Source organism: Arabidopsis lyrata, assembly GCF_000004255.2.
Source record: "Arabidopsis lyrata subsp. lyrata unplaced genomic scaffold ARALYscaffold_6, whole genome shotgun sequence".
NCBI classification, from domain to species: Eukaryota; Viridiplantae; Streptophyta; class Magnoliopsida; order Brassicales; family Brassicaceae; genus Arabidopsis; species Arabidopsis lyrata.
In genome coordinates this window covers 6036064-6165636 of record NW_003302550.1, presented here as the reverse complement: position 1 = coordinate 6165636, position 129573 = coordinate 6036064, and the positions used below count along the sequence as shown (strand labels likewise).

General features: G+C 35.8%; 35 protein-coding genes across 45 annotated transcripts in view; 16 read left to right on the top strand and 19 right to left on the bottom strand.

Annotated features, from left to right (window-relative positions):
- The first annotated feature begins 1189 nt into the window (after positions 1–1189).
- Positions 1190–3350, top strand: LOC9307721 (homeobox-leucine zipper protein HAT7). The gene is made up of 3 exons (XM_002873663.2): positions 1190–1721; positions 1892–2334; positions 2918–3350. Exons 1-3 carry the CDS (start codon positions 1550–1552, stop codon positions 3251–3253), a joined length of 951 nt encoding a protein of 316 aa, XP_002873709.1. The 5' UTR covers positions 1190–1549; the 3' UTR covers positions 3254–3350.
- A 3236-nt stretch (positions 3351–6586) lies between these two features.
- Positions 6587–8822, bottom strand: LOC9307720 (aldose 1-epimerase). Its single transcript, XM_002871605.2, has 6 exons — positions 8122–8822; positions 7964–8013; positions 7728–7851; positions 7528–7635; positions 7118–7427; positions 6587–7030 (listed from the first exon to the last, which is right to left on the bottom strand). The coding sequence occupies exons 1-6, from the start codon at positions 8672–8674 to the stop codon at positions 6721–6723; spliced, it is 1455 nt and encodes a 484-aa protein (XP_002871651.1). The 5' UTR covers positions 8675–8822; the 3' UTR covers positions 6587–6720.
- A 448-nt stretch (positions 8823–9270) lies between these two features.
- LOC9307719 (probable WRKY transcription factor 72) lies at positions 9271–11988 on the bottom strand. The gene is made up of 4 exons (XM_002871604.2): positions 11771–11988; positions 10990–11598; positions 10769–10882; positions 9271–10338 (listed from the first exon to the last, which is right to left on the bottom strand). The coding sequence occupies exons 1-4, from the start codon at positions 11855–11857 to the stop codon at positions 9481–9483; spliced, it is 1668 nt and encodes a 555-aa protein (XP_002871650.1). The 5' UTR covers positions 11858–11988; the 3' UTR covers positions 9271–9480.
- A 9849-nt stretch (positions 11989–21837) lies between these two features.
- LOC110227699 lies at positions 21838–22274 on the top strand. The gene is made up of 2 exons (XM_021022963.1): positions 21838–22036; positions 22107–22274. The coding sequence occupies exons 1-2, from the start codon at positions 21876–21878 to the stop codon at positions 22249–22251; spliced, it is 306 nt and encodes a 101-aa protein (XP_020878622.1). The 5' UTR covers positions 21838–21875; the 3' UTR covers positions 22252–22274.
- Positions 22275–24065: 1791 nt separating this feature from the next.
- LOC9307718 (plant cysteine oxidase 1) lies at positions 24066–26337 on the bottom strand. The gene is made up of 5 exons (XM_021022962.1): positions 25888–26337; positions 25675–25802; positions 25456–25585; positions 24521–24742; positions 24066–24398 (listed from the first exon to the last, which is right to left on the bottom strand). The coding sequence occupies exons 1-5, from the start codon at positions 26168–26170 to the stop codon at positions 24268–24270; spliced, it is 894 nt and encodes a 297-aa protein (XP_020878621.1). The 5' UTR covers positions 26171–26337; the 3' UTR covers positions 24066–24267.
- Positions 26338–27652: 1315 nt separating this feature from the next.
- Positions 27653–29898, bottom strand: LOC9309777 (probable pectate lyase 19). The gene is made up of 4 exons (XM_021023543.1): positions 29408–29898; positions 28518–29271; positions 28164–28409; positions 27653–28085 (listed from the first exon to the last, which is right to left on the bottom strand). The coding sequence occupies exons 1-4, from the start codon at positions 29599–29601 to the stop codon at positions 27861–27863; spliced, it is 1419 nt and encodes a 472-aa protein (XP_020879202.1). The 5' UTR covers positions 29602–29898; the 3' UTR covers positions 27653–27860.
- A 947-nt stretch (positions 29899–30845) lies between these two features.
- LOC9309776 (auxin efflux carrier component 8) lies at positions 30846–34314 on the top strand. Of its 3 annotated transcripts, XM_021023546.1 has the most exons (6): positions 30846–32047; positions 32137–32323; positions 32659–32744; positions 32831–32988; positions 33072–33145; positions 33737–33806. In XM_021023546.1, exons 1-6 carry the CDS (start codon positions 31522–31524, stop codon positions 33804–33806), a joined length of 1101 nt encoding a protein of 366 aa, XP_020879205.1. In that variant the 5' UTR covers positions 30846–31521. The 3 variants fall into 3 exon arrangements, with proteins under 3 accessions (XP_020879205.1, XP_020879204.1, XP_020879203.1); XM_021023545.1 differs by lacking the exon at positions 33072–33145 and having other exon boundaries at positions 33740–34314; XM_021023544.1 differs by lacking the exon at positions 33737–33806 and having other exon boundaries at positions 33072–33189.
- Positions 34315–34392: 78 nt separating this feature from the next.
- On the top strand, positions 34393–36609 carry LOC9307717 (mitochondrial outer membrane protein porin 3). Its single transcript, XM_002873661.2, has 6 exons — positions 34393–34647; positions 35031–35098; positions 35314–35424; positions 35518–35604; positions 35698–35906; positions 36005–36609. The coding sequence occupies exons 1-6, from the start codon at positions 34599–34601 to the stop codon at positions 36309–36311; spliced, it is 831 nt and encodes a 276-aa protein (XP_002873707.1). The 5' UTR covers positions 34393–34598; the 3' UTR covers positions 36312–36609.
- A 349-nt stretch (positions 36610–36958) lies between these two features.
- On the bottom strand, positions 36959–39763 carry LOC9307716 (probable serine/threonine-protein kinase PIX7). The gene is made up of 6 exons (XM_002871601.2): positions 39136–39763; positions 38485–38834; positions 38266–38401; positions 38032–38168; positions 37828–37951; positions 36959–37736 (listed from the first exon to the last, which is right to left on the bottom strand). Exons 1-6 carry the CDS (start codon positions 39374–39376, stop codon positions 37216–37218), a joined length of 1509 nt encoding a protein of 502 aa, XP_002871647.1. The 5' UTR covers positions 39377–39763; the 3' UTR covers positions 36959–37215.
- Positions 39764–39989: 226 nt separating this feature from the next.
- On the bottom strand, positions 39990–49333 carry LOC9309775 (inositol hexakisphosphate and diphosphoinositol-pentakisphosphate kinase VIP2). Of its 5 annotated transcripts, none has more exons than XM_021023541.1 (31): positions 49142–49330; positions 48792–48959; positions 48580–48639; positions 48243–48289; positions 47964–48047; positions 47811–47874; positions 47512–47665; positions 47215–47285; positions 46886–46990; positions 46489–46581; positions 46219–46293; positions 45660–45745; positions 45110–45316; positions 44924–45023; positions 44767–44837; positions 44333–44411; positions 43987–44145; positions 43778–43820; positions 43546–43628; positions 43369–43431; positions 43215–43289; positions 42730–42855; positions 42246–42487; positions 42124–42168; positions 41953–42019; positions 41649–41720; positions 41269–41513; positions 41120–41177; positions 40706–40873; positions 40547–40621; positions 39990–40452 (listed from the first exon to the last, which is right to left on the bottom strand). In XM_021023541.1, the coding sequence occupies exons 2-31, from the start codon at positions 48876–48878 to the stop codon at positions 40192–40194; spliced, it is 3165 nt and encodes a 1054-aa protein (XP_020879200.1). In that variant the 5' UTR covers positions 48879–48959; positions 49142–49330; the 3' UTR covers positions 39990–40191. The 5 variants fall into 5 exon arrangements, with proteins under 5 accessions (XP_020879200.1, XP_020879199.1, XP_020879201.1 ...); XM_021023540.1 differs by having other exon boundaries at positions 39990–40455; positions 49142–49322; XM_021023542.1 differs by having other exon boundaries at positions 39990–40455; positions 48810–48959; positions 49142–49321.
- Positions 49334–49629: 296 nt separating this feature from the next.
- LOC9309774 (LOB domain-containing protein 6) lies at positions 49630–51335 on the top strand. The gene is made up of 2 exons (XM_002873660.2): positions 49630–50625; positions 51113–51335. Exons 1-2 carry the CDS (start codon positions 49685–49687, stop codon positions 51156–51158), a joined length of 987 nt encoding a protein of 328 aa, XP_002873706.1. The 5' UTR covers positions 49630–49684; the 3' UTR covers positions 51159–51335.
- A 688-nt stretch (positions 51336–52023) lies between these two features.
- Positions 52024–54068, top strand: LOC9309773 (beta-glucuronosyltransferase GlcAT14B). Its single transcript, XM_021022846.1, has 4 exons — positions 52024–52835; positions 52932–53007; positions 53083–53198; positions 53352–54068. The coding sequence occupies exons 1-4, from the start codon at positions 52238–52240 to the stop codon at positions 53864–53866; spliced, it is 1305 nt and encodes a 434-aa protein (XP_020878505.1). The 5' UTR covers positions 52024–52237; the 3' UTR covers positions 53867–54068.
- A 664-nt stretch (positions 54069–54732) lies between these two features.
- LOC9309772 (paired amphipathic helix protein Sin3-like 2) lies at positions 54733–55764 on the top strand. Its single transcript, XM_002873658.2, has 4 exons — positions 54733–54838; positions 54970–55015; positions 55244–55372; positions 55453–55764. Exons 1-4 carry the CDS (start codon positions 54778–54780, stop codon positions 55607–55609), a joined length of 393 nt encoding a protein of 130 aa, XP_002873704.2. The 5' UTR covers positions 54733–54777; the 3' UTR covers positions 55610–55764.
- Positions 55765–56188: 424 nt separating this feature from the next.
- LOC9309771 (paired amphipathic helix protein Sin3-like 2) lies at positions 56189–58016 on the top strand. Its single transcript, XM_002873657.2, has 4 exons — positions 56189–56730; positions 56879–56932; positions 57168–57290; positions 57371–58016. The coding sequence occupies exons 1-4, from the start codon at positions 56711–56713 to the stop codon at positions 57525–57527; spliced, it is 354 nt and encodes a 117-aa protein (XP_002873703.2). The 5' UTR covers positions 56189–56710; the 3' UTR covers positions 57528–58016.
- Positions 58017–58042: 26 nt separating this feature from the next.
- LOC9309770 (paired amphipathic helix protein Sin3-like 2) lies at positions 58043–60184 on the top strand. Of its 2 annotated transcripts, XM_021022845.1 has the most exons (4): positions 58043–58402; positions 58482–58560; positions 59001–59192; positions 59271–60184. In XM_021022845.1, exons 2-4 carry the CDS (start codon positions 58484–58486, stop codon positions 59392–59394), a joined length of 393 nt encoding a protein of 130 aa, XP_020878504.1. In that variant the 5' UTR covers positions 58043–58402; positions 58482–58483; the 3' UTR covers positions 59395–60184. The 2 variants fall into 2 exon arrangements, with proteins under 2 accessions (XP_020878504.1, XP_002873702.1); XM_002873656.2 differs by lacking the exon at positions 58043–58402 and having other exon boundaries at positions 58409–58560.
- Positions 60185–60394: 210 nt separating this feature from the next.
- LOC9307715 (paired amphipathic helix protein Sin3-like 2) lies at positions 60395–67603 on the top strand. Of its 2 annotated transcripts, none has more exons than XM_021021134.1 (23): positions 60395–60708; positions 60849–60927; positions 61321–61512; positions 61592–61772; positions 61868–61966; positions 62055–62222; positions 62307–62589; positions 62761–62897; positions 62974–63049; positions 63125–63160; positions 63262–63455; positions 63530–63684; positions 63776–63903; positions 64036–64290; positions 64434–65063; positions 65178–65245; positions 65349–65921; positions 66029–66129; positions 66255–66393; positions 66490–66642; positions 66749–66912; positions 66985–67096; positions 67191–67603. In XM_021021134.1, exons 2-23 carry the CDS (start codon positions 60851–60853, stop codon positions 67323–67325), a joined length of 4056 nt encoding a protein of 1351 aa, XP_020876793.1. In that variant the 5' UTR covers positions 60395–60708; positions 60849–60850; the 3' UTR covers positions 67326–67603. The 2 variants fall into 2 exon arrangements, with proteins under 2 accessions (XP_020876793.1, XP_020876792.1); XM_021021133.1 differs by having other exon boundaries at positions 60396–60708; positions 64434–65090.
- LOC9307714 (pentatricopeptide repeat-containing protein At5g15010, mitochondrial) lies at positions 67464–69754 on the bottom strand. Its single transcript, XM_002871599.2, has one exon. The coding sequence runs from the start codon at positions 69506–69508 to the stop codon at positions 67769–67771; it is 1740 nt and encodes a 579-aa protein (XP_002871645.2). The 5' UTR covers positions 69509–69754; the 3' UTR covers positions 67464–67768.
- A 1685-nt stretch (positions 69755–71439) lies between these two features.
- On the bottom strand, positions 71440–73804 carry LOC9309769. Its single transcript, XM_021023180.1, has one exon. It carries the CDS (start codon positions 73599–73601, stop codon positions 73299–73301), a length of 303 nt encoding a protein of 100 aa, XP_020878839.1. The 5' UTR covers positions 73602–73804; the 3' UTR covers positions 71440–73298.
- A 1886-nt stretch (positions 73805–75690) lies between these two features.
- Positions 75691–76494, top strand: LOC9307713 (signal recognition particle receptor subunit beta). Its single transcript, XM_021023868.1, has 4 exons — positions 75691–75760; positions 75827–75971; positions 76062–76193; positions 76284–76494. The coding sequence occupies exons 1-4, from the start codon at positions 75691–75693 to the stop codon at positions 76492–76494; spliced, it is 558 nt and encodes a 185-aa protein (XP_020879527.1).
- Positions 76495–76633: 139 nt separating this feature from the next.
- On the bottom strand, positions 76634–77113 carry LOC9307712. Its single transcript, XM_002871597.2, has one exon. The coding sequence runs from the start codon at positions 77038–77040 to the stop codon at positions 76741–76743; it is 300 nt and encodes a 99-aa protein (XP_002871643.1). The 5' UTR covers positions 77041–77113; the 3' UTR covers positions 76634–76740.
- A 235-nt stretch (positions 77114–77348) lies between these two features.
- Positions 77349–79581, bottom strand: LOC9307711 (WPP domain-associated protein). Its single transcript, XM_002871596.2, has 4 exons — positions 77959–79581; positions 77749–77875; positions 77572–77673; positions 77349–77502 (listed from the first exon to the last, which is right to left on the bottom strand). Exons 1-4 carry the CDS (start codon positions 79563–79565, stop codon positions 77449–77451), a joined length of 1890 nt encoding a protein of 629 aa, XP_002871642.1. The 5' UTR covers positions 79566–79581; the 3' UTR covers positions 77349–77448.
- A 71-nt stretch (positions 79582–79652) lies between these two features.
- LOC9307710 (caffeoylshikimate esterase) lies at positions 79653–81384 on the bottom strand. The gene has a single exon (XM_002871595.2). It carries the CDS (start codon positions 80717–80719, stop codon positions 79745–79747), a length of 975 nt encoding a protein of 324 aa, XP_002871641.1. The 5' UTR covers positions 80720–81384; the 3' UTR covers positions 79653–79744.
- A 98-nt stretch (positions 81385–81482) lies between these two features.
- On the bottom strand, positions 81483–83137 carry LOC9307709. The gene is made up of 5 exons (XM_002871594.2): positions 82577–83137; positions 82230–82485; positions 82034–82132; positions 81752–81954; positions 81483–81666 (listed from the first exon to the last, which is right to left on the bottom strand). Exons 1-5 carry the CDS (start codon positions 83008–83010, stop codon positions 81591–81593), a joined length of 1068 nt encoding a protein of 355 aa, XP_002871640.1. The 5' UTR covers positions 83011–83137; the 3' UTR covers positions 81483–81590.
- A 311-nt stretch (positions 83138–83448) lies between these two features.
- LOC9309768 (E2F transcription factor-like E2FD) lies at positions 83449–86408 on the bottom strand. 2 transcript variants are annotated; one of them, XM_021022367.1, is made up of 11 exons: positions 86208–86408; positions 86032–86099; positions 85850–85902; positions 85673–85750; positions 85508–85564; positions 85318–85396; positions 84742–84809; positions 84582–84651; positions 84424–84488; positions 83926–84322; positions 83449–83782 (listed from the first exon to the last, which is right to left on the bottom strand). In XM_021022367.1, the coding sequence occupies exons 1-11, from the start codon at positions 86270–86272 to the stop codon at positions 83709–83711; spliced, it is 1074 nt and encodes a 357-aa protein (XP_020878026.1). In that variant the 5' UTR covers positions 86273–86408; the 3' UTR covers positions 83449–83708. The 2 variants fall into 2 exon arrangements, with proteins under 2 accessions (XP_020878026.1, XP_002871639.1); XM_002871593.2 differs by having other exon boundaries at positions 84424–84485; positions 86208–86405.
- Positions 86409–88291: 1883 nt separating this feature from the next.
- LOC9309767 (alpha-mannosidase 2) lies at positions 88292–93431 on the top strand. The gene is made up of 4 exons (XM_021022366.1): positions 88292–89183; positions 89557–89706; positions 89844–89876; positions 90271–93431. The coding sequence occupies exons 1-4, from the start codon at positions 88617–88619 to the stop codon at positions 93031–93033; spliced, it is 3513 nt and encodes a 1170-aa protein (XP_020878025.1). The 5' UTR covers positions 88292–88616; the 3' UTR covers positions 93034–93431.
- Positions 93432–96212: 2781 nt separating this feature from the next.
- On the top strand, positions 96213–99117 carry LOC9309766 (protein NRT1/ PTR FAMILY 5.8). The gene is made up of 3 exons (XM_002873652.2): positions 96213–96675; positions 97516–98036; positions 98154–99117. The coding sequence occupies exons 1-3, from the start codon at positions 96403–96405 to the stop codon at positions 99022–99024; spliced, it is 1665 nt and encodes a 554-aa protein (XP_002873698.1). The 5' UTR covers positions 96213–96402; the 3' UTR covers positions 99025–99117.
- Positions 99118–99701: 584 nt separating this feature from the next.
- LOC9307708 (F-box protein At1g47810) lies at positions 99702–100870 on the top strand. Its single transcript, XM_021023861.1, has 2 exons — positions 99702–100131; positions 100677–100870. Exons 1-2 carry the CDS (start codon positions 99702–99704, stop codon positions 100868–100870), a joined length of 624 nt encoding a protein of 207 aa, XP_020879520.1.
- Positions 100871–101070: 200 nt separating this feature from the next.
- On the bottom strand, positions 101071–103366 carry LOC9307707 (senescence-associated carboxylesterase 101). Its single transcript, XM_021022375.1, has 3 exons — positions 103182–103366; positions 102691–103021; positions 101071–102474 (listed from the first exon to the last, which is right to left on the bottom strand). Exons 1-3 carry the CDS (start codon positions 103205–103207, stop codon positions 101251–101253), a joined length of 1581 nt encoding a protein of 526 aa, XP_020878034.1. The 5' UTR covers positions 103208–103366; the 3' UTR covers positions 101071–101250.
- A 446-nt stretch (positions 103367–103812) lies between these two features.
- Positions 103813–105315, bottom strand: LOC9307706 (gibberellin-regulated protein 14). Its single transcript, XM_021022376.1, has 4 exons — positions 105165–105315; positions 104973–105011; positions 104290–104863; positions 103813–104201 (listed from the first exon to the last, which is right to left on the bottom strand). Exons 1-4 carry the CDS (start codon positions 105213–105215, stop codon positions 104017–104019), a joined length of 849 nt encoding a protein of 282 aa, XP_020878035.1. The 5' UTR covers positions 105216–105315; the 3' UTR covers positions 103813–104016.
- A 1379-nt stretch (positions 105316–106694) lies between these two features.
- On the bottom strand, positions 106695–108273 carry LOC9309765. Its single transcript, XM_021023471.1, has 4 exons — positions 107878–108273; positions 107583–107636; positions 107270–107329; positions 106695–106896 (listed from the first exon to the last, which is right to left on the bottom strand). Exons 1-4 carry the CDS (start codon positions 108169–108171, stop codon positions 106768–106770), a joined length of 537 nt encoding a protein of 178 aa, XP_020879130.1. The 5' UTR covers positions 108172–108273; the 3' UTR covers positions 106695–106767.
- A 1579-nt stretch (positions 108274–109852) lies between these two features.
- On the top strand, positions 109853–113029 carry LOC9307705 (probable pre-mRNA-splicing factor ATP-dependent RNA helicase DEAH2). Its single transcript, XM_021021911.1, has one exon. The coding sequence runs from the start codon at positions 110228–110230 to the stop codon at positions 112271–112273; it is 2046 nt and encodes a 681-aa protein (XP_020877570.1). The 5' UTR covers positions 109853–110227; the 3' UTR covers positions 112274–113029.
- A 74-nt stretch (positions 113030–113103) lies between these two features.
- On the bottom strand, positions 113104–114068 carry LOC110227521. The gene has a single exon (XM_021021913.1). It carries the CDS (start codon positions 113910–113912, stop codon positions 113400–113402), a length of 513 nt encoding a protein of 170 aa, XP_020877572.1. The 5' UTR covers positions 113913–114068; the 3' UTR covers positions 113104–113399.
- A 639-nt stretch (positions 114069–114707) lies between these two features.
- Positions 114708–117575, bottom strand: LOC9307704. Its single transcript, XM_021021910.1, has 7 exons — positions 117322–117575; positions 117112–117210; positions 116825–117004; positions 116097–116267; positions 115812–116018; positions 115637–115728; positions 114708–115556 (listed from the first exon to the last, which is right to left on the bottom strand). The coding sequence occupies exons 1-7, from the start codon at positions 117413–117415 to the stop codon at positions 114957–114959; spliced, it is 1443 nt and encodes a 480-aa protein (XP_020877569.1). The 5' UTR covers positions 117416–117575; the 3' UTR covers positions 114708–114956.
- An 85-nt stretch (positions 117576–117660) lies between these two features.
- LOC9309764 (potassium transporter 8) lies at positions 117661–121470 on the bottom strand. Its single transcript, XM_002871588.2, has 8 exons — positions 121156–121470; positions 120594–121086; positions 120442–120495; positions 119673–119933; positions 119529–119581; positions 119305–119428; positions 118965–119219; positions 117661–118888 (listed from the first exon to the last, which is right to left on the bottom strand). The coding sequence occupies exons 1-8, from the start codon at positions 121192–121194 to the stop codon at positions 117822–117824; spliced, it is 2346 nt and encodes a 781-aa protein (XP_002871634.1). The 5' UTR covers positions 121195–121470; the 3' UTR covers positions 117661–117821.
- A 5396-nt stretch (positions 121471–126866) lies between these two features.
- Positions 126867–129573, top strand: part of LOC9307703 (cyclic nucleotide-gated ion channel 18) — a 3599-nt gene continuing 892 nt past the window's right edge. Inside the window, exons 1-5 of one of the 2 annotated variants that reach the window (XM_002873649.2) lie at positions 126868–128332; positions 128395–128705; positions 128791–128902; positions 129005–129241; positions 129320–129573. The exon at positions 129320–129573 is cut by the window's right edge and continues 141 nt beyond it. In XM_002873649.2, the coding sequence (XP_002873695.1) occupies positions 127661–128332; positions 128395–128705; positions 128791–128902; positions 129005–129241; positions 129320–129573 (1586 nt within the window). In that variant the 5' untranslated portion in view covers positions 126868–127660. Of the gene's footprint in view, positions 128333–128394; positions 128706–128790; positions 128903–129004 lie in introns of both variants that reach the window. The other variant, XM_021020462.1, reaches the window with a different exon arrangement.

Here is a 129573-nt window from a genome sequence, read left to right as displayed (position 1 = left end):
TTGCCCAAGTTTGGAATGAGCATTCCTGAATTATGAGTCTAGAAAGTGAAAGATAATTGATATTTTGACCCAAATTCTTAGTATAACTTAGTACTATAGAATGTTGGTACTTTTAAGTTATAAAAAACTTTAGCTATTATGTTTTCTTTTGACACTATTAATAGTTATCCCTTATTACCTTCTAAATAATAGAAGTTTGGTTATGTAAGAAATACTTAGGTCGGTGCGTAGTGTGAACGCATCTACCTGGTGAGAAGAACACACATGCGTTTAAGTTGTACTGTAGAATGTTCTTCAAAATACCAATGAGTCTGGTTTTACATATATTATTCATCTCTTCTAAGAAAAATTTAATCCTTTTAAGAAAGTAATATATGTACTTGACTGTACGTAAAATGCTAATAATAAAATTGGAAAATTCAATTATATATCAGTGATCTATACGCACTAGCTAATACCTTATACGTACTACGAACTACAGTTAGATATATTCGGAATATAATTTAATCAATTATTGATTACACCTGATTAAAATTCATGATTTCATTTATATTAATTAAAGGCCATAATAAATTATTTGTTCGAGCGTACCGGTCCAACCCTATTACAATTGATGACAATTTCCCTAATGCTACGCCTATATTCGAGGATTGAGAGTGGGTGTCATAGTTTCTTTTAATTTTTTTGCTTATCTTCTTAAAATGATTACATGTGTGTATATATTAATTATATAATAGAGATGTCTTTTTAGTCAAGTGGTTAAGTCCATTTGACTCCGCATTTTTCACCGGAATTCCACTCCACTACATCGCGTTACCTTTCGTAGTAGAGATTGACTATGGATCGGGCCTTGTCGATCCAAAAATGTCAAAAAAAAAATGTATATATTAATTATATAAATGAGTAGATCTAATAGTTTCGAACAGAGTTTCAAATTTTTTCTCCTTGATCTCAAATTTTTAAATAAGATTTTTCGAACTAATCTTTATATCATATCGTAGAAAGATAATATATCGATGAATCTCGAGATCTAACTGTGAATATTAGGATTATAATTGTGTGACAAATTAATTAATTAAATAGAAAAATGTTAAATCAACTGTATTAGTTGGTTTATAGTTGTACATATGTATAAGCTAAGCTGTATATTTAAACACTATATGCAGATGAAGTGGAAAATGTATGTACGTATCCATGTGCTCTGTAATTTTAATTTTAATTTCCCAAGTGTCCTATACATATTGAATCAAAAGAAAAATCAGCATATGCCCTAAAAGCTTAAATGGTATAAAGGGTGGGTCCTATACAAACCTCCCATGAACTGATCTCTTCCTTCTTCTTCTTCCTTCTTCTTCTTCTTCTTCTTCTTCCTCTACTCACTAAATTGTCCCTCATAAGAAAGATTCAAAGATCTTGTGATATTGATCTCCAACAAGTTCTTTATATAAGCTAGGAAAATTGATTAGCTCACAATTCATAAGAGGAGTTGATCATTGGTGGGCTTTGAGCGTGTGTATACATATATATTAATATATATATATAAATATATATGTATATGTATGAGGAGGAAAGGAACAATATTAATAATAATCAAGAAGGATTGAGATTGGAGATGGCCTTTCCACAACATGGCTTCATGTTTCAGCAACTCCATGAAGACAATGCTCATCACTTACCTTCCCCTACCTCTCTCCCTTCTTGTCCTCCTCACCTCTTCTATGGTAAGTACCTCTCTCTCTCTTACCAAATTTATCAATTTTCCGTTTGGTCACTTCGGAATTCACATGGCGACTACGAGATTACTGGGGGGGGGGGGGGGGGGCTTGAAATCCCAAATTACCAAAAAAAAGAAATAAGTGGTAAAGTCTGTTTTCTTTGTTTTGGTGTATAGGAGGAGGAGGAGGAAACTACATGATGAACAGATCAATGTCGTTCACGGGAGTATCAGATCATCATCATCATCTAACTCAAAAAAGCCCGACAACAACGAACAACATGAATGATCAAGACCAGGTAGGCGAGGAAGACAATCTATCAGATGATGGGTCACATATGATGTTAGGAGAGAAGAAGAAGAGGCTGAATTTAGAGCAAGTTAGGGCATTAGAGAAGAGCTTCGAGCTAGGGAACAAGCTGGAGCCAGAGAGGAAGATGCAGCTTGCTAAGGCTTTAGGGTTGCAGCCTAGGCAGATTGCGATATGGTTTCAGAACAGGAGAGCTAGGTGGAAGACAAAGCAGCTCGAGAGAGACTATGATTCTCTCAAGAAACAGTTCGATGTTTTGAAATCAGACAATGATTCTCTTCTTGCCCACAACAAGAAACTACATGCTGAGGTATGTAATATACACACAAATTCAACTAGTCTTTGTACATCCTCATTCCTCACGTTATTTTTAAAGGCTAATCTTATCCAAACGATGTCCGATTAAATTGATATGAATGTTTTTACAAGTCACTAAATTATGAATATTATAGGTTCTTCGTGGTCTTTACGATGAAAAAATAAGAGAATGTGTATTCATAGTTTGTAGAATTTTAGCTAATGAATTATTATTATCATTCATCAAGCATATACAAAAGGAAAACCTTCATGGATTAACACGTAGTTGGAGATCTTGGAATAGCTTTAATATATAGTATATAGTATATAGTATGATATCATCTGCAATTAGATCATTGATTGGCTCTTGATCCAACGCAAAGATGTTTGTCAAAAGACATTAATTATAAATTTCATTTTTTATTAGTAAATAAAGATTCTTGTGTACATACATTTTAAACTAGTAAACTTCCCATGTGCTTGTGGAGTTGACATCACAATAATTTATTTTTATTTAACAAATTAATATAATTATATGTGAATAAATCTCTCCACTGACTTTGGTTTACGTGTGATGATATTGGTACATAAAACAGTTAGTGGCATTGAAAAAACACGACCGTAAAGAATCAGCAAAGATCAAGAGAGAATTGGCAGAAGCTTCATGGAGCAACAATGGGAGCACAGAAAATAATCATAACAATAATAGTTCAGACGTTAATCATGTGAGCATGATCAAAGATCTTTTTCCCTCTTCAATCCCATCCGCAACCACGACCACGACCTCGACCAATATTGATCATCAGATTGTTCAAGAACAAGATCCAGGGTTTTGCAATATGTTCAATGGTATTGATGAAACGACGTCGGCTAGTTATTGGGCATGGCCTGACCAGCAGCAACAACATCACAATCATCATCAGTTCAATTGATTATATTGTCTAAGAACAACATCATACTCATCTTGATATCATTATTATCATCAAAAGAAAATTTCGTAGATTTTTTTAATTGAGTGTTTTATAATTATTTGGCACTTTTAAAATTAAATTGAATTGGGTTATTATGTTTTTTTTCCCTTTGGGTTTGTAGAAAATTGGTGTATAGGGGATACTTAACAATTTGTAGTATGATATTTTCTTGTTACTTCAATTGAATGAATAAACTTTTCTTTCGTATCAAATATATATATAACAAAAAAGTGCACTAAATATATATATTTTTTAATCTAAAACACATGCTACTAAAGATTTTTGTCAGTAATGACGATTTTTTTTTACTATCGCTTCTTGTTAGTCACATAACATCATTTTTATTCACTACTTTAATATGCAAATAATTTTTTTTCTAAATCCAGCTTCATATCTTTTTGAAGTGAATGTGTCAAAAAAATTTTCTTCTTCCAGCTTCATATCGTTTTTTTTCTTCTTCTAAAAGTGTAACAAAAAAAAATTCAATTTATTTAAAGTATAACAACACATACATATATGTTAATTCTAAATATTTTGCTAGGTTGGAACAGAAAGCTAAAAGGAAAATAACAAAAACATATGGAAAATTTTCAGATGCATGTGCCTTCGGGTGGGATTCCAGCTCTGCCATTGACACAACATGACCGATGAAATATATCTTACATCTGACATTTTTCCATCTAACTTTTAATTTATAAAATCGTGTGCTCGTGTCTGATTTATTTTTAATCAGATTTCTAAGATATTTTTTTGTATATAGTTAATTACCGTCATTTAATTAAAAATCATCAATCAATTCAAAACTAATTTAGTTTTATCATATATATATGTATAATTTATATAAATATTTGTTTAAATCTTCATTCATTTTAGTATACTTTAAATTTTAATAGTTTGTAAAAATATAATATATATATATTTTTATCATAAATTACGTTTTGTTTGATCTAATAATTGTTTAGTTAGAAACTTACAAAATTTTTCTATGCTATTTTTAATATGTGATTTTCTTTCTTATAGTACATGCAAATTGCAAAATCTAAAGAAGGAACTCATACCGAATCATAATTTATCTTTAAAATTTTAATGTGTGTGTGTGTCACGTTGTCAGTCGGATATATAAATCTAATATTCAAATCGATTTTGGAATGCAATTTACTTTTTATTCAATCACAATGTTGAGAGTACTGTTTTACACTTTTACTTTTCATATACTTGTATCATTTTTTTTAGTTCACCAATCAGAGCCATATAAATTTGGACTGATACTCAAAGTGATAGTCAGTAAAACGTTGTGTTTTTTCTCGTTTAAGATATTTATACCAACTACAGTATGGAAGTTATTATTAACGATTTTAGATATAATGATAGTGGTAACTAACTAAAGGATGATTATTGGAAGCACACATTCCAAAGACGAAGAAGAAAAGTCCAAAAAGAGAACAGAAGTGAAACAGTGTTTCGGAGAATCGTTCACTCATCCGTAGCTAGCTTTTCGGATCTTTGGATGCTTTTGAATTCAAGTATTAATAGAAACTCTCTCTTAAGATAAATATATTTATTTATTTTTGTTATAACACAAGAAAACAAATAAAGTACCAAATATTTTGCTTCTTTGTGGGCTCTCCATGTGACCTCACTGCCACTTCACTTCTCACAAAAACTCAAACTTGCGATTGTGGAAGTTTGGCCAAAAAAATCTAAGACTACACAATATATATGTTTAAAATTAAAACTGTACTCGTATGTGTAGCATCCAATTAATTATGAGGTGGTTACGTTGTTAGGCAATGGTTTTTCTTAACTCTACTGTGATAAATCCCTAAACCTAAACTTAGAAAAAATAAAACGAATACCCTTTATCAAAAATAAATAAATAAACCATTAAACCTAAACTTTTCAGTTTTACCAAGTAAAATGAAACGAATTGTTGGTGTATAGGGTACGGATTTTAGGGTGAAAGGAAAGTTATTGTAAAACTTAAAATTTATGGTCAGATCACAAAATTATATGCCAAACTCCACCTAATTTTTCGGACATCACTCAATACGTGTACGTACTTACATACGTAGTTTATGGAATATATAGCTAGATAATGGCATGTGAGATCTTGGGTTTCTCGTATATTTTATATGGTTGTATAAGAATTTTGGTTTAAGTGCACATGTTTAAGTTAATGGATAATGAATGGGTCAACTCCTAAAATGTTCTGTTTTCTACTTTTCTACATTTGATTTAACAAACACCGTCATAACGAATAGCTTGACCTGGCATAATCGTTTTTTTATTTTTTTATTTTTTATAAGTTGTTATAGAGGACATATTGGTTTATACTTTTGCCTAATAATAATAATGTGTATCTGTATATAATTTTTTTTTCTTAAATGTACAAATTTATGGTCGATTGACGATTACTATTCTTAACCGCATACAAAGTCATACTCCCTCCGTTTCAAAATTTAAGACGTTTTGGAGAAACTTTTTGTTTCAAAATATAATTAAGTCATTTTCAAGTTACTATGCAAATTATATATTACTTTAATATTTTATAATTATTTTTATTATGCAGTCTATTTTATGATTGGCTGAACTTTTAAAAAATAGATCTTCTTAATCGGCGTGCTTTTAGCTAAAACGCCTTATATTTTGAAACGGAGGGAATATCTCTTTTAAGATCGTTACAGTTGGTGGTAAGCATCACAAACTCATTCTTCTAATTTACTTGAATTAATTTCGTTCAAAAGATCTAATTCCCAAAGAGCTCAGGATTCTAGTGATTTTTATTGTTTTATTTTAATCACAATTGGATTTACTGAAATAATAAAGGCCAAGACGAGAAAGTCTATATATGTCCACGAGCGACATCTCAACATATGCCCGAAAGGTATTTGTTTGATGAACCAATGAGTAAACTCTTTGAAAGATGCTTTGTATTATACCGGAAAAAAAAAACGAAGATGCTTTGTATAAAAAAAAAGGACGTCAGGATTCTTGAAAACACTTGGTGTGAGCATCTTTTTGAGATTGGTACGTCCTTGACTCTTGTTGGTGGGGCTCTTACTCTTAGATACAAATATCAAACCCTTAAGGTACGTCTTCAGTGGAGTTACGTTATATGCATCACAAACTGGTTTCGGATCTTAATCAAATTCATAGGGCACTGAATTTTCCTCTATGATGTTACAGATAAAAAGTAAATAGAACAACGAGAATTTGGTGAAGTTCATAACCAAAATTACGTATCAAAACAAGAAGAAAACATAGTGTGTATGAGTTATGCATAAAGAGATGGAATATTCACGTTAAAATCATGAAATTTAATAGTTTAAGAATTGTTACAAAATTACAATGTAACTAGTTTCTTCTTCATATGACCATTGAACATGGTTCCAAAGGTAATCATGTATGTAACAAAATATAAAAATAGTCTATGAAACAATAGAAAACTTGAAGAGCATAGTGTGCTTGTATTTCTTCCCTGGCTCGACAATCTGTGAAGGAAATTTCGGATGGTTTAATGCGTCTGGATAACTTTGTGTTTCTAAACATAATCCCCCGAAAGCTTGGTAAACCGCCCCATTCTTCCCTTTGATATCCTTTAACATTCCTCCGGTATAGAATTGCAAACCCGGTTGGTTTCCGGATAACTCCATTTTTCTCCCCGATTTCTTATCTACGAGTTCCACTATCTTTCTCATCTTTTTCGCCTTACCATCTAAGCAATAATTTATATCATATCTGCAATAAAGAAAAAAACAATCATATAGGTAACTATTCATACTAAAAAATGATATTTTAGCCTAGTATATATGTGCTATCACTCACCCTGTTTTAAGATCCTTCATATTATCTTTTATAGGGCGGAGTTGGAGAAAATCATACGCTGTTCCTTTCACTGGAGTGATTTTTCCGGTGGGAATGAGCTCACCATCGACGGGAGTATAGCTTGAGCCGAGGATTTGAATTTCTTCAGACAAAATATCTCCGGAATTATGACCACCAAGATTCCAATAACTGTGATGAGCTAAGTTCACCGGAGTTGCTTTATCTATAGGCTTTGCCTCCATCACCACACTCAATTCATTGTCTTTGACAAGTTTGTATGTCACCGTGACATTGAGTTCTCCGGGAAACCCTATTGATATATAAAAAAGGAACTAGTAATCGTTAGATTCTTCCTTAAATAGTACATTTCAAAAGTTTAGGGTAAAATAAAGAAGTGAAAGAAAGGGAACCTTGATCGCCATCAGGGCTTGTGTAAGTGAAGACAATGTGAGGTTTCTTGCCATCATACTTGTGTTTTGCAACTGCCCACACAACATCCCCAAATCCTTTCTTGCCACCTAAATTAACAAAAATGTTAATCCATTACACCTATTCGCATAAATCATAACTAATTGATCTAATTATGTTATGGCACTCATAATTAATTTACCATGAAGTGTGTTTTTCCCATCGTTGGCACTTGTCTTGTACTCTTTACCATTCAATTTGAATTTGGCATTTCCTATTCTATTTGCTACTCGGCCCACGGTTGCTCCGAAATACACCTTGTCGGTCTAAATAGTGATTACAAATTACTTTATTAGTTTATTAGTATAACAAAAACATAATATAATTCAAAAGACATTAAAAGTATAACACACCCGGTAAAAAGGATTTTCTACATACCTTGTAGGATTTGACGCTATCATAGCCAAGAACAATATCGTCCATTTTTCCTGAAAATCCGTATTAAACATTATAATAAAATTTTAGTATATGTCTATATATTACATATAAGATGAGTTGCATTTTAGCCAACTATCAATGTGATTGGGTTCACTAACCATTTTTGTCAGGGAAATGGAGAGACATGATTGAAGCACCCCAATTTGTGAATTTGATCGTTAGATTTCCCTTCTTGAGCTCGTATAACCCAATATTCTCCTTCTCATTATCATCTCCATCAACTTCATCTTCATCATCATCGTCGTCATCATCATCGGTATCATCATCCGTATCATCATCATCATCATCATTGTGTCCATCCTTCTTTTTATCCTTATGCTTCTTTTCATCATCATCATCTTTATCATGACCAACGCTCTTTTTCTTATCAACATGCTTCTTCTCATCATCCTTGTCTTTGTTTTCATGTTGATTATCCTTTTTGTGCACATCATGCCCTTTCTTTTTGTCCTTTTTATCGTTTTCTTCATCATCAGAACTTGCACCATCTACCTTTTCTCCTCCCTTACTATCATGATCAACCTTCTTATCTTTCTTACTGCTCTCTAGATCTTTTGATTTCACTTCAATGTTGTCGGCAAATGTGACACTTATCACAACTCCTAACGTAACCAATAGAATTAAACATAACAAAACAGAACTTCTCGCCATGTTGAAGAAGACAAATAAGAATTCGAAGTAATATGAGTCAGATCAATTTCTTGGTGAGTATTTATATAGGTTGAATGTTATTGGATAAGATAGGACAAAATTAGGAAATTTTGACGATTTGTGATTCATAGAGAAGTTAGGAGATAAAACCGGAATGTTTTTTCCAATTATAATTTTTCTTCTTATCACTAAAATCTTTACAGCTAAACTTGCATGATTCACCAAATCTAAAAGATAAACACAAACACACTATTTTTATGATACATCACATGATCCCTTTGGGCATTATTGTTATATGTCACTAAGGCCTATTTGTTAAGGCCCACTAAGGCTGAATCAGCATATCAGATCCATCAAACACTTTCGCCTTAATTTTACTGTGTATATATTTTTCACTCTTTTTTTTTTTTTTTTTTTTTTTATACCCTCTCTCTCTTTCTTTCTTTCTTTTTTTTCAAACTGTAATTTTCGTGAAAGTTGAAACCAAATTGTAACGTTGACTCTTTTTTAGTATTTTCATTATTTCAGTATTGTAATTTTCTGTTTGATTATTAATTACTTTAGTAGATAGATTAAATCATTGTATCGTCTCAATCTAACTCAAAGTAGAAAATAATATTTGCTAGACAAGAAAACATTAAAATTGTACATTTAGTTTGGTTTATTTGAATTCGGTTCCATAGTCTCCTAACTTAAAAAGAAAAAAGTAAACACTTTTGAGAAACGAACGAACAAGAATCAACATCTTTTGATACAATACTAAATCACCTAATAAAAAAATCACCCCGAAAGACAAGAAGAATTTACTAGCTTTTCTCTTCGTTGTTCACGAAATTAGTCGTGGATGACGAAGAAGAAGAATTCTTGAACATAGAGAAGGGAGGAAGTTGCGACGATGGTTGATCCATAGCCGCACCCGTTTGATTACTCGCCATTATGTTAGACATCAATAAGCTGCTAAAATAGCCTCCACAACCTTTGTTATTATTTGTCGCGGTGGTTTGCTGAATGTTATTGCTAATCGAATGCCGTGGACCGACGATCTGTTGTTCCCCGTTGGATCCGACCATAGTTGAGATCGCAGCAGCGATCACCGAGTGAAAACTTGGGTCGGAAGTAAGCGCTTTTGTTAGGGTTTCGGTTAAGGACTGGCTATTTTGGACTGTTTTTCCTAGGTTGGACGTCCCAAATTGGACGTTGTTGTAAGGATATGGAGTATAAGAAGAATACCCATTACCCCAAATCGCGGGTAGGTTGAGAGTAGACGAGTTTGATGATGTTGATGTAGTAGAGGAGAAATTTAGGCTTGTGGATGGGAATCTTTGGAAAGAGTTTGAGAATTTGTTGAAATTTAAAGAAGGCAATGAAGAAGAAGACGATGAAGAGTGTTGTGGAGCGGTGAGGTCTAGAGTGACGGTGGGATGTAATGGGGAGTGAAGCGTGGGTGAGTAGAAGGATTTGTTGTTGTTGTTGAATCTTGAATTGTCGTAGAGGTTATTTCCGATCATTTCGGCGGCTGATGAGGAGGAAGAGCCCGAGAGGAGCATGGAGGCAGCGGCTGAAGTGGTGGAGGCCATGGTGGTGGCCGAGAGTGGAAGAGAATGGCTGTGTGTTCCTTCATAGGTTGTGATTAGTATAGACATGTCATCTGCACATCTTTGGACCTAAAACACACATAATTTAGGACAAATAGTTAGATCATATCTTTGTTTTTTTTGTACATTGGTCCTAATTATTCTATAGAATTGCTCAAAATAGTATATGGAACACCAGTCAACCTTTTAATCTTAAAAAGGTTACTAAACAATTCATGATGATCCAAAAGACCAACAAATTCTATCATTCAGTTGAAATTGTATGGTTTTTTACTTGATTACTGCAAATAAAACTAAAATCAGATCCAAACCAAACCAGAACGAAAATTCAAACCGATTTTTCTCTTTTCAAAATCTTCTTTGAATTAAAAATATGACATATGAACTAAAATTAAAACCTTAGCAAACTAAGTAATGCTAGATATGGTTCACTTTACTATTCTTTCAGAATTGTAAAACCATAAGATAGATATATTTGATTATTTGGTAGATATATTACCTGTTTTCTAACCGGACATCCAGGTGCAACCGTGCAGCGATAATATGCTCGTGGACATGGATTTCCTTTCGCAATCTTTTGTCCATATTTTCTCCATTGACAACCATCATTCATCTATAGACAATATAATAAACATGTCCAAATCATTAGTCATATATAAATAGTCAAATTGTTTAGTTAACGTTATAGATCAACTTGAATGTATAATTTAAAGAACGTACCGTTGGCGTGTCACATCTTGCTCTAACACAAACTCTAGCTCTCTTAACATGGTTTTGTTGACCGGCCTCACCATCAGCATCGCCACCTGAGGCTGGTGCTGGAGAGCTTCTCTTCCCCGCAACTTTACCTGGTGGCCAAGTTTCTCCTGGAGCTTCTTCCGAGCCATGGCTAGAATTGGCACGATTCTCCATAGATAAACCCTCGTTCGTTTCACGGCCGTTGCCATTATTGATCCCTAGGGTCAAGCCAGCCTTGGTCAACTCTTCGTCAGCGTTGACTTCTGCGCTGATTGCGTCCGTTTTCTCTTCTCTTTTGGGGGTGCATTCACTTGGGGAAGAACTTCTTCTCCCTAGTGAAAGCGATACAAGCTCGCGTTCTTGGTCAATAGAACTCAAATCCGTCGTCGTTGGCTTGGGATGATCAACCATGTTTTGATTTCTAGTTGCGGTGTTTGAAGGTTCTTGTTGAATTATGTCGAAGAATCTGAGCTTGAGAGATTTGTAATCACTTTCAATTCGTTCCAGCATCCCTTTAAGCTTCTCGTTCTCTTCCTTCACCTCGCTCATCTCTGCCTTGGCAGATTCAAGTTCTTGGTGATCTCCATCATCCTAATTAAGATTATTGAATATACAAGTTGATTAGTTACTCAACTAAATCTAAAATTGTTCTTTATTCTTAGTTTCTAACACATATATCATACCGATCCATTCTTAGGATCTAAATTCCTTCCTTATACGTATAAGATTTTGTATATGCATAGATAGAGTTGGTGGTATTTACCTTACTAGCTTCATGGACTTGAACAGATCCAAAAACCTTATCCTTAAGAGGAGACTCTGAAGTGGGTAATTTCAAAAGAACCTCCATAGTTATAAATATCAGAAGATTTTCGTCTTCTTCTTCTTGTTTAAATTTTCTTTTCTTTTTGTTTTCTGTTTTTTTCCTTCAGAAACATATTATCAAACCCTTTACTTATAGCCATTTGTGTTTGTGTGTAGTTTCTTCGAGGGGACCCAAAGCGTCAACACTTCAACATGTTCAATTTTTTATTTTATTTTTATTGAATTTCAGTACCTTTTCCTCCAATCATATCTGTGTTATTTATTTTAAACTAACTAGCGAAAAAAGAAATTATTTCCTGACTTTGTTGGTAATAATACTACTTCTCCGTTTAAATAGGGTCAATTAAAAAAAATATTACAACTAGTACATCGAAAAAAAATGATCAAACTTAGTAGGATTTCTTAATTATACGTTTTCTAAAAGCGTATATAAATAAGTTTTGAATACGCATCATATTGAAATTAAATCTAATGAAGAATTTTTAACATGAAGACTGTGATGAATTTAACAGAAAGTATAAATTTCCTTTTTGTTAATTGAACCAAATGTAGGTAAAGTCTATATATATGGATCTTGGTTATTAGATCAGAGTATTATTTAAATATCCAAATGCAATAAATGAAACCAATACTTATAAGAAGGAGCCTACATGTACGGCGTCAAATAGAGATTCTATAATGTGAAAGGATATGTCATTGAAGCTTCATGGGAGAAGACTTCTTCTATCTCTTGGCCTCACATCACATGAGCATTCGTCAACTCTTTAGATCTTATATTGTTTCTTTATTAAGGGTATTTATTAGTCCTCCCTCATCAAAAACATGTTTTATATTCCATATACAGTATGTACAAGTTTACACATTCATAAACATACCATTCAGAATATCCAAGTTTACATAGATAATATTTCTGATTGATAATCGACATAATTGCATAATAACGATATATTCTTCAGATTTTGTGTTACCATTTTAGTGACAATTAGACCAAAAAGGAAATGCTATTATTAAAACAAGTTTAAAGGTTATTCGTGCAAATGGAAAACAAAGTTTGAAAACGAGTATTTGAAAAAGATTTTGAGTATAATTCAACAACAAGTCATTAAGAAACAAATCTAAAAGTCAAATCATGCAACAAGAGATATTGATAACAGTATTAAGCATTTGATTATTGTTATATGTATTAAACCTTGTTCATATGGTAGGCCAAAGGGTGCGTATACCGGTCAATACGCAGGTCACACACGGTAATTGTATGATTTTGTCAACTATTGACTTTGTTAATAAAAAAATTAATCCTTTTTTATTTTCCAATGTTATTATCATATTCGTGTTACATTTAATTTCATTTTACAACCAACATACGAATGTCAAATGCTTCACATAGTTGATAGTTGTCAAATTTCGTCAGTGACGTAACGCTGCATGGCGTTGAAAAAAACATGCATTTTTTTCCGTCAAAAGACATGCATTATTTGTTCTTTCTCTTATATAAAGATTTGTACATAATTTAGTTTCAAATCTCAAAATATAATGGAATATTTAAAATTATTATTCACAGTTATACACATGAGCGTTACTCGAACACAAGTATCAGTAAAATTTCGAAGAGAAAACACATTAAGTAGCTAACCATTTTCTTATTAATGTACTATAAGCTGGCAAATTGTTGTCTTTCCTGTCTCCAATTCTTCAAACAGGACAATTTATTATTTCTAATTTCAAATTAATACTTCCTCCGTTTTCTTATAAGTGATGTTTTAGGAGAATACACATATATTAAAAAATCATTTAATTTTTGTTTATTTATAAACTAAAACATCATTTATTATTCAATCAACCAATAAAAAAACAATCTACAAAATATAAATCGTCAAAACCAATAAAAAATATATTTAATTTTGCATTGAAAATTGAAAATATCATATATTTAAAAATAAAATTTAAAATTTAAAATATCACTTATAAAATAACGATGTGAGTACTATAATTGTTTGTAGTGCCATACATAAGAAAGAACGACTAAATTAAAATTTTGATCGCACAACATTTAATAATTTCTTTCGTGAATATGATTAAATTTACTAAATTATAAGTCAAGTTGAATCTTGAATACTGAATTTGGTCTCGATCCAAGTTTCCATTTTTTTTCTTTTGGGGATCTGAGCTCCCACAGATTTTTCTATTTTTTATCACAAAAAAATATATATTACTCTCTAGACATTTTGATCAACTCAACTTACATCATCCATTTGTTTTTCGTTTTTTAGTATAAACAAAAGACTTTTTGATGACGATTATTAATGTGTGTATAGTTCATTATATGGTTAAGTAAACAATCGTGGTCGCAATGTGGCTTTTGTTTAATTGATTGATTAAACAGCTAACTATTGAATTAGTATTGAGATATTACATTAGGTCATTAGCAATAGCACGTCCCACATGATTAACTCCACATTAACTAAGTAAAATTAATTACTAACTAAATGGAAATCTCAAACTATTTTTTGATAAATTTTGTTAAATTATTGATGCCATTTTACCATGGTACCTACCGTAATTTCAATTTTTTAAAAATGTAAAACTGTTTCGTTTTCTGATAACGAACCCCGTCATATTTATTTTAAAGAGTGGTGATGAAATTTAAATATTTTTCTGTGGAAACTTATCGATGGCTTAATCATCCATAATAAGACAAAGAAAGATTATCAACCTTTTAGTCTTATTTAGACAATAAAAAGTCATTGGTCAACTGTATTAAATATTTTTCTTCTAATTTAGCGATAAGTTTGTTTAATCAGCTCTAGTGTAAATAGTTATGTTCATATATATTGCCGCACTGTTTAATAAATTTGCAAGTAAGACGTTTTATTTTATTTTATTTTTCAGACAATGAGTGAACGAAAGGGTCAACTTACATGTCTCCGAGACTCGCAAAGACAGATCAGCGATCTTGACCTGAACTTTGATAGACTGGGTTTTGTATTACATAAGTTGTAGATATGATCATAGTTACAATCTTTTCTGAAAATAGTTAGATACGTAAACAAATTTTGGATAAAATTAGGTTTATATCTGTAATGTAATTATGTCATTATTCAGATTTAAATCCATTTAATGCATGTTTTTAATAAAACATAAATAAGTGAATAATTTGTTTTTGTTAGTATAAAATGTTTTTCCATTTGCATTGTGACGAAGGATTCGTATGTTTGCTAGTCTTCAATAGGAAATACAATTATAATAAACTAATAAGTTATTTTTGGGTCATCAACTTGCGAATAGATTGTATAAATATCTAATACTGACCTAAGGTCAATGGTTTGGATTTAGACATTGAAATTAAACAATTAAAAGAAAGATTTATAAGTTTAAAGACAACTTGGAGATTCTCTATATTGAAATTTAGGTCAATGGTTAGATTGGTCATTGAATGAATGATTATTTTATTACTTTTTTTTTTTTTAATTGTTGGAATAAGGCTCCCATCTCTATGCATTATCCACGATATATGAATTCAAATTTAATCGATTTTAAATTCGCAGAAAATATTGATTAAGTTGAAGGAATCATAGTACATGTCCATCATGTAGAGGCTAGTAGTACTACTAATTATTCTTCTCCGTGGAAATTGAGCATATCGGCCGGTTTTAATTCAACTTTTCTTTATACCAAATATCCAGTTAACTGTTATGTTGTTGAATGTATAACTAATTTATAAATATCAAATGGCTATATCATTTTGTGGAATATATCCAAGTAGTAATCTGTCCCTGACTACAACATACAACCTCAACAGAAAAAGATAAAAAAAAAAACCAACGCAAGATGAATTAAAACCAACTCAAGATGTATTTTCATAAATCATAATCCATATATAATAATTCGAGGTTATCCAAGCTAAGTAAGAGTAATATTAATTATTTAGGTTTGAAGTAGTTGTAGCAAAGGAGGCACATAAATTCTTTTACGAATAGTTTTATTCTATTTTTGGAATGGACATATATCTGTTGCAGTTTCTTGTAGACAAAAATTTATAAGTGGTAAAAGAATTGTTTGCAACGGACAACAATAGTTTTTCTTATTTTATGTCTGCAATATTGCTGGCCAAAATTTATGATAAAGAAGAACCAAAAAGATCAACTTCCAAACGAATTACTGTTGAAATACATATTGTTTTTTTTTTTTGTTAAAATGGTTTTGTGTCGCTTTTTTTTTTCCTAAAAATGTAGATCAACTCCAAACTAATCAAAAACAAAAAAAAAAAATCCAATCAACATTTAAACTAGAAACAGATTCTAAACACCAAAGCTGATGATTCATATTAAGTATAGTCCATTTTATTTGGTTACTAGTGGAAAAAACCTTGAACAGAGACCTAAAGATTTAGACTAAAAACAGTAAGAGTACCTTTTTAATACTTATTTTGGTATTGTGTCGCTTTTTTTTTCTTAAAAATGGAGATCAACTCCAAATTAATCAAAAACAAAAAAAAAATCCAATCAAAACTTAAAAAGTAGAAACAAATTCTAAACACCAAAGCTGATGATTCATATTAAGTACTATCACTACAAGAAAACATAGCAATTTCCGACGAACATTTCCGACGAAATTTTTAGTCGGAATTATTCCGACGGATTTCCGGGGAATTTCCGACAAACTTCCAAGAAAATAATATTTCGTCGGAAATTCGTCGGAAACATAAAAACTTTTCCGACGATTAAAAATTCGTCGGAATTTCGTCGGAAATATTTGTCGGAAACCATGGAAAATTCCGACAATCCAATGTCATCGGAAACTTTCCGACGACATTTTGTCGGAAATTCGTCGGAAATATTAAAGGTAACCACTTTAGAATTTCCGACGAATTTCCGACAAAATGTTAGTCGGAAAAGTTTTATATATATACTAGACAACGAAAGAATCATAGACACAAGAAAAAAGAGAAAAAAAAAAAAACAGAAACACAAGAAAATCTTGGAAAAAAAAATGTCTTCTCATAATATTTATAAAATTAGAGAGTGGATGTATAATCGATTAGATGATGAGACCGGAGCTATGAGGCAGGAGTACAAGGAAGGTTTAATGGAATTCATGCAGTTTGCATCTAATCAAGAAATGACGCGTATCGAAGGTATTATGGCATGTCCTTGTGTCAAATGTTGTAATGATCATTTTCTTGCAAAAGACATTGTTTGGAATCATTTATATTGGGGAGGTTTTACACCAGGATATTATATATGGTTTTCTCACGGGGAGGATTTTAGATCGGGTCCTAGTAGTAGTCGTGAAAGAAGAGATGAAAACGTTATAATTAGCGAAGAGCATATTCACCAGGAAGAAGATAATGTAATTGGTAGTGGTGAATTTCATGATAACGTAGAAAATACTAATGTTGCGGAGGAACCCAACTTAGAAACACAGGGATTTTTCGATATGTTAGATGCTGCAAATCATCCGATATATGCAGGATGCAGAGAGGGTCATTCTCCTTTATCCGCCGCAACACGTATGATGAACATCAAAACAGACTACAATTTAAGTGAAGATTGCGTTGATGCGTGGGCTGATTTTATCCACGATTATCTACCGGAAGATAATTTATCGCCAGTTTCATACAACGCAATCCAAAAATTGGTATCTGGGCTAGGTTTACCATTCCAAATGATTGACGTGTGTAGAGAAAATTGTATGATTTTTTGGGGAGATAATGTAAATATGTCTCAATGTCGTTTCTGTGGTGCTGAAAGGTTTCAGGTTACTGGTGGGCGAAACAAAATACCATATAAGCGTATGTGGTATTTGCCCTTGGCTGATAGGTTGAAGAGGTTGTATCAGTCAGATCGGACAGCGGAGGGTATGCGATGGCACGCTGAACATGAGTTCACCGGGGCGATTTCACATCCATCGGATGCATCGGCCTGGAAACATTTTTGTTCTACATATCCAGTCTTTGCTAATGAACCAAGGAATGTCTATCTTGGTTTATGCACGGATGGATTCAATCCATTTGGAAAGTCAGGTAGAAAATATTCTTTGTGGCCAGTAATAGTCACCCCTTACAATCTCCCACCTTCCCTTTGCATGAAAAGAGAATTTCTTTTCTTAACCATTTTGATTCCTGGTCCAAACCACCCTCGTCGTTCACTTGATGTGTTCCTACAGCCGCTTATAGAAGAGTTAAAAATGTTATGGTACCAAGGGGTTTGGGTATATGATGTCTCCACAAAGACAAATTTTAACATGCGTGCTGTATTGATGTGGACTATTAGTGACTTTCCCGCATATGGCATGTTATCGGGTTGGACAACTCATGGAAGACTGTCGTGTCCATATTGTCAAGATAATACAGATGCCTTCCAACTAAGACATGGCCGGAAATCAAGTTGGTTTGATTGTCATCGTCGTTTTCTAAGACGAAATCATCCATATCGTCGTAGTAAGACGTTGTTCCGCAAGAACAAGAGTATCCGTGATCCACCGCCACCTGAGTATGATGGTGATTATATATTGAATCAATTTCGTGATTTTGATGTTGACTGTACATCATCGGTAGGCGGTAATGGCCATGTCCGAATTGATGGATATGGAGAACATCATAATTGGCATAAAAAAAGTATCTTCTGGGAGTTACCGTACTGGACAAATCATCTACTCCGCCACTGTCTTGACGTTATGCATATTGAGAAGAATTTCTTTGACAATATAATTAACACCATTTTAAATGTCCCGGGTAAGACTAAAGATAATGTCAAATCCAGAATGGATTTACCCGATATTTGTGCGCGCGAGGATCTCCATTTGCTTGCAGACGGAGTAGGTCCTATTCCTATATGGAGATTAGATGCAAGCAAGAAGACCAAGTTTTTTCAGTGGATAATTGATGATGTTAAATTTCCTGATGGCTATGCATCAAAACTATCATATTGTGTTGATGATCACAGTGGTAGATTAGCTGGGATGAAAAGTCATGACTGTCACGTCTTTATGCAGCGTTTACTACCATTTGCGTTTACACAACTCCTACCAAATGTTGTCCATGAAGCAATTGCAGGTACAAACAACTTATCTTTCAATTATTTTAATATGTTATTATTCATGTATATATTCTTTTTTTGTTTACAGTTATTAATTAAATTGCAGGGATAGGTGCATTTTTTAGAGATTTGTGTTCAAGATCTCTAACAGTCGAAGGACTACATACACTTGAAGATAATATCCCGATTATCATTTGCAATTTGGAGAAATTATTTCTCCCATCATTCTTTGATGTCATGGAGCACTTGCCTATCCATCTACCTCATGAAGCAGCACTAGGCGGTCCAGTTCAGTACCGGTGGATGTATCCTTTTGAGCGTTATATGTTCCATTTGAAGAAAAAAGTAAAAAATCTTAGCAAAGTTGAGGGATCAATAGTAGCTCAAAGCATAAACGAGGAGACTTCTCATTTTTCGGCCTACTATTTTGCTCCAAATGTCCAAACAAAAGCAAGAAAACCAGGTAGGTACGATGATGGGGGTGTGCGGCCTTTTTACCATACATCTGTCCCAGATATCTTTTCTCAAATCGGGAGACTGAGTGGGAAGAAAAGAGAAGTATGGTTTACAGATCAAGAATTTAATCACATTCATACTTACATCCTCCGGAACTGTGACGATGTCATACCATTCGAGAAGTAAGAAACAAAATTCATACCTTAATAATACGCATATATTATTTGCAAAATAATTACTTATACAAAAAAAACGAATGTCTGTAGGATCTTTGATGATCAAGTGTCTGGAGCGTATCCAAACATGACAGAGGCTCAAAAAGAGGAAATGAAGCAGACACAATATGCTAATTGGTTAAAATATTATGTAAGTTTTCACCGTTGATTTTACATATATTATGAACATGGTTACTATTTATTAAAATCGTACATTTGCTTGTATGTTTTGCAGATCAAATCAGCCGCAAGTAGGCAGGAACACTATCCAACATGGTTTGAAGAGTTGGTTGGAGGTCCTCTATCAAGGGCAATGGCATACCCGATGTATTGCACTCGAGGCTACATTTTCATAAAACGTCCAGGGATTACTAACAGAAAAACAGTGAATTATGGGGTCGTTGTTCGTACAGATTCGATAGACTACTATGGTGAAATTACTGATATATTAGAGGTTGAATATCCGGGAGTCATAAATTTGAAATGTATACTCTTCAAGTGTGACTGGTATGATCCTAGAGTTGGAAGAGGTGTTAGACTTACAAAGTATGGTGTCACAGAGATCAACTCGACTAAGCAGTTAAGAAAGTACGATCCGTTTATACTTGCATCTCAGGCAGCACAGGTTTGCTACATACCATATCCACAAGTAGGTGTTCGACAATATCCATGGATTACGGCTCATCAAATAAATCCAAGAAGCAGAGTTGATGGGGTGAAAGAAAAGGAACCGCTACAACAAATTGCAGTAAACGAAATTACGCAAGTAGATCAATCTGTCGGTGACATTCCCCTCGTTGATATTGAGAACATAGAAGTCGAAGAGATATGGGAAAATGCGGAAGACGAAGAGGATGGAGAAGAGTTTGAAGATCAAAATGATTCTGCTAGTTCAGATTATTCTTCCGATTCTGAGTAAATCAAATATATCGTCTTTAGTTTTTTATATATATTTTATAAAATCTGTTTAAATGCTTTTAAATTTATCATATTATATGCATTATAATTTATTTGTTAAAAAAATCTGTTTCTATTTTATAATAATTAAACCATTCTAATATTTTATTTTATTCATACTTTCGTCGGAACTGTCGTATGAAACGTTTGAGATTAAATTTGTACCGCTTAAATATATCTTGATACAAAACAGGGTATATTTAATTAAAGAAATACTTGACACAAAATAATTAAAATTATTTAAATTAATATACCCTGTTTCCGACGAATTTTCCGACGACATTATTTTCTCCGTCGGAAAATCGTCGGAATTAGGCTATATTGAATTAATTTATTTTTTTTACTTTTCTTTCAGAAATACTGAAGCGGGAACATTTACGAGACTTGGGAGATTTAATGTCCAAATTCCGACAAATATGGTCATCGGACTAACCGACGGAGATTGGGTTTTAAATTTATTGCCGTTTACTTTTCCCGGGCGTTAGAGAAGTTAATGTAACCAATTTCCGACGAATTTTCTGACGAAATTTAAAAATTTGTCGGAACATTTGTCGGAAAATGTTCCCGCAAGATTTAATTTCCGACGAATTTTCCGACGAAATTTAAAAATTTCGTCGGAAAATTCGTCGGAAATTGGTTACATTAATTTCTCTGACGCTCGAGATAAGTAAACGGCAATAGCAATTTCCGACGAAATTTCCGACGAAATTTACAAATTTGTCAGAAATTTCGTCGGAAATTGGTTACATTTATTTCTCTGACGCTCGAGATAGGTAAACGGCAATAGAATTAATGTAACCAATTTCCGACGAAATTTCTGACGAAATTTAAAAATCTGTCGGAAAATTCGTCGGAAATTAGATCTCGCTGTAACAGTTTCCGACGAAATTTCCGACAAATTATTAAATTTCGTCGGAAATTTTGTCGGAAATTGGTTACATTAATTTCTCGCGGATCTCGTAAATGTAGAGGGAAAGTTAATTGGTTTGAAATTCCCGCTGCATATTTTTCCGACGAATTTCCGACAAATATGGTCGTCGGAAATTTTTATATATATACGACTCACAGATTTCTCACACTTCTCACACTTCAAACGACTTCAAACGACTTGGAAACACTTCAAACGTGATTATTCTCACACTTCTCACATCTTACATCTCACATCTTCTCACACTTCTCACATCTTAAGGTAAGATGTTTAGTTTTATTTTCTTCATAATTTTGTTTATAAAATTCAAAAGACTAATTATAAATTTTTTATTTGATTAAGGAGATGGATAATGGATCGTGGAGTGGATATATGTCGTATTGCAATGAACGTGGGTTTGTTCCGGATTTGAATCTTGGTTCCGAAACCCAACCACCGGAGGATTTTCCCATGGAGGACACGGAAGTTCCGGAGACGGAACCATTGGCGATGCCTACACGGAATGATGATGCAAATCCACTCGATTCTATGACGCTAGACCAATTACTCCGTGCTCCGGGTCGAGATAAATTGAAAAAGATCGACCCAAGCCGTATGCACGGAACAACTTGGTAAGAAATTGTATTATTTAATTTATAGTTTTACGTAGATAATCTTAATTAAATAATTTGGTAATTATAGGTATCGATTCGATAAAGGATTCACAAAGATTATCAAGAAAATCATGGAGAGCGATTTCCCCGATCCCGCTCCGAATATTACGTCGGTCTCCGGAGACACAAAGAAACGTTGGTTTAAGGCATTTGCGGTTAGTTTATTTAAATAAAATTTATGCTTTATTTACTTTGTTTATAATTGTAGCTAAAAAAATTAAATTTTAAAATTTTACAACACTAAAAATATATATATTTTAAATTGTTTAACATTGTAGCAAAAATTTAATTGGGATTATGGTCTTACGGGCGAAGTACAAGAAAAATTTGAGGAGATATGTGGGGCACGTTTATTGGATTATGTTTATGGATGGAAAAAGAAATGGCTTAACGGGAAAGAAAAGCCAAAATGGATGCGAGAAAACGTTTGGCAAGGGCTTATTGCATATTGGTTACAAGAGCAAAATAAGTCCCGTAGTGAAACTAATTCTCAAAATCGCAAGAGTGAACGCGGAGGCTATGGCATGGCTAAACATACTTGTGGATCAATGCCATATGTCCGGAAAAAGGAAAAAATGGTAAATAAAAATTTAAATTTTTTACATTTCAATTTGCATTATAATAAATTTTATTGTAAATTTTTAACTAATAAATATTTTAAATGCAAGCGTAATCCCGAAACCGGTGAGTATCCCGATATGGTGACATTCATGGAGGAGACTCACAAACGGAAATCGGACGGGACATTTGTTGATAAAAAAGCTGAGGCAATAGCTCGTCGATGTCGGGAGATGGAGAAAGAGAAACTCACACAATTGAGTCAACAATCAGACACGCCCGATGATTATCAACTCACCCAAGCAGAAAAAATGATATTTTCCGATCGGTAAGTAATAGTAATTAAAATATTATAATTTAGATAATATGTTTTATTTCCTAACAACATTTTCATTATAATAGCAAGTTGAAGTTAAAAAAGGACGTAGATTTGGATACGGTTCCATTCCGTATGACGAAGACATGGGCGGAAGTTCGTCGTATTCACATGCACACGTGAATTGTCAAGCAAACGCAGCCAAAATCGTCGAGTTGAAGACTCAATTAAAAGATTGCAAGTTTTGGATGGATACGATGGCCCGTCTTCATCCCGACATCGTTCCGCCTTCTCGCCAAGATCAACCCGGAAATCAAAATGAAACAAATAACGTTGACACTCTATTTGATATATAATATTTGCGTTTGTAATAATTTTTAGTTGTTTAAGAACTTATTAATGTTTAATTATGTTTTTTATATTATGTGGTGAATTTTATTTATTTTAATTATGTTTTTATATAATATTTGTGTTTGTTTTATTGAATTATTACAATTAAATTAAATTAATATTATTTAATTTAATTAATTATATTAATTAACAATAAAATATAAATATATTTTTTTTTAATAAAATATAATATTTCGTCGGAAATTCGTCGGAAACTAATAAAAAAAATACGATTTGTCGGAAATTCGTCGGAAACTATTAAATATATTATTATATTATATTTTGTCGGAAATTCGTCGGAAACATCCATTCGTCGGAAATTAGTCGGAACGTTCCGACGAACTTCCGACGATTTGTGGTCGGAAAATCGTCGGAATCGTACTCGATCTTGCGGCGTCGTTTGTAGGAATCTCCTCGGAATGGCGTCGGAATATGCCGTCGGGATATCGTCGGCAATTTTCCGTCGCTATTCCGACGGACATTTCCGACACCTTTCCGACGGGCTTTCGACGAATATTTCCGACTATTTTCCGACAAATATTTCCGACGAATTTTCCGACAAATCATCTCGACAGAAATTTCCGACGAATTTCCGACGAATATTGTTTTCCGACCAGAGAATTCCGACAAACTTGGTGTGGTCGGAAATTCGTCGGAAACATCCATTTCCGACGAATTTCCGACTATTTGGTTTGTCGGAATTTGCTATGTTTTCTTGTAGTGTATAGTCTATTTTATTTGGTTACTATTGGAAAAAACTTGAACAGAGACCTAAAGATTTAGACTAAAAACAGTAAGAGTACATTTCCCTTTTTCTGTTTTCCTTTCCTTTTTTTATGTACGAAGAAGAATTCAAATGTAAGGAAAAAAAGAAGAAGAAAGTGATTCGAAATCTGAAAAGCGAAATGGATAAAAAAAAAAGCTCTCAATCTTCAACCTTTGGGCCTCTGTATAAGGCTCCAACTACGTTAGTATGATCTTCTGGATTATCATCTCTTTCTTGCAGCCATGCATAACCTTCCTTCTCCTCTTCACTTCTCAAAATGTCGTCGTCCTCTGAAAACAACAACACAGATGAAAACAAGAAAACAAAACAAAACAAAACTTTTAATCTATCTGTCTTAAGTATAAAGTATGTAAAGACTATCATAATTAGTAAATAAATAAAAAAAGCTGACCTGATGAAAATTGGTCAAAAGGGAATTCTAGGAAATAAGTGCAATGTCTGCCTTCTGGATTGCAGTAAGGAGGTCCAAGCACGTCTAGCACCGCACATGCTGTTTTAGCTGTGAACCGATGCATGTTCCCGCCATCTTCCGGGTACAAAATCGAGGTGTTGCACGGTGCGGTGAATGTTGAGTCCACCTTCAGTTTCGCTAGCCAGGTTTTTGGATCTCTCACTGCATTTGAGATAAGACAAATCAATTTCATTCTTCTTTTTTGAACATATAAATCAATTTCATTAAAAACATAGGGTCTCATCAAGTCTAAAACAGAGACTATTACTGCTTTGTTTGGTAACACTGCGGAATGTGGAAAACGAATCAAATTTTTGGATCAATAGAATGATCAAAACAATATTAAGCGAAAAGAATCTTTCAATTTGGCTGCAGAACTGCCGAATAACCGATATAAGAAGTCATTATGCAAATGACAAAGCTTGAATGGTATATAGTAGTATAAACAAATGATCTAATGACAGAAACACAGCTGAACAGAGTATCAGCGAAATAATCATACAACGCTAAAAACTAATTTTAGTAGATTATTGATCATTTTTTTTAATGTATATTTTGGAAAAATATTACTATAGTATATAGGTGAATGTTCTAAATCATGAAAACGTAAAAAAGTTCATCACCAACATGATCACCAATTTTGGGAAATTATTTATACCAATCAAGAGCCTATAATGTTTCGCTAAATTGGGATATTAATTAGATCTTCGAGATAAATAAAAAGTTAAAAGTGATTTCCTTTTGTCACTTCTATCACAATGCACAGTCGAACATCTAACGAACCCTAATAAGCCAGTCAGAAATTAACTGCAAGCTAACAATAACAAACAAGTTTCACAGCTCACAAACTTTTCTTGGGACGAAAGTAAGCTTACTTGGAGTATCAACCACCCAATCATACGACTTGATGTGCATTGTACCAAAGAGAAGCTTACTAAAAACTGTCATCCCTGGATGGTTATGAAGTGGAATAACACCAGAAGGCGGCAAACAGAAAATCCCAATCTGCGATAAAACCCTAACCTCGATTACTTACGCCACAAGAAAGAGAACAATACAAGTAAGAAAGTGTTTTTTTTTTTAGTGGAAATTACCGAGAATTGATCACATTGGTGTAGATGCAGATACGTTATCGGTGGCGAAGACCGAGTTTCGAGTCCGGTGTTTGGTCGGAAATACGGCATGGTCGGAGCTAAACCGACATCCTCTGGTTTCATATCGTCTATATAGACCAAAATCCAATCAGTATCGAAACTTTATAGAAACCCAAAACAAGAAATTCAAAAAGACTAATAAAAATTGTATACCAAGAATCTCTCGTAGCTGTTGAATTTTATCTTCAGAAGGAACAACACCAGGACCACCATTAGAGAACACTTCCTTGCAAGTATTAAACAACCGCCGCACCGCCGTGATCTCATCCGCCGGAGAATCAATCTTCTTCCGTCTCCACGTCATCATCATCTTCTTATTCTTGTTGTTATTCTTCTTCTTCTTCTTATTATTAACAGAATTGGGACTAGACATACATTGGTTCTTACTCGAAATCAATTCCATAACCTCTTTCTCTGGTTTCATCTCAAACCCCATAAAAATCTCACAAAAAAAAAGTGTCTGTGTATCAAGAGATCAAGATCAAAAGTATGAATCTGGGAATGGATTAGAGAAGAAAAGAATGAGATATAGAAACAGGGAAAAAGAAGAAAAGAGAAGATATAGAGATGATACCATTATCGATTACAAAACCAGGGGCCATTCTTTTTTTTCCTATGGGCTGTGTTTTTTCAAACAGCGGATTCCTTTTTTATCCGTTTCGGTCTTCGCAAAGGGGCAAATTCGGAAACACACACATTATTAAAATTTTATTATATACTTGCTTTCTCTGTTTTATCGGTTTACTATAACCCGGTCCGGTTTATGGGATCTGTTTTATTTACTTTCCACTGGTTGAATTTAGTGATATATATATATATATTTTACTCACGAATTGTCAATTTCATGGACTCATTTATATAGACTCCATAAATAACAATTAAAAATATACGTGTTTAATTTGAATTATGTTCAAATCGTAGGATGGTTTTGTGTGTTTACTTTGAATCTTTGATAGAAAGTATTTGTATACATAATTTAGGAAATGTCGGTTTTGACCCTGAAATCTTTTTTTCTTCACCGGATTATATGGGAACGAGTACTAGGAATCTTGGTTTTTGTTATTATTTTTTTTTATTTTTTCATTTTCATACATATTTGTTTTCATATCATTTGATATATTTAGCAATTATTAGTTTATATCTTAGGAGGTGTTATTGATTTGTGATTCAAAATAGAGTTTTAGTGACTTTAAATGTTATGTAGAATCGGTTGTTATTCAATCAAGATTTTTTAAAAGTTTGTTAAAGTTTGGTGTTATTAGTTTAAGATTTATAAAAAGTAAAATTTTCATAAATCTGGAGTTATTGGATTTATACTTTTATAAAGTCATTAAAAGTTTTGTGTTATTCAATTACAACAAAAGAATCAATGATTATTAATGAATTAAATTATTATGTTATTGGTTAATGACTTTCTACATTTTTATTAATCATCAAAGTAGAGAGATTGTTTGGAAAACTTTACAAGATTATGACATACTAATCAACAAAATTATAGAAAACTTTCAAAAACTCTCTAACAATAACACCCCTTTAGTTTGTCATGACGTATAATTATCATTTATAGTTGAGATCTTTAACAATAAAGCAATTAAGCACATAACAAATCAGACTTGCTCGCCAAATCGGAACATGTTGATTATATGATTGATTACAAGCTAAGTCCAATTTCTGCTGAGATTTTTATATTAAGAAAAACATATTTTAGTTTTTAAAAATCTCCAATATCATCATTTCTTTTTATAACATGTTTTAAGAACTTTTTGTTTACCAACATGTTTTATGCAGACTTTAATCTGAATGGGTAGTACAACGATGATATTAAAATAAACGATTACGCCATATATTCCGGTAAAAAAAAAAAACCAAAATAATATTCATATATAAGTTTTGGTTGCTTGAAGAAAACAAACAAATGTGTATTATGAATAGTCCAAGCACCGGCTGCTATGGTTTACTCTTTATATAACTTGTTTTCCATAACAAAAAATATCTTTACAAATTAGAATTTTTTTTTAATCATTTTCACCCCTTAAGTATTTATTCCCTGAACTAGATTAGAAGCAAAAAATCAAAATGTAGAAAAAATTGTCTTTAAACATTATAGTAAATTAAAAAGAATTTTTCTAACAGCGTTTCCCGACTCTGCAATCAAGTGCTCCGGCATATTTGGTCAGCTTTGAAACAGCCAATCCATGTTTCGGTTTGATCATTTGTTGTCTTGTGTGTGCACATTTGTATTGAGGATTACCAGATTGTCTGAAATAAGCACCATTCATGAATACATCTTTCTCAGATCTCCAGTTCCAGTGTTTCCACTCATCCTCCGAAGCATAATCTCTCTTTGTCACCTGCATTTATTAATTTTTTTTATAAGTATACAATCTAATACCTAGACTTTTATTTGGTGCAATGTAACCAGATTTTACCTCTCTGTAATGAGGTTTGTGTGGAGGAGCTATGAATCGGTTTCCATGGCTGAGAATCGTAGGACCTTGACTACCTCCGATCGCATAAAGCTCCCAGTGAGTGTAGTCATTGTTCACAACATGAACAAATCCCCATCGGATCCTTGGCATTCTCTGTACAAGTCCTTTACCAAAATGGTTATAAGCAACTGTGACTTGCATATGCTTGTCTGCTTCATTCGTGTTTTGAGCACCAAGCAACATCACCTACATAAACAAATATCCCCAAAAATGCAAATCTGTAGTGGTAAATATCATGAATGATTAATAGGGAGAATCTAAATTAGTATATGGATAAATTTGACTAATGCTTACATCGTTGTGGTGAGTGAAGTGAGAGTTGGAGATTGTAATGCCAGTGGATCCAACAATGGCATCAATAAGTCCATCTTGACATTTAGACATCGAAATATGGTCAAGCCAAATGTTAGACGAACCGTAAATCGATAAACCGTCTCCATCAGCTCTAGTCCTCATTCCAAAATGGTCGACCGAGTCTCGGATCATACCACCGCTACTCTCGGAAATGTGGTGAATATGCAGTCCATGGATGATGACATTTTTCACAAACTGCATTGTGATCCCTGCACCATGCGCTACATGGACATTGGCTCCTCGTGCATCGATAGTCTTGTGGCTATTAATGAGAAGCTCTTGGTTTAACCGAATGCTCATATCATTCTTGAAAATGATCCAGAGAGGTTCCTTCTGAATTACGGCATGACGCAATGTCCCGGGTTTAGGGTTCACCATGTCGTCGTCGAGGTTGCTTGTAACCACGTAGATGCGTCCTCGTTTTCCTCCGGTCGTCCTGTGACCGAACCCTCGGACACAACGTGTAAGCCTCTTCCGACGCTTAGCCCAATCCGATCGGCAACGCCAACATTTATCTATCGGGTTACTTGCGGTACAAGGTCCCTTTAGCTTACTCCATTTGCCTTTACCTTTACCTCTTAAGCTTCGTCTGGTGCTGTTCGTCGAGCTTCCGAGCATTTCAATGAACTCTTTTTCCTCCTCTTCAGGCTTCGCATCACCCTCTTCCTCGGTCGTTGTAACATCAGTAGAGTTGCTATATATACACAATAATTAATATATAAACCAAACCAAAAATAGTAAGGCCAAAAACTCTTTAGTTACCAGATAATAAACAAGAATCAGCATTAGTAATGTTTTTGGGTTCAAAATCAGATATTGACTTGACTTACTCGTAGTGACGCTCATGAAAGTGATCGACGATTTCGTAAGGATCAGAATGGTAAGCTTGAAGAGTGAATTCTCTGGCTTCGTCGGCTCGTTGCGACCAATACTCGTCCAGCTCAGAAATGTTACCTCGAATGGTCGGAATCAGAACGGCAATACAAAACATAAACATCAACTTTGACAGCCTAGCCATCTCCATCTTTCTTTCTTTTATTTTTAAAAAAAATTTCTTTCTCAGAAAATAGTTTATTTTTTTTAATATTTAAACAATCTCTTCTTCTTTTTTTTTTCCCTTGTTTTCTTAAAGGGTAAGATTTAAATGGAGAATTACTAAGCTCTCGACATGGCTTTAGGTCGTTTTTTTCTATTTTTTTCTTTAAGAGCCTAAAGCCTTTAGATGATGAATCGTACTGCGAATTTTAAAAAATGTGAAGGTTTGGTGTTTAAATAAACTTGATTAAGAAGTAATCTCCAATTTTAGAAATTTACCGCTAAGGATGGAGAGCCGTCATTATTTATATGTGGATGGCTTCTATGTTTTTATTTTAAACTTTATTTTTAGCTCCCAAATTTTTTCTTTGTTTGGTTTTATTTGGGATAAAAATAGGAAAATTTATTATATTTCTTAAATTATATACTAGTTTTGCGTATAACCTATTTTGGATATGTTTGTCATTTATTTTGATCTATTGTTTGAATAGAAAAAGTCACATACTATGTTGGTCTATTCATAAAGGTTATTGATTTTGTGTTTATTAGACTTGTGTATTAAGAATTAAGAAGTGTATTTCTTGTGGGTTGTGAACCTTTCATGTGGTTAGTAACATTTCATTCTCTCTGGGATTAATATTGATTTTTTAAGTTCTTATATATATGAATACAAATAGAAATGTTTTTAGTTTATTTTTCGGTATAAATATAAACAAATACTTATTCGTTTCTCGGTACAAATGCTAAAACTTCTATAAAAATGATTTGAACTTCTTAATTGGCACATAAATTTATATATTTATATATAAAAATTAAAGTAGTACTGTTGCTAACATATTCAAAAAAGAAACTTCATGAGGCTTTGATTCGTTATCACAGACAAAATTTAGCTTTCAAATGTTCCAAAGTTTCTCGGTTCAACCTAAAATGGTAAGCATTTGCGTCCTTCTTGTGAGAAGCAAACTTAAAAGAAAGAGACAATTTCCAAAATTTTAGCGAAAAAGCACAAAACTATCTGTATATGTTTATAAAGGAAAATACTTATTTCTCAATCTTCAAACCAATTTTAGAAACAGACAAATATTATGCTTCATGATTACTTCCTTCTCAATTCACTTCTTTATTCTTTTGGTTTTTATTCTCATATCATATGCCTATATGATCTTTGGTGAAAAATATCGGCTAATTAATTATTCTGTCTACGACCTCGATTACGTGTATATGTATGTGTATGCATGCATATATGAATTACAATCGTTACTTGAGAAACATTTTGATGGCATCTTGTATATCTATCTTATTTGACTAGAAATGTTCATAAAATATATATGCATTTTAAAAAGTGAGCAGTTTCTTTGTAGATTTAAATTTTTTTAGTTCAAGTATCTAAGCTAAGGTAAGAAAAAATCAAAGGCTATAGAACTAAAGTTCTGTTGGAGCATATTTAGCTCTTCTTTGTTCATGCAAAAGACAAATTAAACAGCCTTCTCTTTTTATCTTTTGATTTTTTTTGTTCTTTTCTTATAAAAATGTGGTGAGAAGAAAATGCCATTTTTTTCAAAGAAAAAGAATACCACAGTAATTGATGATTTTAGGCAAACCCAACTCAACAAGAATTCTAATTAAAGGGATAATTTTCTTCTTTCAACAAATAAGAAAAATAAATGAAACCCAGAGTTTTTGTTTCATTTTTTCCCTTTGAAACAAAAATTCCATTGTGGAATCAAAAACCTTGGAATTCAAGAGTTACACATTTGAACAAAAGAAAACAAAAGGCATCAACTTTACCCATATATATGCCATAAGATCAAACACAGTTTCTTTCCATTAATTTGGAAGAAACTATTCCTTCGATTTTCCTTCAAATTTGTACAAGCAGTTCTTCTTTTATTGTACAATTTGATAAAACATGATCTCCTGGCTCGATATCTACCATGTTGTTTCAGCAACTGTTCCTCTCTATGTCTCAATGACCTTAGGTTTCCTCTCTGCAAAACATATAAAGCTCTTCTCACCCGAGCAATGCGCAGGCATCAACAAATTCGTCGCCAAATTCTCAATCCCTTTGCTTTCTTTTCAAATAATCTCTCAAAACAACCCCTATAAGATGAGCCCTAAACTCATTCTCTCTGACATTCTCCAGAAAATCTTAGCCGTTGTTGTATTAGCCGCGGTTTTAAGATTCTGGCATCCACCAGGAGGAAGAGGAGGAAAATTGGGTTGGCTCATAACCGGTTTATCTATATCGGTGTTGCCAAACACTCTCATTCTTGGAATCCCAATCTTGAGTGCCATCTATGGAGATGAAGCTGCGAGCATCTTGGAGCAGATTGTTGTGTTGCAAAGCTTGATTTGGTATAGCATCTTGCTCTTCTTGTTCGAGCTTAATGCCGCAAGGGCGTTACCTTCATCAGGACCCTCCCTAGAACATACAGGTAACTAAAAATCATTCTGTTTTTTTCGATATAAGAACTTCCTTTAACATGATTTACCCTAAATAAATCTTGGTTTCTTGTAAAACAAGGCAATGACCATGAAGAGGCTAATATAGAGGAAGAGCCAAAAGAAGAAAACGAAGAAGAAGTAGCAATAGTGAGAACAAGATCTATTGGAACTATGAAGATTTTATTGAAGGCTTGGAGAAAGCTTATAATCAATCCTAATACATACGCAACATTGATCGGAATCATTTGGGCTACTTTACATTTCAGGTGTGAAAACAAAATTCATCTTATATCTTTACAAGTTCAGTCTTTTTTGATAAATCATCTTACACATCTAAAGATTCCATCTTTATCATCTTAGCTTACATATTCAAACACTTCTTTTTCTCCTTTTTCAAAAATAAAAGCGATAATTTAGTAGTTAGCTTCTCCTATTTTAAGCTTTCTGTTTGATCGTTCTTCGCATCTAGAAATTCAATTTATTTTTATAATCGAAATGTGATAGTCCAGTGATCTTCCACCTATTAAGAATAGCTATATATTATTTTTAATATATAGTTTATAACATCAAATGTCATGTTTATATTTATTTTCTCCAATAGATTGGGATGGAATTTGCCAGAGATGATTGATAAATCAATACATTTATTATCTGATGGAGGCTTAGGAATGGCCATGTTCAGCTTAGGTAAGCTATATATCTACATATTCAACACACAAAAGCATATCTAAACTTCATAATTGGAAATTTAATTTTTTTTAAAAATGATACAGGTCTTTTCATGGCATCACAAAGTAGTATCATAGCATGTGGAACAAAAATGGCGATTATAACAATGCTCCTCAAGTTCGTATTAGGACCTGCTCTTATGATTGCTTCCGCGTTTTGCATCAGATTAAGAAGTACTCTCTTCAAAGTCGCAATATTACAGGTACAAAAAATTAGAATTAATGATCCATTAATTAATCATAAATTCTGTCATATATTTTTGTCGATTGATTTATTGTGTTGTAGGCTGCATTGCCTCAAGGAGTAGTGCCATTTGTTTTTGCAAAAGAGTATAATCTTCATCCGGAGATCATTAGTACCCCTGTTCTAAAAATCCCCGCCTAGCCCCGATTACTCCCCGCTTAATCGCTAGGCCCACCCTCTCCGCCTCGATTAATGACTAATCCCCTAAAAAATCAGTAACCCGATTATTCTCCGTCTAATCCGATTATTTTCCGCCTAATCCGATTATTTCCCGCCTAATCTTACATACCCCGATTATTTTTTAGATTACAAGTATAAAAAAAACATTTTATTTTTGTTATTCAATCATTTGAATTGGGAGTTTGTGATGTTTTACATAACTTGTGTTCAAATTTTAATAAAAATCATAAAAATTTGTTTTTACTGTAATTTTGAAAACAATATTGAATTAATATATTTTAAAAATATTAAAATAACCCTAAAACTAATCCCCGATTAATCCCCGATTTTAATCCGATTTTCCGATTAATCGCTAGGCCCATGCCGAACGCCCGACTAGCGCCTAGCGATTTTTCAAACAAGGATTAGTACTGGGTAAATAAAATATTTCTTGTTTATTTGAGTTTTTTTTTGCTTCTTCTATTATTTATTTTAATACGATTTTTTTTTGAAATTTAATTTTTGTGGTTTTTATTGTTTTGCTCTTTCAGGGTGATCTTTGGAATGCTAATTGCCTTACCAACAACTTTGGCATATTATTTTCTATTGGACCTATGAATATGACATGTTAAAAAAAGAACATGAATATGACATGTTATATAGGCTCTTAATTTTGGATTTATATGGTACTTTAGTCATGAAATTTTCAGATGTTTGAATTTATTAAGCTAATTTCAACCATTCTCTTTAATTCTTGTAAATCATTTTTCTCCTGATATTAGATTAGAAAGAAAAAATCATGTCAACTAGTAAAATCAAATTTATGATGATATACTTTTTTATAAAGCTATATAGAAGTAAATATAAGAGTACACCATTTAAAGGAGAAAAAAATCACATTAGTAAAAACATATATGGAGTAAAAATCTAATCCAAATTTAAATAACAACAATTCAGGTGGTTTATCTAACTCTGAGAAAATAAATAGACATTGTCAAAGACTCAACATAAAAATATAAAATAAAGAAATAAAAATGGAAATTTTGGGGAGGAAGAAAACTAGAGAACACGGCCTGCGTGCCACGCAATAAAAAATGGAAAAATGGCGAATAAAAATAAAATAAGAAAAGGAAAATAAAACAAAAAAAAAAAATGCCTTGGAGAGTGGGGAATAAATAATCAACGGTTGAAAAGAGGGGACACCGACTCAAGTAAAATAAATCTAACGGCTGAGATATTTTTGCTTGATAAGCAGGGAAAATAGAATATATTATTATATAAATTTAGGGTTACCATTTCTTCATCCCCTTTATATACACAAGACCACATTTTCTCCAGAATCCTCCATTACTCTTCTTCTTCTCAACTTGTGAATCTTGACAACTTTGTTGGATTTTTCCAGAAGCAATCATGGTTAAAGGTCCAGGACTCTACACCGAAATCGGCAAAAAAGCCAGAGGTACTATCTTCTTTTTCTTTCTTCTCTATGTGACGCGAATGTGACTGAGATTTCCTAAACATTTGAGCTGTTTCTCTGATCAGGGTTTTTGTTGAATCGGTTAGGGTTTCTCATTCGTGGTTCTATTTCTGTTGCTATCGGTCGTTGAAATTTGTGTAGATGCATCTTTAATCGAGCTGATTGATAATCTCTGTGTGTTGTTTCCGTCGATTTTATGCTATCTGTTTCGTTTACTTGTATAGATAATAAGACTTGTGTTCTCTGGGTTTCGTTGTTTGGCTGGTTTTTGACTTGGATCTGGAAAATGTCTATCAAGGATACAGAGTAGGAGTTGTCTCGTGTTTAGCTTTGGATCTTAAAGGTTTTTGAATGTTATATTGTAGATCTTCTGTACAAGGACTACCAAGGAGACCAGAAATTCAGTGTTACCACTTACTCTTCAACCGGTGTTGTAAGTTTTTCTTTTTGATTTTTTTTTTTGTTTGTCTTCAGATTTCTTGAGTTTTAAACATTGTTAGTGACATTTGTGTAGTTTTCTGTTTGGATTTTAACTTTGTTTATCTCTTGGGGTTGATTTCTTTTAGCATCTTTGATTGAAACTCTGGTATTTCACATTTTGGCTGTACAGTCACGAACTTAACTCTTTCTTGTGTCAACTGGTTATAGGCGATCACTACAACCGGGACAAACAAAGGAAGCGTGTTTTTGGGAGATGTTGCTACCCAAGTGAAGAACAAGAACTTCACTGCTGATGTCAAAGTTTCCACTGATTCTTCTGTAAGTAGACTTTTGCTTTTGTTGTTTCTACTAACTATATGATATTGCTGATTGCTACTGGGGTGTTTATTTCTGTGTATATGATGATTTCAGCTGTTGACCACTCTTACCTTTGATGAGCCTGCCCCTGGACTTAAAGTAATTGTTCAGGCTAAGTTACCTGATCACAAATCTGGAAAGGTATATAACTTCACCGGCATCTTTTCTTTCTGTCCAGGTTTTTTAACAGTTTGATATGTTGGGGATAATAGTTATGTCTTCTTTTCTGAACAGGCTGAGGTTCAGTATTTCCATGACTATGCTGCTATCTCCACCAGCGTTGGATTCACAGCTAGCCCGATTGTCAATTTCTCCGGTGTGGTTGGAACCAATGTTTTGGCTCTTGGTACTGATGTGGCCTTCAACACTGAATCTGGCAACTTCAAACATTTCAATGCTGGTTTGAACTTCACCAAGGATGATTTGATTGCTTCCCTCATTCTGTAAGTGCCTCCCTCCATATGAATTATGAAATGATGACTTGAGCTTATAATGCTACTGGTTTTAAACAGAGTTGTTTCTTTAAACTGTTTTTTTTCAGGAATGAAAAAGGTGAGAAACTGAACGCATCCTACTACCAGATTGTGAACCCATTGACCAACACTGTGGTTGGAGCTGAGATTAGCCACAACTTCACGACGAAAGAGAATGCCATCACTGTCGGGACTCAACACGCAATTGACCCATTGACCACAGTGAAGGCACGAGTGAACAATGTTGGTGTGGCTAACGCACTGATCCAACATGAGTGGCGTCCAAAGTCGTTCTTCACCGTTTCTGGAGAGGTTGATTCTAGGGCGATCGAGAAGAGTGCTAAGGTTGGGATTGCTCTCGCTCTCAAGCCTTGAGAAGATACCACCAAATGGGCCCTGATGTGGGTAGAATAGTTATTTCGTTTTCGTCTTCAAATCTTTGGACAAATCTCTGTCTGGTTTGCTAAACAATCTTTCATTTGTTTTTTTTGTTCGGTGTTGGGATTTTGTAGAAAATAAAAGAAGAAAAAAAAACTATTGAAAGGATCATCTCTTGAAGATGAAGAACCATTAAGATCCTTTTTACTTATTCTCTCTTTTTATTCTCTGTATGCTAAAAATACTCTGCTCCACTTCCAAGTTCTTTAGTGGATTTTTCTGAGAGATTCTTACAGCATTTTGTCTAGTTGGTCAGATTTTTATTGTTTCATAAGATTTGATTTTGTCCGATTTGTTCCAGTCCATTACTTTGTTTTCTTTTATGGATTCAACTTAAAAATCCAGAGCTCTTGACGACCTCTTGTATAAGGAAAAAGTTCTTGTTACAAGAAAAATGACAACATAAATCAAACTGAAAGTGAGAAAAGTAAGAAGCATGACTTGTAGGTTTTGAACAGCAACAAGACTAATTAAGCCTGTAAAAAACATCATTTTCAATCATCGGGCCTCACAAACGCATTGTCCTGAAACAGAGGAAGACGTAAACAATGTTTTATAATACGAGATAGAAGATGAACATGCGATGATGTAAAATGTCAAAAAAAATTTCCATTATTCACATTTTTACCATGTGTCAATGGAAGAAGCTTTCAGCAATGGAAGACAAAATCAGATTTCCATACAAAACCCAATTGGATTCACCGTTCTCCATCGTTTTTTACATTAATCGATTAAAGAGTTACCGTAAAATCGGTTAAAAATATCTCCATGCGGCTGAAAAACGATAAAAGCTTGAGCTTTTTAGCTTTGTTTGTTGTGCCTTTCGTCCACCACGCAAGAGCTATTTAGTTGCTCCTTTAGGCTTTGGAGAAGGAATCTGATGTCGATAAGGCGAAGAACCATGTTGACCATGAGGACTAGACAGCGTTCGAAACACGGGTTGGTGTTGCCCGTTTCTTGATCCAAATCCGCTTCCTCCCTGAGATCGACCTGACCCATTTTTCAAACGTTCCGCTTGCATTGTCTGGAAGTAGTAAGAAGAGCTCGCCATGTCTTTGAGATGCGGAAGTGGTTTAAGTGCTTCGACAACATCACTCATCTTTGGCCTAATCTTGGGGTCACGGCTAAGACACTGTGCAGCAAGCTGAGTCACCTTTTGAGCACCTTTGATTGAGAAATGGCCCTCAAGCCTCGGATCAAGTAACCGGTAAAACCTTCTTTTGTCAAGGAGATGTGGTCTTGCCCATTCCACTAAGTTGTGCTCACCATTTGGGCGGTTTTTGTCCATAGATCGTCGCCCAGTCAGCATTTCCAGTAGAACCACCCCAAAACTATAGACATCGCTCTTTGATGTCAAGTGACCTTAAGAAGTTCAATAGGAAGCAAATCAACAAAGATGTAAACATTGAATAATTCAAACTGAAGAACATGGATCAAACCAAAGAGGACTCACCGGTCATTACATATTCGGGAGCAGCATAGCCATATGTACCCATAACCCGAGTAGAAACATGGGTTTTGCCTTCATCAGGAGCATCTTTGGCAAGTCCAAAATCTGATAGTTTTGCATTGTAGTCCTGAAAATGGGAATTATTGATTAAACTTGTTAGAAGCAAAGCAAATATAAGATGTTGATCCAAAGGAGTAAGATACGTACTGCATCAAGTAAAATGTTTGATGTTTTGAAATCTCGATATATAACAGGCTTCAAAGCTTCTTCATGGAGGAAACTGAGACCTTTTGCAGCACCTAATGCAATCTTCATCCGGATAGACCAAGGAAGAGGCAACGACCCTTTAAACATGAAAGCACCAGTATGGTAAGAAAGAAGATTAAACACGGACATACTTTCAAATGGTTATATATATAATAAGGTTGTTGGTTTACATACTTCTGAAAAGGTGATTCTCTAAACTTCCTCGAGGCATAAACTCATACACAAGCAACCTTTGATCATCTTCGATGCAATAACCAACCAGCTTAACTAGATTTGGATGGAGAAGGTTACCAAGGAAATTAATCTCAGCCTGCAATTGCAAGAAGCAGGAACACATAAAGAAAATGACAAGTGATAAAAGCAAAAGAAAGAGAAGAAAAAGTGTTTGCTTACAAGCCATTCTTTGTGACCTTGAAGTCCATCAGGATTTAAGGTTTTAACTGCAACTGTAAGGCCAGTACCAGGTTTAACAGGAGCAGTTCCGTTTTCTTCGATCCATCCTTTGAAGACACAACCAAAACCACCTTCTCCAAGAAGACTCTCCGGTCTGAAATTTCTAGTTGATAGCTTAAGATCATTGAAAGTAAACTTCCTGAGGTGAGAAGAAATCTTAAGTTCTTCACTGATCATTGGAGTAGATGAAGAGCTTTCTGCATTGCTAGTTGTTGTTGTGGAGGAAACTGGACCACCAACTGGTTGGTCGTTTAATTTCTCATTTGCCGATTTACTTTCAATTGTTGCAACTACAAAATGAAGACAATCCCAAATTGAGTAAGTAAAGATATAAAATGAGTAAAACTTCAAATACAATCACAGATCAGAATTACTCATAACTCTTTATGTCCCTAAATTTGGTAACAAAGAAGCTTGAAAAAAGGGTTAAATCACAAGCATCACGTGAATTTTGCACAAAAACCCTAAATGGAAACATATAGCTGAGAAGGCAATTATAGAAACAAAAAGATTGTTCATTTATTCAATTCAAAGGAAAACCCTCGAATTGTGAGATACTAAAAATGGAAAAATCAGAGAATATTTATTTACCAGTGCAGGTAGAGCCATAGATAGAAGAAGAAGAAGAAGCATCAAGGTCTGATTTTGAAGGTATGCAACCAATCATAAACCTAAATTTAACCCAACACCCACTTGCTTCTTCTGTCTCTTCTTCGTCATTTCTACTTTTGTTATTATCATCGCCATTGCTATTCTTCTTGCTCTTATTCTCAGTCTCTTTAGGTTTCTCCGATTTCCAATTCCCCTTAGCTTTAACAGCATCCAAACCCATCTCACCAAAGATAGACAAAGATTGATCAGACAACCATAGTAATTTTTCCCCCAAAATTAATAAATCAGGAGAGAATTATTAGAGAGAAAACAAAATCCAGGAAAAAATGAGTGAAAAAAAGCACTGGGAATGGATCAGAGCCCAGTCGCGGAATTTTAGTCAAAAAGGAGAATTGATGTCTGTGGAGAGAGAGAAGATGTGCAGAAGAAAGAGTAGACTAGGCAGAGAGAAAGAAAGAGAAGGAGCATAGAGGAGGAATTATGATGAGAGAGAGAGCAATGGAAAATAAAAAGTGAGATTTTTCACATGTGCTTCAACAGTGTTAGTACTAAATTTACATTATTTATTAATCACCGGTTTTTTTCATTACTTAATTAGTATTATTTCGTAATTATAAGCTGTTCTTGGTTTACAAAAACCTCCAGGATTTGTGTTGTGTCTGTTTTATTTTTGTCTGGTTGGAACCAATTATCAACACTTGTTTATTCTTTGGGAAAATCAATGGTACGAATCAAATTCCATTTCGCTTTTAGCTCTTTCTTCTTTTTCGGAATACGTGAATCCTGTTTTAAATCATTTTTTTGTTTTAAGAGAATAATATACACAAAAGCAATGACTGAAAAAAGCTTGGAAATTTCCAATAATGCTAAACCAATTAACAATTGTTTTAAAACAAACAATTTGACGATTCTACAAAAAGAATGAACATTTTACTTTACACAATTAGAAACTACTAACAATTCAAAATTTTGTTTCAAAAATTAAATGAATTAGGAATATCATCATCATTCATTAGTCATCCACTTTGTTGGCGTTTAGCTTTTGCCATTAGAGGTGTTCTTGTGGAAGGGCCAAAGTTTTACAAGACGCTCCAGAACGGCGGCGCTTTTGGAGAAGTATCCGGAGAAGCCTGCCGGAGTTGACGGCGGAGGGAAATCCTCTGCAGGCATTGCAAATGGCCGTATCATCTTCTCCATTGTCTCGAGAGTCAAACATGAACCAACCTCTTGAAGCCTCTCTGGTCCCATTATCGGAAGTGTGTGTTCCCGAAGCAATGATTCTGCTTCCTCGTCCTTCTTCTGATGTAGTGTAACAGAACCAAAAAAAAAAAACTTCTTTTTAGTAAGCGACTATGGGACAAAAGGGTCTAGTCTAGTCTTAGCTCTTTACCTCTAAGGGAGATAAATCTGCGCCTCGGCTAAATGTAAGTTCGATTCTGAATCGTTTCGGGTCGTCCAGAGATATCTGCAGGCAAGAATTTTGACACGAGTGAGTATAACAACTTGAAAGCAAGAGTGAGGGAGAAATGGCGGGTGTAGTATTGTAAACCTCAGTGTTCTCAAACAGTCTTAGGACAACATAGCTCATGTAATCGAGTTCTTTGGTTTTACATAGACGATCCAATGCGCTTTGGCAGACCAGACTTTCTTCTCCTTGAAGAGATTCGTCAAGGTTACAATACCGTAGAACGTTCATCAGAGAATGAATATGTGATTCCTGTCAATCGTTTCATAGAAGAAAGCCATGTATAAATTCCACAGGCTTCATTCATTATAAAGCTAGTTGAATGATCTAGTCATAAAACACATTCTAAATAATTCTAAGAGTTCGAAGAGCCTTGTAGTGGCTCTAAAATGTCAAAAAGATTTCTTCTTTTTTCCATTTTTGCCAGCAGGATGCTTGCATGTAGCTGGAGATGAATAATTTGTAAGAAAGAGACTACAAATGGAAGAAAGTACTCACAGATGTAAAGTAAAGACGTGTCCTCACATGACGTTCAGGCGTCATGACATTTGCATACCTAAAAAGGAACACAATAAAAACGATGATATTAAGGTAGATGATAAAGATATATGATGCCATTTATAATCTAAAAGAGAGTTTTCGGTTACTTTGGATCGAGTCTGTATTTGGTTTCTTTATCATCATCCTCTTCTTTATTCTCTCCAGTGCTAGGCCGTCTCAACTCATCGCTTTTAACGAAAAGTTTTGGCTGACTGTATCTATCCTCCTTTCTTGACGAATACAATGACACTGAAACTTGATCTTGACTGTTCTTCAATTCAGCAACACTCATGGCCTCTTCTCGAGTGTTCCTCAAGTCAATCAGGATTTTACCCAGCAGGCGCCGTGCAATCTTTATTTAGAAGAAAAAAAAAAAACACACATGGTCTGTGAGATCATCTGAGGGAACCATGGCCCATCAGTGAAATTCCAAGATAGGAAAAACTCAGATGCTATTGCGGAACTTAGAAGGCTGAGGAACCCACACCTTTGAACCGATTTTGAGCTTTTGCTGTGGATTGATCCCATACTCATTTGGGATTACACCATCTGCAAGCAACTGCAACCACATACAGTAACTGGCCCTAATCAACACAGTCCATGATCGAAATGCAAAACAGAGATGTACAATAGAAAAGGCACAGTTGGAATCTGGAAATCTAGGACGCATTGGCTAGTAGTAGAAAAAGTAAAACTGTCTAAGCAAGACAAATGGATGATGGTTCATCGAGAAATACCGTCGAAGTTTCAAATAGTGGAAGAGAAACTACAGCTTTTTATTCAGCTCATACCTGCGCTACTTTGAAGAGTTCGTCTAATCCTTTTAGATCGAGATGAGAATTATGTAACAGGTCATACCTGGTGTTGACAACACATTCACGATATTCAGAATGGAGAAATTAAAGCAAGGATCAATCTAGATACACACTAAAATACATAATAGACTGAAACACATAGCTTACTTGCATGAATCGTAAACATCAGGAATCTGCGTTATGTCAAACCGGCTGTATTCAATTCCAACGATCAGTGCCATTTATAAAACTCATACATAAAATAAGAATGCATATGGCCATTCACTTACTCTCTTCTTTCGTTGTAGAGATCCCTTTCGAGTTTTCTCCATCGAGCAAACATCAAAAGGAACCCCTCACTACCACAAGGTAATCCAGCAGCAATCCGACCAACGTCAATGTTTGACTTTCCAAGGGCCTTAGCTTGATCATATGGAGGGACTACATCATAAGCGCTAGGCTCAGCGAGATTCTCGTGTTCATCTTGTGCAAGTAGCCTCACTTGTTCAGTCACCTTTTTAGCTAATTTTACCTATTTATTTAAAAAGTAAACAGAGAAGTAACGTTGAGTATATATCTTGTGCTCTCCAGCAAATCTTTTTCTTTCGCCTAGTAGTAAAAACATGACATTCCATTTTAACAAAGAATACAATTGAACAATGGGAAAAAATGCAGCGAGTAGTGATGATGGCTTGTGAAAACAGATAGAAAGCCCACTATCCGGGTTCTAAGATGCTAATAGACTAAAGTTAAGGTTGAAAAAACTGTGCATACCAATTCAGGTAGGTGCTCATCAGCGTGAGGAGGAAGTCCAGCCCCATCAGTCATCCAAGGTAATTCAGAAGAGACGTAATCTTGTACCATCTTTGAGCCGGCGGTTATGATCTCATTCAGTTGAGCCTGCAGGCAAATTTGGAAAGCAATTCAAAGCTGTAAACAATTACACATGATTGTTAATGTACATATGAGAATATAATTCACCCTACTTTTCGCAAATGAAAGTCAACCATCTAAGCATGCATGAAAAAACCTTAAGTTCAAACATCCAATGAGTAAGTGCACTGGAAAGGCCTCTATTGAGTCCCTTTGGAAAGAAAAAATTTGGTGTCTTAGAAGCAGATTCAATCTAGAACGTTATGCATGTCACACTGCTGACTATTGGTTGATGCTTCTAACTAGTACCTAAACATCCTTTCATTCGTCTCATATCTCTGAAGCCACAATCAAGAATTCAAGATGTAGTAAAGAGAGGGACAAACCTTAGCTGCTTCCATTTCACTGCTAGCATTATCAAGGCCATCCAACATGGAAGAGTCCTTACTGACCAGAGAAACCTAGAGAAAAAAGATAAGACATTTAATGATTATGAGATTGCCAAGCACTATACTAGCTTGGTAAAAGGGAATGGCAAACCAGGATTGGGGTCAGCTGTCCTTCTAGGTCAAGCAGGCCTTTGGCAAAAGCAGCTGCAGACATCTGCATACATTGGTATCATATCTCAGTGCAACCGATGAGGAATATTCAGAAGATATAGTGAATATTTGAATGCTCAATGGTCATCGTCACTACTAAATCGGCAGAAAGTTGTACCTGAACACGCCCCTCGTCAGAGCTGTAAATTTTAAGGTCGTGACGGTATGTACTATGGAGACGGAGCAAACCGGTACCTTCCCCTGAAAGCATATCCCCAGTTTTTCATAACCACTCAGAAATAAATGTATATTGACACAACTACAATGGACTGTTTCAGAAAATTGTATGAGACATATGGAAGGTAGAATATGAAATGATTGGACAAATCAAGCAGATAAGGTGTCTTCACCTGGATACATATTGTTTCGAAAGTATCTACCAAGTTCTTCCGCCTGTGGAAAAAATCAAGCAAACATAAAAAGAAATCAGAGAAGAATTCATCAACTGCCTGCACTGGTGTTAGGTATCCTTACATTAACTATGCCTCCATTACCAATACCAATACTGAAGTTTGCACTGCATTTGACATAATCTTCTGCTACCAAATAATAGTGTTACCTGCTTTCTACCAGCATGAGTTAGAACACCACCATATTTCAGAACCATAAGAGCTTCCACTGGGCGTTCCTCTTCACCTTCACCATCACTTCTTGGTACATTAACCCATTTCAACGGCTTCAGTTGAACCTTCCTGTATATGCCAGAGAAATGTCCACCCTGCACATTTTACACATCTATAACATGAGACTGAGTTTGCACCAACATCCTTCCAAAGGCAAGAAAAATGGCTGTAGCTGTTACTGTACACCTAATTACAAGGACTATAAACAATAGAATGGGACTGCATAATGGATACAACTCAGAGAAAAGGAAAGAAAAAAAAAAGATTATTAAGGCACACAACCTCTTCAAGAACGGCTTTAACTTGCCGAAGCTTGTCAGCGTGTTCAAGGTCTTCTGCATCACTATCACTTTCACCTGATCTAAACATCAAACATAAGTACAATAAGGCAGTTGCCAGATTTAAAATTGTACTCGTGAATTATCACTAGTTAGTGTCAAAGAAGCATATTCGTCAATACAGAAAAAGATTCACCGGGACTATCATAAACAAAAGTCCCCTTCAGCGAAGGAATTTGTAAGAAGTAGAAAAGTAACATATAAAAGCCACTGTTTGGTTAGCTCACTCATTCAAGTTAAATTTCTTTCAGTTCATCCATGACATCCACTGGTTCTCTTAATCAGTAAAGAATTTTGTATCCCAGAGTACCACTCAAGCAAGGAAAGGCTTAAAACTGTAAGCATACTCAAGTCATAAGATCATTATTAGGGGTCTACCTTGTACGAGGAATTAACATTCTTGTGGCATCCAATAGATCTTGCAATTGGACGGCACTTTTAAGTTTTGTCTGTAAAAAAGGAAAAACATTACACAGTATAAAAAAATCACTATAGGCGGGACGAAGTTGAAGGTGGAAAAGCCCGAGCCTCTCACCTCAGCTCTTGGTTTTCCTCCATTGTACTTCAACATCAGGTTTAGCAGTTTCTCCTCTGTAACTTTTAGTTTCACTTTCTGCTTGGGGGTTCTATCACCGCTGTCAAGAGAAGATAAACACAACTCAGGGCCTGGGTGAACAGAGAGAAGTTAAGAGAGGACAAGTGATCAGATGCTAAAACATACTGCCGAACAACAGCAATGACACAGCGTAGCTCCTCTGACTGCCCAAAAGTTCCAATGATGCCACTTCCTTGGCGAGTTAGACCTTCATTAGATTGGACAGGTTCGTTGATTTTCCATGGGAGAATGGGAGGAATTGTTGAAGAAAGATGCGGAGCCTTTGCATCCAAAAACATCTTCCGTAGCACACATGCAGCATCGTCGTAATACCTTACAGAGAAAGAGATCTAGTGACATTTCTGATTAAAAGTCCAAATAAATACAGACTGAGAGTTCCAAAAGTGGATATGACAATGACACAGTGTTTAACTCAAATAATAAGCAATGAGCTCTGCCTCTACTAGCTTATAGCCAAAATGTATGACTTTTAAAAGGCAAAAGATGCTGCTAAAAACTCTAGAACTGAAATTCACTCAATGAACATAATTTATTAACTATAGAGCTAGGTCGGCGGCAGCATATATATTATGATTTTTGATTTTCCGTGCGAAGATATAACTGAAACAATAGTCAGAACTCAGAAGAAAAATAGAAGTCCAGATAAGTGTCTCACTTATAGGAGTTTTTCACAAAGCTCCATCCATTTACGTCACAAACATATGAACTTCCCTCAGATCGTAGGAGATCAAAACCGCAGACCTGCAGACATGAAAATAAATCCATTAACGCATTATACAAGAATATCTTCAACTTATCCAGGCAACAACACGTGCGTATGCTTGTCTCTTCATAAGAGAATATATTGTATCGCACCAAGCATTTAGTCTGAAGCTAAACATAAGCAATATAGAGATTAGTTAGAGCATCTACAAGCACATTTTAGTAATCATTCCTTCTAACTAATTACACCAGAAGCAAGACTTTAACACTGATTATACTGTGGAAAAGAATATGAAAGAGAACATTTAAAAAAGTACACTGGTAATATACAATTTAGCTCAACTATCTTCAATCTAAGCATTATGAGAGAGACTCAGGCATGTCTCCTTTCCTTATTACTGTTGCGCAGATAAAATTATGAGGTAATAGAACTCTTTAAGAAAGATAAAATTATGAGGTAATAGAACTCTTTAAGAAACAATGATAGTCAGATCATTGGAATAACCACATACCGCTTGCCTAAATGCGATGCAAACTTCTCTTGCCATTTGCTTCTCAGCAGGTGTAAGTAAAACTGGATATCTCACCTGTTCAATAAAATAACAATTCCTGGTCAAAGTTTGAACATCAGCATTCTGTACTTTTTCAGAAAACATAAGCTACGATTCTTATATATAATCGACAGCCTTTGGTACCCTGTAAACCATAGCTCCATTGTTCATGAAAGACGAGTAATGTCAGATTTCATATGTGGAATGGTTTGGTATTGATCGAAGACTTACTTCCTTCCCATCTGGATTCCTCATTACAACACCATCAACAACAGGTGACTTTCTTGCTTCAGCGTGTGCATATTCGGGACCCACAGTATAGACCTGTATTTCAGGGTAGACTGTCAGTTGAAAACTCGTTAAAGCCAAGCATGAACCACCATGCTATCCAGAAAAAAAAACAAGCAAGAGACGCTATTCCAGCTGGCGTTACGACATGGAACATATCCATTTACATGAGCAAACAGGTCAACAGAACAGCATATGGACATTAACACGGCAACTTTTAAATTTATGAGACCTGGATACCAACAATAGCATACAAACACATTCCAATGTTTTAAGAAAGGTGAAGTAGCCTGGCCATAGATTAGAAAAAAAATAGCTTAGGTAGCAACACAATCACAACCTTGACATCAGTTCCTCCAGTAGGCATAAACTCCTCGTATATATAAGAACCTTCTCTCCTTACTCTTCTGACATCAGGATGAAACTCACTTGATCGGTTCCCAACCTAAAACAATAAATTGGGTCAATAAGGGATTAATAACCACAGGAATGTGCCACAAATTATTACAATCATATTCAACTGAACTGTTCAATCCTAGAATAGCCAAGTTCTGAAGAAAGACATTAGGTAGTGAAAGAGCCAACTACAGTAATGAACCATAAAAACTATAATAATATTAGACCAAGTTTAATCCACGGGAAGTCAAGTTCTGCAGAAAGAAGCAGTACCTTACGAAACAATTCTTTCATGCCTCCACCTGCTGAGCTAGGGTAGTATATCATTATACTATGGTCATCTCCTTTACAAGCATAAAGAATGTCAATTATTAGTAAACAGTTAAAACAATCTGCAACTCAGGGAAATAAATAGGATTGAGGCTGATACATAAAAAAACGATTTTACCAAAATTCCAAAATGTAAGAATATTGCAATGACACATATAAAGCTCAGATTTGTAGTTTAAGAATGTTTCAGACCAAAAAAGTAAACAAAGAGAGATCAAAGATATGAAAAGAGAAGCTAACCATTGACGGGCTTTTCCACAAATGGCTTCCAGAATCGTTCACCTTTAACCTCAACAAAATCTTCTTCCTCGACGAAATAATCAAGATCTTCGTCTGGTACTTTTCTATTGACACAGGCATATCTAGGAACTGGGATACCATACATCTCAAGATGCTATAGATGCACATAAATAAAACATTTTATTAATTAAGGAGAAAGTGTAGCTCTTAGTTTTCATGAACGACTGAAATCTGAAGAAAATAAATGAGTGGCTAATAGAAATGCACAAACCAAATCTTGTGCAGTCTAAAATGTATACCTCATACACTTTCCGGCGGTCATGAAGAAGATATTGAGGATCCAGTTCATTCACTAAAAAGGGCCTGTATCATAGAAGTTTGAAAAGGCTACCTCAAAAGCCAAACTCAATATATTTACTGCAATCAACAAAAGTTAAAAAGGTAGAACTCACTTTCTTAAAGAAGAATATGCTTGAACTTTCTCAAGAGGATATCCAGAGGAATAAAAAGCAATCAAACAATCACAAATCGGCCAACTGAAACAGTAAAGTCCCTGGTGAATTTGTGGTCCAAGAATATAATTGTACTTGATAATCATTAACTACACTCTCTCCTAATAAACTAATAGAGAGAATCGTTACAAATCCATGCATCACATGAATTAAATACGATAAAACATAGGACAAAACCAAAAGTAAAAACGATCTTCATACATATGTTTAGAGACATACCTTTCTACTGGGTCTTCAAGTATGACCTTATCCCCAAAATGTATAATCTAATACAGTGGTAACAATGGGTCCATGAGATCACAATTAAAAGGGGAAAAAAAGAAGAGAATAACCTATAGAGAATCCACAGAGACAGATACCACCAACTTGGTAAAAATTACCCAGGAAAACATCTAAAAATAAAATTGAAATCACAAATTAGAGCTAAGTCTAACCAAGAGGCATTTTCTACCCAAGCGGAGAACAAACTACAGCCTACAGGTCCAAAATCACCAAATAAAAACCTGAAAACATCAAAATCCTCAATCATGAGAAAAATCGAGAAAGTGAAAACTACCTCAAATTCGCCAAAGGCATGTATCCTGTCCATAATTTGTCCCATGGGAGCTGAGAAAACCTACAAATCCACAACGAACAATCTCAATAAGCAAGACAACAGGGTAAGAAAAAAAAACCTCACCGGAGTAACAACAGGTTCAAACGAAATCATCAAAAATCTGGTCGTCACAGCAAGAAAACGCGAAACAAAAGCACGAAAGGAAACAAAACCTCGGGGCCGCATTTCACCTTCTTTTCCATGACGCAGACTCCAATCGTTATCTTCTTATCAACACCTGCTCCTTCTTCCACCCCCATTCTCGCTCTCTCTCCCGATAGGTAGTATCTCTTTCCGTTTCGTTCCTCGATTTTACACAACGACGTTCTCTCGTTCTCCGTCTGAAATCAGAGATTCACAAAACACAAACGAAAAATTCGTTCAGAGGAAAAATGTAAGAGCTGAGACTAAATCGCTTGGGTTTCGAACAATCTCGGAATCATGGCCGCGACTAAGATAGGTAAGCATAACATGAGAGAGCAATGCGAGATCTCGCAGAGAAAAAGTCGAGGAGAGACGTTACCGGGGAAAACGATGATCACAAGCAGAGAGAGCAATAGCTAGCGATAGTGCGGTAATGGCACGAGGAAAGAGAGAGAGCGAGAAGATTCAGGCGTCAGGGGCGTTGCTTTGAATCGAATTAAACAAAAATATAAAATTGATTAGCATTATTAAAGATATATAGATTTGGCTTGTTTATTTAAATCAAGGTTATTAATAATTTAACTAGTCACCGACCCACAAAACTATTCAAAAACTATAAGTGATTTTTTGTTTACGGTGTTCCTTTTAGGAAGTTCTAAATAGATTTTGTATTAAAAGAAAAATAAAAAATATAATAAAAAATAGGAGGGGCATAAACGATTAAAATTCTTAAGAAAGTGACAGTGACAAAAATTCTAACGACATTTGTTATTAGAGAAGCTTTTTAATTCATAATTATAATAATAAAATCTCTCTCTTTATTCTTCTTGCTTCACTCTGTTCTCTATAAATACTCGTTTCAATCTTTTTTTTTCCAACTCAACAAACAAACAGAAACAAAAAAAAAAAAACCAAATCGGCGATGATGATGATGCGTAACAGACTCGTTTTCTTCTTGATTCTCACATCAGTCATCATCTTGATGACATCGCAAGGTTCTTCCGGCGTAAATTACGGCGGTAACATCGAACCATGCGTCGCTTGCAAGCACCAACGCCGTCGTTGCACACCGGACTGTATCTTTCGTCTTCATTTTCCGGTGGGACGATATCAAGATTTCCAAAACGTTCACCGTCAATTCGGCGTCCGCCGTGTGGTAGAAAATCTCGAAAATTTGGCGCCGGAGGAACGAGGAGACGCAATGAAATCGATTATTTACGAATCCAACGTGCGCTCTCAATTCCCCGTCGATGGCTGTTACGGAGTCATTTTATATCTACAAAACCAAATCGCACTCCTCAACGCTGAACTACTTCGCACCCGTTCTCTACTCACCGCCGTCGTCGCCGCATCCAATCCAAGCTCCGCTTTCTTCAATCCCACCGCCGCCAACAACTTCTTTCATCCCTCTGCCGCCGCCAACTTCTTTTATCCCGCCGCCAACAACTTCTTTCATCCCTCTGCCGCCGCCAACTTCTTTTATCCCGCCGTCTCCGTCGAGTCAGAGCTAATAAATCCTTCTCGAAACCTCAACGCAAACAACGACGACTTCACGAGAGTTCCCGCTAACGATGGAACGATCGATTTCTTGGGCATGGGAGGGTATTGTGGTAATTTCGCATACGAGGAGTGTGTGACCGAGACGACGCCGTTAGAGGGAGCGCCTAACAACAACGCCCAACAGTTTCTTCCCAATACGAACAATCTCGGTTCGAGCCCTGATAATGCAAATGCCAACGAAGCGTTGGAACAAGAACAACTCGGTGGTGCTCCTCGTAACAATGATATCCCGAGAGAGCTTTCTGAATTCCTTACTGATGAGGAAAGATCTTTCTCGGAAGCTCAAGATTCCGGTGACAAGTGGTACGTTTTCCGATTTCCTTATTCTATTATTTGCACTATTTAATTATATGATTAAAACTTGAAGTAATTATTGTAAAGAAACTTTAATACAATGCCATAAAGAAAAAGATATCAGTGTTCCTTCTTCATTCATAAAATCAAACATTGGCTAATTCTGATCAAATTAATTAAAAGCATAGTTATATGCATCGTATATAGAGTTGACTACTGTTTTTTTTTTTTTTTTTCTTTCAGTTGGTAGTTGCCAAAGTTTTAACATAGTCGATAATATTTCTTTGATTAGTTAAAACTTAGTGACTAGTCTAAAGATTAATAGACCACATTATACTAGTATAGTATACATTTATAGGAAGAATACGTGGGACCAAGAAACTAGACTTTTGGCCTAAAATGGCATGTATCAGTTTACACTTTTTTTATTTATAAATTATACGATACCTTCCTACTAATATTTTGTACTAATGCTGTTTTTTTTTTTAATTAACAGTGCATCTCAATCTATGACGAAGAAAGATGACTTCCCATTTCCGTAGATCTTTCCACTTTGGGGATGAACCAGTCTCTACAGAGAATAATAGTTTTTTTGTACTTACTCTCTCGTCTGAATTCTTATTACTCTTAATTCTCTTGTAGGCTTTTCTCCCCTTTCTCAATATGTAGATAAAAATATAATTTTTACTATATGAAAAGTAAAATACGATTTAGACTCTCTGGATAATTTCTGCAATCATTTACTTTCGTTTCAACATTTTCTTTAGTTTAGACTTTATCGAGCCAAAAAAATTAGCATAAATTACGAAAATCAATCTCATAGGTTTGGGTCTTTGGATGTGATCATTTAAAGGCCGATAGAGGCCTTTGATTTGTTCGACTTTTTGATTCATCCCCCTTCGTTGATTTTTTATATGTGGGCTTTACGTGTTTCAGTGAGGGCTTTCATAGATTTAAAGCCCATTAAGCCTTGCGTGTTTAAGAAGCTGATTTAGTCAGCCTAATAGTCTGACAAAAGTCATTAAAAAGTCAATAACTTTAATGGAAACAGAATAAACTTGGAAGACCAGTTAAATGCTTTCCATACTCCTACTACCAAAATGTATCGTTTTTTAAGCAACAATTATTTTATACTTACTACAAAAATTAAAAGATAAAAAATGACCATTTACTATAACTCCAATAATATATTTATCTTCACAAGAATAAACTTTGACTGGGATAAAATGTAGTTAAATAGTAGTATCAGATAAAACAAATGGATTTACAAAATATAGAACACGTTTTCATTAAATATTGGATATTTTAGATAAAACATAATATAATGATATTAAATCATTGTAAATAACCCAAATCATAAAATACAATCACATACATAAATCGGATAAAATTTAGCAGAACAAAAAACACTGTTGAAAACAATTTGTTTTTTAATATAATAAAATTGAAACATACAAAAAGAACAGACCAACAAACAAACAAAAACACACCAATTCTTCATTCATCTTCTCCATATCGTAATTCGTACACTTGACTCTCTCTCAAGTCTCTCTAGCCACAACCACTGAAGAAGAAGAATCCATCTGAGAGTGATTCTTCTGTAATTGATGAAGCTTCGAATATGAAGAAATTGAAGAGCTATTACATGCAAGTTCGTCACCAGCAACAATCTCTAGACCGGAAATGGATTCTTCCATTAGCAATCGGATCCATTTGTTCTCTGTTTCTCTTATTGCTAACGAACTTAGCTTCTTCTTCTGGTCAAACTCGTTTGATTCCCTTTTCAGTCTACGGATTTAGATCCTCCGTCTTCGTCGAATCCAAGATAAATCCAGTATCCGTCTCAGTCTCCGTCTCAGTCTCTCCTCCGCCGCCGCCACGTCTCGCGTATCTAATCTCCGGCTCCTCCGGTGACGGTCAGATGCTGAAACGTACTTTATTGGCGCTTTACCATCCGAACAACCAGTACGTTGTTCATCTCGATCGGGAATCTTCACCAGAGGAACGATTGGATCTCAGTGGTTTTGTAGCGAATCAAACTCTGTTTCAGAGATTTCAAAATGTTCGGATGATTGTTAAGGCTAATTTCGTCACTTATCGTGGTCCAACTATGGTGGCTAATACGCTTCACGCTGCAGCGATTTTGCTTCGTGAAGGTGGAGATTGGGATTGGTTCATCAATCTAAGTGCTTCTGATTATCCTCTCGTTACACAAGATGGTAACGAAATTAGATCCATAGCTTAATCTTATAATCTCAAACTCTGTTTATTGTTTTTTGTTCAATCATTTGAGGTTTATGTCGATTCGATTCCAGATCTGTTGCATACGTTTTCGTATCTTCCTCGAGATCTCAATTTCATCGATCATACGAGCAACATTGGTTGGAAAGAGTGAGTATAGTAGCTACATTACAACATTTCGTTTTTGACAACTTTCTCTGAGATTTTTGAAAAAAACTTGTGTAGGTCTCATCGAGCAAAGCCGATAATTATTGATCCTGGTTTATATATGTCAAAGAAAGCAGATGTTTTCTGGGTTTCACAGAAGAGAAGTATGCCTACAGCTTTCAAACTCTTCACAGGTGATTTCGTTTTTCATAAATCTTTCCTGTTTTGGGTTATTAACATAATGGGAATGTCTAAATGTAGAGTGTTCCTTAAATGTAGGATCCTTTTGTTACACTCTTTATGTGTAGATATTGATGTGATATAATGGTTCTTGATGTTGTTTATAGGATCTGCGTGGATGATGTTATCTCGACCTTTTGTGGATTATTTCATATGGGGATGGGACAATCTTCCTCGAATTGTTCTAATGTATTACGCAAACTTCCTTTCATCACCAGAAGGTTACTTCCACACGGTGATTTGCAATGCTCGGGAGTTTACTAACACAACAGTAAACAGTGACTTACATTTCATCTCATGGGACAATCCTCCAAAGCAACACCCTCACCATCTCACAGTAGATGATTTCCAGAGAATGGTGGACAGTAACGCTCCTTTTGCTAGGAAATTCCGTAGAGATGAGCCTGTTCTCGATAAGATTGATTCGGAACTCTTGTCGCGGAGTCATGGGATGGTCACTCCGGGTGGTTGGTGTATTGGTACGAGGGAAAACGGGAGCGATCCGTGTGCAATGATTGGTGATACTTCGGTTATTAAACCAGGTCTTGGAGCTAAACGGGTCGAGAAACTCATAACCTATTTGTTATCAACTGAGAATTTCAGACCACGGCAATGCAGGTAATGGTAAATTAGAGTTATGTCAGAGAGATGGTTTACGTGGTGTTTTACACAAAAGGGAGTGTGTGATGATGATCGGATACCTTGATGTTTGTATAGATATCTTTTTTGGACTTTCTTCCTTTGAGAAAGTGCCGAAATTTCGGCAAGATCATTGATTATTGAATTTGTCTTCTATTGCCGACCTAAAGTTTGATCTTTTCCAACGTCATACCAATTTGGCAATTTTATAGGTTTGTCACATTTTAGTCATGTCCTTTTATTTGTCATGATGAAGTTACCTGACTATTGTGACTAAAATATTGGTGTTTCATTGATATTATTGCTTTCGAGTTGATTTGATACATGATTCATTAACTCACATTGATATTATTGTTTGAAATTTATAGATATACACCCATGTGACTAAGTGCAAATTACATGACCTATTGATGGTCACTTCTCTTTCCATGTGACTGACTAGTGGCAAAGATTTGGTTTGAATTAGACTGTATCCAATGTTTTGGAAATATCTTATTTATTCGAAAAATCATCATAGCAGAAGTCAGAAGCTTATCAAATATTAGTAAAATGTCACAGAAAAATATATAAACAATTGCAATGGCTCTCATTCAAAGCTTGCCCCCATTCTTTAATTTAACAAGAACCCAAATCGAATACTGACAAATAAACAATTGAGATCAGTGTTTGGTCTAAAATTCTCAGTCACGGTTAATCTGAAACACGGACCAATTGTGGCAGTATTTTGCTCATCAACTGATACTGCAACCAAAAAAAAACGTAAGATTTAAAACAAAGAAGAAGAACCTCGGCCTATAAAGCCCAATAGTTATTGTAGGCCCAACAACGTTCCGAAGAGACGGCACCCTTTGGCGCCTTTATTTATAACTTGTTTGTCATGCGTTGCGACTTGCGATGAGAAGAGAGCCAAATCACAACGCTTCATCGGATTTGCCTAGAAAATTTTCTGGTTTATGTATGTATAATCTTCGGTGATCGAAGTGTTTCTTCTTCTCTATTCTGCTCTCACTTCAAAGATCTGATTGATTTATTCCATATCTTTCCAAGTAACCTCTCTAATTGTTGATCTTTTGTTTATTCCGGCAGCAATGGAGCGGACTCCTGATGAAGTAGACGTTCCAAGGCCTCGAAGGTTAGTTTCCTAATTTTGAAGTGTGCTGGTGTGATCGTGGGATGTTTTTGACGTACAATGAAGAATTTTGATCTACTTGCTTGTGTAAAGAGTATTTTAAACTTTCAAAACATGCGACTCTCTGAGTTCTTCTTTTGGCTTGTGGGCAAATAGTGTCTTTTCTTTATTACGTGACTGTGTAGGAACATGTTCATGTCTGTCTCTATTGGTCTTTTGGGTTTGGTGTAGGCATGGAGAAGAAAGGGAAGTTATGGCTGAATGTAGAGCATACTTTAAGGAAGTGAAAGATACGTTTCATGACCAAAGGGAAAAATATGATATGTTCATTAGGGTTATGTCAGATTTGAGGGCACGAAGGTAAGATCCTGATTGTTTTTTTTTTTGGTTTACCTATAAGGTTTTGATGAGCTTGCTTAAAGAATTTCTTGCATATACAGGATTCGTCATTATACTGCATTTGCTCGATTGAAGGAGTTGTTTAAGGGGCACAACGAATTAATTATCGGATTTAACACCTTTTTGCCACCTGGATACAAGATAACTCTTGATGATGACGTAGAAGACTCTTTTATCTCCACCGCAAGAAACTATTGAAATTTTTTTTGTCATAGTTTTATTACTCTAAGTGATACGATCAAAATCTCTAAATTAGTCTCTCTGTTCAGTTCTTGATGGTTTTTCGAGTACGTTTGCTTTGCCATGTATGTGGAAACATTTCACTATACAATAAAGGTTGACCTTTTTCTATCTTCTTTACGTCCACTTTCAATATTTGTCATGAATTTAATTTCTTTACCAATAATAGTAAAAACATAAATATCTTCTTTTTTATTCTTAATGAAAACAACTTCTGAAATCTGACATATGAATTTATAGTATTCAAAATAACGTCATTGCAAAAGTTTCAAAAGAAATATATGATTGGCATTAATTCAGTAAGTAGGAAATTCTTTTTGTCATTGAGCCAACAAAGACCAAAATGTTAGCATTGTTTTATAAGTAATAACGAGAAGCCAAGATCAAAGATTGAAAAAAGAACGGTATTGAGATCATAGTATGCTGTTACAATACAAACACTAAAACACACAAAGATGTTCTCCATCATACTGTTGCAATATTTTCTCAGCAACTGATACTATAACAATCCAATACAAAAATTTTTTTAAAAAAAAGAATTTATTCCTATTTTTAATGTTTATTTTTTATCTGTAAAAAAAAGAGTGTATATTACATAACTTCAGAGATGGAAGAAGGCCTCTTTATATAGCTTTACACTATGATCACATTTGTTCCTAAAGATAATAAATTGAGTAGATGTTACAAAAAAAAAAAAAGTAAGGAAAAAGAGCCTAATGAATGCAACTTAATTGAGCCAGTTGCAAAAATAAACAATTGAGATCAGAGTTTGGTTATAAATTCTCAGTCACGGTTAATCTGAAACACGGGCCAATTGTGGCAGTATTTTGCTCAACTGATACTGTAACAAAAAAAAAAAACGTAAATTAAATTAAAACAAAGAAGAAGAACAGATGAATACTTAAATAAGGCCTAACCTCGGCCTATAAAAGCCCATTATATATTATAAACCCAAATAAGTTACGAAGAGATGGCACCATTTGGCGCCTGTATTTATATCTCGTACGTCATTCCTGATTTTGCACTATTCTCATCACAAGTCGCAACGCTACATCGGAAATGCCTAGATATTTCATAATGTAAGCATAACCTTTGGTGATTGAATTGTTTCTTCTTCTCGATTCTGCTCTCACTTCAAAGATCTGATTGATTTGTTTCATATTTTTTTTTTTTTGATAAAAGGTTAATTGTAAGCATAATCTCTCTAATTGTTGATGTTTTGATTAGTCCGACAGAAATGGAGCCGACTCCTGATGAAATAGACGTTCAAATGTCTCTAAGGTTAGTTTCCTAATCTTGAAGTGTGTTGGTGATCGTGGGTTGTTTTTGACGCATAATGATGAATAATTTTATCTACTTGTTGCTTGTGTAAAGATGATTTTTCAACTTTCAGAACATGTGACTGATCTCGTAGATCTTGTTTTGGTTTGTGGGCTAAGTGTTATAGTTTTCTTTATTATATGAATCTGTAGGAACATGTTATATGTCTGTCTTTGGTCTTTTGGTTTTGGTGCAGGCATGGAGGGAAGACCACTAGTGATGCTCTGGCATACATTTGGCAAGTGAAAGATACGTTTCGTGATCAAAGGGAAAATTATGATATGTTCCGTATGCTTATGTTTAATTTTAAGGCTAAAAGGTAAGATCTTGATGTTTTTTTTTTTGGTTTAGCCTTAAGGTTTTGATGAGTTTTGCTTATAGAATTTCTTGCATTTACAGGATTGATCAATCTACTTTGTATGCTCGATTGAAGAAGTTATTTAAGGAGCACAAAAATTTAATTATCGGATTTAACACCTTTTTGCCACTTGGAGATAAGATAATTCTTGATGGTGACGTAGAAGCCTCTACTAGCTCCACCGCAAGAGACTATTGAAATTTCTTGTCATGGTTATTACACAAATGATATTAATATCAAAATCTCTAAACTATACTCTCTATTCAATTTTTGATGGTTTATTATCAAGTACGTTTCTTTGTAATCCATGCATCAGAAAACGTTTCACTACAATAAAATATGACCTTTTATATTTTCTTTACGTACACTTAAATTTGTTGTCATGATTTTATCTTCCTTAGATATATTTCTACTTCTGCTCACATGTATGGATTATTATTATTTAGGTGAACTACTTATACTCACAGAGCCAAAGACCAAAATTAATTTTAGCATTGGTTTATAACAAGAAGCCTAAATCAAAGATTGAAAAAAGAACTATATTGAGATCATCATTTAGTGTTAAATACTAAAAATCACAAATTTTCTCCATCTTATCAATGTCAGTGTTTGCTCATTAACTGATACAATAACGATACAAAACAAAAATAATAAAAAAGCTTCAATGATCATATTCTACATAACTTCAGAGATGAAAGAAGCCCTCTTTATATAGCTTTAAACTATGATCACATTTGGTCTAAAGATAATACATAATGTAGTTGTTACAAAAAAAAAAAAAAAAAGTAAAGAAAAGAATTGATCCTAATGAATACTTAAATGGGCCAGTTGTATTTTTTTTTAACATAAATGGGCCTATATTCGGCACATAATGGACTATAGGCCCAAATAAGTTACAAACAGACGGTTTATTTGGCGCGTTCTTCTTCATCTGAAAAAATGTCTCTCATTCCTCTTTTTTAATTCCGTTTTGCTCTATTTGTCATGGCAACACTTCTTCTAGGTTCCGCCTGAAATCGTCGCTGATCGAAGTGTTTCTTCTCGATTTTGCTCCCACTGTAATCTCTTTGAAAGTGAGTCTCTTTGACATCATCGTGATTCTTGGTTTCTCTTCGGCTTGCAATAACTTTTTTCCCCATAATTCTTTATCAGCAATGAAGCGGATTGGAGATGAAATTGACGGTTCTGGGTCACAAGTTAAACCTCCATTGGGCTCCCCTCCAAACGAATCGTGAGTTCTCTTTTCAATATTCGAGATTTTAGCGATGAGCACACAGAGAGTTTCGTATTTCTGCTGTTAAACTAGTTGGTTCTTGGCAAAAGATTTGGTTGGTTTACTAATCTTGAAATGTGGCTTATCTCGATTTTATTTGTGATCGTGGCTTGTTTTGACGCATAATGATGAATAATTTCACTTTTTTTCTTGTTTAATGAGAATTATTGATCACTTTTTGGAAATAAAAGATACGTTTCAAGAATCAAAAGGACAAATTTGATATGTTCTTAGTGAGTTTCTAGATTTAGTTGGTGATCATAGGTTGGATCTTTGGTTGCTTGACAAAGAAACTTAATTTTAAGCCCATGAAATAATATGACATTTAGATCAGGAAGTTACGTTTATTCATTGTTTGAGTGAAATTTACTTCAATGGTTAGAGCTTGTTTGGGGCAGATGTGGGCAATCTCCAGTACCTGGAAACGGTGACAACAGAGGAGGGATCATTGGGGACAGGGGAGTTAACACTCAGAGATTGAGCACAGATGATGCTTTGACCTACTTAATGGAAGTAAAGAGGACGTTTCAAGATCAAAGGGACAAATATGATATGTTCCTTGAGGTTATGAACGACTTTAAAGAGCAAAGGTAAGATCTTTCTTTCCTATCAGATTGATTATTTTAGCCTCAAGGCATCTGAAAACATTCTTCATCTTGCATTTATAGGATCCATACTTCTGGTTTGATTGCACGAGTGAAGGAGCTACTTAAGGGTCATAACAATTTGATTCTCGGGTTTAATACCTTTTTGCCTAAGGGGTATGAAATAACTCTTGATAATGAGGATTGAGGAACAAGAAGCTAAGTTCCTTCACTACAAGAGACTATTGCATTATGAATCAGACTGAAATATCAAATTGGTTCTCATTAAGGGTACATGGTTTTACACAAATGGTTGTGACATTTAAATTTAATCGAGTACGTGTGCTTTGTATATACATTCGATCCTAAAGTTCGACTTTTTCTGTCTTCTAAGCTTTACTACAAGTTAAGCTTGGTCCTTTTTAGTTATGGAGAAACAGATTGAGTTACTTCTGCTCAGAATTATGAATGTTTATTCTCATAGATTTAAAAATCTCTGAAGTCTGACATGTGAATTTTATTCAAAAGATCATCATAGCAGAAGTTTCAAAACAAGTAAAAAATAGATATGATTGGGCTCTCATTAAGTAAAAATTAGTTATCTTTCATACTCTGTTTTTCAGAATAGCGTATACTGCCAATTAGGCAAAGTAATCACAGAGCCAAAGACCAAAACTTTATCATTGTTTTTCAAAAAAGAAGCAAAATTTGAAGATTCAAACAATAAAACAATTGAGATCAGAGTTTGGTTATAAATTCTCAGTCACGGTTAATCTGAAACACGGACCAATTTGTTACTCATCACATCTCTTATTTCTATAAATCTTTAAGCTCAGAAAAAAAAGAAAAAAGAAATTAAGATCATCAGAGACTTAAATACTAAGAATCATACAGATTATCTCCATCATATTGTTGCAGTATTTGCTCATCACCTGATCTTAATACTGAACAAAAATCCGAACAAAAAAAAACACGAAAAACCGGAGAAAGAAGATGTAACAAAGCATATTAGATCGATGTCTCTGTGTAATATTTATCTGTTTCCTCTTTATATATATCTTTGTCGGCGAAAATGAAGAAGAAAAACCCTAATTACCTTAACGGAGTTATTTAATGGGCCTAATCTCGGCCTTTTATTAAGCCCATTATAAATTTAATGGCCCAAAAATAGAAAAAAGGAAATTTGGTGCCGCTGAAACAACTAAAGAAGGTGCCGGGAGAGACCTCAAAGGCAAACAAATTCCGTCGTTGTTTCTTCTTCTTCTTCATTATTCGAGAAATTCTCTCTCTTTCTCGTTCTCAGTCGTAGCAACTCCTCTTCAAAATCTTTATCTCTCATTTGTTTTTCTGAATTTCACTCTGTTGTCATCGGAATTGTTCTTCGGGTTTTGCACAATTCGGGAATTTGAAGTTTCGCCGGAATTTGATCGGAAGTGTTTTCTTCTCGATTCCGCTCTTACTTGAGAGATCTGATTAATCTCTTCCCGGAGTCATATCTCTGGGAAATCTGGACCACGAGAAAGTAGGTTTCATTAACTTCATCTGAGTTTTCTTCCTTTTTTAATTCTCAGTAATGGAGTTTCTAATTTGGGATTTTGGGTTTACATTCAGATTTTCAATTTAATTCCCTAATCGATGATCTTTTGTGTTTTACTTGAGCAGCAATGAAGCGAATTAGGGATGATATTTACGCAACTGGGTCTCAATTTAAACGTCCTTTGGGGTCTTCTCGTGGCGAATCGTGAGTTCCCTTTTCGAAATTCAAATCTCTAGCTATCAGACATTATGCTGCTTTTTTTTTTTTTCTTTCTTTCGTGTTTGTGATGTTTGATTCCCTTTAAAAAGTATTTGAATTTCTAGGTAAGTTGGTGAACTGGTCAGTTTTACTAATCTAGATTTTGCGGCTTTGTGAAATTTCTAGATTTTGTTTGTGATCATAGGTTGGATCTTCGTGTTGCTTTGGTAAAAGAAACTTAATTTTTAAGCCCATGCAATTTTCTGACATATAGATCAGAAGACTCTAGTTTTGGTTCAAGATTATCTTTTTAATGTCTCTATTGATTTCTGGGTTAGCTGGTTGTCCACTTATTGTTTGCTTGCAATTTACTAAGTGATTAGAGCTTGTTTGCCGCAGATATGGGCAATCACCAATCCCTGGAAACGGTGGTACCGGAGGTGGGAGCATTGGTGACGGGGGAATTAACACTCAAAAATTGACTACCGATGATGCTTTGACCTACTTAAAGGAAGTAAAGGAGATGTTTCAAGATCAAAGGGATAAATATGATATGTTCCTTGAGGTTATGAAAGACTTTAAGGCACAAAGGTAAGATCTTTCTTTCCTGTTAGATTGATTTTTTTTAGCCTCAAGGCATCTGAAAACATTCTTCATCTTGCATTTACAGGACCGATACAACTGGTGTGATTGCACGAGTGAAGCAGCTGTTTAAGGGGCATAACAATTTGATTTTCGGGTTTAACACCTTTCTGCCTAAGGGGTTTGAAATAACGCTTGATGAAGAAGAAGCTCCACCAAAGAAAACTGTTAAATTTGAAGAAGCCATAAGCTTTGTTAATAAAATTAAGGTCAAGCAGTTCTCTTCTCTTACGTGTATCCTTATCTTTGAAGTGCCCTCTACACCTAGTTTCTCATTGTATCAGTTTCTTTTTAATCACTGCAGACACGGTTCCAGCACGATGAACTTGTCTATAAGTCTTTCCTGGAAATCTTAAATATGTATCGGGAGGATAACAAGGACATCACTGAGGTTTACAATGAGGTAATGTCACACTGAAGTGATTATATCTCTCCTATACTGTCACATCGAAATTTCTCGATATTTTATAGCTCTAATATCTGTTTGTTAGGTATCTACTCTTTTTGAGGACCACTCGGATTTGCTTGAAGAGTTCACTAGGTTTTTACCGGACTCGTTGGCGCCTCATACAGAAGCCCAGTTACTTCGGAGTCAAGCCCAACGGTATGATGACCGAGGATCAGGCCCTCCTCTTGTGCGTCGAATGTTTATGGAGAAGGTATGGTATTTGTTATATTTCTTCCTGGTTCTAAAATTGTTTTCAGGTCTCTCTTTTCTTTGCTGATGTGTTTTTCATCATCAGGATCGCCGACGAGAAAGGACTGTTGCTTCTCGGGGTGACCGTGATCATAGTGTTGACCGTTCTGACCTTAATGATGATAAATCAATGGTTAAGATGCACAGAGATCAGAGGAAACGTGTTGATAAGGATAATAGAGAAAGGAGAAGCCGTGATTTGGAAGATGGAGAAGCAGAGCAAGATAACTTGCAACATTTTTCAGAGAAAAGGAAGTCATCGAGAAGAATGGAGGGGTTTGAAGCTTACTCTGGTCCTGCTTCACATTCTGAGAAAACCAACCTAAAAAGTAAGCGACTTTTAGTTATATATGGAGAACTAACAACTTTTCTGTTTTAAAGGCTCCACAATTTCAGTTTTCTAATTTTCCAGTCAACAAGTATGTTCAAGTGCAACCAGTCTTTTCTGTTTTCTTATACTTACAATATCATATTTTTTGTACGTACTTTCATTGCGTTAGGTATGTACAACCAAGCATTTATGTTTTGTGAGAAAGTTAAGGAGAGATTATGCAGCCAAGATGATTATCAAGCATTCTTGAAGTGTCTCAATATGTTTAGCAATGGAATTATCCAAAGGAAAGATCTGCAGAATTTGGTAGGTCTCCAAATATCTTGTGTGTTGATACGTATAGGGGTAGATTTTTGTCTTAACGCCACTTTCTTTCATTCAGGTTTCCGATGTGCTTGGAAAATTCCCTGATCTCATGGATGAGTTCAATCAGTTCTTCGAACGTTGTGAGAGTATTGGTATTAGAGATTTCATACTGTCGTTTTACTAATTAAGTTATCTAGCTGTTTCTGATCATCATCCTTTTTGTGCAGATGGTTTCCAGCACCTCGCTGGCGTTATGAGCAAAAGTAGGCAGCAGTCTCCTAGCTTCTTGTCTATGAGTATACTTTTCTCTTTGTTTTCTACGTTATAGGAATATAAATAACACTGCTTGGTACACTTCCTGCAGAATCACTTAGAAGTGAAGAAAATTTATCTAGATCAATGAAGGGGGAGGAAAAGGAAAGAGAACACAAACGTGACCTTGAGGCTGCTAAGGAAAAAGAGCGATCCAAGGACAAGTACATGGGGAAATCTATTCAAGAGCTTGATCTATCTAATTGCGAGAGTTGCACTCCTAGCTACCGGCTTCTCCCTCCAGATGTAATAAGATTTTCAGAGTTCTATATTGCATCCAGTGACATTTTAACTGTACTTATATTATATCTTATTTGCAGTATCCAATCCCATCTGTGCGACACAGACAGAAATCAGGAGCTGCTGTCTTAAATGATCACTGGGTTTCTGTCACTTCAGGAAGTGAAGACTACTCTTTTAAGCACATGCGCAGAAACCAATATGAAGAAAGCTTGTTTAGATGTGAAGATGATAGGTACGTTTACATGAAGTATTACGCATATGATAGCTTTTGTAGTCTTTAAGTAATTTGTATGTTAAGATTGTTTACTTGCTTCTTGTTACAGATTTGAGTTGGACATGCTGTTGGAATCTGTGGGATCTGCTGCCAAAAGTGCAGAAGAATTGTTGAATATTATCATTGAGAAGAAAATAAGTTTTGAGGGCTCCTTCCGGATTGAAGACCATTTCACAGGTCTGTGGGCATTTGTTTACCAGCGACCTATATTAGTGATTGTAGTTCTCTCTGTTCCACCTCCCTTGCCATATCTTTAAGCCATCATCTTTTAGACTTAACACTTGCCATTTTCTTATTGGCTTAATACAGCACTAAATTTAAGGTGCATAGAGAGACTTTATGGAGACCATGGTCTTGACGTGACAGACTTAATACGTAAGAATCCAGCTGCTGCACTTCCTGTAATTCTAACTCGATTGAAGCAGAAACAAGATGAATGGACAAAATGTCGTGAAGGTTTTAATGTGGTCTGGGCGGATGTGTATGCGAAAAACCATTACAAATCACTTGATCACCGCAGCTTCTATTTTAAGCAGCAAGATTCTAAGAATTTGAGTGCAAAAGGTAAGTAAAGTCTTGGAACGTGCTCAGTCCATCAGCGGACTTGTCCTTACCTTTAATTGCTTATAATCATCTGTTATGGGTCTATCTTGCATTTAAATATTTGTTCTCATAATTCTTTTTTTTTTTTGTTGGTTAAATACCAGTGCTCGTGTCTGAAATCAAGGACTTAAAAGAGAAGTCTCAGAAAGAAGACGATGTTGTTCTGTCTATTTCTGCTGGTTACAGACAACCGATAATTCGTCACCTCGAGTATGAATATCTCGACAGAACTATTCATGAAGACCTGTTCAAACTAGTCCAGTTTTCTTGTGAGGAGATATGTTCTACAAAAGAGCAGATTGGTAAAGTTCTGAGGCTCTGGGCTAATTTTTTGGAGCTAATGCTTGGTGTTGCACCCAGGGCCAAGGGGTCAGATTCTGTTGAAGATGTTGTAGAAACCAAGCATCACAGTGCATTTACCAGCGGGGAGGCTAATGTGAGTTCTGACGCGATTAGTTTGGTTTCCAGGCAACTAAAATTAGCTACCAACGGAGATGAGCATGCTTCATCTGGGGTCTCCAAACATGGTGGGACTGGTATTTTGAATAGGGATTCTTCAGGGAAAGAAAATTGTAAGGATGGTGATTCTTCTAATAAAGATGTTGCCACCTGTGCTGAAAAACCCCAAAAAGATCAAGAAATTGGAAATGGAGCCGATAAAAGATCCAGGGATGTTGATGAAATAGTGGCCACGTCAAGTGCATCTTTCCCAAGTGGGGTCGAAAACAATAATGGTAAAGTAGGAAGCAGAGATTCGTCAGGTATTTTCAGGATTGAACTTTTTTGTTTTCTTCAGTTTGTCTGTAATACCTACCTTAACGTGTCAGTGCTTTACTTTTATTTTCAAGGTTCACGGGGAATTTTATCCAAACCAAGTGAAGCTATAGATAAAGTTGATAGCATTCAACATACGCAGGTACTGTATTCAGTTTTACATTTTAATTATATGTTCCTATTTGTCTTTTCTGCTTTTTGTGGATTCTTCTGACCATTCTCACTGTTCCTGACCTTTTCTCTAGGGAGTTGATATAGGCAGAACTATAGTCTTAGCAAATGGTGTGCACTCAGATACTTCTAAAGCCAACAGTAATTATGATGAATCTGGTGGTCCATCCAAAATTGAGAAGGAGGAAGGTGAATTATCACCTGTTGGTGATTCCGAAGACAACTTTGTTGTTTATGAAGATCGTGGTTTGAAGGATACTGCCAAACCAGAACATTCAGTTGAAGCTGAAGGAGAAAATGATGAGGACGCTGACGATGAGGATGGTGATGATGCTTCAGAAGCTGGTGAGGATGCTTCGGGAACTGAATCTATTGGTGACGAATGTTCACAGGACGATAATGGCGTGGAGGAAGAGGGTGAGCATGATGAGATTGATGGTAAAGCTGAAAGTGAAGGAGAGGCAGAGGGAATGGAGTCACATCTTATAGAAGACAAAGGGTTGTTTCCATCATCAGAACGTGTTCTATTATCAGTTAAGCCTCTTTCAAAGCATGTAGCTGCAGCGGCTTTGCTTGATGAGAACAAAAAAGTTTCCAGAGTTTTCTACGGGAATGACGACTTTTATGTTCTTTTCAGGCTTCATCGAGTGAGTGCAATCGTTTCTGATGATTTGCTTTCTCACGTTAAATCTGAAAAAGTATTTTTTACCTTTAAAAGATTTAGTAATTCTTTTTAACTGGGTTTTGTTTCCAGATCCTGTACGAGAGAATTCTGTCTGCAAAAACATATTGCTCCGGCGGTGAAATGAAACGGAGAAACAAAAAAGATACTAGTTCACCAGATCCTTATGCAAGGTACATTCCTTAACCGAATCAATGTAGATATACAAGTGGTCCATTGCTTCTATGTAGACTAGGCAGGTTCTTTATTCACTTCAGTAAAAAGAATTCATAAACCCTTGTATCTGTATGTTCTGCAGGTTTATGAATGCTCTGTTTAGTCTGCTTAATGGCTCAACTGAAAATTCCAAGTTTGAGGATGAATGCCGAGCTATTATTGGAAACCAGTCATATGTTTTATTCACCTTGGAAAAACTGATATACAAATTGGTTAAACAGGTAACATTCACTCGCTTTATTGGTTTTACGTTGATCATGTTTACTTTTCAGACATTATAATCCTTTTTAAATCTGACTTCGTTCCATCTGTTGCAGCTTCAAGCTGTCGTAGCTGACGATATGGACAATAAGCTTCTTCAGTTGTATGAGTATGAGAATTCCCGGAGACCTGGGAGGGTAGTTGATTCGGTATATTATGATAACGCCAGGATCCTCCTTCATGAGGAAAATATTTATCGGTTGGAATGTGTAAGAACCCTAAACCAATTCTCACCTTTCTCATATCTCTTCATTGAGGATTATTGATGATTCATTGACCCTGCAACTATTTTTTTTCTTTCTTTCATATACGCAGTCTTCCTCTCCATCTCGTTTGTCAATCCAGCTTATGGATAACATAATTGAAAAGCCCGAGGCTTATGCAGTTTCCATGGAACCCACTTTTGCGAGTTATTTGCAAAATGAGTTCCTCTCCAACTCATCAGGGAAAAAAGAGCTACAGGACATTGTGTTACAAAGGTATATTGAGTTTCAGTAGCTTTCACACCTTACTCTAATTACATATAAAATCAAGTCTTTTTTTGTGTGCAGGAACATGCGTGGATACACAGGTCTGGATGATCTTGCAGTAGCTTGCAAGGCCATGGAGGGTGTACAAGTAATTAATGGCCTTGAGTGCAAGATGTCTTGCTCTTCCTACAAGGTAAGTATAGATACTGGTCTTCAACCATACCGGTACAGAGTTTCTTGTTTACAAAATCAAGCTCTTATGTGATTCATAACATCTCGTGTTGTAGATTTCGTATGTTTTGGACACAGAGGATTTCTTCCACAGGAAGAAGAAACAGAAGAAGTGCACCAACTTGTCACTGGATAAATTATCACAGAATAGAATAGAAAGATTCCACAAGTTTCTCTCAGCTTCAAGATGACAGCAAACAAGAACACGCAAAACTTTCATCTTCTCTTTACTTCAACACACTAAGGAAGGTTAGAGTCGGACCAAGTTCTCTCTGCAACCTTCCCTATCCTTGCACAGTAGAGTGTATTTTCTAATTTTAATCTTGATATTAGGCTTGAAAAAAAATGTATGTTTGTAAATATTGGAAACACATACATGGCTATGCTCTTCGTTTGTATCTACATAGACAGTTTCAAAATTCAAAAGAGAGATTTTTCTTCTTATATAAATATGATTTTAAAACTATTGTATATAATCTCTCTCTTTCGAATTTTCCTCAAGAACACTAACCATATCTCTCCTCAGTGCAAAATTAACCTGTTATGATCAAAACCTAACCAGAACTAGCTAATCTGGTCAAAGCTCTTCAAGATGATTCTCCTACCTACGATTCTTCTTGACCTCTAGCTTTTTCTATTCATCCCAAAACGAATATCCATGTCCTCTCACAACCTTTCTCACCTCAGGCTGCTGGAGAAAGTTCTTTTCTCGTTCAGATTTTTTTACAATACCTCCTTTATCGACTCCTGAAACGTCCCCTTTCGAATCTATTACCCGCTGCTCTGCATATTGTTTTCCTGAAAACCAGCTTTGAATCATATCTTCAACATTTTCATTTGGTCTCATACCCTTTTCCTTCATCTCTTTATAGTACCCATAAGCTTCTTCTATCTTACCATTCAAGAACAGACCATGTATCATCACAATGTATGAACTAAGGTCTGGACCAACGCCCTTTTCCTTCATCTCATTCCACAACAATAACACATTATCAAAATCGCGCCACCTACATAACTTACGGATCAGCATTATGTATGTATCCACAGTTGGTTGACAACCCATCTTTCTCATTTTAGCTAATAGCTCAAACACCTCTTCTCCCGTTCTTAGAATCCGCATAAACGCATGGTATGTACGGATTGTTGGGAAGAGTCCTTTCTCCAGCATCTCATCGAAAACCTGTTTAGCCTCTTCAGTTTTTCTAGCCTTGCATAGAGGTTTGATGAGAGAGTTGTAAGTAACAACATTTGGCTCCATCCCTTTCTCCTCCTCCATTGTCTTCATCAAATTCCTCGCCTCGGAGACAAAACTAGCTTTGGCAAGAGCGTGAATCACCGCGTTGTACACTTTTCTATCTGGCTCTATAGACTCTTTCTTCATCCGATCAAAAAGTTTGAGAACCTTATTCAAGCTACCACCTTTCGAATAGCATGATATCATGCTTGAATAAGACACAACATCGTGTTTGACTCCGACATTTCCCATCTCCATCCAGACTCGTTCAGCCTCCCGTGGGCTACCAATCACGTTACACCATCCATTGAGAACTATGTTGAAACTTTTGGCGTCAAACGGATACGTATCCTTATTACAGAAGATCAAATGCTCAGCATCAGAAACATTCTTATATCTACAAAGAGCAGAGAGCAAACTCTGAAAATCATCAATCCCCATTTCAAGTTTGAATCTTTTGTAGGCGTGGAACGTGTTTATAGCTTTCCCAACATCATGAACCGCACAATACTTCCTAATCATGATCAAAAGTGTCTGTGAGTTCACAAGAGAAGGGCTAAACTTTCTCATCTCATCAATCAAAGTCCAAGCTGTATCAAACTTCCTCATTTTACCAAGAATCGAGATCATAGAGTGATACTCACGAACAGAACGAACATAACCTTGCTGCTTCCCTGCCCAAACAAAGAAAGTGAAAGCAGTTTCCCAATCATTACGAACTTGAGAAAGAATCTCCACCACTAATTCATTTGATGGCTTCACATCACATTCCTCAAGCTTGTTTCTCAGTTCCTTCCTGTCACTCCCACAATTTTTCAACAGCTTCACAATCGTCCCAACATCCTCTGAAACACCATCATCACTTATAGTAAAACCAAGATCGAGGTCAATCTCTTCCTCACTTTCATCATCCTTCTCAATGTTACTCCGAGTAAATCCCACTTGCTCTGAATCAGCTATGGAAGTAGAGAACATAGAACACAGACCTAAAGGAAGCACACAAGCTATGGGAGGTTCCAAATAATGTTGAACAATACATGTGTTGCTCAAACTAGGCAAAACATTACTAGATCTTAAACATTTCACTGCAGGAGCCCTAAAGATTGATAGCCTTAATCTAATCAGAAAAATTCCTCTCATTTCGAGAAATAACAGTAACAGAACCAGAGAAAGAACAGGTCTTTTGTGATTCTATAGACCAAAGTTCTTCACTTTAGCCGCGTTTTGCAATACCCATGGCCGTCGACGAGGCCAACCGAACAAAAGCTTTTGCTTTCGGCCCTATTTTTAAATTATATATAATATCAGCCCAAGTTTTGCAAAATTGGTTTTAAGTAGTCTAGTGGTTAAAGGAATCTTCCCACAACTAGAGGTGCACAGTTCGAATTTCTCAGTCTTTCTTTTTTTTTTTTTTATTGTTTTTCAATTTTTATTTATTTATTTTATAAATAATAGGCTTAATTTTTTCTCTTGCTTCTTCTGGCTTTCAAATTCTCGGGGACGGCTCCAATCGATGATTTATGAAGTAAACACAAGGAATCGATACAGATTATCAAATCCGACAAGTTGTTACTTTGAAGAACATCACCGAGAGAGTGAAGTTGAGGTTATTCATACATGTGTTTCTTTTTTCCTATTTAATTTTGTTAGCCCATTAAGTTTCTCCAGACTATTTACTTTCTCAGCCCACAACGTTTAAATGTGCGTGAATGGATAAACATTTTTTAATCTCCGAGATTATTATTATTATTATTTGAATATTAATATACCTAGGTTTAGGTTAATACTATCACACTGTATATTGTATACTAGATTACGATCCGTTCAATGTGCAAATATATAATTTTCATGATACATTTGTTGTAATCAAGTGTTATATAGATTTCTTTTTATTAAATAAGTCGAGATTATTTTTAGTTAGAAAACAATTTATCGACATATTCTTGTTTTTTTGCCTAGTAAACTAATTTGTATTGATGTACAAACCCTTTGTTTTAGTAGTATCTTATAAATATTTTAAACTATATTAATTGTTTCGAGAAAACCCTTTTTGTCGTCGTCGTCTCCCCTATCACCGTCGTGCTCATGATGATGCTTACTTCTCAGCAGTGAGTCCTAAATTTTCTCCATCATCGTCTCTTTCACCACAGTCTGTGTTATTCTTATGAAGAAAATTTTTAGATCGCACAAAATCTGTTCTTTAAAGAACATCACCGAAGGAGTGAAGCTGAGGTTATTCATACATGTGTTGCATTTTGCGGAGAAATTGACATCTATCCTATTCTGATCTGTTTGCCTTTGTGCCTTTATAGCATCGCTACTGATCCGCTGGTCAAGATGAATGGATGGCTATGGAGGCACTAAAGTCTTCTCTTGGCATTCCGAACGAAATGAAATGGAACGGCAATCCCTGTATTCCAACGAGTTGGGAGGGAGTGAAATGGGAGGGCTGTGTTTTTGTCATATATTTTAAGATGGTTTTATTAATTTGTTTACATTTTGTATTTGTGACTGTTCTAAGATGAATTTTCGCAGCAGGGTGTTGTAATTTCAATCAAAGGCACCACCTTTTTTTTTTTGATAAACCCTATCGGCTGATCCGGTCAGCTCCGCTAGGAACGCACCAAAGTGTTACAGAGTAAACTACTCTCGTGGTTCAACGGTTCAACGATTCAACGGACACTATGAGCTCCGAGCGGACTCGGGTCGAACGGACTATGAGATTCATGAGATCCAGAATTGGGCCACCACACTGCCTGATACGAGTTTGGAGTGCCTTCCGACTAATATCTTTGTGGTAAGAAAGATCTCACATGCATTTTTTTGTTAATTCAAAAATGGACTAAACCAGACACACATTGTCATGTGTTTAATAGAGTGGAAAAAAACAAAGTGAGCATTTCAAAGAATACAACTTTAAATGTCTTTTAATTTTAGGCATTTTTCTGAAATACTATATTTTTTTAGTTTTTATTCCAAAAATACCATCATTATTTTTTTTTCTTCCGATAATACCATTTAATTTATATTAAATTAAATCAAAATTCTTTTTAAATGTTGGAATATTAAACCCTAAAATAGAAATATGAACCCAAATATTTTTTAAATGGTGGAATATTAAACCCTAATGATGATATTTTTGCAACAAAAACTTGATAATGTGATTTTAGAGTTTTTTTCTTTTTTTTTTTATAATTTAGGTGATATTGTTCAACAGACACCATAAAATTCGAACTAGGTCGAGGGAACTTTTTTTCCTAACTGGTTCTCGGATCAATGGGCCATAAAATCCGACTAAACTCGGGGCTAAGGAGAGCGATGTGAAAATCCATGACATCCACATATTTGTGGAGTAGTTTCTAGGATAAATTGAACTTGAGTAGCTCATTAATTATAACCTTCCTTATTAGTTTCACTACCACTAGAGCACTCGTGTGGGCTTCTCTTTATTATTATTTTATACATGACTTTATTATAATTTCAGAATTAAGATGTTGTTGGAGGATTTTTTGGATATTGAAAACTTGTTTAGTGCATATGCATTGACCGGATTTTATTGAATTTTCATTTTGGTAAGTGAAAAAATCAAACAACACTTTTTATTGATTTATTAAATTTTTCTTAGGAAAAAAGGTATACCCAAACGCAGGGTGTTTTGTGTTACAAGGAAACAAGTATTTGATTTAATAATTAATTACCATAACCTGCATGGTTAACGCGTAGTGCAATGTATGGTTTTCCGGGGAAAAGGATCAGAAAATAATGGTTGACGAGGCCATTGATGGCTTGGCAACAATCCTTGCTCAAACCTTGAAATCTCTTTTAGTGGCAGCTTTCACACCATCCACACAACCTTTAACATTCTTTATTGACGAGAAGCAATCACCGGGATTTAACATGCTTTGATGATGACAAAGCAACGCCATGATCACAGATAAAAAAAAAGAATATCACTGTGACGATCTGTTTTGTCCCCATTTTTGTTTTCTGGAATTGGACAGTTTTTTTTTTTTAGATCTTGTAGTTGTAGTGTGTCTGAGAAGTGGAAAGAAAAGTTTTAGGGTTCTTATAGAAAATGAACTTGGACTAAATATGAGAATTTTGGTTAGTCATTTAATTGCTACATTTCATGAATAACAAATATTGGTAAGCATATTTATTGTTTTCAATACAAAAATATTTTGGTAATAAATTCAAAGTGTCTTACAGAATATTTAGGAATTTTATAAATTGAAGTTGACTTTCATAAATTTATATTAAAAAATGTATGAAAAAGAGAGAGGAAAAGAATGGTTGTAGTAGAATTGGATTTTGGAAATTTTGAAACACTATAAAGGGAAATTCCAAAAAAAAAAGATGTATTGGTTTCATGAAAAAAATAGAGAGGTTAACTTTTACATCTGAGTTATTGCATGTTATGTTTTTGGAAATAAAAAAAAAAACTCAACAGGCAATACAGATTTCTACCTAGACTTGTGAAACAGTCTACTTAAAAACAGAGAGGATAACTCACAGATCAAGTTGATCATGAGATCCAACTATTCTCACGGACAATGGAGCCATGTGAAAACCCATGACACCCACACAATTGTGGAGTAGTTTCTAGGACAAATCGAACATGGGGTAACTCATTAATTATAACCTACCCTAGTCATCATTAGCTACCACTAGACCACTCGTGTAGGCTTCTCTTTGTTTTTTTTTTTGTATATGAGTTTATAATTTGAGAATTAATTAAGATGTTGTTGGAGGATTTTTTGAATGTTGAAAACTTGTTTAGTGCCTATGCATTGACTGAATTTTATTGACTTTGGTTAGAGATAAAATCAAACAGCACTTTTACTGATTTATTAAATTTTCTTAGGAAAAAAAGGTATACCCAAACGCGGAGTGTCTTGCGTTACAAGGAAACAATTATTTGATCTAATAATTAATTAAAAGCACATGCATCCTTAACGAGTACTGCAATGTAGTGTTTTCCGGGGAAAAGGATCGGAAAACAATCGTCGACGAGGCCATTGATGGCGTGGCAACAATCCTTGCCCAAACCTTTAAGATGTCCTTTAGTGGCAGCTTTCAGAGCATCGACACAACCTTTAACATTCTTTATTGACGAGAAGCAATCACCGGGATTTGGTATCGGCGCTTGAGCTTCGGATTGATGATGACAAAGCAACGCCATGATCACTGATAAAATGAAGAACATCACTGTGACGATCTGTTTTGTTCCCATTTTAATTTGTTTTCTGGAATTGGACAATTTTTTTGTTTTTTTTAGATCTTGTAGTTGTAGTGTATCTGAGAAGTGAAAAAGGAGTTTTAGGGTTCTTACTTCTTATAGAAAATGGACTTGGACTAAATATGAGAATTTTGGTTAATCATTTAATTGTTACAATTGAATAACAAACAATTGGTAAGCATATTTATTGTTTTCAATTCAAAACTACTCTACAGAATTTTTAGAAATTTTATAAATTGAAGTTGACTTACATAAATTTATATTACAAAAAAATTTATGAAAAAATGGAGAGAGAAAAACTCAACAGGCAATACAGATTTTCTACGTAAAGATTACTTGTGAAACCGTTTATTTAAAAACAGAGAGGTTAACTTACATCTGAGTTATTGCAGAGAAGCAATGGATGTCCAAAGTGTTTTCCGGAGAAGCTTTACATGCAAGCGAGTCAACTTGATCTCCAAGCAGATCACCTTGCAAAGTTTCATACTCCCTCTGTCCCATTTTATAAGATGTTTTGTGTAAAAGCACAAAGATTAAGAAATAATTAATGTTTATTTTTTTTTATAGGAATTCAGTCAATAAAAAAAAAAGACTGCAAAATTTAAATGGTCATAACATACTAAATAAACATAAATTATGCATAGAAATCTGGAAAAATTTTATAAAATGGAAAAGGAAAAAATGCTAAAACATCCTATAACTTGGGACAGAGGGAGTATGATTCATTAAAAAATCTCACAATTAATTAAGAATGAAATCACAAACTGTTTTACCTCAGTCCTTGCCTTTCTGAGATTCTCAGACCTAAGAACAAAAGTTGTTCGATAAACTGATTCTTTTCGCCTTAACTCAACTATAAAATCCATCGTTGAATAAATATTTATCTCCAAGTTAAAAGAAACAAAAGATCATTGTTCTTAATAGCCCTTTTTCTTAATAGCCCTTGTTCTTAAACACCATCTTTGCAAGGTATTCACATGTCTTTTGTGATTCTACAGACCAAAGTTCTTCACTTTGGCTACGTTTTGTAATATCCAATCGATGATTTATGAATCCTACAAGTTCCTGAACTTGAAGAACATCACCGCTTTAAAGCTGAAAAAGAGACAGTAAAAGAAGAAAGAATCAGAGAGGGAAGAAGCTGAGGTTATTTCAAACATGGGCTTCTTTTTTCCTATTTAATTTGTTTGGCCCATTTTTTTTTTGTAACCCCAAAACGTTTTAAATGTCTTTAGATCTTCGTTGGTGTTAGTGACCGGCGTCTGGGGGCTCCGTTTGCGTCGACGCCGCTCTTCACTTTATTCTTGTAAGTATTTCGAAGATTTGTCCTTCAATTTAGAATTATAGTTTTGGAACTGGTTTTCTTGGTCGACGGACTCAATTTTATCGTTGGTCGGTGAATTGTTCTTATGTGGAAACTTTATATTGCACAAGATCTTGTTTGTTAAAATGCCTAAAAGAAACTGAGAATTGGTTTATTTAGTCGTTATTCCCTTGAAGAAGTTTGCATCTTGTTAGGTGTTGTGTTGCTTTGTTGATTGATAGAAACAAAATGTTGCCCTTTGATCGAGCTTAATTGTGGCAATTTTTAATGTTTTGGAGGCAGAGAGAGGGAGAGAGGAAGCCAAACCACCAGAGAAATAAAGAAAATGGAGGACTTGCAAATTCTGGCGAAGCAATGGTTGCATCAAGGAATTGAGTTTCTTCAATCAAAAGAGACTACAAATTTTTTTAATGCCACTTATGTTCTATTTCTAGCGATCATTATGCTTTTTTTGGTAAGTATTAGACACCGTTCTCACACATTGATGATTTCCTAATTTTGTATGAGATTTGGTAAGTAGTTGCATTTTGCAGATCGCTTGTTCAGACCTAAGAAAACCAATATAGTACTCTTCTCTGGTTTAAGCGGAAGTGGCAAAATTAACAGTGCTCTTCAATCGAGTGAGTATTTAGGGTTTCGAAGAATGTTTTTTACTTTACGACTAGGTGAATGTTGTGTCATTTTTAAGATTGTTTTATTTACATTTTGTGTTGGTGACAGCTCCGAGATGAATATTCGCATCGGGGTGTTGTAACGTCAATGGAACCGAACGAAAGCACCTCTGTGCTTCACACTAAAATCACTATGGTAGAGAAAGATCGTCATTTTGGTTTTGTTTATTCAAGAATGTATATTGTTTTATGGACTAAACATACATTGCCATGTGTTTAAACAGAGTGGATCGGAAAAACGAAACCTGTTCATCTTTTGGATGTTCCTGGGCACTCTCCTAAGCTAGAAGAATACTTGCCTCTAGCAACCACTCTTGTGTTTGTCGCAGATGCGATGGATTTTCTCCCAAATTGTCGGGCAGCTTCAGAGTAATTTATCAATTACCACATAAGAGATGATTTGCTTAGGCATTAGTTATTCTTACAACACTTAAAAGATGGTTTGTACTACTTCTCCAGGTACCTTTACGACATTCTGACCAATGCGGGCGTTGTTACAAATAAGATCCCGGTTCTGCTTTGCTGTAACAAGACAGATAAAGTAACTGCATACACCAAAGATTTCATCAGCAAGCAGATGGAGAAACAAATGTGAGATTGATTTCTTTTTATCTGTTTCTAAATCCTGAAGATAATAAGCTCTCATTGATATTTCCTTTTGTTAATGTGTGTGTTTCGCAGAGAGAAACTTAGGGTTTCGAGGAGCGCAATATCATCAGCGAATGACTTCACTCTCGGGATTGAAGGAGAAGTGTTTTCTTTTTCGCATTGCCATAACAAAGTCACGGTCGCTGAGACGTCTGGACTAACAGGAGAAACAGATCAGCTACAAGAGTTCATCAGAGAACACGCCAGAACCAAAATGTGTGAGCATCTCAAAGAACACACTTAAATGTCTTCTCAATTTTTTTTTTTTACATGAGTTTATAATTTGAGTATTGAGATGATATTTGTTGGAGGATTTTTGGATATTGAAAACGTGTTTAGTGCATGCATTGACTAGATTGTTGTATTGATTTTTGGAAGAGAGAAAATCAAACAGCAATTTAATTGATTTATATAATAGTTTCTTAGGAAATAAGGTATACCCAACGCAGAGTATCTTGCGTTACAAGGAAACAAGTATTTGGTCTAATAATTAATTAACAACACATGCATCCTTAACGGGTGCTACAATGTATGGTTTTCCGGGGAAAATGATGGGAAAACAATCGTCGACGAGGCCATTGATGGCGTGGCAACAATCCTTACCCAAACCTTTAAAATCTCCTTTAGTGGCAGCTTTCACAGCATCCACACAACCTTGAACCTTCTTTATTGACGAGAAGCAATCATCGGGACTTGGTTTCCGCGCTTGAGCTTCGGATTGATGATGACAGAGCAACGCCATGATCACTGATAAAAAGAAGAACATCACTTTGATCTGTTTCGTTTTCATTTCTGGGTTTGTTTTCCTGAAATTGGATAGGGTTTTTTTAGATATTTTAGTGTGTCTGAGAAGTGGAATAATGGGTTTTAGTGTTCTTATAGAAAATGGTGAATTGGACGGAATAAGAGAATATTGGTGAGTCATTTAATTTTTACTAGTCATGTTACAAATGTATAACAAACATACTTATTGTTTTCAATACAACAGTATTTTGGTAATAAATTTAAAGTTTCTTTACAGATTTTTCTAGAAACCATATAATAAATTGAAGTTGACTTTCATAAATTTATATTAAAAAAATTATGAAAAAACAGAGAGAAAGAATGGCTGTAGTAGAATTGGATTTTGGAATTTTTGAAACATTAAAGTGATAGAAAATGCTAAGGGATCCCCAAAAAAAAAAAAACTATATTGGTTTTATGAATCCTCAGATGATAACTCTTTCTTGATCATCTTTGAGATCTCCGATATCTGAAAAAAGCCACAAGAAAATACTTACTTGTGAAACAATCTACTTAAAAATTAGAGAGGTTAACTTACGTCTGAGTTATTGCAGAGAAGCAATGGATGTCGATGCAATGTCCAAAGTATTTTCTGGAGAAGCTTCACAAGCAAATCAACTTGATCTCCAAGAAGATCAACCTGCAATTTTTCTCAGTTTCATATTACTCATTAAAAGTTCTCACATTTTAAGAATGAAATCACAAACTATTTTACCTCAGTTTCTGCCTTTCTTAGATTATCAGACCCAAGAACAAAAGCTCTTCTATATACGGATTCTTTTCGCCTTAACTCTGCGATAGAATCCATCGTTGAATCAATCTTTATCTCCATGTTTTGTAACCTCAAAAAAGAAACAAAAGATCATTAGTAAGATTCAACAAAAAGGTTTTGATTTGTTTTTTCAAGAACCCTTTTTCTACTCACCTCAAAGTTACCATCTTCAACTTCTCTTGAATCTTGAAATCAAACTCATCGTAGAGTAAAGAAACTTCCAAGCAGGCTCTGTTTACTTCTTCCTCAATCACTCGTTTATTATTTGCTTCAATCTTTTCATGATTCTCCACAGTCTCTGAAACTTCTCTTAACAACTCAGTAACAATAATCCAATTTACTTCTTGTTTGAATTCTTCTTCTTCTTCCGCTTTTCTATTGTTTGTGATCTCATCTGCTTTTAGACCTTTGAGCAAAGTCAAGTAAGTATCCTCCAATATTATTAATTTCATCTCTGTATCCTCTATCGCATTGTCTGAAAACACCGAGTTATTCTTCTGCATTTTCATCCAAACATCATCCAAATTGTCATCCATTACCACTTCAAGATCATGCTCATGTCTATCACGATCATCATCATCGAACAATTGTTCGAATAGCTTAGTGTTAAGACCCATTAAGCTATCAAGACCTGCAACAATATCATCAATAGCTCGTTTCGAGCTAGAGCTGTTGCAACTCTTCTGTCGTTTAATAGACTCGATCTTAGGAGGAGCAAGCTCTTCACTTTTCCTCCTAATGATTGATTCATGACTCTTTATCAACTTCGAAACAGGAAAATTGCTCGAATCTTGTTCTTCTTCTCCATCTTCTTTTGCTTCTTTATCATCACCAATTTCATAATCTATTGAAGATGATGATGATATTGTTGCTGCTGTTGCTACACATGATTTAGGAGATGAAGATCTATGGATGATGATCTGATCAAACTGAGATTCTAAACACTCTACCTCTCTACGAATCGAACAAACCCGATCTTTAAAACCCGACTCATAATCTCTTACAACCATCATTACCTTCTCCATCTTCTCCTCTAAACCATTCATGAAACCTTTTATCAGTAACGCCATTGAATCTCTCTCTATTGACCATCTCCAACTCTGCTCAATAGGACCCAACTCCGACAAGAATATCGCGTGATGCATCTTGTTGAAAGCAAGATCCATTGTCCCTTTCAAAACATCAATATCAACCCCTGAAGGATCCTCTGTTTCTCCTCCCAATTCATCGTACTCTGTCTCAAGCTTTTGTCTAAGATTCATCACTTGTTGATCAACAGAGCTCTTCAGCTCCGAAAACTCATCTTCCTTAATAAAATCCCCAATCTTACTATGAAATCTCTTCCTCTCAAGATCTTGTAAATGAACCAACTCTGTTTCTTTACTCTCCAACACGTTTCTCAGAGACTCTTGGCTCTCAGACATCTCTAACAACTGTCTGTCTTTCTCAAGAATGGCTAATTCGGTCTCTAAGAGACGGTGGTGAAGTCTGTCTTTAATCTCTCTCAGATCCCGAACCACTTCCTCGTGGTTACTCTCTAGTTTATCGGTTTCTTGTCGGACAAAACTAAGACAGCTCTCGAGCTGTATCACAGCTAGCTCGTAGAAAATAGATATGGCATTGAGACGGAGGAGAAGACCGTGTTTGGTTTTGATCTTTTCATGGGCTTTGTCCATTGCTTGTTGAACAAGTAACATCATAGTCGAATCCGCCATTGAAAACTTCACTTTCCCTTCCACTTCCTTCATTATATCTTTCATTTTTCTTCAATGGCATCCCCAAGAGATTAAAAGTTATTCTCATCTTTTGTTAACAATATTTCTTTAGAATTTAGAATTTTAGTTGACCTATTCTTGAGGATCTCAAATACAAAACTCTCGGATTTGTTTACTAATATAAAATTTGAATTATGATTATTTATTTATTATATATGCAAACTTTAAGCTTTGGTTCTGGAGATTTCAGATCGTTTCATAATCCAATCCAAAACATCACCGAACACCAAGTCGACGTTCTCCTCCGACTCTCCTATTAGCTGATGCCACATCCCTGGATAAATCTTTATTGTCTTGTCTCTGCTACTGCATCTCCGGTAAAGCTCCTCGACGGAGGCCGGATCGCAGACGACGTCGTCTCCACCGTGCACAATCATCAAGGGGACTTCAACTTCTTCAAACCTACTTTGAAGATCCTCGCAGACTCGTACGAGCTCGTAGGCCGTGGCTGCTCGTGGTTTACCGACGGTTCTGTTTGGGTTAGCATAGGCTAGTTTCCGTTTCCATGGTTCCTTGAAAGAGACGCCGGCGATGGAGCCGCGAGTGGGGACGACGCGCCAGGTGGGGATGAGAGTAGCTGCTAGGGTTAAGAGGTGTTGTAACGGCCAGGGAGGTTTGAATTTGTGGCTGATCGAGCACATTGCGCCGCTGAGGATAAGACCGTTCCACTGGTGTTTCTGGCGGAGGGTAATGTAGAGAGCGATTGCGCCACCAAGGGATTCGGAGTAGAGGAAGGAAGGGAGAGATGAGAAGGAAGCGTGACGCTTACGGAAGTCGTCAAAAAAGGAGATGCAGTCGTCGACAATTAGGTTGATGTTTGGGATGTGAGCGGTTAAACCGTCTGAGAAGCCGTGGCCTTGGTGGTCGATGGCGCAAGTTAGGTATCCGGATTTGGCGAAGAGGACGGATGTTAGTTGAAGGAACCAGCTGGATTCGCCGGTGAAGCCATGGACAACAGCAATGAGGCCGAGTGGTGGACGGTTGAGTGGAGTCCACCATTGGGTAAAGAGTTTGAGGCCGGTTGGGTTGGTGACAAAGGCGGAGGAATGGGCGACGGAGTGGCGGGAGTAAAATGTGGCGGCAGAGAGAGAACCGAAGGGGCTTGAGGCGTTGGCCTCTGAGACTGGATGGAGTCCCATCTTTTAGTAGTACCGTTAAGAGGTCTTTAAACTCGTATATTTGAAGTAAAAGAGTCCAATGCTTCTTGTGTGACATGCTAAGTTTACTTACCTACTGCTGTTTTTTCGGTTGGTTTCGTGTTCATAAGAATTTCTTCATTTTGCTTTTGTTTTCTGTTCTAAAGTTCTTCTACCTATTTTTATTAAGAAGCAAAATAAATCAAACAAAACTCACCTACCTTATTGTATCACTATATGTTCTACTTCTATCCATATAAACCAGACGGAATTAAGAAACCAAACTTCGATAACGATATTTGATTAAAATAACAAATTTAAACTGAACACGTTTTAAAAATTTAAAATTACTTTGGTTAATCACTATTCTTCTGAAAATTAAATCAAAATTGAATACACTTGTGTAATTTATCATGATGGGTGGTTAGGTGAAGTGGGTACACGTGAATAATTAGACTAAATACTCAAACCATCTACCTGAAGAACAACAATATAGAAACAGTCAAATTAGTTGATTAAAAGAGATTAATGAATCAAATTATACTAACAATTATACACAAATGACACTACGATCCATTTGAAGACTAGTATGATTTACCTTCAACAGATTTAAATTCTCAAAGAAAGCAAAAACTACGCTTTTGAAGAACTTTATAATTCTAGTGATCCTTATAACCTTTGTTCGTAAACTTTGATTAGCTAACACTATCTGGACATTTAAACCTAATTAGAAGAACTCAAAGAGGTGGCAATTTGCATGGGGGCATTGGTAGATAATAACTTAACGCTTAGATTAAAGAAATCAAAATGAGGGAGAAGAATATACATTGGTGTTTCTTTTTTTTTTGGGTCTCCTTTTTCTGATTCTCTGATATTACAGCAACCCAGCGACACAACTGAGATGTAATCTATTCTCCAAACCTCTTAAATGATGTCCCAATAGCATGCACCTGAGACGAAACAGACCATCGATTCGATGAGATTAACAAGCTCTGTTCTAATTATTTGCGAATAAGAGGAGTTAAAAAGACTTACCAGAAAAGGAGCTTTGCAAGGTAATCCCTGGATGTGTCTACCTTTCTACCAGTTCCATCACCACCTTCTGTAGTCCTTATGCCAGGATTTTGCATGAAATTTGAAGTAGTCTGGTCTTCGAAGAGCCTCTCTAATACGTTTTGGACAAGTTGGTTCACAATCTCTTCCACTTCCGGTGAAGAAAGTTGAGATAACTCAGTCACCTGCCAATATGATTCTTGTCATCAGACTAAGGTTCTTGAGAGTGACAATAAAAATCAAATGAACCTCAACGTTAAGTACCATCTCGGGATCCAAGGAACGCAAATAATCCAACAAATCATTCTTGTTTCCTTTCTCACATTCTATCTGTAAAGCTTTCTTCTTTTGTGAATCTAGCTCCTGAAATAGACACATTAAGAACAAAACAAGTATTTAGGAGCTTAAAAGTATCACAAACCATCTTTCATGGGAACAGAATCTGAGTCTTTGACATTACCTCTTTCATGGAAGATAACTCAGACTGCAAATGCTGAATATAGCTCAACGCTTCAGGTGACAAGTCTCCAAACACCTGAGGACTCAATCTCTCAAATTCCTCAACACAATTCCCTAAGTCCTCACTCACTGCCTTCTCTGAACCAAATCTAACATTGTCTTTCGAAGATTGATCCTCCTCCTCCTTTCGAGGATCAATCGGTATATCGAAATTCCTCCTCAGTGATACACGATACTCCGCATTCCACAATGTATACCTAAAACCACAAAATCCCTAAATTCACACACAGTGTTCCAACAAAATTCCCATTAGAGATATTCAAAATCCGGACGGTTGATTTTATTTACCCGGTGATGATGGAAGAAATAAGGAGACGATAAAGAGGCTTCTCGGAGATGGTAACGGAAACGGAGAATTGATCGGAAGGGAGAAGTCCAAGCATAGAAGAAATCGTCTGCTTCATCGAATCCTTAGCTGAATCGGATAAGCCTTTAGAGATAACAGACGTATCAAGCGGCTGGATCCGATTCACCAAATTCGCGATCACAGCGAAACCTCGATCTAACTTAGACCGACGAGTAGATACATAAGAATCGTCGGAGGAAACTCCACCACCGCTGAGACAGCTAATTACAGCGGAGGAAGACACCGCACGATTCGGAGCACAAGGTAACCGGTGAGGAGACGAAGACGGTGGTGGTTGGTGAAGGATTAGCTTCTTCTTTGATAGGTCTGTTACACGAGAGAGCAAGAAGAAGGCTCGTGCTGATGCGGCCGCCATTAATAAGAGAGAGTCTCGAGCTCTCTGTTTCTGTTTCTTCTTCTTTTCTCTCTCCGCTGTGTGGCTGCGTAAATATGCGTTGGGTATTGGAAGAAGAATCTTTTTGTTTTTTAATTCTTTCCTTAAATATTTTTGATAATTATGATTTATTTGTTTTTTTTAAAGAAAAAATCTTCCTTCGTTCGTTTTATTTATCTGAGCCCACTAAGCCAAGGTTTTTGGTCTTTTCTTGTGTTTGGTCGACTTTTAGAAAGAGAAATTTAACAAGCAATGCCATCATAACAAAATTTATCAAAATTACCACAAGCTCTTATTTCTTTTCAAGAGTGGCATATCTCTTATGTGAAATATCCAAATTTATAAGCCTATGATAAAATTCGAACCATTCCAAACTACAAAAGCATTAACAGATTCAAGTTTTAACTTAGCACTTTTAAAAACTCCTTTCAACATAGATATATAATAGAACTGAAATGGTATCCATTTGTAACAATAAAGAAAATTAAACGGTTAGCTACTTTAATTTTTTTTTTTTGTTCTTCTCCAAAAAAGACAAAAGATAACGCTCTCATTTGCAAGTAATAATAATCTCTATAGTAAGAGTTTTTCTGTAGTTTATAACGCAAAAGAGCACTAGAAATTTGGCTTTTGATCAGAGAATCGAAGTAACGCCCCGCAAGTTAATCTACCTGATTAAGTCATTTCTTCCGACCAAACTCTTCTTGACATGACCTAAATGTCTGGTGGTAATGCTCAAAAAGACTAATTAACGCTGTTCACAAAAGAAACTTTGATTTGTAAAAAGTCCCCACAGATTATTATAGATATAAGGAAAACATATACGAAAGAAACTAAAGTATTTCATAGAAAGCAAAACTGTGACATTAGTTAGTAGAGAAGAGAGTAGTTTTTTACCAGGATTGCAATACTGTGGTTGGTATAGAGTAGAAAGGGCTTCGATATCTCCAAGTCGACCTCTTGGCCTAATGTTGTTTCCAACATTGTTCATCTCACAAGTGCCTGCAGGAGTGGATGGGCCAGAGGCAAAGTTCTTCACGTCCGGTTTCACATCACATTGTTCTTGCTTGATAACAATGTTTGTGTTTTGTTTTCCATAACGTTTGCTGTCTTCAGAACAACCTGGTTTGTTTCTCTTTGCGTTAACGTTTGTGAGTTCGGTCCCAAATGCCCGCTTTTTAGGCACATTACGATCACATAATGAGCTTGCAGAACCAGTAAGGAATCTGTTTTCAAAAATGGTTTTGGACCCCAACCACCTATATGCCGGCTTCTTAGTCTCTGGGACATGAGTCTGCATGAACACAAAAGACAAAAAAATAAACAAGAAGATTGGAATGTCCAAGATTGTGCCTATTGTAATATCTTAGGAACAGGCTCATATAGTAATTGTACCTTCTCGATTAGCTTCATTGAGGAAAACACATTTGCAATGTCGTAAAGGCGTCTAACTTTAGCTGCTTGGAGTTTACAGAGATGGGGTTTGGTTATTGCTTCTGTATGTAATAATAATCAGAGAACAACAAAGATTTAAGGGAAGGAATTAGAATTACTTCTCATATTCATATCCTGAGACTCCATCAGCAATGCTTTTGTAGCGCTATCGAATGTTATCAGATCATCCTGACATCAAAGTAGCAACAAGAGAGGTGTCAATTAATTGGTCATTGGTCAGACTTGTTTAGAGAGATGGCATACCACATATTCACTTACATCAGAGCATAAAAACAGCTTCACAAAGTTCTGTGCAAGTAGCCAGAGAGTTCTCTCCTTCTTGTTGTCTAAAAAATAGCAAAAAACAAAGGTTAGGCTAGTTAGCTTCCAACAGGAATCCTATCATGAACAATTTCACTGACTAGAGCATTCTTATGCAAAAATCACTAGCGGGAACTTGTTTTCTTTCGTAACGGATTCTAGATTGAAAGTAAATGAATGGACTAAATAGGAAAATGCCTAGAGTAAAAGTGAGTCCTTCGCTAATCAATGATGTTCCAACATAAGATATTACCAAGTTAGCTTCCAACACGAATCCTATCCTGGAAAATTTTACTTACTAGATCATTCTTATGCACAATCACTAACAAGGACTAGTTTTCATTCGTATCGGATTCTAGATTGAAAGTAAATGAATGGACTAAATACGAAAATGCCTAGAGTAATACTTAGTCCTTCCCTATAATCAATGATGCTCCAACATAAGAATGTTCCAACAAAAGACATCAATGATGCTCCAACATAAGACATCAATGATGCTCCAACATAAGAATGTTCCAACATAAGAGACATTACCAAGTTTGGGAGATGGTGAAAACTCTTGATCATCAGGAGTTAACATGAAAGCTTCTTCTCTTTCTTTCTCATAAATGACCTATTCAAATAAGAATCTCGTTTCATTGATGTTTTGGCAGAATCATAAGCACAACTAAGTAACTATCCAACCAACAGAATCAACAATCACAAAATCTGAATAAGAAATCACCATCTCTGACTTGGTCACATAAGGGACGATCCCAAACTTCTCTCTCATTCCTTCTTCCTGTAAAACAAAAGAGACAAAACTCAAAAACCCTTCTCAATCAAAGCAATCCTGAAGAAGCTAAACAAAAAAAAAACATATATATAGATTGATTCGTTATTTAAGTACTTTGAGTTCACATAGAGCACGAGGAACTGCTCCAAAACCTTTCCACGAATACTGATTCTTCCCACTTCTTGCAACAAGCTGCGTCAAAAAACAAAACACCACAAAACATAATCACCTCAATTCAAACACAAAAGAGCATAAATAAATAAAACATCATCATGAACATAAAATATTTACCCCAATACTCTCCAATATATTCACCACATCATAAATACGGCGACGTTCCACTCCTACAATTTCAGATATCAACAAAATCAAGCTTTTTATTTTTCTTCTAGAATCAATTGAATACGGATAAATATATAATCAAAAAATCCAATCGAACACAAAATAAATGGGAAGACATAAATAAAAATCACCTAATTTCGCGGCGGCATCATCGAGCCCAATCAGATCAACATCGGGACGATTATACAGTATCAAGAAACTGAAAACAAACAGGAAAACATAAATAGAGTAGAGATAATAAATTCAACGGAAACGTGAAAAAACAAAAGGAAATCAAAATCAGGAGAATCGTAAGAGAGAGAGATACTTGGCGACAAGAACGCCGAGAGATTTGTCCTTGCGGCTGTAAACCTGGGGAGCGGGAGATTCCATATCCTGGTGGGGGAGGGTGGGAGACAACAAAAGATATTTTCTCTCGAGAGTGACAAGAGTTGTGTTTGGTTCTGAGCTTTGTTGTGACCTCAGAAACCTTTTACGATATAGGCGGGGTCTTTTCAAATTAGGAAATACTTTCACTAGTATGACCGGGGTTAAATGTGATTGCCTATTTTTAATGTTTTCTTTTTGAATTTTTTTTACTAGGTATTTGATTTGATTTTAATTTGTTTTGTAAATATTTAGTGTATAAATTTCTGTAATTATAGGTTTTAAATATGTTTTGAATTATGTAATCATAATTTTTATAGCAAAGGGATTTGGTTGTATTTTCTTTTTTATTTTTTATCATATTCATTCGATAAAGTTTCTTCTTACATGTTGATAATCCTTTCTATCATTTGTTTTTTCAAAAAAATATTATGTGTTCCTATAGCGCGCGTCTTTTAATACTTATTTTTATCATCTGTTTTTTCAAAAAGTTTATATGTGTGTCTATAGCACGCTCTTTTTTGTTACTTAAAACAAAATTTTATAATATGATTAGTTTTAAACATGTTAAGAATCAAGTAATAATAATTTTTATACCAAAAAAAGATTTTGTTGTATTGTATCTTTGATCATATCTATTCGATAAGTCAAGGTTTCTTCTTACATGTTGGTAATCCTTTCTATCATTCGTTTTTCAAAAAAAAAATATGTGTGTTCACTATAGCGAATTATACACCTCTTTCATATGAAGTTATGAACACATGATTAAAATATTTTCCTAAAACATGTTAATTTTAGGGTTTTACCTTGAAAGCAATAATTTCCTTGCACCACCCTTTATGGTTGAAACATTTTGCCTATTATAATGTTCAAGTTGTCGAAACATGGAAAACCCGTTTGTCCTCCTAAATTTTATGTTTGTGTCAACGATGACGCTTTTGGGCAGATAATTCGACATCACAAAATTTCGAGCGAGCGAAAACCATCAAACCTTTGTCTTACGCAAGCTGGACATGTGCGAAACTGTAGTACATCATCAAAACGTAGCAAAAATGTCAAAAAATCTTTTGATCAAAGTGTGTTAGAAGTTAATTTAATCTTTTCTTGTAGTTGAGATCCGATCAAATAAAATTTTTTAAAATAAATGAGACAAGAGACAACGGAGAATCTTGTTAGGAAAAGGTAGCTTTAGAATCACTTATGTTTTGCATGATGTTGGAGAGTATTTTTGCAAACAAATTTCCTAATTAAACATAGAAAAAGTGATAATTTAGTAAATTTATGTCACAAAATTACAAACTTTACTATTGTAAGTGTTTTCTCATAACTAAACTAAATATAATTCCAATTTTTCTAAAAAAAACGATATCGTATAATATAAAAACCGTATTCTTAGATGTAATACAAATCTTCTAATGGTATTTTAGCTGCATGCATAACTTTTTTTCTTTTTGACATCTTTGAATCGACAAGGCCCGATCCATAGCTAATCCCTACTACGCGGGGTAACGCGACTTAGTGGAGTCGAACTCCGGTGGGGAAGGCGGAGTCAAGTGGACTTAACCACTTGACTAAAGGCACATCCCCAGCTGCATGCATAACGTGATCATCTATCTTGTACTTTTGCAGAAATTCTTTATTTAGTCTTTAAACGTAGAAATGTGCAGTTATGAATGTTTTTGATATAAATTTTATCATTAGTGTTTTTCAAAGATTTTATCATTAATAAATTTCCAATTCTCTAAAAAAAATGATATCATACAAATATTAAAATTTTAAATATAAGAAAATATTTTAATGGTATTTTACTTTGTGTGCATAACGCATAGATCATCTCTCTAGTAAATTTTAAAAGGTTGTACTAACCAATGAAGATATATCATATTGAACTATAAAGTGAATCATCATTATACGGAATTGCGACTGGTAAAGCATATCAATATATCATAGTTATTACTTATTACTAATCATGAATGCAGAATGCCTGTAGTTATAAAACTGACTAATAATCTAAATCAATACTCCACAACATAAAGTCATTAACCACCCACCCAAAAAAGTTACTGACCAACTTGGGCATAAAAGGGAAAAAACAAAAACAAAAAAAAAGGTAGCTTATGTCGAAAAGACAATAACACCACTGGCATTTACTTGTTTTATAAAAAAAACCAAACACCATTCAGAGAAAAGTCCGTCGAATCTAAAGAGTCAAGACCATCATCATCCACTTACATAAATCTCAGAGCCGAACACAAGTAAGAAAAAAAAGACCACTCGAAACGACGTAGTTTTAATTCATTAGCCAGAAGAAAAAAAAAAGCGCCTTTGGAAATTCCGAGGAGGAGAGATTATGCCGTTCTCCTCCTACATCGGCAACACCCGCCGTAGCTCCACCGGCGGTGGTTGGGGCCAATCACTTCTCCCAACAGCGTTATCAAAGTCAAAACTAGCGATCAATCGAAAACCACGAAAACGAACAGTCGTAATCAATTTCCTCTTCGCCAACTTCTTCATCATCGCACTCATGGTCTCACTCCTCTTCTTCCTCCTCACTCTCTTCCATTTCGGCGTACCAGGACCGATCTCCTCACGATTCCTCACCTCCAGATCCAATCGGATCGTGAAGCCACGGAAGAATATCAATCGCCGACCATTAAACGATTCCAATTCCGGCGCCGTCGTTGATATCACAACTAAAGATCTATACGATAGGATTGAGTTTCTTGATGCAGATGGTGGTCCATGGAAACAAGGTTGGAGAGTTACGTATAAAGGAGATGAGTGGGAGAAAGAGAAGCTCAAAATCTTCGTTGTGCCTCATTCTCATAACGATCCTGGTTGGAAATTGACGGTGGAGGAGTATTATCAGAGACAATCCAGGCATATTCTTGACACCATTGTTGAGACTTTATCTAAGGTCTGACGAATTTTTGTTTGCTTTTGGTTTTAAATTTTTAATTCTCTCCCATGATTATCCCGTGAACAATCTTTAAAACTTCTCATGACGTCATTAAACTCTATAACCAACTTCTTTGCTGGATTCTGTTTTTTTTTTTAGTTTCGTGTTGAAACAGAGTTTAAAAAGCTCCTTCTTTTGGAAAATTTTGAAGTCTTTGGGGCTAAAGTTTGAATTTTTAGTACTGGGTTTTGAGATTGAAGGATAACTATATAAGTATTACAGCTAGAAGTTCAAAGCTTATGTAAAAGATTGGATTACATTGTGCCTTAGTTTTTTTTCAATCTAGCTAGAATCTTACAAGTGTGGGATTTGTTTTTAATCTGTTTGATAGGATGCAAGAAGAAAGTTTATATGGGAGGAGATGTCATATCTGGAGAGATGGTGGAGAGACGCTTCACCTAATAAACAAGAAGCTTTGACTAAATTGGTTAAGAATGGGCAGCTAGAGATTGTTGGAGGTGGCTGGGTTATGAATGATGAGGTATGTTTCTGTACTTGTGTTTGGTTACTTAAAAATAAGTAGTTGTTGTTTATTTCACATGCCATTCTTCTGCTGATAGTTTTGATTGAGAATTTGAGATTGTATGTGCTAAAGTTTCTTCTTAATGTTCCCTGCAGGCCAATTCTCATTATTTTGCCATAATTGAACAGGTATGTATGAACATCATCGCTTGACTTTCCTGTTTTTATAGGCACTTAATTTGTCTACTCCTGTTTGCTTTTAGAAATTTTATTCTTACTGAAACATAGATGATGGTGTTGATTACTGCGTTTTCATTTAATGTTTCTGCTTCTGCTAGGTTTGTGGAGTATTTATTATGTCACTTATGGTTGGTTATAGTTCGACATCACCTGAGACCTCTTTTGTGCTGAAACCTCTCTTTTTTTGGCTATGCATAGAACATGTGATGTTAGAATGTCAATTGGCTAGTGATAATGCTCGTTAACCAGCCGCTTGTTGCATTGTGTTTCTTTCCTTTTTGGGTAAATCATCTTGCAGGCGTTTCTAAGTAGCTGATTTTGTACTGGATCCCTTCTTCTGCAGATAGCAGAGGGTAATATGTGGCTGAATGACACAATTGGGGTTATTCCTAAGAATTCTTGGGCTATAGACCCCTTTGGCTATTCATCAACCATGGCTTATCTCCTCCGGCGTATGGGTTTTGAAAACATGCTTATTCAGAGGACTCATTACGAGCTCAAGAAAGACCTTGCCCAGCATAAGAATCTTGAATACATTTGGCGTCAGAGTTGGGATGCTATGGAAACAACAGATATCTTTGTTCATATGATGCCTTTTTATTCATACGATATCCCACACACTTGTGGGCCAGAGCCTGCAATTTGCTGTCAGTTTGATTTCGCTCGTATGCGGGGATTTAAGTATGAACTTTGTCCATGGGGAAAGCACCCAGTGGAGACCACAGTAGAAAATGTACAGGAGAGGGCATTAAAGCTTCTGGATCAATACAGGAAAAAATCCACCCTATATCGAACTAATACCCTTCTTATACCTCTTGGAGATGATTTTAGGTACATTAGTATCGATGAAGCCGAGGCTCAGTTCCGTAACTACCAGATGTTGTTTGATCACATCAACTCTAATCCTAGTCTAAACGCAGAGGCAAAGTTTGGTACTTTGGAGGATTATTTCAGAACACTCCGAGAAGAAGCCGACATAGTAAATTATTCTCGTCCTGGTGAGGTTGGCTCTGGTCAGGTTGTTGGTTTCCCTTCTCTGTCAGGTGACTTCTTTACATATGCAGATAGGCAACAAGACTATTGGAGTGGTTATTATGTTTCAAGGCCTTTCTTCAAAGCTGTTGATCGTGTGCTCGAGCATACCCTTCGTGGAGCTGAGATCATGATGTCATTTCTGCTAGGTTATTGCCATCGGATTCAGTGTGAGAAATTTCCAACAAGTTTTACGTATAAGTTAACTGCTGCAAGAAGAAATCTAGCTCTTTTCCAGCATCATGATGGGGTAACCGGAACTGCTAAGGATTATGTGGTACAAGATTATGGCACCCGGATGCATACTTCATTGCAAGACCTTCAGATCTTTATGTCTAAAGCAATCGAAGTTCTTCTTGGGATCCGCCACGAGAAAGAAAAATCTGATCAATCCCCATCATTTTTTGAGGCAGAGCAAGTGAGATCCAAGTATGATGCTCGGCCGGTTCACAAGCCAATTGCTGCGCGGGAAGGAAATTCTCACACAGTTATACTTTTCAATCCATCAGAACAGATGAGAGTGGAGGTAGTGACGGTTGTTGTTAACCGGGCTGAAATCTCGGTTTTTGACTCAAACTGGACTTGTGTCCCTAGCCAAATTTCTCCTGAAGTGCAGCATGACAATACCAAACTATTCACCGGCAGACATCGCCTTTACTGGAAGGCTTCCATCCCAGCTCTTGGTCTGAGAACATATTTTATTGCTAATGGGAATGTCGAATGTGAGAAAGCTAAACAATCTAAACTCAAATACGCTTCTGAGTTTGACCCATTTCCTTGTCCTCCTCCATATTCCTGCTCCAAACTGGACAGCGACGTTACTGAGATCCGAAATGAGCATCAGACTCTTGTGTTTGATGTGAAGAACGGATCACTGCTGAAGATAATCCATAGAAACGGATCAGAGACTGTTGTGGGAGAAGAGATAGGTATGTACTCTAGTCCAGAGAGTGGAGCTTACCTGTTCAAACCAAATGGTGAAGCTCAGCCAATTGTTCAACCCGGTGGACATGTAGTTACCTCTGAGGGTCTGCTGGTTCAAGAAGTTTTCTCTTACCCTAAAACCAGATGGGAGAAATCACCCCTCTCTCAGAAAACTCGTCTTTACAGTGGAGGTAATACGCTTCAGGATCTAGTGGTCGAGATAGAATATCATGTTGAGCTAGTAGGTAACGATTTCGATGACCGGGAATTGATTGTCCGGTACAAGACTGATGTTGACAACAAGAAGGTCTTCTATTCAGATCTCAATGGTTTCCAAATGAGCAGGAGAGAAACTTATGATAAGATCCCTCTTCAAGGAAACTACTACCCAATGCCATCTCTCGCATTCATCCAAGGATCCAAGGGTCAGAGATTCTCCGTGCACTCTCGTCAATCTCTCGGTGTTGCAAGCCTTAAAGAGGGTTGGTTGGAGATTATGCTGGACAGACGGTTGGTCCGTGATGACGGACGTGGTCTAGGGCAAGGCGTGATGGATAACCGCGCAATGACTGTGGTTTTTCACCTTCTTGCGGAATCTAACATTTCTCAGTCAGACCCTGCTTCCAACCCAAACCCGAGGAACCCTTCGCTTCTCTCTCACCTCATAGGTGCTCACTTAAACTACCCCATAAACACATTCATTGCCAAGAAACCACAAGACATATCCGTGCGTGTTCCACAATACGGTTCCTTTGCTCCTTTAGCCAAACCGCTACCGTGTGACCTCCACATAGTGAATTTCAAGGTTCCGCGTCCATCCAAATACTCTCAGCAATTGGAAGAAGACAAGCCGAGATTCGCTCTTATCCTTAACAGACGAGGTTGGGACTCAGCTTATTGCCATAAAGGAAGACAAGCAAACTGCACAAGCTTGGCTAATGATCCAGTGAACTTTTCAGATATGTTCAAAGATCTTGCAGCTTCAAAGGTAAAACCAACTTCATTGAATCTCTTGCAAGAAGATATGGAGATTCTAGGGTACGAAGATCAAGAGCCAACTCGAGATAGTTCACAGCCGCGGGAAGGGCGTGTCTCGATCTCTCCCATGGAAATACGAGCTTACAAGCTTGAGCTACGACCTCACAAGTGAAAACACACACTTAAGCCTGAACGTTGACTAATATTGGCTGGTATGGCCTCACAAGATCGTTGACTAAGAGAGGTTGGGCTCAGAATCGGCTCTTCTTGTTCAAAAAAAGCTGTGCCGGGAACATGAACTGTGTCAAAAAGAGAGAGTATAAGCCGGAGCCTCTCTGTGTCCATGTAAAACTACTGTAAGACATTAGTTCTTTCTTTTTTGTCCTTTTTTCTTTTTGAGACAAGTGATATTAATTAGTTTTACCATTTTGCCTGGGATTAATATGTTGTGTGTATATAAACGATATTATACACATTAGATTGAATTTGAGTCCAAAAGATTTTGTCAAAATAGGGACCGAGGAAAAACTAATTTCTTTTATTACAAATTAAAGTAATATTCTGATCCTATTATGAACATATTGTTGAAAGATATCTCTCTGTTTCTTCTCCAACTTCAAGTTTTTATTTATGAAGCTTCTCAGGTACTACGAATTTTTTTTTTTATCTTTAAGTACGTTTTTGCAAAATAAAGAAGAAAGACAAAGCTAATTAAGAGTGTGATCCGAATTTGTTATATGATTGGATTGTGCTTGAAACAAAATGTGGTGGATACCACCTTCGAATGTTGATTGATGTACGTAAGCTACGTGAGGATTAGTTTATAGTCACAGAAAAATATTGTATCTTTCTTTTTATGAAAGAAACCAAAAAGGAGAAAAGGTATAACTAATAGTCATGGTGGTATGGCAAATTATAGCTATTAACTCTCAAGTTATGTTGTTCTACCACTAATTTTTTTAATAAACTTTATAACTCGAAAATCTAGACACATACTTTGTCATTTCTCATAACATGTGGTCATATAATATGTAACTGTTGCCAAAAGTGATCTTATGTAATTACGTTAGTGCTTATATTTTTGGTGCAGAAACACATAAATACGGACCGAAGCTAGTAGTACTATCTTTGGAACTAGTGTTGTCGGCGTACCAAAGTTTTGATTAAATAATTTAAGTGAGTGAGTTCCGAGTAAATAAAAGACACCTAAATTCATAGGATTCAATTACTAATCTAGATAAAATGGATATCATTGATTTAAATGTTATTATATGCAAAATTAGGCGTGATAAGTTCATGGCCACACATTCTTTTTAAAGCAAACGATAGTAATAAGAAAGAATAATGATGGATCAAATGGAAACGTTACAACGGTTAATTGATTGACTAACCCTTAACTTTATCTTGCGCTAAGATAATATTTAGTGTCATTTTTAGTAGGAATAACACTTTAAATTCAATTATCTGTAAATTAAGACATCATCCAGGCATAATTTTACACATCGCGTTTAAACCAAACTTGTTTAATGTTATTTGAAAGATGAATTCTTTTGTGAAATAAAGAGATATCTAATCAAGGATTGACCACGCGAGACCATGTAATTTTAATTTTATTATATAGTACGTTATTTAGTTACGGAAAGAAGATTAATTCATAACCACAAAATACCATAATCTAGACTCGATGAAACTTTTGTTTGGTTTTAAGCTCCATTATATTTTTGTTTTCTTTTAATGAAGGTTCCATAACTTTGATTTGATGCTACAATATAACATATTATCATCAAAGTGATCAAGACACAACACACAGTCACACACACGCGACTGACACACTCGCTCCTTATTTTCTAAACCTTTAAGGACACGAGTCACCAAACTTCTGTCCTAAATTTTTCAAAATATAAATAAAATGTATAAATTTATGAAATGATCAAAATCTGACGAGTTTAAAAAAAAATCATGAAATGAACAAAATTTGATGCTTCAAATCAAAAAACATATTCTAGAGAGAAAATTCTGCTAACTATTATTAATGTGAATTATTTTGGTGAAAATTATTTATCATAATTAATACATATTTATCTTCTTCTTTTTTAATCTTGCTAACCATTATAGCATTTTTCACCATGTAAATTGACTATGCTACATTATTAAAATAAAATAAAAAATATAATGTTTTTTTTCTGTGTACTATAAAGCATATATATATATATATATATATATATATATATATATATATATATATAGGTTAATCGATTCATGGTGGGAATTGGGATGGTGGTGTAGTGTTTCACCATGTGGTTTCAGAGACCATGATGGTATGGTATGTAACAAAAAGAAAAAGAAAAAAAAAAGGAAGTGTTACGCACGTAAGCTAACAATTTTTAGTTGGTGCAAGTCGACATATCACCACTCACTCTACATCTTTCTCCAAAGCCAAACCCTAAAGTGATCAACTTTAATATATCTTCCCTTTTTTTTAGTTGAATATTTTTTTTGTATTACATTAACATTGAAATGTTAATTTTCCAAAAAAACAATTAGAAAAAAACGCAGCACCATTCTATTTAAAAGTCAGAAAGACTCCTAGAAATATGAATTTTAGCTAGAAAATCTCCAAAGAAACAAGGTTTGTTAATTATTTATTATACATTTTTTGGTTAGTGATTTGAATTTGAGTTTGGATGATATATACTTGGAGGAAAGATAATTCCCTAACGTTGAACGAAAAAAAATTCTTAAACGAGAATATGTTAGTCTCCTATGCATGGACATTGGATTCTTAACGTAACACATAATATATTGGATGTAATTTTATATTTCGATAAACAATTTGAAATATACTTGTTTTTAAGAAGAGGAAAATGCAGTAGATGAAAATCAAAATGTTATATATATGGACCAAAATTAATTATTGCCGATAGTGTTCTATTATTTTCACGTATCCATATACTACAAACTCCCTTTTTTTTTGCAATATGCTTGTCCCAATCTATTTTTTAAGTAAAGGAGTAAAAGACAAATTCCTAAAAGAGAAACAAAATATCCGTTATTGGTTTCTACATGCAGGGTATCTTTTAAAATGTTATTTTTATATTGAATAAATCTCATAAGAAATAAAGTCTAGATAAAAAGTAGTTGAGGATTTAAAAAGGTATTTAACAAACAAGATTTATATAGCAGAAACGTACATAGAACGTATTCTCTGAAGATATATATTTACTCGGTTTTTGAAAAAAGGTAGTTTGTTTTCTAGGAACTAAAAAATTAGTAAGTTTTGGCGTTTTACAAATATGATTCTATTTTAGAATACACATTAAAATTTAAAACGTGTATTCATTAAATTTGTACATGTAGAGAGGCGTGTGCTCCCACCCAAATATATGTATACATTGATAGAACTTCTACTCAAATAAAAGCCAGATTTTGTGGTCTAAAAGCTTTATAAATATAGTTCCTCACACAAAGCATAACCTTACCTCTTCTTCTCTCTCTCTCAACACGCACAGACACAAACACAAGCTTTAATATACTCTCTTTGATGGCTGGAGGAGAGAAAAGAAGAGGACTTAGCAAATCTTGTGCTCTTCTTATAGTGATTGCTGGGATAGAGAGATATGCATTCAAAGGAGTTGCATCAAACTTAGTGACATATCTAACTGATGTGGTGAAGATGAGCAATTCAAGAGCAGCCACGACTGTTAACACTTGGAGTGGCTTCACTTTTATGTTGCCTCTCTTCTCTGCTCCTTTCGCCGATTCTTATTGGGACAGATTCTTCACCATCCTTGCTTCCTCTTCTCTCTACTTTGTGGTAATTATTTCTATACCCACTTTTTATTACTAATCAAGAGTCAATTCAAGAATTGCTTGCTTAATATTAAACATGTTAATCAAATGGTCCCTTTCCATTCCTTGTTTTTACGAGTTTCCTTTTTCTATAAAAAATTTTCTTATAACAAAGGAGAGTAATTGAAGCCCATCAACCCAAATTTTGAAGGAGATTTTCTGACGCAGATCCTAGCCTTAGAGTTGAAAGTTTTTTCTCGGATTTGTTTGTTTATGCATGATGTCTAATTGATCATGTGAACCTCTTCTTTAATTTGCGCACTTTTATGAGGTCTATTTGCTTGAATAATGGAACCTTTAGGACTTAACACAAAACGTTTCTTGATATATTTTTTTGTCTTTTCTTTATGTGGTTTGGTACCAAGCATGTGAACATTCGATGCATTTTCCCGATAAAAAAAATAAACCTTTCTCACCGACTATTTTCTAAACTTCCTTTTGAGAGTATTATTGGCCGGTAATGGAATTTGAGATATTGTTGGTAAAGTTTGTTTCCATAATGTGATATTGGGGATCTTATCAGAAATAGTTAAGCCTAGTGTATAATCAACTATAATAATGGAACTCGAATCACTCCTCACTAATCTTATTTATTCTCCAGCTCGAAATCTTACATGCATTATTAAAAAAATAGTATTAATAAAAAAAAAATAGCCCATAATTGTAACCGAATTTTCTTCATGAAATTTAAAAGTAGTATTTTAGTGTTATTTCAAACTCTTGTTTATGTTGTTAGGTAATTTATTTTTGGTAATTACGTAAGTTACTAATGTTTGTTTGGCTTTTGGTTGGGTATTAAAAAAAGGGTCTAGTGGGATTGACATTTACGGCATATGCTGGGTCACGTTCCACTACAAAAACCATCTCTCTTTACTTCCTCTACACTTCACTCTCCCTCGTCGCTCTTGGCCTTGGCGTCTTAAACCCATCTCTACAAGCCTTTGGTGCTGACCAGCTCGACCACGACCTTGACCAAGGCCATGACCACGAGCCATCCTCAGAGAACAAAGAAGTCAAATCGAACCGCAAGACTCAGTTTTTCCAATGGTGGTACTTTGGTGTCTGCGCCGGTAGTCTTCTAGGAGTCACCGTCATGGCTTATATCCAAGACACGTTTGGTTGGGTTATCGGTTTTGCAATCCCAACTGCTTCGATGTTGTTGTTGATCTTCTTGTTCTTGTGTGGCTGCGGGGTTTATGTCTACGCTGATCCAGACCTCAAAGCTAAACCATTTCAAAGGATATTAGAGAGTATCAAAGAAAGAGTGTGTGGAAGAAATAAGATCACTCTTGTGAACGACCACGATTTGAATGCTATGGAGCTAGAGTAAGTTATTTTACTTTTATACATTCAATCCACACAAACAAAATATTGGTTTATGGATTTGTTAAACCGCATTAAACACCTCTAATATAATGTCTTGCTTTTGTATTGTATATATAGGCTGCAAGATCAGAAGCCTCTATGTAACTGTAGCAACACTGAAGCTAATACTACTACTACTACCAAGAGTTTACCTGATGATCATAAAAGCTGCAAAACCGGTTTCTCAGGGCTTGAAACCGTCAAGCTATTGCTTCGGCTTTTACCTATATGGACGATGCTTCTAATGTTTGCAGTCATATTCCAACAACCCGCAACCTTTTTCACAAAGCAAGGTATGACTATGAAGAGAAACATCGGACCAAACTTCAAAATCCCACCCGCAACGCTACAAAGCACAATCACTTTATCCATAATCCTTCTTATGCCCTTTTACGACAAAATCTTGATACCAATCGCCAAAAAATTAACGAAAAACGAAAAAGGTATTTCCGTCAAGGAAAGAATGGGGATTGGGATGTTCCTATCCATCATCGCCATTGTTATTGCCGCGTTAGTCGAAAGAAAAAGACTAAAGATAAGCAAAATGATGAAGACTACACCGAATTTGGATCCGTTGAGCATATTGTGGCTCCTACCTCAATACATTCTATTGGGAATATCGGACATTTTCACGGTTGTTGGAATGCAAGAGTTCTTCTACAGCGAGGTTCCTGTTAGCATGAGAACAATGGGGTTTGCTTTGTACACAAGCGTTTTCGGTGTGGGGAGTTTTGTGAGTGCTGCGTTGATTTCGATAATCGAGACTTACTCGAGCTCAAGAGGCGGAAAACATAACTGGTTTGCAGATGATATGACGGAAGCTAGACTTGATAACTATTATTGGCTTTTGGCTTTCACTAGTGCTATTAGCTTCTTGATGTATATTGTTATTTGTAAGCATTTCAAGAGTAGAAGTGATGCTGATGATCAATGTGATACAAATTGTTAATAAACTAAAGAAACACCTCTTTTTAAAGTGTGCTCAAGACTCATTTAATATTTATTATCTAATATGAGAACCATTGGATTTGCTCTGTTTCAACCCTCTGTTTTACATAACTAAAGACAATTGTTTTCTTTTAAACTACTACACCATTATTCAATTTGTTGGCCTGATCCATTTTGTCACATACAAAATATTATCTATTTTCTTTCGTCGTATTCATTTAATGATTATATAAGTATATTCTGTGCAAGTAAATAGATCAAGGCGACAAAAAAGAATGGATTAGGATTCTTGAGCAGAAAGTTTTCTTCAAAAGATTTAGGGTTTTGCCATGGAAAAAGGCATAGCAAGAAGACCAAAAATAATCAACGAGATACTGACCTGTGAAATCTATAGTGAGGTTTCTCATAGTATCGAAGTGATGGGCAAGAATTATCCGCAGTAAGCTTTTCTTAAATGCTTCTTTGTTACCTCGATCAGTCAGGGCCTCTTTAAATGCACCTCTATTTATGTTGCCCTAACATTAATGGGCTTTTATTGGGCTTACTATAGGCCATTTACCCATGGTATCTCCTTATTCAAAAATTACTTATGTCGTTAATACACTAGGGTCTAGGGATAGTAAATTAATCAGAGACGAAAGGAAAAACAGATTAGGGTTTCATAAACAAAGAGCAACCATGGGAAGAAGGACAAAGATGAAGAACAATCCACGAGAAACTGAAGCGACGACATACTCGAACTCAATTCCTATTGACTTGCTGTTCGAAATCCTCTTGAGATTGCCAGCGAAGTCCGTGACAAGATTCGTTAGCGTATCAAAGCTATTTGCAAAAATCATCCGTAGTCAAGATTTCATAAGATCGTTCTCGTTTCGGTCTTCAAAGCAGAAACAACGTGTTCTCTTAGCTTTCAGTGGAGTAGATAAAGAAGAAGGACGCGAGAATTGGTTCTTCCTCTCCTCATCATTAGAGGATTCATCATCATCGGTTTTTCTATCTACTAAGGCTTGCCACGCACCGGAACTTCGTTACACTCGACCTAGTTGCGTCCATGGTTTGATAAGTTTTGTCTACGGTCAAGAACACATCATATGTAATCCAGCCACTGGTAAGTCTATAACCCTACCTTTAGTCAAATCCAGAAGAAGTATTCTCAAAAGGTTTTTTGGATATATATGATCATGTTGATGACATATATAAAGTATTGTGCGTGACCGAACCAATGTTTGGTACGGGCCGTAAGCTAGTAGCAGCTAGTCAATGTCAAGTGCTTACATTGGAATCATCTAAGCATCAAAAGTACTCATGGAGAAAAATCGAGTGTAGCATTCCTCACCGACCACAATCTGAAGGTATTTGTACGATTGGGGTTTTGTATTATTATGCTCTCATGGGCAGAGAAATTATGGAACCTAGCTTAGTGAGATTTGACGTGAGATCTGAAACTTTTGATTTTCTCACTAAATAGCCTGTGGAGGTTCGAAATTGTCTTAAATCTTCAAACTTGATCAACTACAAAGGAAATGTAGCCCTTAGCCACTCGAACTTCGTTTTCTTCATTTGATTTGTGGGTCTTGGAGGATTTCAAGAAACACCAAAGGTTGAAAGTAAGTTTATATATTAGTCCTGGGTTAATAAGGTTTCGTCATGTAGACTTTAGAGGCATTGCTCACACGGGTGCGGTTATATATGCAACGTATGATCTGGAGGATTATCATTTACTCCTTCACGACCGTAAGACGGATACGCTAAAAGATGTTGAGATTGATGTAAACTCATATGAGTTTGGACGATTGTCTGGTGTAGTTAGTCTTGTGGATTATGTAGAGAGTCTTATGTTTTCATAAATTCATAGATTTTCTAAGCTTCTCTTTTGATCCTTAAGTTTCTTAGGGTTTTTGTGGGTTATTTTCTTACAAAGGAATCCATTTATGCTACTCGTTCTGTGCTTTGTTTTAAACTTCAAAGTAATACTGAGATCTCTTTTTATCTCCTTAACTGTATCTTTTGAACAACAAAATAAACTTCATCATAACACTCTTACAACACACATTAATAACTTTATTTTATTTCACTTTTAACATTCTCACAATGACGTACGTATCAACTAAATTCTAGTTTTGTCTTTTGCTTTCTTATAGTACGTAATGGTTAGAAGTTTCATCGAATGAACAATAACAATCACGCATAAGTAACCTGAAATGTAGATAAGTTACTAACTTTTCCATTATTGTGGCTTACCATAACTCTCGTACTTCCCGGTGTTCATATACTCGGTGAAGTATGAAGGTGGAGAATTAGAGCCTTTGATCTTTTTGTACTCTTTCCACCACTTCATGAAACTGCTTTTCTCTAAGAAAATCTCCGGCGAAACCTCACGTTTTCTGATCATCTCCCACACGTATTCCTTAAACTTCACGAGTTTTCTGGTCAGTGCTTCTCTCGCATCGTCACTCATCCCCACGGTTGTATTCAGCTGATTAATTACAATCATCGAATCCTCAACTTCAGCCCAAAAACAAGAATCAAACGTTAAAAGATCACTCAAATCTCTGTTTTGGCGTCTTTCCTTTTCTATCAATTCCATTCCAAACCATTTCTCGAGCATAACATATTGGCGAGACCTTCCCGAGGTTCGATACTCTTTCCCACCCTCGAGGTAATATTCAGCAATATCGAGCGGTTCAATCATCCGTCTGTAATTGTTCCCAGAGTATAGAAACCGTCTCTTGAGAATCGATATATCGCTCTGTGGCTTCTTCTCTACTTCTTCAACCACTGATCTCCAGTAACGGTTTAGCTCTAATTTGTGATTCTTGATTTTTATATCGAACTCCGAAGACGGAAACGCGTGTTGAGTCTTGAACCGATCGTAGTAACCGATCTTGACCTTCCTGCATTCCTTTTTGTACCACTCTATATACGCCATCGATATCTTCATGTCGTTTAATTTTTTAAACATATCAAAGCGCAGATCTTTCATTTCCGCACGTTTCTCCATTCCTTTGATAACAGCTTCAGGGACGAATGTTGAATCCGCTATAGACAACATGGATTGGTCCAGACGACGTAGAACTTGGCCGTAGTCTACTTGTTCCGAATCATGAACACCGTTTAGCAACTCTGTGACCGCCTCAGGGTCCTCGATGCAAACACATCCGGAGTCAAAACAGATCAAAAACGTTCCAAAAGGTTTGAAGAAATCCGACTTGAAGCGAGTTTGTGCTGCTGCCACCACGTGAAGGAAACATGAATTCCTCACAGAATTCTCAAGAATCTCTTGAAGAGAAACGTCTCCGATCAATGGCGAGCCAAATGTGATGCATAAGGGACGTTTTAACTTCGGGTCGATGGTATCTAGAAGCCATAGCGTATAGAGAGATGCAACGGACCCTCCTAACGAAGCTCCAGTGATGATCACCGGTTTCTCAGACTTAAGCGTTTGAAGCAACTGCAAGAGACATATAACTTTCAAGATTTCTAATTTTTTTAAAGTTTCTGTTTCCTAAAGTGGTTGACTTTTAAACCAGACAGTTCCAAAGATTTGTGAGTTACACAGAAAAACCTAAACTAGATCAAACAATCTCTGAAACAGAGTATTTAAAAGAGCTATTGGACTAAAACTGCAAGACAGCTACTGTTGTCGAGTTAAAAACGAGAAAATTACCTCTGATTGGAGGTTGGTGAGACTTTTATAAGCAGAGGTAAAAAGGTTTAAAGCAGGTGTGTGAAGAGAGAATGATGGGTTAATCTCGGAGCAGAGGAATGGAAACGGATTTTCATTTTCTTTCCCAGGAAGAAGAGTAGAATCAGAGCTACTTGTGAAAATCGGTGGTGCGACAAAAACCACAAGTGTGAATTTCTCTTCTCGGTAAATCTTGATTCCAAGACCTGAATCTTGATTCGAGTAGGGTGATTTATGTATCTCCGAGATCTTACTCCATGAGCTGTGTAAGAGACCAGAGCTCAACACAAGCTTCCCAAGTGCAGAACATTTTCTTACAAAACCAGCAAAATCGTGAATTTAGTCAAATGTCCAAAGAACAAGATTTTCAAGAAACAATAATTCATCAAAAAAAAACCAAGAAATTATTGAGCGAAAGAAGTTGAAGAAACAGACAAAATAAGAAAGAAAAGAGAGTGATTCGTAATGATTACAGTGAAGAAGAAGAAGAAGACTCCATGGCGTGAGCTGTGGAGAAGGACTGGACAAACTTATCGATCGAAAGAATGAAACTTATATTGTAAGACTGAGAGAAATAAATGTCTGAAAATGAGAGTATATGAAAAATATAATTGAACTGATAATAATTTTTTTTTAGAAAAACAGTATTTGAAAGTCAAGTAAATTAAATTAGTTAATGGTTCCTTTTCCGCGAAGAATCGCAAAACAAGTGTGAATATAAAAACGCCCACTTTCGTTACCATTTTAGACTCAATGTGTAGAGTGTAGTTGTGTACAATAGAACGACCAAAAGAAAGAATAAATACCCAAAAGTCACAACTCTCACAGCCATGAGTTTGTTTATTCTCTCCCCTTTTTTTAACATTTAAATATTTATACCATATCACAAAGAAAAATGTGGAATAAGTTGACATGTATTTTATGTATAAAAAGAGTTGACATGTACATATTTGTCCTAATGATCTCCAAACACATCGGCCCAAATAAGCTCGACCATGTGGACATAAGAGGTTAGATAAGGCCTAATAAGATCTGCAATTAGAGCATTGACCCAACTATAACATTGTCATTACTGCAAGAGCAGAACGTATTCATCGAAAATCCTTAATAAAATCCTTAATTATACTATAATTTTTCATAAAATCCTTAATTCATCGAAAAAGATTTTTCTTTTATAATTATTCTACATCCCGTAAACAAAGATCCAACTCAAAGGGGTACTAAAACACAAATAAACGCATTACAAACTTATAAAAACTCCATTGATTTTTTTTTTTTTTTTTTTGACGACCATCGTCATAAAAAGGTTCAAGGACATTTGGATTTTCCGCCACGTGTCTTCATGTTGGCGTAACAAGATCCACACTTCTCCTTATTACCGTACGTGCCAGGAGGAACACACTTGCAGCGGTAGCAGCACGTGACGCACGCTCTCATACATACGTTCTTCCTCGAGTGTTGCCCACACCTCGTCCCACATAAAGGCACGCAATCTAAACCGTCCAAAAATTAGTCCAACAGTACATCTAATCTAATCAACGGGCGATAATCATTACACTTTTGAAAGAAAATTATTATTACCTATCCGAGTTCTTACGGAAGGTGGTGTCGTCGGAGGTTTGACAGGTACTGTTGGTGGTTTAACCTGTGGTGCAGTTGGTGGTTTAACTGGTGGTGTCGTGGGTGGTATAACCGGTGACGTTGGGGGTTTGTACGTAGGTGGTTTAACCGGTGGTGTTGTGGTGGGTGGTTTAACCGGTTGCGTTGGGGGTTTGTACGTTGGTGGTTGGACCGGCGGTGGTCTAACTGGTGGCGTCGTTGGTGGTTTAACCGGTGATGTAGTGGGTGGTTTAACCTGTGGCGTTGGCGGTTTGTACGTAGGTGGTTGGACGGACGGTGGTTTAACTGTTGGCGTTGGGGGTTTGTACGTAGGTGGTTGTACCGGCGGTAGTTTGATCGGAGGAGTTGAAACGGGAGGTTTTGTTGGTGTAACCGGAGTGGTGGGAGGTTTGACCGGAGTAGTTGTGGTGGGTGGTTTAATAGGAGTAGTTGGCAGTGTGGGTGGCTTGTACGACGGCGTCGGCGGTTTGAGAGCTGACGACGGTGGTTTGATAGCCGGAGATGGCGATGGAAGAGTTGGTGTTGGTAAAGAAACCTATAAATATATACCAAAATTTAACTTCATACACGATAAATAATAAAAAATTTGCGTTTTAAGTATATATACGCATATAAATAATTAAACCGGAAACTAGAAAACGTACTAATGCCTTGGATTCCTCATTTGAAGCAGCAAAAACAACCTGCTCCATGATTAATCATAATACATAGAATTAGTTACAATATGCAAAACGTAATGCACATAATTGTATACTACTATTTTGTAGTCTTTAACACAATAGAATTGAAAACAATACTAACACTTTTTGTAAAAAGAAAAGAAAAGAATAACTTACATTGGTAAAGACATGGAAAAAGATAAAGACTGAAAGAAGTGAGAGAGCCATTTTTTGTGGGAGATGAGAAAGTGGTGAAGTCACACGAAGAAGACCAATTGCCTTTTGTGCTTTAAATAGAAGTTCCTTATTTATTTACCATATTATCCATAAATAAAAATCATTAATAATTTATTTAAATGCATAGTAAGTATTAGGTCCAGAGCAGTTATTATATGCATCATGCATGCCAGCTTTGAACCTTCACTGCATCATCATAATCTCTCAGAGCTCGAGGATAAACAAAATATCTGATTCCCAAAATGGATTATAATAGATAATACATGAAATTGCCACTTTATTCGTACATCAACTTGGAATACTTTATCAGTAAATATGAACAAATAACTCTATGGACTTTTTGGTGATATGTTTGAGTACCCCGAGAGACTAGTGGATGACAAATTGACATTAATAATCTTCTTATTAAATAAATAAATAGCATTCGATTTACCCATAAGGCTGTGTCGCCCATATAAAGAGGCTCTTCACTTCGATTATTGCACCAGTGGTATAAAAGGTTTGTCGTTTATGTTAGCAACTTAGCATGGCCTACGAAATTACGACTATACTTTGTTTTGAAATATCTAAGCTATACATCTTTCATATTTTCTAATAAAAATCTAAAGTGTTCTCAAATCAGAGATGGACAATAGCACATGAGTTCTTTAAATTGTTGCGGTGATTATTATTATTATTATTATTTAGTTCTGATATTTCGAAAAAGAGGTCAACAGTGTTCATTAAAGTGAAATCGACAACGAGTACAGATTTTTATCATTACATATGTCGTGAGTACACAGACTTTCCTCTTTTTTGTTAACATGATAAAGTTTTGTTACGAATGAATGTTTGCTTCTATTTGATTTTATTTGTTACGTAATGAATAGAATAAAACAGATTCCACAACAACATAATTTCATACATTAAGTTGTAAAAACAGAGGTTTGTTTCACATGGTTTGGTAAGAACATATATTATGGTCTATAATACCCAATTTTTTTAAAAGTAAAGATTTGTGTTTAAAGTACAACAATGCATGAGCTGTTATTCACCATATACTTTCACATCACCAATTCACCATAGTACTCCACAATGTCAACATCGTACATGCATACATATACATAGTGACAATCATATCCACACACAAAACTAAATGCATTGTACAAAGCAATGAACCTAAAGGTCTATAAAAATGCCAACCTCCATTTGTGGGAACCCCCATATGACCCATTAAATTAATATATGTTGTAGAACTTATAGTTGTATCTTCTCATTCCATGAATAATGATACATATATATATAGGCATATAAACCTAGAGTTTTAGAATACATAATGAATAATCTTGATGGGCTTATTGGACCCGGTTATAAATCCAATATGATGTATTATAACAATATAGACATTTTCCATTTCTCTATTTTGACAAAGAAAACATTAATTTTCCACTTTTTTTTTTTTACCACATTTGTTTTCTTGAGAGGAACAAATGAAAGAAAGTATCCCTAAAATTGAACATTATGTGTTTCTTTAATCACAAAATGAAGGAGAAAGATGATTTAACTAGACAAGAACTTCATCTTCATCTTCAAAGCTCAAATTCAAAGTCTGTAATTTAAATCCAGCTCCTTGTATAGTCTCCACCAAGCTTGACGCCACTCCTGTTGCTTGAACGGTCGTTTGCTTTGAAAGCTTCACACACATTGAACACAACATAAGCCAGATTCAATTGTACAATCAAATATAGAGATGTTGCTATGAGTTTCATCTAGCCAAAACAGAACCGTTCCTATAAAGGCCTTAACTATTCAAGGTCAGGCTTGAGGCTTTTGTTATGCGGCCCCTAAGACTAACCCCGCAGTTAACCACAAAAATGTATAACAAAATGACTACTTGACCAGTCCAATCCTTCTACGGCTGTGCCGGCCATTATATCTCTAATCATACATATTCAAAAGCTGTTCTTATCTATATATATCCTATACACATATCTGTGTAGTAGTGTAGGTGTGTGAAGAGGCATGTAAAGGCAATGTATCAAGACAATGTTGGATGTAAAACATACCTCAACGACGGCAACACCTTCAGATACCTGAACCTTTAAATTGGAAACTCCATCAATATCCTGAAAGAACAAAACAAGATTGGCTATTGGTTTAGTTCACTGTTTTTGAAAGCTATAGGTAGTTATTAAGGAAGATCTAGAGCGTCTAAAGAGTAAGTGAACACCCAAACTTCGAGTTTAACACAACTACATAGATTAAACAAGTATCCAAAAAGGGTTTTATAATCCAAGAAACAGATGCATTCACAAGACTTCTCGTCAAGCTCCACAAAGATTTACTATTTCAAGGAGGGATCTCAAAGTAAACTATTACCTGTAAGGCCCTTGTCACATTAGGAATAGCTGCTTCGTTCAAAGTTCCATCAGCCTACAAAACCAAGCAAAAAAAATCAACAATGATCAGACTCAATTTGAGGCCACACATGAAATTGCAACAAAGTAATGCTCATAGGATCTTCAAGACAGTTTCAATACCATTTTGCAACCCTCATTTCTAAGACCTGATGAAGTAATCCTACTAAATCTAATAGCAATCCGTAAATGGAGAATGAGGATAGTAATCATACAAAGTCACTGGAGTGATTAATCAAAGAGAGAGTGAAGTACACCTGAAAAAACATGGTGAGCATGTCTGAAGGAGAGACAGGAACAGAGACAGTCTCTTGCTGTTGCTCCTCTGCGACTGCGACACCTTCTCCTCCTTCTCCAACCGACGAAAGCTTCATTAACCCAAGGCGATTCTGTTTCATAAACCCAGCAAAACTGCAAATTCGGCTATTTCCGATAGCTCTGGTCCTAAAGTTGAGATTTTTCGACAAAGGGAGAAGATGGGTCGAAGAAAGATTAGGGCTTTTGGTTGTACAAAACAAGTGAAAGGTAGAAGAAGCTGCAATCGACGCCATTTTTCGCTACTAACCAAATCTTCTTCACTCGATAAGGTTGTGAGTTATAAGAGAAGAAAGATGGTTTTTTGCTCTTTCGTGTTTTTTTTTTCTTTACTCACATTATCCACTCGAAGCAAACATGTCGAAAAGACATAAATACCCTTAAGAAGCTCTCTTTCTGCCAGAAGGTTCCAAGCAGTAATCTAGAATAACTGTTTATAAATTAGAATAAATGTTGATTTGGTTAGGTATTATTTAGATTGGTACTAGATTATTTGCAAACACTATCACTAGTTTCAATATTCTATGTGTTTTCTGAAATTACAGATCTTTATACATATTTCAATATTTCATCCAACACAAAACCTAATAGTTGTTGTTTGTTTTGGAAATTTTGACTTTTGATGGTCATTTCGGAAATGCAAGTTAATATAGTTTGATCATATATTCCTAAAGTTTTCTTCGAATGACTGTTTTGGTATTCACATAAGCTCAAGGCACTAACTTAGTGGTATATCACCATAATGCAAGGTCTAGACAGGTTCGAATGACTGTTTTGGAAGAAGGAGTTTCATAGATAAATTAGCTACTTTTCTTGGATCACATCGGATACATAGTGTTCATTAAGATAAACAGTTTTGTAAATTGAGATGATGGATGACTTATTTAATTTGATAAAGTATAGAAGCTTAGGTAGAAGAATTGTTCTCCATTCAATTAGGCGTTTAATTACAGTTGTAAACCATTCTTTCCAAATTAGGTATACAGTTTGCTTCTGTGTCACTATAGCAAATTGAGAGGAAGATCTAGCTACCTAATTCGTTGTGTTTAGAAAGTTTAGGTAGAGGAGTTGTTTACCCATTCGTTAGGCGTTTATGATTGTAAAAATTTGCTTGGGTCAAATTAGAAAAACTTGTAGTAAACATTTACCCTATATCAATATAAGAGAAATTCAAGACCGCACACATTCAGTGATATGCTCAGTTTCTAAACTTATGTCAGTGTGTGTTTGTTGTGTTGTGAATTCTTATCAAATCAAGGGTTGTATTAGGGCTTGATTGGTTCTCCCGCTAGCACCCGCCTAGCGGTTGTTAGCGGTCGGTTGCGGTTGCTAGCGGTTGGTACCAATCATAGAAACCGCTCCACACCGCTTCGAACCGTTCGAAATCGCTGGATTTCAAAAGCTCCTTCCCGCAAGCGTTTGCGGTTGCGGGCGGTTGCGGTTGGTGTAAAAAAGGAAATAAACTAAAAAAGGAAAATAAATTAATTAAAATATATATCATCATGTCTAATTTATATTCACGTTAATTCTAAAAAAATAATTATTATTTAACTTTAATTTTCTAATATAAATAATTATTTTTGTTTTCCATATAAAAATTTATATGAATAATTATTTATGGTTTTTAATCATTAATCATTTTTAAAAAATTTATACTTTTCATAACTATAGTTTCTGGTGTTTTATAATTTTTTATAATCATATATTAAATTTATTTTGGTAAATTTTGGTTTAACCGCTATCGTACCCGCTGATCAACCAGTCGTAAATCTCCCGCAAACGCACCCGTTTTCAACCGCTAAACCAGTCGGTCAAAACGCTAAAAAACGCTTGAAACCGCAACCGTTCGCTTCCGCAAACTCCCACAACCGCAACTGCAACCGCTGCGATTAAACCAGTCAAGCCCTTAGGCGAGAAGCACCAAATTGAGTCATGTTTAAAACCTTGTAATGCGGGGAGTGGAAAGTGGATATGAGCCTCTTCTTAATAGATTTACACCACATGCTGTATTTAAATTTTTTGGCCCAAATATATTATTAAAATCTAATTTTCGGGCCAAGATCTATTCTTTTCCTACAAAACTTAGCAGAAATTTTTTTAAAAGACAGATTTAGTTGCACTTCTGCCCACCTATACTGGACCGGGCCTGACCAGATTCCAAGCAATTTAATTATTTCCTACATGAGATAATCAAATCCTCTCTAGAATTAGTTTTGTTGAAAAGGAAATTAAGTTTCGTTATAAATACAGGAAGTGGTTGTTTAAGGTTTTTGGTGAATAGAATTGATAAGAATGGATATGATGAAGAAGGCGTATTCTGCACGGTATTTCGAAATACTGGAGAAGCGGAAGAATCTACCAGTGTGGGTTCACAAAGAAGAGTTTCTTCAAACGTTGAAGGAGAATCAGATAGTGCTATTGGTGGGTAAGACCGGAAGTGGTAAAACAACACAGATCCCACAGTTTGTTTTAGAAGCAGTGCTCAATGAAAACCCTAGCTCTGGTCCTAAGGGGAAGAAGTGGTTGGTTGGGTGCACGCAGCCTCGTAGAGTTGCAGCCATGTCTGTGTCGCGTCGTGTAGCTGAAGAGATGGATGTAGAGATCGGGGAAGAAGTTGGTTACACCGTTCGTTTTGAGGATTGCAGCAGCTCCAAAACGGTCCTCAAGTACCTAACCGATGGTATGCTTCTGAGAGAAGCAATGGCGGATCCGCTGTTAGGGAGATACAAAGTGATTGTTCTCGACGAGGCGCATGAGAGAACTTTAGCCACGGATTTGCTATTAGGTCTTCTTAAACAAACCTTAATTAGTCGACCTGATCTTAAGCTTGTTGTGATGAGTGCAACCCTAGAAGCCGACAAGTTCCAAAAGTATTTTATTGGTGTGCCTCTTATTAAAGTCCCTGGTAGGCTCCATCCAGTGGAAATCTTGTATACTCGAGAACCCGAGAGGGACTATCTCGAGGCTGCGATTAGTACTGTTATCCAGATCCACATGTGTGAGCCACCTGGTGATGTTCTTGTTTTCTTAACAGGGGAAGAAGAAATTGAAGATGCTTGCCGCAAAATCATCAGTAAACTTGGAGATCAAGTCAAAGTCGTGCCATTGTATTCCACTATGTCACCTGCTATGCAACAGAAGATATTTGATCCTACACCGCAGTCAGTGAGAAAGATCATTGTATTCACCAACATTGCAGAGACTTCTTTAACCATTGATGGAATTGTTTATGTGGTTGATCCTGGTTTCTCCAAGCAGAAGCTCTACCACCCAGACACTCGTGTGGAATCCTTGTTAGTGTCCCCAATATCACAGGCAAGTGCTGACCAGAGAGCTGGTCGTGCCGGTAGAACACAGCCTGGAAAATGTTTCAGGCTTTACACACAGAAAAGTTTCAATGAATTGGAGAAGCAGAGTTCTGCTGAGATACTAAGATCAAACCTTGCAAACACAGTTCTGACCTTGAAAAGACTGGGTGTGAAAAACTTGGTACGCTTTGATCTTATGGATGCTCCTGCTCCTGAGACCCTCGCTCGGGCCTTGGACGATTTGTATCATTTGGGAGCACTAGATGATGACTGTAACTTGACAAATACAGGTGAGATGATGAGTGAGTATCCCTTAGACCCACAGATGGCAAAGATGCTCATAGTCAGTCCTCAATTCAACTGCTCAAACGAGATTCTTTCGATTTCCGCGATGTTATCAGTACCAAATTGTTTCATCAGGCCAAGAGGAGAAGCTCAAAAAGCAGCAGATGAAGCCAAATCTAGTTTTGCACACATTGATGGAGACCACCTCACACTCTTGAATGTGTTCCACGCTTTCTTGCAAAACAACCAAGACTCAGATTGGTGCTACGAAAAATTCATAAACTACAGAGCAATGAAGTCTGCAGTTAGTGTAAGAGAGCAGCTGGTCCGGATCATGTCGAGGTTTCAGATTAAGTTGTGCAGCCCAGGTTTCAACAGCCGCGACTATTACGTCAACATTAGAAAGGCCTTGCTTGCCGGTTATTTCATGCAAGTGGCTCACCTAGAACGCACTGGCCACTACTTGACGTTCAGAGATAAGGACGACCAAGTGGTTCACTTGCATCCTTCCAATTGCTTGGATCACAAACCGGAGTGGGTGGTTTACAACGAATATGTTTTCACTAGCCGAAATTTCATCCGAACTGTCACACATATTCGTGGTGAATGGCTAGTAGATGTTGCACCACATTACTATAAGCTTGCCAACTTTCCCAATTCTGAGGCTAAACGAGTACTTCAAAAGCACTATAAGAAGAGGAAACTGTCAGAAGAAAGGAGTTGTAAATTGTACCTTTTGCGCTAGCAATTCAGAAAGAGAGTTTTGTTTCTAATTACATTAGTTTTATAATTTGCCACATTGTTTTCTGGCGAGGAACAATGAAACAAAGTCTGTAACTTTCATCAAGCTCCTTATATAGGCTCCACCAAGCTTGGTATCACTCCTGTTACTTGAACCATTTGCTGCTTCGATACCTTCACACACACACGTTGAACATACACACAAGCCAGATTCAATTGTCTGAATAAGATTCCAATATCCATCCCTTGATTAACGGTAATATGTTTCAAATCACTAAGCTATAACCACTTATTCTGCAAAGCACAATGATCATCAATTTTAGTATCTCTACAAAAGTAATAAGATCCAGAAGGATATACAGTCACTTTAAATCATTCAGCACCTAATTAACGATATATGAAATGTATAAGTGAGTAGCTAAAACGCAAAAAAGGTTCTTCAAAAAAACTAATCTTACTTTTGCAATTCTGTGCAGGTTTTGGTGCACTCCTACAATTGTATAACACCACAAGACAAGATCATTACATTGTGTTTAGTTTTCTGAACACATGAAACTCTAGGAAATCAGCAGAGGTACTTAGAAGCAGTAAAGTGAAATAGCGAATCATTGTGGGAATCTTAGCTTTTGGTAAGGTTCCAAATAGTAACTTTCATAAGCTAATTATACAACAATGTAATGTACCTGAAAAAAACATGTTGAGCATGTCTGAAAGTAGAGACAGGCACAAAGACAGTCTCTTGCTGTTTCTGTTGCTATTCCTCTGCAATTGCAACCGATTAAAAAGCTTCATTTCTCCTATTTCTTGCTGGATTATAAATTGTATTTTACATGAATATAAATATATGTTTCCTTCATCATATCTTTTTCTAACAAGTTTGTCTCTGTGTGCCTGTTTACATGGAAATTACTCCAAATTTGGGAGAAAATAATGATCAAACAAACAATTTCATTTGAAGTGAAAGAATTACAAAAAAAAAAAAAAAACAAACAAATGAAAGCTGTGTAAAAAATAATATTTCTTTCCACAGAATTAAAATCCATTCTTTCTTCTAATGTCTCTCCCCTTTCATCAGTGTGCGGTGCACGTTAGCGCCAGCCCATTTAGAACAGAGAAGCGCGTGGCATTTTTCACTTAAACAGCGACGGCGCGTGGTTATCATTGTCGAAATCAATGGAGCATTTAGTAGAAACCGGCAGAGACGGGGCGGCGAACCTCATCGAGTAATCACGATAAGGAAACTCATCTTCAAAATGACCCGTCTGTTTTCCGTCGTCGAAATTCAAAGAATAACTCCACGAATCATACCGGAAACTAACATGCTCCGGCCGATTACAACCACCGTCAACGCCACCGCAGCAGTGATTACGTCCAAAGCGACGGATAAAAGTTTTCCATTTGGGACCAGCCACGAGCTCAGACCATTCCCTCATCTTCATCCACCCGGAGACCCACCACCGCTCATCAGGCTCCAATTTATCAACGGTTCTGATTCGTTGCCACCACACAGATCCGTTAGGACCAGATGGCTGAGATGATCCAAGACAAGGAAGAATAAAACAACAACCTCGTTTCGCGAACATCGCTTCGTGCATTTCATCGGTCGCGTCCATTTCAGAGATCGGAAAAGATTGAAGCCCCATGAAACAGTGAAATTGATTTGAGAAAAGATCGAGAAGATTAAGAGAAAGGGTGAGAGATGAATACAGAGATGAATCCTTCCTCCTCTCTGTTTCTCTGCAACCCTAACCCTAATTTTCTCTTTCTCTTGCAAGAAATCTCTTTCCTCTTCTTCTCTCTTTCTCTCTCTCGGTGAGAGTTGTGACCTCTAGTTGCCGTTGGAGAAGCTATGCACCACGGATAGAGAAAGAAGCTCGATTAAGAAGAATCGAAGCAGGAGGGATATGATGAAGAACTTCTCAAAATCGAGAAGAAGACGAAGCAAGGAGCAATGGGATTAAAATCCCTAAATTGAAATTGGGGGTTTAATCTAAGGACTCAAGAGGGAGTGTTGGGAATTGAGTCCTTGATTAAACCTGCAACAAAGAGAAAGCTTTAGCAGAGCAAAGAGAAGAAGAAGAAGTCGACAAAGAGAGTCAACGACAGAAGACAAGTCAACAAGGAAGTTGGGCTTGGTGTTTTTCTGTTTGGTGTGATGGGCCTACAAGTGAAAAGGCCCAAACTAGTGAAGAGTGTTTTGTCTAAATAGTTGTTAGTAGGAGTGGTAAGAGTCTACGAGAGTTGTTAAACGTTGCTTGTATGACTTCTATCTAGAAGTAAGGTCAATAGTTAGCCTAGTGTTTAGGAGTATGGCTTGTGTAAGAGTCATGATTAAGGTTCATGTGTCTAGAGTAGCAAGTGGAGATAAACCACTATATGTATGTGTTATGTGTGTTGTGTAAGAGAATCCTTGTGATCCGAAATATCAATGTAGACAATTAAAGTAAAATGTGTTCTTGTTTTCTCTCTAGAACAAGTGAACACAAACGAGTAAGAAAGTGTGAAAGATAGAGAGATTGTGAGAATTACAACAGTTTACTTGTTAAGTCGGTGCAAAAAGCCGTTAGTCCCGGTAACTTTTATAACGGTCGACCATTAGTGAGCTAATTTATAGTATGATTTAAAGTATTCTTCAAATATACTACATTAAAGTAAGAAATTAAAGATGAAAATGTGACTTTGTGTAATCAGTAAACTTGAGAAGAATATCCCATATAATTAATTCTAGGCCGTAGATTTCGCTGATCGTTTATGGCTTCGTTGAAATCAACGGCCTTGATCACCATGGCTTCTCGGCGACCGTCTTGCTCCTGAACTGCCCCAAACACAATCTCGCTCTTCTCTCGATTATCTTCGAACGACGCAGTATCGTTCACATTTCGTTTCTGCTGGTTTTGGTATTGGTCATAGTCTTGGTAATAAGACCGGTTTTGGTTGGTTCCTTGTGCTCTGAGGTAGGGTTTATCCGGATTTGTGCCTGATCTCGGTTCTAAAGCCGGCGGTCCATCTTCTTCCGGTATAGCATAGCTCTCTTGTACCGGCCATTGGTTCGGTTCTTGCTGATGGTGGTACTGATGAAAGTTAGGGGGGATTACATTTCTGGAACCGGACATCATCTCGGAAACCGAAGAACCGGTTTTCACGACTAGCTTTCCAAGCGAACCGAGAAATCCTTCTTCTTTTTCCGGTTCATGTTGAGGTGGGATTAAAGGCTGTCGAACCGGTCTTGGATAACGTTGGTATGGAGCCATAGTCATGCTCGGTTTTGCTACATGCCTCTTATTATCCTGAAAAAAAAAACAGAGCAATGAGGAGCTTATTGGGTTTTCTACACCGGTTCAGATTCCAATCAAACCGATTCACTCACATGACCAGATGAAGAGAACAACGATCGTACTCTACGTACTAATAATGCAAACATATATCCAAAGAACGCAGCAGCTACAAGCAAAGCTGTTCCTGCAAAGATACAAACCAAAACGGTATCGTATTCAAGCAAAGCACAACACCAAAACGGCGATATAAAACGTTCAGAAGGTTACCAAGATGGAGATTATCTGTGTCGGGTTCCTGATGAGAACAGTCGTGATCATGAAGCTGAATCTCTTTAATCATTTGATTCCCTCGATCAATGACTAATAGAGAGCAGCTTGAAGAGACGTATATCAAATCAAAGTCATCGGAGAATCTCATTGACTCCTCTTTAGATCCACCGCTCCATCTTCCTCCGGCGGTGATGGTTGAGACTCCTGAAAATAAATAAAACCAAAAACGCTTTGTAATTCCGTATTTCAAAGCGCAAACTCATGCAAACGAATTCTAGTTACCGTCGTCGCTGATCTTGCGTATGGCCATATTGTTAGTATCGGCGACATAGATGTTTCCACTGTCGTCGATAGCTAGGCCTCGAGGACGATTCATTTTCGCTTCTTTGAGCTTTCCATCGACGTGTCCTGTGTAGCCTTCTTGTGAACCAGAGACTAGCTTTGGTTTAGCATCTTCAAATCAATACATTCAAAACCCAAATTAATTAACAAATCCTTACTTTTATTGTGACTTGTGAGATCAGTTTTGAAGAACTGTAAGTAAGAATGCGAGGAACAAAACCCAGAATCTGAATCTGTCTTATCTGAATCTTAGAATCTACCTAAAAGCAAAAGTTGCTGCTTTAATCTAAGAGAAGTTTGGTAACTTGACGAACAAGAAACAACAAAAAGAATAAACGTGAATGACAGAGAACAAAACAGAATATGGATAAAAGCTAATGAGTCGTGTTGTGGACTAAAGTGCAAAAGTTTTAATCTATAAAAGGCTTTGCTTGTCAAAGAAAGAAACTTTGGAATCTGAAATGAAGAACTCACTTTTTAACTGAACTAGAGAAAAAAAAAGCGAACCAAAAATGAATCCCCATCTTGAAGCAAAGCATAATTGTTCATACATGATTCAACATTTTTGGTGGGTCATATATATATAGGAGTGGGAATTGCTTGAATGTCCCATAAAAATAAATTATTGATTCAAGTCCATTTCAAGATAGATATGAAGATGAACTTACATCTAGAAAGAGGCATGGAGATTTTGTGGATATTACTATTCTCAGAATCCAAGACAATAAGCTCTCCTCCATTAGGGGAAACTTCAATTGCATATGGCTCAATGCCAAGCTTACTTCCATCAAACACTGTCTCGATGTTATATCCACTTTCGTATTTCACCATCGAACGGCTAGAAACACCTGTTACATTTCCTCAAATGTTTCTTTATTTTTATAAACCTTAACACTTTGAAATCAAGATCATAATAAAAAGCTATAACTTTTTTTGTTGTTGTGGGTCTTCTTACCAGATTTTGTGGTGGTTGTTGTGGTTGTGGATGTTTGAAGAGACCATAACCATTTCCAGAGAATTGATGCTACGTTTGTCACAAGTCCACTTACAATCTCTGCTCCCAAAACAGAGAAAAACAGAACATTTGCAGACATTCATTACAACAAATATGAAAACATGTATTTATTCTATAAAAAAATTCAGTTGAGGGTAATGAAGAACTCACTAACAGGAGGAGGTTTAGCTGAAACTGAGGATAACCCACAAAAGAAAAACATGAAAATCACAGACAAAATCAACAAATTTGCATATTTCCTCATTTTGTTTTTGTTTTTTGGGAAAACAGAGCAAGCAAGAGTTGCTCACACAAGTTTAGAGAAGAAATAAATATGCACTGGTATGTATATGTGTTTCTATGTAGCACTAACATATATGGTGAGATAAACCGACAAAAGAGAAGATTTGGAGTTAAAGAAACATAAAGAGACAAGAATCATATGCTCAGTCTTGTCTGTTTGTTGTTCAATCCTTTTCTCTTTGAATCCTAATCAGTAGGGACAAATCATTACAAAAACAAAAAGCATATCTTACTTATGCCACACGCAACTCTAACATCTCTACACAAAAATTACAACAACAACGAAAAAGAACTCTGACAAATTTTTTTTATCATAATTTACAAAACTGAAGTTTATTCAGATTTAACAAAAACCAAAAAAAGTATAGTCAAACGATATAAACCATACCAACTTCTAAAGTAGAAGCGTGAGGAGTAGAGAGACCATAACAAGGTCCTCTCGAGTTTCTTCTTAGAAAATCGTAGCCAAAGTTTATAGCGATTTTCTTCATCACACTTGATCCCGATTTTGCTCTCACATACGAATGTCCCATTATAAACGCCATTCCTGCCTCACGCGCCTCTGTGAGCTCTGTTAGCTCCTCCTCCGCGGATCTATCTATCCTCGCACTTTCTGGTAACACAAACCGTACCCTTTTCTTGATTCTCGGAGAAGGAGCCACCACGATTACCTCCGAAGAAGATGACGGTTCTTGTTTATCAGAACCATCGTCTTCAAAGATTTGTACGCCTTCAAGATTGGATGAAGAAGCCGCGACGACAGTTAGCCTCTCACTTGTTCCAGATTCGTTTTCCGGGTCCGGGGAGTAATTCAATGGTTTATCCGAACGAATAAACTCCGCGATACTGCAAATGAGGTCGTTCTCAAACTCAACATCGTCTTTGTGTACATCGCGGTATCCATACCGGGCTATACACCGGTAGAGGCGGTACTCCTTCGGTCCGACCCTTCCAACGAGAAACCGTTCCTCCGGTTTCACATGCGGGACAGGGACAGATTTCACGCAGAGGAAGACGACGACTTGGTGAAACGCCGGGAGGTTAGTGATGAAATGAGAAAAGATAGCTGGTATGCCGGAGACAAGCTCAGTGTTGATCACCCCGATTCCCTGGACTCGGACAATTCCGAGGTTTGAGGAGCCGAAGAGTGTGAGGAGCCAGTTGATTGAGACTTTGTTTTGGACGTCAAATTCGTAACGCTTAAGGGTTCCGTAGTGCCAAACGTACATGATGAGGAGGAAGATGAAGGAGAGGGCGACTGGAACCCAAGCACCTTCGAGGAATTTAATGAGTGAAGCTGAGAAGTAGAGAACTTCGATTGTTCCGAAAAAGAAAATGAAGGCAAGCGCGTAGAGGGAGCTTTTGCGCCAGCATAAGACTATTACCAGAGACATCAAGCAAGTCGTTACCAGCATAACGGTAATAACTGCCAAACCTTCATATAGATTACAGAGAAGAAAAGATTCAGAACCGGAATTTAGTGGTTATGGCTATGGTTACAGATACTGTACCTGAGGCATTGCTTATGTGTTTGGTGTCACGGAATCCAACTGTGACGGCTAAACACAAGAGCATGAGAGTCCAATTGATCTCAGGGATATATATCTGACCGTGCATTCTCGACGAAGTGTGTACGATTTTGACTTTTGGGAAGCAACCTAGAGAAGTACATTGCTTGATGATCGAGAATGTTCCTGTGATTATTGCCTGACTTCCAACAACAGCCGCCAATATAGCAATTGCCAAAACTGGCCATCTTATTTGCTCTGTACACAACAAACAAACTAGTGAAAACTATGCCAAACAAAGAATTGTATTTTAGCTGGTTAACAAGATGATGAGTGGATTTACCGGGTACAGAAACATAGAATCCAATCCGGTAATCACTCTCGAGGACATGGTGCTTAGATAGATACGCGGCTTGACCCATGTATGCAAGGATTAGCGACGGGTAAACAGCGAATGTGAATGCAATCTGCAGCCAGAGACACAAAAAAAACATGCAAAGTTTCAGGGAAAGCTAATAAGAGAACACAAAAGGATTCAAAGTTTAGAAATAAAGCCATAAAATCTACCTGTATTGACAACTGAGTGAAGTGTCCAAGATCAGCAAACATAGCTTCCGAGCCTGCGAAAACCGCAAAGAAACAAAATTATGGGAAAAAAGGCTTTGAAACTCAGGAAGCAAAACCATTCTTTCTCTTCTTCTTCTTTTTCACCTGTAATGCATAAAAGGATGCCACCGAGAGACATCCATCCGCGTTTACGAGTTTTCTTGAGGAACTTGTAGATGTAATAAGGAGACAATGCTTTGTAAACTTGAGGATTCCAATGGAAGATGTTGTATACACCAATGGTGCTTATGCAGAGAAGCCATGCAAGCACAATGGGAGCAAATACAAACCCTAAACGATGTGTTCCATAGTGTTGTAGCGAGAACAGGAGTATCAGTATTGCACAGACCACAGGCACCTCCACATCTGCAGAATTGTGCGGGTTAATGATTCAAATAAAGAACTTTATGTCTTGAGAGTCTTATCCAAACCAACCAACTTTTTATTTGACCACTTTAGTTTTAAAAAGGTATAAGCTTTATGACTTTTATATTCCTTTAGCTTTTATATGTCTAATAAATCATTAACTCCTAAACCACATTCATTATCTTATGATTATAAGAATGCATCTGCATCAGCCTCACCTTCCACACCAAAAAAGTTCAATTAACTTATTTTATACATAATTAAGAAGCTTCATGTTGATCCTACATGGATTCAACCTAACATGCAATTAGCCAATTGACTATGTGGACAAAACAAAGACCAAAATAGCTAATCTAAAGCTACCTGATGCAGCGAATTCTGCTCCTAAACTATCTTAAACAGTATCGACTAAACTTAGGAACCAAACGAAACTTCAGAGGAAACACACTAAAAATAGCATAATTTGACATTTTGGGGATCTAGTGATCAAAAGAAGTAAAGAGCTTACATTGATGTTGCTGCTTGGACATGGATAACTCTAATCCAGAGACTGCTGAGAAAACTGAAAATTCACACCCAAAAATAATACAAAATCAGTCTTGAGAATTTCACACAAATCTTTAAATCAAATCTGACAAAAAGAATCAATTTTTATTTTACCAGAGATTGCAGGTGTAAGAACACCATCACCAATAACCATACAAGTCCCAATCAGAGCAAGAACAAGCAACATGTTCTGCAGAAACTTATGCTTCTCCAGAGTGTTTTTCAAACTCCACCCCGGAACTTTTAAACTCCTCAGATTCTCCCCGGAAGTTTTCTTATACTCAGAAAGGTCCTCATCAGCGAGCTGGAAATTGGGCAAAGAGCTAATTCTAGCATGGCGACACAACAAAGAGTAGAGAGCGAAAGTCCCACCTTCTCCATTATCATCAGCACGAAGAACAATAAAGACGTATTTAACAAGTGGGATTAAAGTTAATGTCCAGAAGATAAGAGACAGAACACCAAAGATCTCTTCGTTTGTCTCTGAATGTGTTATGTCTTCAGCAAAAGTGCTCTTGTAGACATACAATGGTGAAGTTGCTAAATCTCCGTAGACTACACCTAAGCTCTGGTAAGCTAAAGTCAGAACCGTCCACCAAGATTCTTTCTGCAAAAACCAAAACTTTAAGCAACTAATAAGAAAGGATTTTGAAAGTGAATGTTGAGAAGTTTTTACCTTGATTGGATTTCTTGGGCTTAGACGCTCGAGATCCATGATGGGTTTTGTATCTAAAAATCAAAGGAAATTCATTTTTGGGGGATTTAGTTTTGTGGAAAAGTGGGGAATTTAATTCGATTGACGTTAGGAACTTTTTCTATGGATTCTTTGGCTTTGTGGATTAATGGCATTGAAGGTACAAAAGAAAAGGTTTGGCCAACAAAATCAAGAACCACATACAGAGAGAGAGAGAGGAAACACACAAAACATATGAAAGAATGATTAAGATAACTGCCACAAATATAACTGCAAATATCATACTCCTCAAGAAATTAGTGGGGCCTTTTTGGCATGGAAGGATGTGCAAATCTTATAAATTGTTAACTATATAAATATATAGAAATGTATTTATTTTTTAAGTATCTTATTATATACTTCATGAAAGAATGATTTTATGAGGTTTTATTTTTACATCAAAATTAACAGATTATTTTTTTGTAGTATATTGAATGCATTTTAATTTTTAAGATTAATTAATTAATTAGTGCTTTTACATTTATAACAAATTTATAATATTAGAAAAATATTAGTGAAGTAAAAAGCATCTTGAGATTAAATTTTAAAAGATTTAACAAAGTAATTAATTAAATGCTTCATTTATTATTTTTTAAAACTTGGTGAAAAACTCAGAAAATCATTCTTTTTGATACATAGGAAATAAAATTTGTTAGTTTAGTTTTCAAAGTTAGTAGATGATCGCAATACATGTCAAGTAAAACATAAAATATTGTCATGTGTCAAAACTAAATTTGATGATATATTTTAAAACAAAAGTTCTAACTTTATTGGAAAAGGAAACAAGTAAAAGATAATATTTGTTTATTTATTCAAAGAATTATTTTTATTAATACATTAGACTATTAACCTTATACTGTACTACTAAAATAAATTGTTAATATATTTTTAAAAGAAGTAAATTTCATTATCCTGTAGAAAAAAAGTGATAATATTAAATTATTAACATAATTCTATTGAAATAATTTTTGTTAACATCATTTAAGCCCATAATATATGTAAAAAATTATAGGCCTGGGCAATCGGTTTTATCGGTTTGTTCGGTTCGGTTTATTCGGTTTTTCGGGTTTTTCGGTTTTTAAAATTTCTGCCGAATTGAACCGAATAAAAATTCGGTTCGGTTCGGTCGGTACTCGGTTTGTTCGGTTCGGTTATTGGGTTTAAAATCAGTTCCGAAAATAAACCGAAATTGATTTTTCCTCGGTTTATTCGGTTAACCGAGGATCTTTCTCTGCAAAATCAGACTCTTCCATGGGGATATCTGACCTAAAAATCCAGAAAAAGAGGCCAAGTCAAACCAATCGGAAAAAAAGGTGGAGGATTGGAGGTGAAATTGAAAATGGAGATATCGGAAAAAGAAAGATGAGAAGATTAGAAGATTATTATTACAAAAGGCTATAAGAAACCAAGCCTCATGAGTGAATCAAGAAGAATCGATTAAGGGAGATCGAATGATCCACCATGATTTGATTTGATAGGGTCTAGAGAAATAGAGATTATTGGAAGTCTGACAAAAAAAAAAAAAAAAAAGATTATTGGATGAGATTGAGAGAAACCAACGATGAAGAAGATGATAAAATCTAAAAGGAATAATAATAGGAAAATGGTTTTGATTTTGTGGGCTTTGAACAATTAGTAAGCCAGGCCCAAATATTCTCAAACACACATATTTTATTAAACAAGCCCATATTTTCACAAACATCAAACGCAATAACCCTAGCGTTTTAGTTAAAATTTTATCGTGGCCGATTATCTAACCTCCATCATCCTCGTATCTTCTACCTTAGTTGCAGACGAGATCTTCAAAGGGGTTATGGTGAATCTGTGATGATTGTAAGGGAACCGAAGAAACCGTTCGGTTATGGGTTGCCGAACCGAACCGACCCGAAAACCGAAGGCCATTTCAAATCCCGCCGATCGGTTCGCAGCTCAAAACAAAACTCAAACCGAAAACCGAAAATGTCGGTTTGTTAGGTTCGGTTTGTTCGGTTTTCACCGAATGCCCAGGCCTAGAAAATTATGTGGATCAAAGTACCACAAATTTTGAGTGAACCAAAAACAAAAGGTCAGAGATAGAAAATAGTATGTATGTAATAATTAAGAATATACTTAAGAGATAAAAATAAATATTAATGGGAGATGGGTGGGGAATGAATAGATTGGTGTCTTCGTCACTTTTTTTCTTTTTTATTGTTTGTTTGTTTGATAGTACCAAGAGATCCTCTATTCTATTCTTTCATGATGGTTTATTTTAGGGTATATTACGTGACCTGTAGTTCATCCTCTCCAACTCTCAAACCCACAAAATTATTCATTACATATCCACAGATTATTTATTCAAGAATATTAAACAAAATTTGATTTTATTTGATTTGATATGACTAAAGATCTCTATACACGTGTGTATATGTATGTAACAGAAAGGTGCAAGGATTTTGGTGTGGCACCACCTCCACCTTCAAGACTTTTTTTTATCAAGACCTAACTCTTACCACTTTGAAAGCAGCTTATCTTATTTCTTCAGATAAATAATTGATAAGCGAGTGCTTTAAACTTCACAAAACTACAATAACTATTAACTACAATCTACTTTTATTCAATAAAACAAAATATTTTATTAGTCTTTTTCATTAGGGTCCCAAATGATTAATATGTTCACGATCACGAAATTTCTTCTTGTGTCCGTAAGCATTTATATTAATCAAACAAAAAGGAAATTTGTTGCTTCCCACAATGGGAAGTGGGAACCTTTGCCATCTTAATAAATGGTTCAAACCTTTTTTTTTTTTCTTTTTTTCTTTCTAATGTGTTTCATAAACACCAGCGACTTTATTGAAAGGAGAACAAGTTAAAAAAAAAAAAAATTAGGAAGGGCAACATTTGTTTTTCTCATCTCTGTAAACTGTAACTGTAAGCAAAATAATCTTTCATATAAATTGTACTAGCACTGTCTGGGAACTGCTACTTTGAAATTTTCTAAACTTGTTTAAAAAAGAAAAAAATCTGAAAAATAACAGTAAAGTATTTGTCGTATAGCCTACTCCACATGAAGAAAAGAATAAAGTAGATCAATAGAATGTAAATCTCTTAATTAATCATGGTTATTATAGAATAATCACAGTAGCAAAAGTGGAATAGAAAAAAAGAATTGGATCCCGTCGGATTCTATATTTTAACATCTCTAAACATTTCAAATCTGCCACACGTGGTCATACTTAATAGCATCCATTAACGAAGTAATAAATTAGTCTATAATAATGTTTAACCAACATAGTATCTGTAGATCCATGAATCATTGGAATAACATCATTGTTTCATAATTACGTTTAACAAACATAGAGAAAATACTCCAAATAACTAATCATAATCATAACAAACTTTTAAATGTAATGTTATGAGATAAAAGTAGAAAATAATTTCATATATTATATATATATATATATATATATATATATATATATTGGTAACACCGTAACAATGTTAAATATTTATATCAATTTTAGATTTGTGACAAAGATGATAAAAAAATGAGTAAAGTAGAAAAACCGAAAACTACAAAAAAAACGATAGAACGAAAATATAATAAAGAAAAACACAAGCAAAACCACCAGTGAATGCTCAACGAAAAAACACCGATTTCAAACCGCGAAACTTGGACATTTGTGTGCTTGTCTCAGCTCAAAAGAATTCGAGCCCTCATTATTGTTGATACGAGCACTCTATCTGAAGCAGTCTTTAAATGAAGGAACGCTTACAGCTTTTCTGAATACTAACACAAAAACGAAACTAAACTCGGCGGCACAAGAGCACCAACATACAACCAGAAAATCCACCTTTAGCCACCAATCCCGAGTATGACGCAGCAAAAGACGACTCCCACGGGCTTAAGAAGATTTGTTCGTCTTATGATTTCAAATATGCTAGCAAGTCTTTGGTAATTGGTAGTATGAGATTATTGAGATCTATAGAAGCCTAATTTGTTGTATACATGATTACCGGTATAACTTTTTTTTTTGTGAAACTTTACCGGTATAACTTACATTTTTCATGGGATATAAGTATCATCTCGAGCAACACTTGTTTTCGTTCAAAATTGGTTATGCTTAATCATATATGTCAACAAGAAAAAGTAGTTCGTTTTCAACTGAAAAGGTTCCAATGATTTCTAAATTCGAATCATATTTTTTATTCGAATTGGACTCTAAAATTAAGGACTAAAATACGTCACTATAGTTAGAGGAAACATTTACACATATGTGTTTGTTTTTTTGGAAGTATGTCTATGATACGATGGAAGTTGTTGTTCCTTTTGTGTGGATAAACATCATTTTTTTCGTGACGTGATTTTTAAATTTGTTTTCAATTTTCAGTATTCATTTTTTCTCTCTTTGTTATTCCTTTTTATTCGCATAATTGTTTCTAAGGATTACTATTGCCTTTTTGTTATTTTTTATAGGGACACTATCTTATATATGGTGTCAAGTGTCAACAAGCATGTACACTACTTCCCACTACCGCGTATTGTCACAGAATGTTTGTTACGCGTGCTTTTATATCCTTTTTAGAAAAAATATATATCTTCAATTATGTAAGACAATTTTATAGTTGCTGTCAAAAAGAGAAATACAAAAGACAGTTTAATAATGGGTTATATTAATCTAAATACATAGATGACTTGGACCGACAAAATATAATAAATGTGATACTCAAGGCCCTGCCACAGTTGGTAAAATTGAAACATTGGCCTATCGCATCAATTTTTTTGAAAATATTAAAGGCATCTTTTTTTTTTTTTCTTTGATAATCCAGTATCCAGACCACACAGTGATCTGACTAGTCCACTGTGCCTAAGTCCACGTCACAGGGATTTTTAAGCCTCCACTTAAGGACCCCCTGATAAATTGGTGGTCTGGGGCGCCTGAGCAAGTCCGCATGTAAATTCTCAGGTGACCACAGGAGTGAGAGAGCGAAACTGCATCTGGGGAGGATCGATCCCTGGCCTAGACCAACAGGGCGATTCTTCCAACCAAACGAGAACCACTCGCCCACCACCATGTGGTTAAAGACATATATTTTGTCCTAAATAATAAAACTTTGAATAATTTATGGTAGTTAGGGTACGTAAAACATAGGTTTCTAAATATTGTTTAGCAATTTATATATATATATCCAGAGCCGTAGTGGAATAGAAGCGGATGAGGCAAGGGCTGCGGCCCTTGTTATGTTTAAAAGAATTTTCGGCCCTCAAAACAACAAGAATTACTTTAGCTTAGTGGCTTTGCTAGGTATTTTCTAGTAAATGAACCTGAGTTCAAGTCTCTATTAGTGCGTTATGTAACTTTTTTTTTTTATAAATGTTTAACTTAAAAAAATAATTAAAATACGTGACTCAAAATAATTAGAGCGACCTTTTTTTTTGCTCACGTGTGGCCCTCAAAATCGTTGCTACGGCTCTGTATATATCATTGTTAATTGTTAAATATTGTAGTTATTAATTAGGATAACAAGAAAGGTTCGTTATGTTTGTCTCTTTCGTAAGATCTTATGATTGTTAAAGGATGATTTTATAATCACAAAAACATATCTTTTTCTTCATATTTTTTTTTTACAAGTTTTCTTTATTTACATTGTTATCTAAATATTTTGCATTCAATTTTTTTTAATATATTAGGGCGTTTTATTTTTAACAGCTTCCAACGTCTATTATTGTTGGCACGCTCTGGTGATACTACTATAGCTTATACAAATCCAGTTATTCACATAAGTAAATTCTAACGAACCTCATCACGAATTAGATACTTTAACTAATCTTAGCATGGTTCAACGAATTAATTAATTATTTTTTCTAATTCTGATGTTTATTTCTTTATTTTTTATGCTAATAATATTTGTCCGGCATGTAATTTAAAATTACTAAAAACAGTAATAGTTATCAATATAAATGATCATAGAATTTTATACTCTTCTTTTTCTTAATTTTCTTTTTTAGGTAATACAAGTGTTTTACATGTATTTTTACGTCACAGAAGTCAGAAAAATTCGTTTACGAAACGGGCCGATCTATAACTATTGGGCCAGTAGGTCCAATAATTAAGCGCAGTAAACGTTATGCCGATTGAAGTTTCAAGATGAAAAACGTGTGCTGTTTTGAGAACACAAAAACAGCATAAACAAACGAGAACCTCTGGGAACTTAAATTTCCGTAAATACCCTCAGTCTCCCATCATATTTTCGAAAGACTACCCTCCCCCTATTTCCATGGCCCTTCTCTCAGTTTTCCCGCGACAAATCCTCTCCTTCTTCCATAATCATCAAAAACAAAATGCAAAACCCAAAAAAAAAACAAAAAAAATCTCACGACGCAACGAAACCTCCCTAACCTCTCTCTCTCCATCAATCTCAATCGTTAATGCGGAATCCGATTTAACACCGGAATCCGCCATGGAAGATGAATAAAATCCGGTCTCTCCGCTGCCTCCTCCCGGAGACCATAACCTCCGCCGCCTCTAATCGAGGATCTGACGGTAGCCAAGTCAGCGCCCTCCTATGGCGGCATCAGATCCTCGACCCGGACAGCAACATCGTCACCTATTGGAACCACGTCTTTCTCATTACCTCAATCCTCGCTCTCTTTCTCGATCCTCTCTACTTCTACGTCCCTTACGTCGGAGGTCCGGCGTGTCTCTCCATCGACATCAGCCTCGCCGCTACAGTCACTTTCTTCCGTACAGTCGCCGATATCTTCCACCTCTTGCACATCCTCATGAAATTCAGAACCGCCTTCGTCGCGAGAAGCTCTCGAGTTTTTGGTCGCGGTGAGCTTGTTATGGATTCTAGAGAGATTGCTATGAGATACTTGAAGACAGATTTCCTCATTGATGTCGCCGCCATGCTTCCTCTTCCTCAGCTTGTAATTTGGCTAGTAATTCCAGCCGCTACAAACGGGACTGCTAATCATGCCAATAGCACTCTCGCACTTATCGTTCTTGTTCAATACATTCCAAGATCATTCATCATATTCCCTCTCAACCAAAGGATTATCAAAACAACCGGGTTTATCGCCAAGACTGCTTGGGCTGGAGCTGCATACAACCTCCTCCTCTACATCCTTGCTAGTCACGTAAGTTTTCTTTGTCTTTCTCTCTAGGTTTCTTCAGTTTAAGAATCTCGATTTGTGGGCAGGTTTTAGGAGCAATGTGGTATTTGTCATCAATCGGGCGGCAGTTTTCGTGCTGGTCTAATGTATGTAAGAAAGATAACGCCCTGAGAGTTTTGGATTGTCTTCCTAGCTTCTTGGACTGCAAGAGTTTGCAGCAACCTGAGCGCCAGTATTGGCAGAACGTTACTCAGGTCCTTTCTCATTGTGATGCTACAAGCAGCACTACCAATTTCAAGTTCGGAATGTTTGCTGAAGCCTTTACCACTCAAGTTGCTACAACAGATTTTGTGTCCAAATACTTGTATTGTCTTTGGTGGGGTTTAAGAAATTTAAGGTATGACAACCTTTGATCCAACCAATATTTGTTCTCTATCTTAGATTTGTCTTCCTTTGGTTCTAATAATGGTTTTGTTTCACAGTTCTTATGGCCAGAATATAACCACAAGTGTGTACCTTGGCGAGACCTTGTTCTGTATAACAATTTGTATTTTTGGGTTGATTCTCTTTACACTCCTGATTGGTAACATGCAAGTAAGATTCAGAACTTATCATCACTCTGCAAAACTTTTCAATACAGAGACATTGTTTTGTCTTTCTAACAAAAGGCTTCGTGATTTTTAATTTGGTGGAAAGTCTTCTCTACAATCGATGTCAGTAAGAGTTGAGGAATGGAGAGTTAAGCGAAGAGATACTGAAGAATGGATGAGACATCGTCAACTACCTCCAGAGCTTCAAGAACGTGTCCGAAGATTCGTTCAATATAAATGGCTTGCAACACGAGGTGTCGATGAAGAATCAATCCTCCATTCATTACCTACAGATTTACGCCGCGAAATCCAACGTCATCTTTGTCTCGCCCTTGTCCGCCGGGTACATTATATCAACTCTGTGTCTCAAAAACTGTTATTGTTTTCCAATTCACAAGTGACACGGTTTTGCTATGTGCAGGTCCCATTCTTCTCTCAAATGGATGATCAACTTCTTGATGCTATATGTGGATGCCTTGTCTCATCTTTAAGCACAGCTGGGACCTACATATTTCGTGAAGGTGATCCGGTGAATGAGATGCTATTTGTGATCCGAGGACAAATAGAGAGCTCAACAACAAATGGAGGAAGATCTGGTTTCTTTAACTCCACTACTCTACGACCTGGCGATTTCTGTGGGGAAGAACTTCTTACATGGGCCTTAATGCCAAACTC

Bases quoted from the DNA above. Each gene is read 5' to 3' on its own strand.
- LOC9307715 (XM_021021133.1), top strand. From the start codon at position 60,851: ATGAAGCGAATTAGGGATGATATTTACGCAACTGGGTCTCAATTTAAA. The intron at 60,928-61,320 runs GTGAGTTCCCTT...TGTTTGCCGCAG, and splicing joins GGGTCTTCTCGTGGCGAATC to ATATGGGCAATCACCAATCC. The intron at 63,456-63,529 runs GTAATAAGATTT...TCTTATTTGCAG, and splicing joins ACCGGCTTCTCCCTCCAGAT to TATCCAATCCCATCTGTGCG.
- LOC9309770 (XM_021022845.1), top strand. From the start codon at position 58,484: ATGAAGCGGATTGGAGATGAAATTGACGGTTCTGGGTCACAAGTTAAA. The intron at 58,561-59,000 runs GTGAGTTCTCTT...TGTTTGGGGCAG, and splicing joins GGCTCCCCTCCAAACGAATC to ATGTGGGCAATCTCCAGTAC. The intron at 59,193-59,270 runs GTAAGATCTTTC...TTGCATTTATAG, and splicing joins AACGACTTTAAAGAGCAAAG to GATCCATACTTCTGGTTTGA.
- LOC9307714 (XM_002871599.2), bottom strand. From the start codon at position 69,508: ATGAGAGGAATTTTTCTGATTAGATTAAGGCTATCAATCTTTAGGGCT.
- LOC9307713 (XM_021023868.1), top strand. From the start codon at position 75,691: ATGGAACCGAACGAAAGCACCTCTGTGCTTCACACTAAAATCACTATG. The intron at 75,761-75,826 runs GTTTTGTTTATT...GTGTTTAAACAG, and splicing joins AGAGAAAGATCGTCATTTTG to AGTGGATCGGAAAAACGAAA. The intron at 75,972-76,061 runs GTAATTTATCAA...CTACTTCTCCAG, and splicing joins AATTGTCGGGCAGCTTCAGA to GTACCTTTACGACATTCTGA.
- LOC9307717 (XM_002873661.2), top strand. From the start codon at position 34,599: ATGGTTAAAGGTCCAGGACTCTACACCGAAATCGGCAAAAAAGCCAGA. The intron at 35,425-35,517 runs GTAAGTAGACTT...TGATGATTTCAG, and splicing joins AAGTTTCCACTGATTCTTCT to CTGTTGACCACTCTTACCTT. The intron at 35,605-35,697 runs GTATATAACTTC...TTTTCTGAACAG, and splicing joins CTGATCACAAATCTGGAAAG to GCTGAGGTTCAGTATTTCCA.
- LOC9309772 (XM_002873658.2), top strand. From the start codon at position 54,778: ATGAGAAGAGAGCCAAATCACAACGCTTCATCGGATTTGCCTAGAAAA. The intron at 55,016-55,243 runs GTTAGTTTCCTA...GGTTTGGTGTAG, and splicing joins GACGTTCCAAGGCCTCGAAG to GCATGGAGAAGAAAGGGAAG. The intron at 55,373-55,452 runs GTAAGATCCTGA...TTGCATATACAG, and splicing joins TCAGATTTGAGGGCACGAAG to GATTCGTCATTATACTGCAT.
- LOC110227521 (XM_021021913.1), bottom strand. From the start codon at position 113,912: ATGGGGCTTCAATCTTTTCCGATCTCTGAAATGGACGCGACCGATGAA.
- LOC9307704 (XM_021021910.1), bottom strand. From the start codon at position 117,415: ATGAGGAAATATGCAAATTTGTTGATTTTGTCTGTGATTTTCATGTTT. The intron at 117,211-117,321 runs GTGAGTTCTTCA...TTTTGGGAGCAG, and splicing joins AGCTAAACCTCCTCCTGTTA to AGATTGTAAGTGGACTTGTG. The intron at 117,005-117,111 runs GTAAGAAGACCC...GAAATGTAACAG, and splicing joins AACAACCACCACAAAATCTG to GTGTTTCTAGCCGTTCGATG.
- LOC9309766 (XM_002873652.2), top strand. From the start codon at position 96,403: ATGGCTGGAGGAGAGAAAAGAAGAGGACTTAGCAAATCTTGTGCTCTT. The intron at 96,676-97,515 runs GTAATTATTTCT...TATTAAAAAAAG, and splicing joins CCTCTTCTCTCTACTTTGTG to GGTCTAGTGGGATTGACATT. The intron at 98,037-98,153 runs GTAAGTTATTTT...TTGTATATATAG, and splicing joins TTGAATGCTATGGAGCTAGA to GCTGCAAGATCAGAAGCCTC.
- LOC9309767 (XM_021022366.1), top strand. From the start codon at position 88,617: ATGCCGTTCTCCTCCTACATCGGCAACACCCGCCGTAGCTCCACCGGC. The intron at 89,184-89,556 runs GTCTGACGAATT...TCTGTTTGATAG, and splicing joins TTGTTGAGACTTTATCTAAG to GATGCAAGAAGAAAGTTTAT. The intron at 89,707-89,843 runs GTATGTTTCTGT...TGTTCCCTGCAG, and splicing joins GCTGGGTTATGAATGATGAG to GCCAATTCTCATTATTTTGC.
- LOC9307718 (XM_021022962.1), bottom strand. From the start codon at position 26,170: ATGGGGTTTGAGATGAAACCAGAGAAAGAGGTTATGGAATTGATTTCG. The intron at 25,803-25,887 runs GTATACAATTTT...TGGTCTATATAG, and splicing joins ACAGCTACGAGAGATTCTTG to ACGATATGAAACCAGAGGAT. The intron at 25,586-25,674 runs GTAATTTCCACT...GTTTTATCGCAG, and splicing joins ACCAATGTGATCAATTCTCG to ATTGGGATTTTCTGTTTGCC.
- LOC9309768 (XM_021022367.1), bottom strand. From the start codon at position 86,272: ATGGAATCTCCCGCTCCCCAGGTTTACAGCCGCAAGGACAAATCTCTC. The intron at 85,751-85,849 runs GTAAATATTTTA...TTTTTGACGCAG, and splicing joins ATATATTGGAGAGTATTGGG to CTTGTTGCAAGAAGTGGGAA. The intron at 84,652-84,741 runs GTAAGTGAATAT...CTTTGATGTCAG, and splicing joins AGCTGTTTTTATGCTCTGAT to GATGATCTGATAACATTCGA.
- LOC9307719 (XM_002871604.2), bottom strand. From the start codon at position 11,857: ATGGAGGTTCTTTTGAAATTACCCACTTCAGAGTCTCCTCTTAAGGAT. The intron at 10,883-10,989 runs GTACGTTCTTTA...TATTGTCTATAG, and splicing joins CAAGATGTGACACGCCAACG to ATGAATGATGGTTGTCAATG. The intron at 10,339-10,768 runs GTAATATATCTA...TGTGTGTTTTAG, and splicing joins GATGTCCGGTTAGAAAACAG to GTCCAAAGATGTGCAGATGA.
- LOC9309771 (XM_002873657.2), top strand. From the start codon at position 56,711: ATGCCTAGATATTTCATAAT. The intron at 56,731-56,878 runs GTAAGCATAACC...TGTTTTGATTAG, and splicing joins ATGCCTAGATATTTCATAAT to TCCGACAGAAATGGAGCCGA. The intron at 57,291-57,370 runs GTAAGATCTTGA...TTGCATTTACAG, and splicing joins TTTAATTTTAAGGCTAAAAG to GATTGATCAATCTACTTTGT.
- LOC9307716 (XM_002871601.2), bottom strand. From the start codon at position 39,376: ATGGGTTTGGATGCTGTTAAAGCTAAGGGGAATTGGAAATCGGAGAAA. The intron at 38,835-39,135 runs GTAAATAAATAT...TTCATTTTGTAG, and splicing joins CTATGGCTCTACCTGCACTG to TTGCAACAATTGAAAGTAAA. The intron at 38,402-38,484 runs GTAAGCAAACAC...TTGCAATTGCAG, and splicing joins AAGGTCACAAAGAATGGCTT to GCTGAGATTAATTTCCTTGG.
- LOC9307710 (XM_002871595.2), bottom strand. From the start codon at position 80,719: ATGGGACTCCATCCAGTCTCAGAGGCCAACGCCTCAAGCCCCTTCGGT.
- LOC9309764 (XM_002871588.2), bottom strand. From the start codon at position 121,194: ATGGATCTCGAGCGTCTAAGCCCAAGAAATCCAATCAAG. The intron at 119,582-119,672 runs GTGAAAAAGAAG...CGGTTTTCGCAG, and splicing joins CATCCTTTTATGCATTACAG to GCTCGGAAGCTATGTTTGCT. The intron at 119,429-119,528 runs GTAGATTTTATG...CTCTGGCTGCAG, and splicing joins TCACTCAGTTGTCAATACAG to ATTGCATTCACATTCGCTGT.
- LOC9307712 (XM_002871597.2), bottom strand. From the start codon at position 77,040: ATGAAAACGAAACAGATCAAAGTGATGTTCTTCTTTTTATCAGTGATC.
- LOC9307720 (XM_002871605.2), bottom strand. From the start codon at position 8,674: ATGGCGAGAAGTTCTGTTTTGTTATGTTTAATTCTATTGGTTACGTTA. The intron at 7,636-7,727 runs GTAAATTAATTA...TTGTTAATTTAG, and splicing joins TGGGAAAAACACACTTCATG to GTGGCAAGAAAGGATTTGGG. The intron at 7,428-7,527 runs GTTCCCTTTCTT...ATATATCAATAG, and splicing joins AAGCCCTGATGGCGATCAAG to GGTTTCCCGGAGAACTCAAT.
- LOC9309774 (XM_002873660.2), top strand. From the start codon at position 49,685: ATGATGATGATGCGTAACAGACTCGTTTTCTTCTTGATTCTCACATCA. The intron at 50,626-51,112 runs GTACGTTTTCCG...TTTAATTAACAG, and splicing joins CAAGATTCCGGTGACAAGTG to TGCATCTCAATCTATGACGA.
- LOC9307721 (XM_002873663.2), top strand. From the start codon at position 1,550: ATGTATATGTATGAGGAGGAAAGGAACAATATTAATAATAATCAAGAA. The intron at 1,722-1,891 runs GTAAGTACCTCT...TTTGGTGTATAG, and splicing joins TCCTCCTCACCTCTTCTATG to GAGGAGGAGGAGGAAACTAC. The intron at 2,335-2,917 runs GTATGTAATATA...TACATAAAACAG, and splicing joins ACAAGAAACTACATGCTGAG to TTAGTGGCATTGAAAAAACA.
- LOC9307711 (XM_002871596.2), bottom strand. From the start codon at position 79,565: ATGAAAGATATAATGAAGGAAGTGGAAGGGAAAGTGAAGTTTTCAATG. The intron at 77,674-77,748 runs GTAAAATAGTTT...GAAAAATTGCAG, and splicing joins TAAGAAAGGCAGAAACTGAG to GTTGATCTTCTTGGAGATCA. The intron at 77,503-77,571 runs GTAAGTTAACCT...GGCTTTTTTCAG, and splicing joins TTCTCTGCAATAACTCAGAC to ATATCGGAGATCTCAAAGAT.
- LOC9307709 (XM_002871594.2), bottom strand. From the start codon at position 83,010: ATGGCGGCCGCATCAGCACGAGCCTTCTTCTTGCTCTCTCGTGTAACA. The intron at 82,133-82,229 runs GTAATGTCAAAG...TGTCTATTTCAG, and splicing joins AGTTATCTTCCATGAAAGAG to GAGCTAGATTCACAAAAGAA. The intron at 81,955-82,033 runs GTACTTAACGTT...TCATATTGGCAG, and splicing joins GTTCCTTGGATCCCGAGATG to GTGACTGAGTTATCTCAACT.
- LOC9307705 (XM_021021911.1), top strand. From the start codon at position 110,228: ATGGATATGATGAAGAAGGCGTATTCTGCACGGTATTTCGAAATACTG.
- LOC9307707 (XM_021022375.1), bottom strand. From the start codon at position 103,207: ATGGAGTCTTCTTCTTCTTCTTCACT. The intron at 103,022-103,181 runs GTAATCATTACG...TGGTTTTGTAAG, and splicing joins TCTTCTTCTTCTTCTTCACT to AAAATGTTCTGCACTTGGGA. The intron at 102,475-102,690 runs GTAATTTTCTCG...TGTCTCTTGCAG, and splicing joins TCACCAACCTCCAATCAGAG to TTGCTTCAAACGCTTAAGTC.
- LOC9309769 (XM_021023180.1), bottom strand. From the start codon at position 73,601: ATGGGAACAAAACAGATCGTCACAGTGATGTTCTTCATTTTATCAGTG.
- LOC9307706 (XM_021022376.1), bottom strand. From the start codon at position 105,215: ATGGCTCTCTCACTTCTTTCAGTCTTTATCTTTTTCCATGTCTTTACC. The intron at 104,864-104,972 runs GTACGTTTTCTA...ATATATTTATAG, and splicing joins ATGAGGAATCCAAGGCATTA to GTTTCTTTACCAACACCAAC. The intron at 104,202-104,289 runs GTAATAATAATT...TGGACGGTTTAG, and splicing joins TTCCGTAAGAACTCGGATAG to ATTGCGTGCCTTTATGTGGG.
- LOC9309777 (XM_021023543.1), bottom strand. From the start codon at position 29,601: ATGGAGATGGCTAGGCTGTCAAAGTTGATGTTTATGTTTTGTATTGCC. The intron at 29,272-29,407 runs GTAAGTCAAGTC...GTGTATATATAG, and splicing joins TTTCATGAGCGTCACTACGA to CAACTCTACTGATGTTACAA. The intron at 28,410-28,517 runs GTAAGCATTAGT...TTGTTTATGTAG, and splicing joins ACTTCACTCACCACAACGAT to GTGATGTTGCTTGGTGCTCA.
- LOC9309773 (XM_021022846.1), top strand. From the start codon at position 52,238: ATGAAGAAATTGAAGAGCTATTACATGCAAGTTCGTCACCAGCAACAA. The intron at 53,008-53,082 runs GTGAGTATAGTA...AAACTTGTGTAG, and splicing joins AGCAACATTGGTTGGAAAGA to GTCTCATCGAGCAAAGCCGA. The intron at 53,199-53,351 runs GTGATTTCGTTT...TGTTGTTTATAG, and splicing joins AGCTTTCAAACTCTTCACAG to GATCTGCGTGGATGATGTTA.
- LOC9309775 (XM_021023537.1), bottom strand. From the start codon at position 48,878: ATGGGGGTGGAAGAAGGAGCAGGTGTTGATAAGAAGATAACGATTGGA. The intron at 48,640-48,809 runs GTGAAATGCGGC...GTGGATTTGTAG, and splicing joins TCTGCGTCATGGAAAAGAAG to GTTTTCTCAGCTCCCATGGG. The intron at 41,721-41,952 runs GTATGAGCTGAA...ATGTGGTTGCAG, and splicing joins AACTCTTCAAAGTAGCGCAG to TTGCTTGCAGATGGTGTAAT.
- LOC9307708 (XM_021023861.1), top strand. From the start codon at position 99,702: ATGGGAAGAAGGACAAAGATGAAGAACAATCCACGAGAAACTGAAGCG. The intron at 100,132-100,676 runs GTAAGTCTATAA...TTCGTCATGTAG, and splicing joins CATATGTAATCCAGCCACTG to ACTTTAGAGGCATTGCTCAC.
- LOC110227699 (XM_021022963.1), top strand. From the start codon at position 21,876: ATGGAGGACACGGAAGTTCCGGAGACGGAACCATTGGCGATGCCTACA. The intron at 22,037-22,106 runs GTAAGAAATTGT...TGGTAATTATAG, and splicing joins CGTATGCACGGAACAACTTG to GTATCGATTCGATAAAGGAT.
- LOC9309776 (XM_021023546.1), top strand. From the start codon at position 31,522: ATGATCTCCTGGCTCGATATCTACCATGTTGTTTCAGCAACTGTTCCT. The intron at 32,048-32,136 runs GTAACTAAAAAT...TTGTAAAACAAG, and splicing joins ACCCTCCCTAGAACATACAG to GCAATGACCATGAAGAGGCT. The intron at 32,989-33,071 runs GTACAAAAAATT...ATTGTGTTGTAG, and splicing joins TCAAAGTCGCAATATTACAG to GCTGCATTGCCTCAAGGAGT.
- LOC9309765 (XM_021023471.1), bottom strand. From the start codon at position 108,171: ATGGCGTCGATTGCAGCTTCTTCTACCTTTCACTTGTTTTGTACAACC. The intron at 107,637-107,877 runs GTGTACTTCACT...TTGGTTTTGTAG, and splicing joins TGCTCACCATGTTTTTTCAG to GCTGATGGAACTTTGAACGA. The intron at 106,897-107,269 runs GTATGTTTTACA...ATGTGTGTGAAG, and splicing joins AAGGTGTTGCCGTCGTTGAG to CTTTCAAAGCAAACGACCGT.